General features: G+C 46.9%; 10 protein-coding genes and 1 long non-coding RNA gene across 14 annotated transcripts in view; 7 read left to right on the plus strand and 4 right to left on the minus strand.

Moving 5' to 3' along the window:
• Positions 1-10477: 10477 nt before the first annotated feature.
• On the plus strand, positions 10478-17584 carry ahdc1 (AT hook, DNA binding motif, containing 1). The gene is made up of 5 exons (XM_056297973.1): positions 10478-10590; positions 10952-12399; positions 12516-14263; positions 14663-16424; positions 17196-17584. Exons 2-4 carry the CDS (start codon positions 11110-11112, stop codon positions 16416-16418), a joined length of 4794 nt encoding a protein of 1597 aa, XP_056153948.1. The 5' UTR covers positions 10478-10590; positions 10952-11109; the 3' UTR covers positions 16419-16424; positions 17196-17584.
• Positions 17585-19839: 2255 nt separating this feature from the next.
• Positions 19840-25824, plus strand: LOC130128767 (probable methyltransferase-like protein 24). Its single transcript, XM_056298485.1, has 5 exons — positions 19840-20321; positions 21901-21999; positions 23155-23291; positions 23515-23782; positions 24361-25824. Exons 1-5 carry the CDS (start codon positions 20052-20054, stop codon positions 24664-24666), a joined length of 1080 nt encoding a protein of 359 aa, XP_056154460.1. The 5' UTR covers positions 19840-20051; the 3' UTR covers positions 24667-25824.
• A 581-nt stretch (positions 25825-26405) lies between these two features.
• wasf2 (WASP family member 2) lies at positions 26406-38125 on the plus strand. Its single transcript, XM_056298238.1, has 9 exons — positions 26406-26532; positions 28947-29113; positions 29376-29510; positions 31261-31414; positions 31744-31861; positions 32085-32206; positions 33983-34141; positions 34417-34910; positions 35502-38125. The coding sequence occupies exons 2-9, from the start codon at positions 28981-28983 to the stop codon at positions 35657-35659; spliced, it is 1473 nt and encodes a 490-aa protein (XP_056154213.1). The 5' UTR covers positions 26406-26532; positions 28947-28980; the 3' UTR covers positions 35660-38125.
• Positions 38126-39338: 1213 nt separating this feature from the next.
• On the minus strand, positions 39339-40331 carry gpr3 (G protein-coupled receptor 3). Its single transcript, XM_056298978.1, has one exon. The coding sequence runs from the start codon at positions 40329-40331 to the stop codon at positions 39339-39341; it is 993 nt and encodes a 330-aa protein (XP_056154953.1).
• A 10882-nt stretch (positions 40332-51213) lies between these two features.
• On the plus strand, positions 51214-52873 carry cd164l2 (CD164 sialomucin-like 2). The gene is made up of 5 exons (XM_056297974.1): positions 51214-51292; positions 51839-51925; positions 52190-52282; positions 52377-52403; positions 52707-52873. The coding sequence occupies exons 1-5, from the start codon at positions 51214-51216 to the stop codon at positions 52871-52873; spliced, it is 453 nt and encodes a 150-aa protein (XP_056153949.1).
• A 3234-nt stretch (positions 52874-56107) lies between these two features.
• On the plus strand, positions 56108-70152 carry sytl1 (synaptotagmin-like 1). Its single transcript, XM_056298521.1, has 15 exons — positions 56108-56201; positions 58389-58530; positions 60516-60667; positions 60791-60920; positions 61759-61816; positions 61895-61931; positions 62011-62051; positions 62555-62668; positions 62831-62997; positions 65389-65491; positions 66403-66564; positions 66922-67000; positions 67135-67234; positions 68506-68711; positions 69673-70152. The coding sequence occupies exons 2-15, from the start codon at positions 58409-58411 to the stop codon at positions 69810-69812; spliced, it is 1611 nt and encodes a 536-aa protein (XP_056154496.1). The 5' UTR covers positions 56108-56201; positions 58389-58408; the 3' UTR covers positions 69813-70152.
• A 3041-nt stretch (positions 70153-73193) lies between these two features.
• clxn (calaxin) lies at positions 73194-74851 on the plus strand. The gene is made up of 6 exons (XM_056298684.1): positions 73194-73267; positions 73611-73765; positions 73935-74039; positions 74167-74318; positions 74557-74661; positions 74759-74851. Exons 1-6 carry the CDS (start codon positions 73197-73199, stop codon positions 74807-74809), a joined length of 639 nt encoding a protein of 212 aa, XP_056154659.1. The 5' UTR covers positions 73194-73196; the 3' UTR covers positions 74810-74851.
• Positions 74747-76704, minus strand: rbm48 (RNA binding motif protein 48). The gene is made up of 5 exons (XM_056298683.1): positions 76579-76704; positions 76039-76229; positions 75788-75933; positions 75129-75676; positions 74747-75016 (listed from the first exon to the last, which is right to left on the minus strand). The coding sequence occupies exons 1-5, from the start codon at positions 76702-76704 to the stop codon at positions 74954-74956; spliced, it is 1074 nt and encodes a 357-aa protein (XP_056154658.1). The 3' UTR covers positions 74747-74953.
• A 1415-nt stretch (positions 76705-78119) lies between these two features.
• Positions 78120-105769, plus strand: pex1 (peroxisomal biogenesis factor 1). Its single transcript, XM_056297975.1, has 24 exons — positions 78120-78215; positions 82654-82797; positions 82947-83030; positions 83329-83443; positions 85181-85920; positions 86033-86152; positions 90779-90899; positions 91096-91202; positions 91349-91434; positions 91554-91686; positions 93852-93948; positions 94051-94221; positions 94347-94501; positions 94654-94840; positions 95172-95338; positions 96056-96190; positions 99840-99904; positions 100085-100227; positions 100478-100581; positions 102441-102617; positions 103738-103980; positions 104167-104361; positions 104574-104704; positions 105356-105769. The coding sequence occupies exons 1-24, from the start codon at positions 78120-78122 to the stop codon at positions 105429-105431; spliced, it is 3792 nt and encodes a 1263-aa protein (XP_056153950.1). The 3' UTR covers positions 105432-105769.
• A 7394-nt stretch (positions 105770-113163) lies between these two features.
• LOC130128216 (uncharacterized) lies at positions 113164-117173 on the minus strand. Its single transcript, XR_008811898.1, has 3 exons — positions 117092-117173; positions 114908-115054; positions 113164-113266 (listed from the first exon to the last, which is right to left on the minus strand). It is a non-coding gene; the product is annotated as an uncharacterized LOC130128216 (long non-coding RNA).
• A 9344-nt stretch (positions 117174-126517) lies between these two features.
• The window catches only part of elmo1 (engulfment and cell motility 1 (ced-12 homolog, C. elegans)), a 132190-nt gene continuing 117756 nt past the window's right edge, over positions 126518-140951 (minus strand). For all 4 annotated transcript variants that reach the window (XM_056298191.1, XM_056298188.1, XM_056298189.1 and 1 more), the window contains 4 exons: positions 133859-133966; positions 131921-132003; positions 128143-128220; positions 126518-127279 (listed from right to left, as the gene is read on the minus strand). In XM_056298191.1, the coding sequence (XP_056154166.1) occupies positions 127079-127279; positions 128143-128220; positions 131921-132003; positions 133859-133966 (470 nt within the window). In that variant the 3' untranslated portion in view covers positions 126518-127078. The remainder of the gene's footprint in view (positions 127280-128142; positions 128221-131920; positions 132004-133858; positions 133967-140951) is intronic.

Raw genomic sequence — 140951 nt, forward strand, 5'->3', positions numbered from 1 at the left:
GGCACGCGCACATACAAACGCAGACACCAACAAGTGCACAACTGCAGGCACGGACAACTGGTGTTGAGATGAAATGGTGCAGTGTGTTGACTTCCCTTGCTTGGTCATAGGAGAAGTTCCGAGGTGCCGCCGGGGCGGTGCAACTTGTTGAATGGGGCTGTTGCTTGTTTTAGAGGAACAGGTGTTTATAGACCGCCTAGCATGTAAACAAGGAAGTATCGGTGGAAGGAAAATAGAACGAGATTTAAAAAAAAAGAGAGAGAGAGAGAGAGAAGAAATGGGGCCCTTCCCGACGTTAACGTCGCCTTAACGTTATCAAGTCTTCCATTTGAAGTTACAGACATCACACAAACACCGCCAGCAGAAAGGTCTCTGGTGATATCAAGGGAATGATATCCTGTTGGAGATGGGGCGCCGTTCAAAGTCTCATCCTCCAAAACCATCTCCTGGCTCTCCCCAAACAACAAAGTGTCTCATTTCATGAATTTGGCCTTTAGCTCTGTGTGTGTGTGTGTGTGTGTGTGTGTGTGTGTGTGTGTGTGTGTGTGTGTGTGTGTGTGTGTGTGTGTGTGTGTGTGTGTGTGTGTGTGAATTGCTGTGGTTACAAATGTTTTGTGAGAAGTCAGCCTGAGATGGTTCTGTTGAAAACGTTTGCGGTGGATGTGGGGTTGGTAATAATAACAACAATAATAATAGAAAAGAATCCAGGATGTAAAAAGGATCGAGAATTGTTTAGCCCGCTATCGCACATCGGCTGAAAAGCTATATGACGAATCGATTTTATGTCGCAGGAGCACATTTTGCGTAATCTGTGCCTCCCAACAGCTCAAAGAGAAACCCAGAAATATCGAGATGGGGGGGGGGGGGCGTTTCGGCTGCGTCCACCTGTTTCTGTCATTCTTTAATTCACACGGACGAAGCGGATTGCAAGAATGACAGCCTGTGTTACGTCGTACAGCTCTGTGTGGTGTGTGTGTGTGTGTGTGTGTGTGTGTGTGTGTGTGTGTGTGTGTGTCTGGCCCACATACTAAACAGTGAAATATTTCGCACGTTTAAAGGCCGCGCTCTCCCCCGGTGGACTCACAGTAAACAGAATCAGTAATGCCGGTCCTTGGAGTGACGGGTCCTCTCTCTCTCTCTCTCTTCACAACTCCTGTAAATATGATCGTGCACCTGGAATGGATTAGTAGTCCCCGCACGCAGGTTGCCGCCACTCAACACACGTGCCCACACGCTCGTGCGCATGCACCAGTAGTTTTGGAAATTATCGTAAGCAGTGTTTGTTTTCCTCACACCGATACCTCCCACACCTCACATTCATAAAAGGACTCCCTCGCCACCCAGAGGACTGACTCAACAGAAGGCATCGCTCCGTTATCCGTCTCTCCTCCGTGCTCCCCTCTCTCCTCCGCCCCCCTTACCTCCTCATCTCTGCTCCCCCCCCGCGCACCCCCCCAAAGCTTTCTGTACCCTATTGCTGTCCTCTAGCCAGTGCCCTCCTCCACTTATCTCCCTTTATCTCACCCCCCACCACCTCCCCCTCCTTTCGCATCTCACCTCTGTCTCCTTCCTACCTTCCCATCTTATTCTCTCTCTCTCCCTCCCTCCCGCCCCCCCCCCCCCGCTCCTCTCCGCTGGGCTGGTTGCAGCCGGTTTGAGTCTGACAGTAGAGAAGAAGCTATGACCTCTCACCTCAACAGGATGGAGGCAGGCAGGGAGGAGAGGAGAGAGGGGGTGTGGAGGGCACGGGGGGGGCAGAGAAAGAGGGAAACTGTAAGAGGGGGGAAAGGTCAAAGAATAGGAGGATTTGTGAGGAGAATTGGGGGAAGGGAGGGAGAGAAAGAGAGAGGGAGAGGATGAGCAGGTCCAGAAAGAAATGGGGTGATAAGTGAAGAGAGAGCGAGCAGGCACAGTGGAGGAATGAGGAGAGAGAGACACTGTGTGAGAGGAAGAGAGAGCGAGAGGGAGAGTGTTAGGCTGCTGTGCACCTCACTAACAAGCTGGACAGAATCAGCTCAATTATTAAAGAGGGAAGAGAGATGGGGAAAACACGCAGACACACACACACACACACACACACACAAACACACACACACACACACACACACACACACACACACACACACACACACACACACACACCTCTGTCTCTGGAATAAAACACATTCCCGCTGTCTCGAACGCACAGTTCCTCTGTTTTACACTTGCAGACGCGCACACACACATGCACGCACGCACGTACACACACACACACACACACACTCCAAAACACACATATCTCTGGAGACTCACCTCCACATTGTCCCTTGGCTGTAAGTTTGACTTGAATGTTTGTATGTGAGATTGTGTGTGTGTGTGTGTGTGTGTGTGTGCGTGCGTGCGTGCGTGCGCGCGCGCGCGCGCGTGTGTGTGCGTGCTGTCTCCTATCTGTTTTTCTTTGCGTGTACGGTTTGTAAATGTGCATTTGTGTGATATTGCGTTCACACGTGAGCGTGTGCATGTGTTCTTGCAAACAGTGAGTCAGAGGATGAGCAGAGACTTGTTAAGAGACTCCCCTCCGACATCCGGCCCCCTGATTGGGCTTCAGCATAGCCGGGACCATCGCCTCAACAGTCTGCCAACCAGGCTTCAGCAGTGTCCCTTCAGCATGAGCAGATAAGCAGAGCTCTGAAGGGTCTGCCTGTAAATCCCCCACCACCAACTGTTATAGCCCTCCTCTCCCCGTCCTCTCTCTCTCTCTCTCTCTCTCTCTCTCTCTCTCTCTCTCTCTCTCTCTCTCTCTCTCTCTTTCACACGCATTCTCTTGGTCTCCCTCTAACTCCTCTTCCTCCTCATTTCCTTCCCACCCCTCCCCTGTTCGCTCTCTCTCTCTCCCTCCCTCCCTCTCTCTCTCCCTTTCTTCCCCCTCTTTCCCGCCTTCTCTGAGGAAGTGTATGCCCCCAAGGGACGAAAGGCTCGCTACCTTTCAGGAGAAAGAGAAAGCTTGTGCATGTGTGTTACTTTGTGCATTTGTGTGCTTGTGTGTGTGTGTGTGCGCGTGCAAGTGTGCGTACATGTCTAGCTGTGTGTGTGTGTGTTGTTGTGTGCATGTGTGGGTCGTTACATGTGTGCATGCCAGGAAAATAATGTGTGCGTGAGAGAGAACACACTTCCTGACACAAAAAGAGCGAGAGACACAGAGAGAAACAGAGAGAGAGAGAGAGACAGAGAGAGAGAGAGAGAGAGAGAGAGAGAGAGAGAGAGAGAGAGAGAGGAGAGGGAGAGAGAGAGAGAGAGAGAGAGAGAGAGAGAGAGAGAGAGAGAGAGAGGCACGGATGAAGAAGCCAGAGGAGAGCTCAGTGAGAGAGTGAAAGCAGGGGACTGTGGAGGGGGAGGAGAAAGAGAGATAAGAAAGGAAGACAGAGAGGAGTCAGGGAGAAGGGGGGGGAAGATGGATGAATGCACTGCGCACTTTAGCTGGTTGGGGGGGAGGCAGTGCAAGGATAGGAGAGAGTGGGTGAGAGAGAAGGAGAAGAAGGAGAGAAAGGGAGACAAGAGATAGATGGTGGAGAGATGCAGGTAGACAGAGAGAGACAGAGAGGTTTCTTATCCTCTCAGCAGAAGTCATAATTTCTTAGTGTGTGTACAGGTGTGTGTGTGTGTGTGTGTGTGTGTGTGTGTGTGTGTGTGTGTGTGTGTGTTTGAAAGGGTCTTTCAGGCTCGGGGCCAGAATCTGGAGAGGTACATTGGTGAAGCGTTTGTGTATCTGTGGCGCGTGCGTAGTATGTGTGAGTGTGTGTCTGTGTGTGGGTTTATGTTGGGTGCATTAATTCTCTTAGTGCGTCTGTGCGCGTGCGCACGCGCGTGCACAGGCTCACGTTCAGTCGTGTGTATGTTCAGGCAGCAGCTGACGAGCTGTCAGTACCTACAGTTGGAATGTTCACAAGGCGGCCATTGTTGTTCAAACAGCCAGCAGCCTTCTCCTTGGCAACGGGCGCTGCAGCAGCGTCTCCCACGGCAACTGTGGAACAGGAGCGGGGAGGAGGCGGAGTCAGGAAGTCAGGGCCGCAGCACAGAGGGCCCCTCTCCAAAACACTGGCCTCAAGGTCTGAGTGTGTGGGTCTGTGTGTCCGAGCATCTGGTTTGTGTGTCTGCTAAGTGTCCCATGTGTGAGGTACATGTGCGTGTCTGTATTTATGTGTGTCGGTAGAGTGTGCAAGCGCTTGTGGTTTTAAGTGCACGTTTGTGTGTGTGTTTGTGCGTGTGTGTGCGTGTGTGTGCGTGTGTGTGTTTTCGTTTTTCTCTCTCTGCGCCTGTGTGCTAGTCTTCGTGTACTGCTCTGTTGGTGTGTGCGTGCCTGCAAAAGAATGTCTATTCCTGTGTGTCTACATTTGTCTGTATGTGCGTAATCTCATGTGTGTATTTCATGTCTGTTTGTGCGTGTGTGCGTGTGTGTGTGTGTGTGTGGCTGTATTCTTTTACATGTTCTCGTGTCTTTCTGTGTTCATGTGTGCGCACACGCACGCTCGTAGCTGCTCCCAGCTGGCGCTGTCGGTCACATGACCTGACTGAGGGGCAGCCATCAGCAGTGCCAGGAAAATGCCTACAGGAGAGAGAGGGGGGGGGAGGAGGGGAGAGCGAGAGAGAGAGGGAGAGAAGGTGTCAGTGATGGAGGTGGATTGGAGGATGAGGGAGGAGGTGATGAGGAGTGGGAGCCTGTGTGGTGAGAGTGAGATGGGGGAGTAGACAGTGGGGAAGTGCTAGAGATGAGAAAATGAAGGGAGGTGGAGAGAAAGAGGAGGATGGTAGGTGGGGTAAGTGTGTGTGTGTGTGGGGGGGGGTTCGATGAAGGCAAGAGAACGGGGTAAAACAGTTCTCCCTGTCGTACAATAACAGTAGCATGTAGGCTCCTGTAGAACCAACAATGGGGGGGGGGGTAGATGGTGTGAGATGCTAAACGGGGGGGGGGGTTCCTGGTCTTATTTTGTCTAGTGTTTCCTGCTACTTATTCAGTCCCCTGTGCATATCCTTGGCTGCATTAAAACGTTATCGTCTGTCTGTGTGAAGTCTGTTTACATAAGACGTCTGTCTCGCTGTCTGTCTGAATGGCTGTCTCTTTGTCTGTGCGTCCATATGGTTTTACGTGTGGATTACTGTTCATCTATGCTTTTTTGTGTCTTTGTTGTTTTGGATGTGTGTATTTCAGTGTGTGTGTGTGCATGTGTCGTGTGTGTGTGTGCGTGTGTGGGTACGTGCTTTCTCTTGGCAGGAGATGCTGTGTGCACACTGATGATGAAGATCATTAGGAATTTCCTGCAGCTGGGGAGGTGGCGGCGGTGCTGGGAGGTGGGGGTGAGTGTGTGCTGTGAGTGGGTGAGAAAAAGAAAGAGAGTGAGAGAGCGAGAGAGAGAGAGAGAGAGAGAGAGAGAGAGAGAGAGAGAGAGAGAGAGAGAGAGAGAGAGAGAGAGAGAGAGAGAGAGAGAGGTCAGAGTGAAGGAGAGCGTGTGGGTGGGGTGGGGGGAGGTGGAGGGAGGGAGGGGGGTGTATGTGTTTTTGGACTATCTCTGCATGTCTGACTTGTTTTTGCAGAGAGCAGCAGTCCGCTCTTCAGGGTGGCTGCTGGTGGATTTGCGTGCAGGCGGCGTTACCATGCTGGTGAAACTTTCCCAATCTCCCCCTCTCTCTCCCCCCCTCCCCCTCCCCCCCCGGTACATTTACATTTACATGCACCTCAAACGGCTCAGTGCTACACACTGAAAGGGTTTGGAAAAACGCAGGGCTGGTTGTTCGGCGCTGCTCCCTGTTTGGACTACATTGCGTTTTGGTCGGACCTCTGCCCCCCAGATCTGGATCCTGTCCCGCTTGCACCGGGAGTTTACAAGTCCGCGCGCTAAGCAGGCTTTTGGTCCTACGACGCGAAACATGACAAGAAGACCCGGTTTAGACTCGGCACCGGGGACGTCTGCGCGGCTGAAGCAGTTAACGCATGATGCAGACTCTCTCCTCCGCCACCCTGCCACTCCTGTCTGTGCTCCCTGCCCCGTCTAGCGGAGCAGAAAGTCCTCTTTAAAGGGGGGGGGGGGCAAACATATTCAAAAACTCTGTTAAGATTGAAGCCGGGTTGTGCTCATGGTCGCGCTCGTGCTTCAGGTGTCTGACAACGTGTTTAAAGTTGAGTAAAGTTCACGCTCGAGTCTGTGGACTTCGTTAATTATGACATTAGCTACAATCCTATCAGCGGCCATTATTTTAAAAGTATTGCCCGCACGAGCGTAATAAGAGCGATCCAGTTGGGGTTTGGATTCGAATTTAATCCGATTAACTCTACACGAGTTTTTTTATCCCCCCCCCTTTTCCTCCCCAATTGTATCCGGCCAATTACCCCACTCTTCCTAACCGTCCCGGTCGCCCCCCCCCCCCCCCGATGATCCGGGGAGGGCTGCAGACTACCACATGCCTCCTCCCATACACGTGGAGTCGCCAGCCGCTTCTTTTCGCCTGACGGTGAGGAGTTTCGCCAGGGGGACGTAGCGCGTGGGAGGATCACGCTATTCCCTCCCAGTCCCCCCTCCCCCCCGAACAGGCGCCCCGACCGACCAGAGGAGGCGCTAGTGCAGCGACCGGGACACATACCCACATCCGGCTTCTCACCCGCAGAGACGGCCATTTGTGTCAGTAGGGACGCCCGACCCAGGCCGGAGTCGCCCTGAGTTTCGCCGTTGTGAAGCGGAACTGTGCGGACAGACAGTCCACGTGTGAGTGCGAGACCTGTGTAGGTTTTTCTGCCGTTTTATTAACAAGGCAGCGTCTCACAAATGACTCCGAAACTTGTTGAGCCGCCAGTCGTCCAATTAATTAATACATCCGTTGACGTTCCGGAGTTATTTTTCCGAGTCCGGTTGGATTGGTTCTGGTTCGTGGGGGAAGTCTGCATGCGGGTGTTCTCGTTCGGCAGAGGACACGGTGGGCTGACGGGGGTTCAGGTTGTTGTTTTGGCAAATTCGGGCTTTGTCTAAGTCATGTCGTGTTGCATAGGTGTGTTGGGTTTGTGCATGGGCTCTGTCGCGCGTGCGTGCGTGCGTGCGTGTGTTCCGGGTGCGATGAAGGCTGTTTTCTAGTTTGTTGTTAGGCTGTCACGAGGCTGCATTAAGGTTGAGGTAGTGTGGAGGGATCGGGGGGGCTGATGGGAGCTGAGAGTCTGCAGTGTCACTCAGTCTCTGTGGACCCTCTGACCCACTTCCCCTCCCCATCCCCCCCCCCTCCTCCCTCCCTGTTTCTCCATCACATACTCTTTTTGTACTTCCTCTGTGTGTCAATATCCCCCCCCCCCTCTCTCTCTCCCGCTCTCCATACCTCTCTCCCTGTTTTATCCATCCTCCTCCTTATCTGTCTAAACGTCTCTGTGGAGCCCCGTCTCCCTCCCTCCCTCACCATCTCTCTCTCTCTCCCGTTCTCTCCCTCTCTCGCCCATCTCTCTCTCTTTCACTTGCCCCCCTCCTCTATGCCCCCCCCCATCCATGCTGTTTCAGTACTGCTGCCTGTCTCTTAGCAACAACTGCACACCCGTAAGAGCTCAGTGAGTGCTTTAACAAACACAGCCAGGAAGAGACGCACGCGCACGCGCACACCAACTCTAACACACGCACAGACACACAAACGGTCTAGATCCTCACCGAGTGTTGGCAGGCCTGTGTGTTCTGTAAGCCTTTGTGGCAGTGAGGTAGATGACTATAGAGAGTATATATATATTATATGTATATATATATATATGTGTGTGTGTGCGTGTGTATATGGTAGTTCAGCTGCATGTATGGAATGGTTGCTGATATATCAGCTCATACACAGCAGGGCAAGTGTGCCTAAATTGGCAAATGATGGGTTCTTGTCACACTAACACAAAAATGTTGCGAGCTTTTTTTTTCTTTCCGTAGGTGCCGTCCCCCTATAAAGACCCAATTACATCGATAACGTTAACGTGGACACAGAATTTATTAACACTGGATTTCCAAATAATTTCATTCATAAGCCCGGCTGCATATTTCACCTCCTAGCCAGCTGTCACACAGATTACACAAGGTTATTGATTGCTCACTTAATTTGGACTCTGCATTCGCCATCAGCTTGTAGTTTCTCGGGACCAGACTGCTGCATGCTCCGAAGCCCCGCGGCTGTTTGAGATGCAGCTAAACACGTCTGAAACATGCGACAGTGAATATGCGGTTGATATGGCTGCTGATGGATGTCAGGGATGTTTGTTCAAACAGTGAAGCTTGCTGGGGGCTTTTGATTGGTTGGCATCTAAAGCTCTGCCGGCGTGCCCCCCACAGAGCACAGTGGTGGCATATTTGCATATGCGTCTTTGTTTTGTGTATATATGTTTTTTTTGTGTGCGCGTGCAATGCACGTGTGTGTGTGTGCGCGCGCGCGCGTGTGCTATGTATGTGTTTACGTACAAATCCTTGCATCCTTTTGTGAGTGTGTGGGAGTATTAATTTGTTGTGGATCCTTTGCATGTGTCTTTGTTTTCTGCGTGTGCGTGCACGCATGCTCGTGTGTGTGTGCGTGCGTGTGTGTACCTGTCATTTGTGCGTGTGTGTATGTGTGCGTGCGTGCACGCGCGCTGACGTTTAATTAAAGCCTGTGTTTCTCCTTCTCTCACACACCGGTCAGATGGAACCTTAATTAATGAACGCTATTAATTAGACGAACTAGAGAGAGAGGGAGAAAAAGAGTGAGAGAATGAAGAAGAGAGTTGGAGGGGTAGACAGAAGCGGGGAGACAGCGTTGGGTGGACGGAGTTGTAAGGGAGCGTAGGGAGATGAAAGCCTGTGTGTGCGTGCGTGTGTGCGTGCGTGTGTGCGTGCGTGCGTGTGTGTGTGTAGTTGTATTAGTGGGTGTGCGGGTGCATATGTGGAGGCATACAGGCATGCAGCTACATGATTGCCTGCCCTAGTTGTGTGGTTTCCCTGAGCGGTAGGCTGTCGGTGTACGTAGCTCCATGTGTGTAACCCCAAACTCCGCTACAGCCCCCCCCCCACCCCCCACTCCTCCTTCTCTCGCCTCTTTTGACCCTCTCTCGTTCTCTCTCTTCTCTCGTCTCTCCGTCTGCATGCCTCCGTCTTCCCCTCCACTTCCCGTCCTCTGACTCCCCCAGTCTCGTTTCTCACCTCCCCAGAGTTGCTTTCTCTCTCTCTCTCTCTCTCTCTCCCTCCCTTTGTTCCTCTTCCTCCTATCCCTCCCTCCTAATCACAGCCATATGTTGGAGAGGGAGGCAGAGAGATCTGACGGTGGACGGGACTGTGCTCTGAGAGCGCTGCAGCCCGCTGAGTGTGGAAATGCGTGTGAATGTGTCGCGCACTGCGAATCTGTTTTCGCGTGAAAACGCGCGGGATACGCGCCTGCGTGGACGCGGTCACGTCTGTGTGTCACATGGGGACCGCTCTACACGAGCCTCCGCCTCGCCGACTCCCTACACGGCCTCTGACTTCTCCTTCACTTCACGGCTCTAATCCCTCCATCATTTCTGTCTTTCTGTCACCTTCATCGCTCAAGCCCCTTAACGCCTCTCTGCCTCCCCCTAGTGGCTATAATTATTCACACATCCTCGGTCTTGCACCCCCAGGCTAGGGCTTGCAAATGCATTTGACTGGTTTAGGGGGGATATCTGTTATGCAGTGTAACTCTCTCTCTCTCTCTCTCTCTCTCTCTCTCTCTCTCTCTCTCTCTCTCTCTCTCTCTCTCTCTCTCTCTCTCTCTCTCCCTCCCTCTAAAATATGCGTGTGTTCTTGGGTGTGATATGTTGTTTGTGTAGCGTTGTTTCATCATGACCAAAATTTTGGCTCAGCAAAATAATTAAGGCCTGGATGTCAAATCATAAAAGTTGCTCGTTACCTCATTAAGGTTGTGATGTCTTGTTGCTGTTGAGTTGACGTTGTTGTTTCATGATGCAATTACTGACTCGGATTGTGAGGCTGATGAAAGACAGGCAGCCAACCTCTCACAGAACTAGTGTATGGCTCTATGAGTTTTCGTTGCAATGCACGTGTGTTTGCGTGCCTGCAGGAGTGCTAGTGCGACGGTGCAATGGCAGAAGGTTACACTGGGATGAACGTATACCCACAATACATTATTGAGCTAGCCCTACAGAGAGCGTTTTGATCTACATCAAAAGGAAACGCTAACTACGACCAGACAAAGCGATATGGAAAGGTAGCCGCAATTCCTTTCCCAGGGAATGCGATGTGAGATACTGTCCATATGGTGCAGCCCTACCCAAAGACGCTAATTCTGTCTGATACATGCTGTGACATCTTGACTAATCTCCCATTCTCTTTTTCCTCTTTGCTCCACTCTCCTCCACATTGCTCCCCCCCTCACTTCTCACCCCCCCCCCGCCAAATCTCCCTCAGTCTAGCAACTATGGGCGAAACAGAGGAGCAGAGCAGAGAGAAAGAAGTGTATGAGTTTTCCACTGCAGTATTGATGACCCAATGATCCCCTGCAGAAGCCAGCCAGTCAGGCAGACAGACAGAGGGAGGCTCACCCCAGAATCAAAATCAGAACCACACTCGGCTACCCAGTTGAAGAAAACTACCGAACAGGACGTGAATGGTAAATATAAACTGATGCTGTAATGCTGCCGTGTGGGCGGCACAGTTAATTGAACATAGAGCCGTGCTGCTGTAGTGATTAAGTTTATGGCCCGTTGCCAAAAAAAGGTACACGATTCAGCTGACAATTGACACAACAACTGGGGGTAATTCTACAGTAATTGTGTGTTTATTTTATGCGGTTGATGGCGTAGCTGTATTGTGACCAATGTTTTTAGTGGTATTTGGTGTCAAGCTGTTTCCTTTAACTGCCTCCTAATCAGCAGCAAAGAGGGACTGTTTACTGATTTATGAACTTGCTTCCAAGTGGGTTTATTCATTTATTTATTTATTTATCTATTTATTTTCATTTCTCTCCTTAGGTCCTTAAGTCTCTCCCGCTAGACCGTTGTAGGAAGGAGACGGCTGGGAGGAAGGAGACGTTGACACACGCACAAGCCAGAAAATTTAAGAGGATTTCTTTGTTCCCTTTGCGTCTCCCCTTTCGCGGCATCAGCAAGACTGTTTGCCTCTCCGTTGGATGAGTAGCTTGCCGGAACGCCTACGTCCAGGCGGAGGAGAGCCGAGGAGCTGTGGCGGGGCTCTGGCAGAAGACGAGGGGTGTGGTGTTGGGGGTTTGGAGGGGCTGGAAGGACCCGAGCTCTGGAGTAGGGAGCTGGGGGTCCAGGAGGGGGCCCCGCAACTCTCCAAAGATGGACCGGCGCCGGTGACCTTAGACCCCTTCCCTCCCCCCTCTCCCTCTGCCCAGGCCAACGGCCTCCACCTACACAGAAGACTGGGGCACGACACGCCGCGGCGGAGGAAGCCTAAGAGCTGCTCACAGCCTGAGACGCAGACACTCGCCGAGACGCTGAGAAACATGCAGACACATATGGACATGGATGTCTGTGCACAGGCTGTTTCGCAGACGCACACGGACAACTGTGCACATGCTGAGGTTGACGTTCACGTGGGTTCTGCCGGGCTGGAGCATCCCAGACCCGTCGCGCTGGAGGGCACACACACAACACCACCTCAAACCCTGCCTCTCCCGCTTGTCAGTCGTCCCGCCTCCACCAATCAGCCAGCGGCCCCGGTCCTCGCTTCAGAGACAGATGTACCAACCTTCTGCCCAGTTCCCATTGGTCCCAACGCCCCTCCAGGCCCCTCTCCTCTTCCTGTAGAGGCGGAGAGGAAGTATGCACTCCGCAGCTCCGGTCGTCCCCGCTTCCCCTGTCACCTCCGCAAATCCTCCCGCCTCCGCCGGAGCTCAGAGGATGGCGAGAGAAGGCTAGGGAGAGAGAGAGGAGGAGAAGAGGAGGATGAGGATGAAGTGATAGATGATAAGATTTGGAGGGTCAAAGAGGAGGTGGCGGCAGTGGGGGAGAAAGAAGAGCAACCCACTGTGGAGGCTGTTCTCCCCATAGCACCATGCCCTACAGACATCCCTCTTGCCCTCACTGTGCCCAAACCAGTTGCTAAAAGTTTTGCTAGACCTGGGCCAAAACTTGGACCTAAACCCGGGCCAAAACTTGGACCTAAACCCGGGCCAAAACTTGGACCTAAACCCGGGCCAAAACTTGGGCCTAAACCTGGACCCAAACTTGGACCTAAACCCGGGCCAAGATCGTCATCCAAATCTGTACAGAGAGCTGGTGTTAAAACTATACATCACCAATCCTCCAACCTCACCCCTCTTCACACCTCCTCTCATCCCACCTTTCCTTGTATACCGACCAGCTCCACACCTCAGCCAGCGGTGAAGATGGAGGATACTGCTAATGTAGAGGTGTCCTCTCCCATCAAAAGGAGGCGTGGACGTTTTGTCGGGGTAAGCTTCACTGAATTTAGGTTCCTTGAATTGAGGTGAAATGTATGCAGTCAATACATTATGGCCTGAAAGGGTGAAGGTTGGTCAGCTCGTCTTGTGTTGTTTCTCCTCTTTAGGTGAGGAAAATCGTGGTTAAGGTGGCTCGTATTCCTGTCAACCTCAGCCGCCGACAAAAAAGCTACAAAATCTCCAATCTGGAGACGGTTACCGGGACGGAGAAAGGCGGCGAGGGGTGTCTGGAGGGCACAGAGGCAGTCCGGGAGCCGACGGCGCTTCTCCGCATGAAGAACAACGGGAAGAGCGTCATGGTGATGTTTCCACCCGGAGAACTCCCGGTCATCCTCAAACGCCGGCGTGGGCGCCCGCCCAAGCAGGCCCTGCCTGGTATACTGGGGGAACCCGTGAGTACAGAGAACCCTGCCGGTAATGGAGACCAGCCCAAGAAGCCGCGGAGGCGACGTCGGACTAAGCTCCCTTCCCCTTATCCGTCCTACGTTAATGATACGAATGATGTGAAGTCTGAGTATGGGGATGTTCTTTCCAAACTGGCCTTTTTAAACCGGCAACCCATTACCACTGGCCGCTGCTCACCTCCTCGCTGCTGGACACCAAGCGAGCCGGAGAGCTTCCACACACCTTTGGAAAACCCTGGAATATCCACTCTGCTGCACCGGCTCACCGGCTTTAGACGCAGAGGGGGCAGAGGAGGCGGCATGGGGAGAGGGGGAGGGGCAGCAGGCAGTGTTGGGGGCGGTGTGTGCAACAAGAGCACATTCAGTGACTTCTTTGAATCCATTGGCAAGAAGAGGAAACTCAACCCCCAGGCTGAGCCTGGTTTACCCCGGAAACGGGGCAAGGCTGCGAGTGGCAGCGGAGTTGGTAGAGGAGGGGGGGTAGTCGGAAATGAGCTTGGGGGCGAGAAACCAGTCAGGAAGAGACGTCCGAGAAAGAATGGGATATTTAAAGGTGAGGCGGGGTCATCCATGGGGCAGGACTGGGCCAATGGAGCAGGTGGTTGGGGAGAGGAGGGAGGTGTGGCAAGGGAGAAAGGTATAGGGAGTTACCAGGCATGCGGGTCACCCAGGGGTGGCTTCACCTCCAGTGAGATGGGAAGAGGAGGGTCATACAGCAATACAGCGGGGGGCAAAGGAGCTCGGCCAGGCGGGGAGGATTCGCAGGGCCTGTTTGCCGGATATTTTCGCTCACTTCTCGACTCTGATGATTCTTCAGACCTGCTGGACATCTCCTCCTCTCAGTCTGACCGCTGTAAAGCCCCATCCACCCCTGGATATGAGCCCCCCAGTCCAGCAGCCGGCCCCAGCTGGTCCCCTGCTTTCCCCAAGCGGAGTCCTAAAGGCGCAGGAGCTGGGGTAGAGGGTCCAGCCCAGCCTCACTGCTCCTCAGCCAGGCCATCCTACAGCTATGGCAGCCTGGCCCAAACCTCCCCCACTACATCTAACTATCCCAAATCCACTCCTCCATCCCTCTCCCTCTCTCATTCCCCCAGCTCCCCTCATCCCTCCTCCTTTGGCCAGTACTCCTCCAGCTACTCTTCCTCCTCCCCCGCAGGGGTCGGTGCGGTGCCACAGAGATCCTCAGACTGCAGTTTTTCCTACGGGTCAGGACACGGCAAGGCCAACCCCCTCAGCCAGGGTCAAATGGGTTATTCCAGCTTCCAGGCAGCAGTCAAGCGTGGCTACAGTGGATATCCCGGAACGGCCCACTCCTCTACGGTGCGGGGGGAGTCGGTAGGACCCACGTCACCAGGAGGGGGTTACATGGCTATGGCTAAAGGTAGCCCCTTCAGCTCCTCCTCCTCCCCAGAGGGTTACAGACAGTACAACTCTAACCAGTGGAGCTACAGGTGAATCGCTCTCAAACGCTAAAACTTGAGTTTTCACAAATGAATAAATTGATGAGTGAATAATTTGCTCCGCTCACAAGGTAAAAATCAAACTTCCTTAAGTAGCTGAAATATAATATCTTCTGGTGGACTGGGTAAACGAATGCCTCGCTGATATATTTTCATTTATAGCCTGCATACCTCAATAAATGTCAATAATAAGGCTTAAAAAGCTGCCCTTGGGCTGTGGTGCTCATCTTGTGTCCACCTGAGGAATTCCTAGTCAGCACATCCAGGCTTTATCGTAGTCTAGCATTACTCCAAAACATGGGGGGGGGGACATATTTGTGTTATTTATTAATCAGCCATAACTTTTGCTGAAACTCACTCGTCTTTGTTTTTTGTCTGTGGGTGTTTCAGACAAGGCTACGGGAGCTGGGCGGCAGACAGCTTTGGGCCTCAGTATCATGGCTTCAGTGAATACGGCTCCAGTGAATCCAAAGACATTCTGGACATCTCTAACTACACCCCACAGAAAGCGAAGCGACAGCCCTTCCCCGAGAGCTTGTCCGAATCCTCCTCCGACTCTTCTCACCTGAGCTCTGCGGCCACCGGCAGCGGACACAGCCCGGCGGGCGGGCCTTATAAAAAGAAAGAGCCTGCCCCTGTCGGCGGGGAAGGGGGCCAGTCGAGTCTGTCCAGCCTGGAGAAACTGATGATGGATTGGCATGAGAGCGCCGCGGGACCCTCCTATAACTGGAGCCAGAACGTTCTCTTCCAGAGCGGGGTCGGCGGCAAGCAGGGCCGAGGACGCAGGAAGCGAACCGAACCGCAATCGGAGAAAGAGGCGGGTGCAGCTCTGCGCTCTGAATCCCCGTCCAGTCCCTCTCCTACTCCCACGCCGGGCCCCAAGCGGGGAGGAGTCGGAGGACGGCCGAGGGGGTCTAGAGGAGGCCGAGGAGGTTTGTCTCCATGTCAGAGGGAACGGCCATCAGGGAGCAAAGCCAGAGCCAAGGCTGCCTGTGTAGCAGGAGCAGGAGGAGCCGGGAGTGTTCCAGAAGGGTCCGGGTTGTTTCAGGAGGGGCTGGACTATTACAGCGGGGATAGCAGTAGCCTTTCCCCTTTAGCCACTCCTAACCCTCCACCTCCTGCAGGCTACCTCCAGGACCCCTGTGAGTATCCCTCCCCCTACTCGGCCCACCCTTCCACCCCTTCCTCTGAGGAGCGTTATCCGGCCATCTACCCCGGGGAGTCCTCCTCCTCCCTCTCCCCCAGTGTATCATCTCCTCCTTACCCTCCCAAGCCCACTCCTCCTCCTCCTCAGACGTACCACGCAGTCTCCTCCAGGACCTTCTCTCCCTCCTGCTCTCCTTCGCCTCGGATAACACCCCACTGCAGCACGGCACTGAGCCCGCCCCACCGCCCCCCTCCTAAAGACCCACAGTACTCGCAGTACGACTCCCCCAGCTACTGCAGCTCCCCCTACTGGTACGGACAGACATCGCACAGTGGCAGCCCCAGCCCCCACTCGCATACCACACATGCGAACACAGCCACGCACACACACAGCAACCTGCAAAGCAACCCACACACAAGTCCTCATGGCAACACGCAGAGTAATCCCCTCGCTAGCCCGCACACCAACACGCATGCCCATGTGAACCCTAATCCCCACATGCACAACACGCACCAGCACAACACGCAGTCCCATGCCAACCTGAGCCCACACGCCAACACCCACCCGCAGCTGCATGCCGGAACACACCATCACAGCAACCAGGCCTCCCTCCCGAGCCCCCACACCAACAACCAGCCACATTCCCACCACAACGCGCACAGTAACCCCAACCCCCACCTCCACCCTCACTCCATTCCCCTGCTGTACGAGGAGCGGCCCCCTCCCGCTGCCATGACTGCCCACAAGAGGGACCTGACCACCCACCAAATGAGCATGGGCCACATTCAGAGCCAACCGCCTCAGTCCTCTTACACCCCCTCCAAGCCCCCATCGGACTCCTCTCCTCAACAGGAGGACATGGGCAGCTACTCCCTGCCACACCACTCCTACCACGGGATGGGCCACCGCTACCCGTCTCAGACGGCTCGGGGCGGTGGGGTACTGTGCCAGCTCCTTGACCCGGCCAGTGACGACAGCTTCAGTGTCACCAGCCTGTAGCTGCAGGTGAGATTACAGCTCATCTTCGCTTGTTGTACATCTTTCAAATAAAATGGGAAGAATAGGCATAAAAAAAAAACCCCAAGTGCCATCCCTGCAGCCCCATTACACGTGTCCAGATAGTGTCTCATTGAAGTAGCTGGATGAAAAGTTTACTTTCATAAAAAAATGATAATAATTAAATGGAAAAAGCCTACCTATGTGATGTTGCGAAACCTGCAAATGGATATCTGCTCACAATTTTGCAACCGCAGTTGGTCTTTGTCACACCCGACAAAGATGAATGAATATGATGAAGACCAACTGCGGTCCAACCGCTGTGTTCGTCTGTTAATAAAACTTGTGGTAAAGCACTTTTCTGCATGTAGCTCCCCATTAAAACCCATGAAAAGTGTGTTCTCCTGAATTGGACAAAGAATCGCGTGTGTGTGTGTGTGTGTGTGTGTGTGTGTGTGTGTGTGTGTGTGTGTGTGTGTGTGTGTGTGTGTGTGTGTGTGTGTGTGTGTGTGTGTGCGTGTGTGTGACCATCAGTTGAATATGCTTTTAAAATTCTACTTTAAGATTCTGGCTAGAATGGAAATTTGCTTCAAACTGTGAGCATCTTCAGTAAATCAGCTTGATTCAGCATCCCCCGTTGTGCATTTACTTTGCCAATCTGAAGACGTTGTAGCCTCAAAGTGCCCTTTCTGTCTGCTTTTGTTTCAGGTGCATTCAATCCAAGCTTTTACAGAACTTTTTGTTTTTTTTGTTTTTGTTTTGTTTTTGTTTTTTTTAAAGGAGACTGTCTTGGTGAGAGACTGTGAAGTGAAGGGTGAGAATTTTGCTGCCAGCACTGGACAGTAAAGCTTTAATTCTCCAGCAATGACAATCAAGATCCAACTGCAACACAAACACACCTAAGCATGCTGCCTTGCACCGGGCACACACACACACGCGCGCACACACACACATGCACGCACACAGACACGCACAGAAAAACATAAACACACGTGCATGTGCGCTCCCGAACACAGTATGTGTATATGCATCACGTCTTTTACATATACATGAGCTTACACTCACACCCACACACTCAGCTGGAATGAGGCAATGGCTAACGGAGCCAACAGAAGAACGACAGACACCTCACCTCCTCCGAGTCATGCTGTGATGCTTTGAGGACTCCATCTCCCAGAAGTCTGTATCCCCCCCTGCGCCCCCCCCCAAAAACCTCGTTGGTCCTGAGCCGTACACCTGGAAACACATTCACACAAATCAGGATCACGCTGCTCTCTCTCTCTCTCTCCTCCTCCTCCTCCTCTTCCTCTCTCTCTCTCTCTCTCTCTCTCTCTGTGTCCCCCTCTGTCTGCCTCGCTGCCACATGCCCACCAAAAGTAAACCAGCACCCTTGATCCTCCCCTCCGCTAACTCGCACTTAATCTTTGTCTTGTGCCCTGACCCCGATCCAGCCCCAGCCCAGCCCATCTTCCCGAATGCCAGAAGACCAGTGCCGTCCTCTCCCTCTACCCCTCCCGCCACCCCTCCCTTCGTCGTGTCCCATGAGAGGAAAACTGGACTCAAAACATGATATCTGCTCTCGAAATACCAGCATCTGTACATAAGACTCCAGCTCCGAGGCCCCCGTCCAACCCCCCCTCCCCCTCCCCCAACGTATGATGTTTCATCAACGTGCCCTCCTCAGTGCTCTGCCATCGCTGGGGGCGGGGGGGGGGAGTTGGTGGTGGTAGTGGTGGTGGTGCGGTGGGGGGTGGAGGGGGGGCGGCGACTGCGGCATGGAGACTCAACAACACGTGTTTCTCTGTTTCAACTACAAGGGAAAGAGACGCTGAAATCACACGACGACCCCCAAAGAGACTCTTATTTCCTGCGTGTGAATGTGTGAGAGAGAGGAAAGTTTGCAGGGTTGCGATGATGTATGTCTTTGTGTGCGCATGTGGGTTGTGTGCGCATGCGCGCGTGTGTAAAAATGTGTATGTGTGTGCAAGTGTGTGTGTGTGTGTGTGTGTGTGTGTGTGTGCTTGTGTGTGCTTGTGCGTGCATGGGGTCAAAAAGAGTGGAGCTCGCTGGACGTCAGTCTTAGACAAAGGGCCTCTCTCCCTTCTTTCACTCTCTCCCTTATTTTTTCTGTGGTCTTGTGTTGTTTAGTGGTTTTTGTGATGACAACAAAAAAATTAATTGTATATCTGTCTGTTACATATCATGTATGTATCTGAGGTGCAAAATATTTAAATACACATTCTGTTCTTGCCATTGGTAACTCTGTAGCACATTGTTTCTTTAACAGATTGTGTGTGCGCGTGCGTGCGTGCGTGCGTGCATGTGAGTGAGAGAGAGAGAGAGAGAGAGAGAGAGAGAGAGAGAGAGAGAGAGAGAGAGAGAGAGAGAGCCTCCCTGGGTGTTTGGGCTTCACCGAGCCCGGAGAGTTTGGACGAGGACGCAAAACGACGGGGAGTGAAGGGGAGTGAGAGGAAGGAATGGAGTGGGGGGGGGGGGCCTAGGGAGATTGGGTCGGAGAGGGGAGAGAAAGAAATCAGGCTGAGGGTGAGGAAGGGGAGGGGGGAGGGTCCAAAGGGCGGTTTAAAGCTATCAGGCTTCAGTTCTTGCAGGAACCAAGTGTACAAAGTGTACACTATGAAAACAATTTATCCAGATAAGGACGCAAAGCATGCGAGTCTGAAGTCTCCGGTATTAAAGATTTCTCTTGTGCACAACCCGCGAGGGACTCGTTTGACTTTCTTGCGGGAAATAAGGTTACAGAATAAGGCTGCAGCTGATAGGTGTGCAGCGTATTAGCGATGTGTGCGTGATAGCGGGAACAGGCACACACACACAGTGCCAGAGAGAGAGAGAGAGAGAAGGCAGAAACCAGATGGGGGCATTTTAATGTCTGTTTACAGTTTGCTGTGTACAGTTTGTCAACAGGCTGACTAAATAGACACAGACATGGCCGGAGGAGTTGTGTTTGCTGTGACATTCCGATGCATGGTGGATGGGGACACACGCACTGTCAACAACGCCGCATGCGAGAGAGCGAGAGGGGAGGGGAGGGGTTGAACAGGGGAACAGCTCGCGTTCAAAGTAGAGCAATTATTTTCAAGAAATAATTGCTCTACTTTCAATTACGCATCATTATGAACCACGCTAAAATTGAATAAAATTCCAGTCGACACAATAGAGGGCGATATGATCACTAATTGGCGAGGCCAGAATGACTCCTGAGATGAAATGTTGGCCAGCAGGTAACGGAACCGGATATCTGCGTTCATGAGCGTTATGGTTGTTCTCAACATCTCGCGAGAAGTAAGACTTACAGTGCAGTTTTGTTTTGTTTTGTTTTGTTTTGTTTTTTTCAAACAGCGTCCCGGGTTACTCATTAAACAGGGCAGCCACTGTGTCAGTGCGCCGCCGCTGACCAAAGAATGCACTGCGTCACCGTCCCTCGCTCCCTCGGGGCTTTCAATAAAAGCAGCAGAGGAAACAGGAGGCCGGGGAGAGGAGAAAGGAGGAGTGTTCTCGGCCAGGGCTCGGCAGTCCGGCACGGAGTCAGCTGACTCTCCCCGGCGGAGGAGGGAGGCAGCGGAGAGGGGAAGGAGGGGGGGGAGAGAGATGGTCCCCGGCGCTCCGGACTAGGCCATGCGGGCCGGCGCGCGTGGCCGGCGGTGCGGGCTGCCCCGGGCGGGACTGCTGTCGATTCCGCCGCTCCTCCTCGCTCTCCTCGTCGGGCTCCTCTTGTTGAAGGTGTTGGGGGAGGTGGAGGAGGACGGCGGCGGCGTCGCCTTCTCCGTGATCAGTATCGAGCCGAAGAGGAGCCCGCACGGCGATGGAGCCCCGTCCAGAAGGCCGGAAGAGGAGGAAGAGGAGGACAGCAGGTACGAGGATGAAAACGAGATGCCCGCACAGCAGGTACGGACAGAGAGCGCGAGGGGGCAGGGGGGGGGCGGCGCGTGTCAGTCCCGCGCAGCTGCGGACGGCTGATAATGATTGTTAGTTGTGTTCATCTTAAAAGCGCAACTGTCGTGAAAATGAAGCTTTTTGTTTCTGTTTTGTTTTTATTACGTAAGATTTAAGACGGCCAACCCGCGCTACACAACTCTACACAAACTTTCCCCCTTACCAGTGGGGGGAAAGATGCAGTATGGTTTTGAATGTTTCTGATATTCAAGGTAACGCGTCATGCACGTCGTTGGGGGGTGGGGGGTGGGAGGTGTAAATAGTTAAAGTCGCGCATCTGGCGAAGTGACAAAGTTAAAAAAAAATCACACATTTTGAGTTTGATCTGCTTTATCTAACAGATGGTAACACAAGCGACCTCATTCCAATTCTTAACCATCTCTTGTTTGATTTGGCCAGGCGAGATTCTTTTCTATTTGTTCCTTTCTGAGTTTATTCGATTTGATTTTTCTGCAAAAACAAATGGGGGGGGGCTCGAGCTCCTCATCACCCACAGAGCTGCCTGACGCCAATAGTAACCAGCTGTGTGTTGATTTGACGTAGCAATGCCAGTGTATAACTGGTGTTCTGGTGTTGTGTAGCCCGGACTTGGTGGGTCAGTCAGGACACACAGCACTTCAGCCTCACTGAAGACACGACGGCACAGGTAAGGACACGGAGTAGGCAGGGCTGACCTGAGACCAGAGACAGCTGCTCTCGCTTTCTCTACGTCTCACTCTCTTTCTATCTATCCCCCCCCTCTCTCCACCAGACGTAAGACTAAGCTTAACATGTCTTTCTGTTATCAAGGTCTTCAGCCTTCATCTGTATTTATGTGTGAATGCGTCTGTCCCCTCTGTCCCTTAACCCTCTCATCCTCTCCTTATTTGTGCCCCCCAAACACTCTCTCTCTCTCACTCTGTCTGTCTCTGTCATTCTCTCTCTCTCTCTCTCTCTCTCTGCCCAAGGCTAACTTCTCTGATTCAGTCTGTGAATCATCAACTTCCCCCTCCTCACCAAGGTTGCCATGGTGACCACAGGAGTCTGCCTTAGAAGCGTGTGGTGTGTGTGTGTGTGTGTGTGTGTGTGTGTGTGTGTGTGTGTGTGTGTGTAGATGTGTAATGGTGGTGGGGGCTGTGCGCATGTTTGTGTGGGTATCTGTGTGTGTGTGTGCGTGTGTGTGTATATGTACATGTGTGCGTGTGTGTATGTTTGAGTGCCCGTTTGAATGTTACATTGCCTTGGGCAAACAAGTCACCAGCAGGACTGAGGTCAGAGTCTGTGACCCGCCTCTTCATCTCTTATACCTGAGGGGGGAGAGACAACACATACACCCACGCACATATGCACGCACACACACACACACACCAGCATTCCTGACATACCTATGGATTATTTAACCCGCTGCTCTGACCTTTCTTCCCACTGAGTCCTCATGAATCCCGAGGAATCCTCTGGCCGCTGCATGGCTGCCTACTGCGGTGCTCTATCAATGTATTGACATATGTGTGTGTTTGTGTAAGTGTGTATCTCTGTGTGGGTCTGTTTGCAGATAGGGACCAGGGGGCTGGAGGTGCAAGCGTGGGCAGCAGGCGAGCCCTCCTTCACAGCAGAGCTCGATCGAATCATTGCCTATATCACCAGGCCCCAGGTACATGGAACAACCGGGCGAGAAGTGGAGCTTTGATGAGAGCTATACTTCAGAACCCGCCAGGGGAAAGAAGACGACGTCTTACTGCCTTTACATTGACCGTCACATATTTTTCAATGTATTTTGAATGGCCAGTCCAGGTCTTGAAACCTACAACACCCAGGACAATGTTGAAATTTATTTGGAAAAATAAATAAATAAACAATAAACAATATAAAATAAATAATATGATAATTAATATAATACAATTAATAGTAATAGTAATAATAAATAAGGTGGTGCAGTGGTTAGCACAGTGTCCTCACAGCAAGAAGGTCCTGGGTTCGAGCCCCGGGGTGGTCCAACCTTGGGGGTCGTCCCGGGTCATGCTCTGTGTGGAGTTTGTATGTTCTCCCCGTGTCTGCGTGGGTTTCCTCCGGGGGCTCCAGTTTCCTCCCACAGTCCAAAGACATGCAGGTCAGGTGAATCGGCGGCTTGTTCAGGGTGTCTCCCCGCCTTCCGCCCAATGACTGCTGGGATAGGCTCCAGCATCCCCGCGACCCTGAGAGCAGGATAAGCGGTTTGGATAGTGAATGAATGAATGAGAAATAATAAAATAATAATAAATAATAGATACAATTTATTTATAATTCTTGCCACCTGTTATTAAAGAATTATAAAAACAATGAAACTAATAAAATAAACAGAGGTAAGAATTTAGACTAAATGATTAGAAATATCAGACATGAATCAAAAGCTGTTTAAATTTTAGTGGAATGAAGAATGCAAACTATACAAACACAAGAGTTTTTCTTGGAGACGTTACTGATCCTAATCCAAAACTTCCCTCTATAAAAAGATGCTGGAAGCCTAAAACAACTCATTTAGTTGTTGGTAATATCACTAGCAGAAAGTTTTTTACACCGGTTCGGGCGCTGCATCAGCCCGCCATTTGGCGTCCTTGGAACAAGTGACGGCTAAGCATCTTGCTTTGAGGACACTGATGGACACGGCTGCATTTGGAATTGGCCCCCTGCTTGATGACCGACCTCGCCAACCACTGGACCATTCTGCCGTCCACAAATAAAGCATACATTTGCTCTCGGCCACCCTCCACATACTCCCCCCGCCAGGCCGCTCATCTTGCCTTTCCTGCCCCCCCCCCCCCCCCCCCAGGTGAACTGCTCCAGGGTGCTGACTCCAGGCGAGTCCCAGGCGTCGCAGGCCTCCGGACATAAACTCCCCTGGCTGCTGTGTGCCGAGGAGTGGCTCCTTCCGGCTGGGAATTCGCCATGTGTTGCATATTCCTTCAGGTGCGTGGGTCCGGCTGTGTGTGAGCGCGTGCCACCATGTGTTTACATTCACTGGCAGAGTTGGAACAAACAATGCAATGCATATTTAATCATGCATACCATAATCTCCCTGCTCCTTCTTTGTTTTCCTGCCTCTGTGTTTCTGTCTCTCTTCTCTCTCTCTCTCTCTCTCTCTCTCTCTCTCTCTCTCTCTCTCTCTCTCTCTCTCTCTTTCTCTCTGTAGTATGGATGGGGGAGATGCAGACTTCCTACAGACTGTGTTAGGACTGGGATGTGAAGTCCACAGATTTGATCCCAGCAATATGAATGCATCTGGTGGTCACCATGGCAACAGTTTGGCTGGTAGCCGTGGTGACGGAGGCGTGGTCAGTCATCACAGGATGTGGCTGGAGTGGCGAGCTCTGAGGAAACAGAAGCACAAGAGGAAAGGCAGCTTGGGTAGTGTCTCTCAGACACTGGCAGACATCATGGAGACTCTGGGGCATCGCACAGTAATATGAGCGCACACTTGCGAGCGCACGCACACACACACTTTGAGACACGAGTACTATCTGCACACACACAGAGCCAAACAAACATACTTTACAGCTCCCTCACCTCGCTATACCCACAAAGCACTCTTACTTGTATGTTGCCATAGCAACTGGGCTCTGCGCCATCCCTGGCTGCCATAGTAACAATTCAAGTCCGATTTTTTACACACTGGCACAGTTAGAGCCTTTAACCACAAGAGGGAGCTGTATACCTACAGTATAGGTGTTTGTGTATGTATGACAGTATATATTAAACACATTTACGAATAAGTAATTTTAGTTTTTATTTTCAAGTTTTAACGTGTTCGCTAATGCAATGGGATCTAACCTAATGAAGAATAGGATGATTAGGAAGGAACAAGTTCTATTTGTGGTCTGGAAAACAATAGCGATGTCTAATGTTCAGCAAGAATATATTTTTTGGGGGGGGTTATAGAAACGGCAACATTAATTTTAATACATGTTTGCACCACTCCCATTGCTCTGTCTGTCTCTCTCTTTCCCCTTGTCTGTCTGTCTCTCTCTGTGTTATTCAGGTGCACTTCCTGTATGCTGACCTGGTCAGCGCTGAGTGGCGCGTTTTTCAGAACTGGATGGAGCACGGAACTGTTCAAACTGTCCATCATCTAGTTGCCACAATGCACCTGAAATGGGCAGGGTTTGAAGTGGGCGGGACTGAGGAGGAAGTGATACGCTATTGGTTCAGCATTCTACAGGGACTAAGAGCTTGTGGATTTCAACTCGTCTATAGCTGTCCAGGAGAAGGACACAGTGTCCTTAAAAGGATGGTAGCTAATGTTCACAGCGCCTACACACTTAGCTGGGTCAACATGAGACACTAGGGCTCACAGGAATGTTGACACACAAATGCTCTGTCATGCAGACATTGTGGATAGCCTCATGGGGAAAAAAAGACAATCTCGCACTGATCATTTTACAGTTCTGAGAGGACTTTATCTGAAAGCACACTCTTTCTTTCCACTGATACCAGCAGGGAGTTCATGAAAATTAGGCGAAGTTTAAGTAAAAGGCCACTTTATACCCCACCTCACGCAAAAGTGCACACAAATAAACATACTGCAGGAGGACGTAATGAGGGACAGGGAAAAGTGCAAGAGGCATCAGCTCCATTTGGACCTTATCTTTTCACATGCGTGCACGTGCTGCACATTAAGTAAATTATCCAGTATGCGCAGCGTATGTCAGAAGTCACGTTAATGAGTCGTGCCGCCATCTAGCGGACAACAAGGACTCTGCAGGGTTTTTTTTTTTGCTCCACCTCTACTGTGTCCAATATGACCAAATACGGAGGTGAATACTCAGTCTACACATTCAATACAGCTTTTACGGGGACACGACAAGAGAATGTTTTTTTGCCAGATGTTGAAAATATGTTTTTATTCCTGCCATCAGCAATAACCGTCAATTAAGGTTTTAATTATATGAACTTTGCTTGGACACCGATTGCACCCTGACTAGCCCGAATCTGCAAAACACCTTTACAGATTAAATAGATAATAATAAAAAGTTCCACCCATTGTTTTTAATGATATTAGTGGGGTGACAGTAAAGAATGATTAGTCGTTTTCGTCCCTTTAACCAAAACCCTTAGCTTAATTATAACAGGTTGACGTTTTAAGGCAGCAATGTAACTTGCCGTTTTAATTAAAAGTGCCTTATAATTTTACAGCGAATGGCCACTGTTTAACCGTGCCCCGATTTGCCCAAATCTGTAAACTTCCTTACAGCTGAAACACAAGAAAACATTCCCTTCCCCCATTTTACTTTTTGTTTTCCTTATGTTTTACTATTTTACAGTGTGTGTGCTGATTCCGCCTGCTCACATTGTGTTAAACCGTTAAATGTTATTTCTCTTTTGTCGGGTGATCAAATTTCATTGCTTGTGTGCACTGGTGCACGATCTGTGGATTAGTCTGTGAGGCTGCTGTGTTTCTTTGCAGTTTATCCAACGATTTTACGTGCAATAAAATGGTTTAGTCACTGAGAAACTGAGACTTGGTTGATTACGCGGTGCGATGGGTTGTGTGTAGTTCTCTCCTCTCTTGGACTGCCAGCTGGCTAAAGGGAGACAATTGTCAATTTCTCGTAACATATCCGTCGCCTAGCCTGCTGCAAGTCACCTGGCAACAACAAATTAAAAAAAAAAGACATCTCGTGAATCTACGTCATTTGCCACAGGCTTCACTTTGGATAAGAATGATAAAAAAAAAACCTCTCATTTGGGAAAGGCTAGTTTACCCTCACATGAGTCTGCTTTCAATTTAAGCGGGTTGCAAGGGGGCCACACGGCGTAGTGGGTCTTCTGCCTCTCTCGCCCATTCACAGAACACAATGCCGGTCATACCGCAGACGCGCCGCAACTCGCCCGAACGTCGACAGGAACGAGCCCCGGTGCCTCCGCCCTCCCCTACGCAAATTACGGACACATGTTTACGGCTACTCAGGGTGGAGTTGCGCTTTTTACGTTAAAAGTTCCGTATCCTGTCCTCGGAATCACCTCGACAGGCGTCGCAGCCAATGGAATCAAAGAATACACACGCCTCGACCAATCGCAAGTTACCGAACCCGGGCTTTCGCGTTCTTCTCCTCAGTTCCTGTTCCCAGCCCGCTTCTTGGGGGAAACCTTGAATTAGGACAGCGACGGGGTCGGTTTTGACAGATTTTTTTTAAAGTCGACGGTGTTGACGGTAAGTTGAGGAAATGTAACCGGCGTGCCTTTTATTAAGCGAGAGACGTCGACGACCGTTTGTATTCCTGCTGTCGGGCGTTAAGGAGACGCGCTTTTAAGTTACTTCCTGCTCTGACGAGGCCGACGACCCAAGCTTCGTTTCAGTTCCCGAACCCGAACTGATTTTGGTGTCGACGGACGCTTTCGGGCAACGCGTACGTTTATCGTTTGAGAAACAGCATTTTAATGGTTGTCGTAGAAAACGAGACCCGAGAGGAAAACTCAGTCGGACGAAACAGTTGGGATTTGTTGCCTTAAACACCACTTGCACATAGTTGGAGTGGAAGGCTGCATTCCTGTAGAAGGAGGTTGTGACAAGTGGAGAACCGCATTGACTCGTAGAGGGTGAATTTTCATTGTGTCTGGGGGGAAATAAAAACGAGCGTAAGTCCAGCCTGCTGCCTCCAAGAAAGGTACAGGAGAGAGCTCTGCAGCCACCGAAGGACCCTTGCAGTACAACGTTCCTCGCTTGTAAGGCCCTGACATCAAAAACTTGCAATTAAAGTAACCAACATGAGGAATAGGGAGCGCCACTAAGTACACTTTAAGTAAGCCATACTCACATTCTGCCGAAATTAGACAAGTCTACAGTCATGGCGCTCTTGGGGGAGGCCTGCGTGACTTTACAAAGTAGACCATTATAGCTGTGGACCTCGCCTGAACTCTTACAACCGAAGCTTTGTTTGGTGGTATCAGAATGCCTTATGAACACTGCGAGCGTCACGTCCCCGAAACCACTGCTCTCAAACAACTGTTTTTCTTAACCCAGTCGCACTTCTGCCATTTCCCAGTTTTGTTCACGTTGGAACTGACGAGGGTCGGACTGGAAACTGTATGGCGTGCAGGAAAGAACAAACCTTCCTGTTTTGGTTCTGCTTTAGTTCTGTCTGGCAAAGTGTGTATTTTTATACAGCTCTGTGGCCATCACGTCAAATGGGATGGCATATTTCTGTCACACACATATGTAATATGTGGCAGATGTCTGGTCTCGGTGTTCTCCAGAACGTCTCCATACTTCGTGTGTTCTCCTCAATACCATATCATTACCAGAATCAGATTCATTGCCAAGTAGTTCAAGAACATACAAGGAATATGACTTAGTATGTTGGTGCATTAGGGAAAAATTAACAGCAACAGTAAGGTAAAAGTTAAAAGAATAATATATATACCAGTAAAAATAAAAATAGGCGAAATAAGGTGCAATAATGTGGGAACACTGAGAAAATGGCAAGTACTCTATGAAATGGTAATGACAATTTTTAAATAAGTAATTATCTACAGAATGTTGTAGAATGATAGTTATTTACAGGGTAGTGCAGGCTTATGCAAAGTGTCCATGTACAGAGGGCACAGTAGGGCTAATAGATATATTGCACTGTGTTTTTGCATGTGAGTGTGTGTTCATGTATGTTGGTGTATGTCATGTCGTGGTGTGGAGAGAGGAACAAAGGGGGTGCGGGGGCCAGTGGCTGTATCTGTGGGTGTCTGGGGACTTGTTGGAAAGGTCTACTGCTGTGGAGAAGAAGCTGGTCTTGTGGCATGAGGTTCTGGTTTTAATAGACCATAGCCTCTTTTCAGAGGGGAGCGTTTTGAAGAGACCATGGCCTGGGTGGGAAGGGTCGACCATGATCTTTCCTGCTCGCCTCAGTGTCCTTGATGTTTACAGGTCCTGGAGGGCTTGCGGGTTGCAGCCAATCACCCTCTCAGCAGAGGGAATGATGCACTGCAGTCTGACCTTGTTCTTGGCAGTGGCAGCAGTGTACCAGATAGTGATGGAGGAGGCGAGGGTAGACTCATTGATGGCAATGTAAAAGTATACCATCATTGGCTTTGGCAGGTTGAACTTCTTCAGCTGTCGCAGGTAGTACAGCCTTTACTTTGCCTTCTTGGTGAGGGAGCTGATGTTCAGCCCCCACTTGAGGTGTTGGGTGATGATGGTGCCCAGGAAGTGGAAGGATTCCACAGTGTCGACTGGTGGGGGGCATCCACAGTGTTGACTGGTGGGGGGGGGGCACACAGGGTGATGGGGGTGTGTTCTTTCTGAAGTTCACAACCATCTTCACTGTCTTTAGAGCGTTGTGCTCCAAATTGTTTTGGTTGCATCAGGACACCAGATGGTCAATCTCCCATCAGCAAACCTCAGGAGCTTGTGTGGTGACTGGAGATACAGCTGTTTGTATACAGGGAGAAAAGTAGAGGGGAAAAGATACAGCCTTGAGGGGAACCGGTGCTGATGAACCAGGAGTCAGAGACATTTTTCCCCAACTTCACATGCTTTATAATTTTTAAAATTTATGATTTTACATCCATTACTTGTTCTAATGTTTACATTTGTCTGATACTCAAGTGAATCCCTAACTGCTTCCACAACAGGGCCGTGCCCGTGCTTCACCCTCCATCGTCCACCATGCCTCTGGTGACAAGAAACATCGAGCCTCGGCACTTGTGTCGTCAGACCCTCCCCAGTACCATCCGCAGTGAACTGGAGTGTGTCACCAATATCAGCCTCGCCAACATTATCCGTCAGCTTGGCAGCCTCAGTGAGTGTTAACTGTGTGTGTGTGAGAGTGAGAGTATATGCAGGTATGCACATGTATATACAGAAAAAATTCAATGCCTCTCTTTGTGTAGTAAAAAAATAATGGGTGGTAATTTCAGCTAGAGAATATCCATGAAGTGACTTACAAAACTCCCATGTTGAGTGTGTTTTAGAATTTTTAGATTTAAATATCACAAGTATGTCTATTGTTAATTTCAAATATGTGTGCATGCATGCGTGTGTTTGTGTGCGTGTGTGTGTAGGTAAGTATGCAGAAGATGTGTTTGGAGAACTTTTTGTACAGGCTGGAGCATTTGCCATCAGAGTGAATACACTGGGTGAAAGAGTGGATCGTCTCCAGGTCAAAGTCACACAGCTAGACCCCAAAGAAGAGGAAGGTTAGGATGCATGCTGCTACAATAATCCATCTGAATGAATAAAGCTAAAGATCATGAATATCTCGTTGTCTTAGTTTGGCTGACACATTCAAGGTTTGGCAAGTTTATTTGCATAGCACATTTCATATACAAAGCCAACAGAGTGTTCAACATATAGATTGCCGATTCAGTACATCTGCCAGTGCTATACTTTGATGATTAAAAAAACTGTTCAATTTAATCAATTTAAATCCATCAAAAGAAGGCAAATCTAATTAGCTCCACCAGGCGGTAGCTTGGAGGAGATTATGTGTTTGGTGTGTGTGTACGTGTGTGTGCACGTGTGTGTGCATGCGCATGTGTCTGCAGCTAATCTTGCAAACTACCGGACCTATCAGCCTAAATTTTTTGTCCTCAGTTAAGACTGTATGATGAAGAACCTCACATGGTTAAGGTGATTTAAAAACCTTTGAAAAACATTTTGTTCTCGCTATCATTGTTCTCTCTCTCCATTCATTCTCTAGCTCGCTTGACCAACGCTACCTGCTCTGAGTCAACCTTGGGTTATGTGTGACTCACATCTACGGTTGAGTCATTCTTATCCATATGAGCCTTGAAAGTAAATGAGAAGTCGATCGTATTTCGCAAGCCAGCAAAATAATTCACTGCTTATCTCAGCACAGGAGAACTGGAGGAACACTGGATGAACCAAACATTTTTTACCTTATTCACCTCACTGCGACACGGAAGGGCCATAGTCTCCAATGTTAAAACTCCGCTATGAAAATAAAATTTCAAGAGTAGGATTAATCACAGTCATAGCTGGAAATCATCTCAGTAGCTGTAATAAAACATTTCCCATGGCTGAGCTTTGTTCTCTTACCATTGTTTTATGAATGAAAGTCAATCAGCAGAGCAGCCATTCGCCGTGACTCATTTATATCGTGAAAACTGCGACGGTTAAACACATTTGACATCTTTTAATAAGGGCTTTGAAATTATGATAGCCTGATCTCATTTCATGTCAGACTTGGTTGCTTTCATGTGAGGGTCCGCCTAGGAGGCTGCACATAGACTGACAAGCAAAACGTGTTTATTAGGTAATTTTTTTTTTTTTTAGTTTGAGCTCTACATATTAAAAAACATTTTTTTCCCGTATTTCCCCTTCAGTCAACTTGGGCGTTGGGCAAAAGTCTTATAATGGCAGGAAAGATACTATTGTTTTCCACAGCAGCAAGAAGATGCTTAGAAACCGTTTTTTTCAAGAAGCTTAGAAATAAAAGGTAGTTTAGAAATTGGATGATAATTGTATCTAGAAGGATAGGATCAAGCCCATGATTTCTACAGATGATGTTCTCAGACCCAGTCTAAAGACTAGATCTGGAGTGTGGCCACAGTTATGAGGCACGGTTATCCTGCCTTATCCTTTGCATTTGCCTGCCATGGTGAAGATGTAAAACGCTATGTGACATCCTTTTTCAGTAAACATAAAAACAGTGACAGTAAACATAAAAATTAGCATCTACAAAAGTGGTCTTTATGTGAATATTTGTGAATTAGCTATTGTTTTGAACGTACTTTCTGATACTTCCAGTCTCTGGTATGTTTACATGGAAACTCTCAGGATTGTAGCTTTAAAGTCTGTGAACTGGGAAGCTCTTCCTTAATTGAAACAGGTAAATGACCTGTTGATCATAAAATGACCTGTCCTCCTCTACTATGCATTGAAATACTCTGCCTTTTTCTACTTTTTTTTTTCTTTCTCTTTTAGTATCCCTGCAGGCCATCACTACTCGGAAGGCCTTCCGTAGTAATCTGACCCAGGACCAGCAGCTGTTTACCAGGCCGTCTCTGCCCATGCCTGTGCAGGACACCTATAAGATCTGCGATGAACCCCCGCCACTCACCATCCTCAGCCAGTATCGGTAGGACTGGGCACAGACGGATGCCTAGATACATTCCTCTTCCCTAGATTGTATTTGTTGTGATTGTCTGTTTTACTATTTTCAGCATGTTTTACTATATATACTCTTATCTAGGTTTAATTCTTCACTGCTGCGGTGTCCTCTTCCAAAATAAAATTTTCCTCCTACTCACACCTTTATAATGCAACATCACATTTATGCACATATGGACATAATATAAATGCAATCCCTCCCTCATCCATTATGTATATATATTCAAATGTGTTCAGTAAACGTTCATCCGACAAGACAGATGCAGTAAACTGATGTTTGCAAATCATTGTCCGTAGGGAGGATGGTAAGGAGGCCCTTAAGTTTTACACTGATCCCTCCTACTTCTTTGACCTGTGGAAGGAGAAGATGCTGCAAGACACCAAAGACATCATGAAGGAGAGACGCAAGCACAGAGTGAGACATACACACGCACACACACACACCACAAACTAGTAATTTGTGAATTAGTCAGTGAGAAGTAACGCATTGAGGGGTATAAAGGAGTTGATTTAGTCACCAGTCAGCGCTCCAAAGGAGAGCTGTCAGATCCACCCCGCATCCCCACCACTCTCTTCATCCATCTCACCTCTCTCCCTTTCTCCCTCTCTCCATCCATCTCTCTTTCTCATTTGAGTAGAAGGAAAAGAAGGACAATCTGAACATGCGGACGCTTAATCCAAGGAAGATCAAGACCAGGAAGGAGGAATGGGAGCGTCGCAAGATGGGGGAGGAGTTTGTGGTGCCAAAAAATGAAATGACGTAAGTTTGCATACTGGAAAAGCAGGAAGATTAAAGACTCCATAGAGAAAAAGGAGGGTGGGGTTGACGTATTGGTGTGAAGTGGTTATGCACTGACATCAGAGGTCCTTAACAGCATTTTGGGGGCTCTGTAGAAAACAGTGACAAGCTGGATCGCCTCTATTTCTTTTATAGTCAACACTGAATACACATATTGAGAGAATGTGAATTTCTGCTTATAAATTTCCACTCGCTGTCGTTTACCCCCCAGAATACAATGAAATGCCCTCTTGGAGTAAATCATGTCTGAAAGCAATATTTTCCCAGAAGCTGCCCCAGGTGGGAGTTGTTTCTGTGTTTTAAAATACTGTCAGCCAGGGTATGAGTTGCACCACTCCACTTTTGGCTCAGGTCGGACAAAGTCATATTTGGTGTTAGTGGTCACTTGCTAATTTTCAGAGAAGCAGTCAACAAGCTCGCGTTGCCAGCGAAAACACCTACATAATGTAAAGTAAGTCTGCTATGACAGATATAATTTTGATGTCTGCTTCATAGCAGATATTCCAATCAAATCATAGGCCACCATGTATACATAATGTATACATTATAAATAACAAACTGATTCACTCAGGAAGTGTAGGGTAATTTTTGATGATCAAGTAGCTGTGGGGAACTGTTGACACTCAGACCCATAGGAGATTGACTTGGCTTTAGTGATTTGTTTTATTTCAGAGTTTACATCTGCGTTAAAGGATTGTTTCCTTGGCGTCTGCTACCTCAACTGTATGTGTTCAGTTAAATGTGTCTTTGTCTACTTCTCTCTCTTGTCAATCATAGGCTAAGGGGACTGGCTCCCCTGTGATGCACTCACCGTACTTATATGCTTATTGTTTAGATAATCATGGACCTAGCATGATAAAAAACATTTATGAATCCTTCTCAGGTGGTCAGCTTAAGTGCAGGTTCAAACCCCAACTGCTGTTCAAATCAAGATTTTCTGTAACATATTAGTTTATTACAGTATGGCGGCATAGTGTCGCAGTGGTTAGCGTGGTCGACTCACAGCAAGAAGGTCCTGGGTTCGAGCCCCGGTCTAGTCCAACCTTGAGGATCATCCCAGGTCGTCCTTTGTGTGGAGTTTGCATGTTCTCCCCGTGTCTGCGTGGGTTTCCTGCGGGTGCTCCGGTTTCCTCCCACAGTCCAAAGACATGTAGGTCAGGTGAACTGGCCATACTAAATTGTCCCTAGGTGTGTGTGTGTGTGTGTGTGTGTGTGTGTGTGTGTGTGTGTGTGTGTGTGTGTGTGTGTGTGTGTGTGTGTGTGTGTTTGTTGGCCCTTTGATGGACTGGCGGCCTGTTCAGGATGTTTTGCTGCCTGCCGCCCAGTGACTGCTGGGATAGGCTCCAGTATCCCCGCGACCCTGAGCAGGATAAGCGGTTTGGATAATAAGTGAATGTTACAGTATCCCAGCATCTGTACACAGTGCTAATTGCAGCAGTGCAACTACATTCATGAAGCAATATTAGTGATTGTCATTTCCTGAGAGCTACAGGGTTTCTGTCGTTCTGAAGGTATAGCCACCATAAAACTGAATGACAAGTCCTTTCTTTTAAGGGTAACCACTGGAAATGTCTTTTTCATATCTTAAGAACAGCAGCAGTGCACTAAGACCTGTCAGTGCAAGTTTGCTGATGTGTGTCCAAAAATATTCTGTTTTGTGGTACCTGGTATGAAGAGATTGAGCAATCCCTGGAAAAAGTATTTGCGACTGATATTGATGGGAATAATCTTTTAAAGGAATTCCTTGGAGGGTCTCAACGGCAGTATTGGTTCTGGAGAAGGCTTCACCTCTGAGGGCTTAGAGCTGAGTACGGGCTCCTATGCATTTGACCCCGGCTCCCCTCTCCCTCCTCCTGCTCCTGATGACTTCCTTCCACCTCCGCCACCAGACATGACGTAAGTAGCAGATATATCACACATAGACATGCGTTGCCGACACCCTTTAACCCCTGCCTCCAAATGCTACGCCTGCTGAGGCTGCACGTGAATGTATTGTAAAACTGCAACATGCACAAAGATGTGTGTAAATGATCGAAGGGCATGTGCTATTATGTTAAGCAGTTACAAAAGTCTTAGGCTTTCACCTAAAAATGAAGGGAATTATAATTTCATCTCCACATCAAAATTTGAAGCACCAGCAGCCAAGTTAACATGCAATTTGCCATTGGCAGGTATAATGATGGAGGGTATGGAGTACCAACCCAGAAACGCGGCAGCCTGCTGAGTCCCACCCACCCTCCTCCTGCCCCTCCCATGGCCTCCCCGGCTGCCAGCTCCCGCCCCAATCTCGCCCCTCCTCCTGCTCCTCCTCCCCCTCCTCCCTCTTCTGCCTTCGGCGCTCCCCCGCCTCCCCCTGGCTTTGACTCCCCTCCCTCCCCTCCTCCCCTCTCCCCCTCCAACACAGCTTATGCCGCCTCTCCTGCTCCCCCTCCGCCTCCCTCCATGGCCGTCTCTCCTCCTCCTCCCCCAGCTCTGCCCCAGAACGGGGGTCCACCACCTCCTCCTCCTCCACCACCACCCCCCGGCCCTCCACCCCCACCCTCTGGGCCTCCTGCTCCCCCTCCGCCCTCCTCTGGTGGTGGGGTCACCCCCAGTTCTGCTCCTAAGCCCCAGCCAGCGCCTGTTGGTGATGCGCGCAGTGACCTTCTGCAAGCCATCCGGCAAGGTATGACTCTGCCTCTGCACGGAGAAACGAGTTCCAGTAACCAGCTCAGATTGATTGAGTCAAGTTCACAAACCCTCAAGCGCATTTAAATCAATTGTTTGAATATCGGTGTTACCTGAAAATCCCTTTATACCCTAGAACTGTCATGTGTTGCAGATTAATTCAATTAATGTTATTTGGTATTGATCTAAAATGAATTTTATTGAAATTTGGTGTTTTTTTTAGCACTTTAAATTGTTGTAAATATGAAGTAACACTAGCCATTTCAGAGTTGTTGGCTAAAAATAAGCCTAAAGACTCATAAGGGTATTTTGGCTAATGGTTTTAAACACATGTATGTAGTCTCAAAATATTTTACAATACTATCAGACATGTGTACGTTAGAATAACTGGGGGGAAAAAACAAGAAACATGGCCAACTAGCTTTACAATAGAAAGCAGTTCCGTATAGGGCTCAACTGTACACACTACATCAAAACACATCTTTTGCTTGACCTACACATTCAGTTGTGGGTCTTAAACCAATTATCTGACTAAATCTGGCTGTTTGGGAATTAGGCACTCTGTCTAATCTTCACCCTCCCTACTCAGGCTTCAACCTCCGTAAGGTGGAGGAGCAGCGGGAGCAGGAGAAGAGGGACCACACTGGCAACGACGTCGCGGCCATCCTGTCACGCCGCATCGCTGTGGAGTGCAGCGACAGCGAGGATGACTCCTCCGAGTTCGACGATGATGAGTGGTCTGACTGATTGCCACTTCACCTTCGCCAGCGCATTTCTTGCCACCTTAGAGCAACATCAGAGCATTTCCATTCAAATTAGCCTCCCTGGTACTGATGGGGTAGAGGTTCTCTGTATGTGTGTGTGTGTGTGTGTGTGTGTGTGCGTGTGCGTGTGAGAGTTGAGTCAGCGTGTGTGCATGTACACATCATGACCAGACACTTTGTCCTGTTTGATATCGGTCACATTCCTCTACCCACGCACATATTCTCATTTATTATGAAATTCCCGAAGATCAGAGGGGCAGAGGGCCAAATGTTCGAGTGTTTTTGCTGGCTCAGGGTGTGTATGTGCATTTCCTGGCACTATTAAAAGCTTTTTATGATTGCCACACTGTCAGGGTAGATAGCTTAGCTTTATGCTTGTCATTCTGCTGTGTTTGTGTGTGTGTGTGCATTAGGGCTGTCAAAATTGCCCAAAGTTACATTCCTTCTTAAAAAACACATAGGTTCGAACCCATTCGAATATATTTTTGCGCATTATGTCCATAAGAGGGCAAACCAGTACGACCAGAGACATAACTATATACTAGTATAGGTATATTTATTTCACCGTAAACATGTCTTTAAAAGATCCGCATACCTACACATTACAACATAAACAAATAATGTCCTATACTGTAAAACTTAATTTAAAGACCCCCCCCCCCTCTCTCTTTCTTTTTCTCTGCCGTGGTTGGTGCTAGAGTGAGAAATGAGAACGCGCCGTCTCGGAGCGAGACGAATGATTTGTAACTGGCGTGTTATCCGATAGCCGGACTTGTATACAGATGAGGTCATGTTCATACTGGTTACTAGTGGTGGAATGCTAAGCTAACTGTAGCGTACCTAGCTTGCATACGACTTTACCTCAAAGTTCGACAAATTTTTTTTTTCCTGTTTTCTGGCCAAAATCTGAAGTCTTTCCATACTGGGCTTTTTAGATTGTTCAGAGGGAAGGTCGCTCCCTCTGCAGCCGAGTTGGGCTGTGAGCTGTCTGCCGTCTTTACCACACGGTTGTTGTTGAATTGTTCGCTCGTTGCAGTGTGACCTAAAGTTCATTTTCAACCAGTGGAAGTCGTCACGTGTGTCCGTCATGCGGCGTGTTCGGTGCAGCGGTCAAGGCTCTTGCGCGAAATCGCGAGGCAGACCGCTGAATATTAATTTTCACAGTCGATTGTTTTTTTTTTTTTTACAATTCGGTTATATATCCCTTGACAGCCCTAGTGTGCATGTGTGTTTCAGTGAGAACATCAGCTTCTCGTATCTCGGTCTGTATCTCAGTGTTCAGAATGAAGTGTCCTCTGCTGCTGGCCAACTGCCTGCTTTTATCTGCTTTTATGTATTACGGCAAAGGCTGCCAGAGAGGAAGCACAGTTACATACATATACAGGTCCACATAAAAGGTCACACATACACACACATATGTACAGCCCTGTGATTATTTGATTATTATGTAGTGATAGTGGGCTACAATACATTTGGATTTGACTTGACATACACAAGCACGACTACACTTCAGACAGTTGTTTACATGAACTCTGTAAGACGTCATGTGAATCTGAAGATCCTCACTGTCTCCCCCCCCCCACACACACACACACAGTAGGTTAAAGAGATGTTAAGTTTTCCATTATGTATTTAATCTTTTATGTATATGCAGTCAGTTTAAGACCAAAAGCATAGATGGCTTTTTTTTTATTCCCCTTTTCCCTCATTTCCCCCCCTGCGGTTGTCATTGGACCAGTGGGCTTGGAGATGTTGGTCAAATTGCCCGACAGGGAATTCAGGCCGGGTGAATGATCAGAACGGCTGCTGATCGTGAATAAGGCATTCTAGATTTCAGTGTGAATAGTAAGTGTTGTCTCATAGTCCGCAACGCTGTCTCCCCCGCATGGCGGGTGAGGATTCATTGCGTTTGACACGATTGCCATATCACTGAGCATATGGTGACACAAAACAGATGCCATTATTCATTTATAAGAGACCCCAGCTTTGCCAAGTCTTTCGTCCTGCAGCTTGTCCACGTGGAATCCCCCCCTCCCCCGTGTGTATGTACTACAGATACACAAGTCTTGATGAAGCTGTGTACCTGCACTCGTTTTAAGGGATGAGATGCCCACTCTTAACCTCATCCTGCCTCTTTTAAAAGTGCCTTCTTTTAATATTCTACTTCAGTGCCCCCCCCCCCCCCCGGGTGAACTTGATTAACCACACTGGTCAGCCTGCTTCTATGAATTATCTTATGTGGCCATTGAGTCAGATGTAAAACTGAAAGCTGTTCAGTGTGGCTCCACTTTAGTTGCTCAAGTAAGTGCCTTCATTTTGATGCAACAGACACTTTTGAAGGCACAGTTTAGATCGCATGTTTTGCCAAAGCTCTGCTTCTCCTGCCTAAATTCTCTAATTAATAATTACTAGATCATCATTACTATCAATAAAGTTAAAATATATGACAGTGACGGTTTGAGTGTTTGTTTTTTCCTCTCTCTTCCTTGACAGTGGCTGAGTAAGGCTGGCACGAATGGAACTGGGGAAGTGGTTGGATGTTTCTGTGGTACCTGAAGTAATGTTTTTAACTGTGGACACCACTTCCCGTAGCGGTGCGTTAATCCGGGATGACAGAGAGAGCTTCTCGGTCCAGAATTCACCCTTTATGATAACCGTGGTGTGCATCCTTTTCACACATCCCCAGTATTGCCTGTGTGGCATGTGTGAAAATCAGTATAACTATTGAAAAATATGTAGGTACCAAGCAGGAGGAGGGATGGATGGATGGATGTTACATAAACCCTCCCTCGTTTATATATTTAAAGGATGTGATGGGTGCAGAGAGATGAAAATGACACCAAAACTCACTTTAGCCTCGAAATAATTTAGGATGCAAGGCTAAGGGGACTTGGTCTGTCCTTAACTTAGAAAGAGAGAGAGAGAGGGGGAGAGAGAGAGAAGCTGAAAGCCACAGCATCGGCGAGGAGAGAATGCGACGTCACTTGGTAGAAAAAAAAAGCATATTTATTATTCATCTTTATAAAATATTCACTCGTCTCTCAAAAAAGGTTGTGCAACATGAACATAAGGTCAGAAACTTTTCAAAAGTGCCTTTAACGTTGTCTGTTATTGGCATTCAAGTAAACAAAAAAAATTGGCCTTTGGATAGCTGATGTCATTAAGATGTGATAAGTCCAGCTCGGCTCTTCGGCTTTGGTCAAAGCCCCCCCCTCACCGCTCCCTCCTAAAGTGCAGACAAGTCTTTTCGATTGGTTTCTACTGGGTGCATACGTATTCATAGGACCCCCGTGATTGTTTCAGCCTGGGGATCCAGTGGCGTTACAATTGATTGAGGATGAGGCACGAGTACACAAGAGACAGTACATTCCCTCTCTGCTAGAGACGGCGGCCGTTCCCAGCTGGCTGGTCGCCAGCGAGAACGGTACAGTACATTCTGGTTACTTCAGATATCCAGACACACTCCCCCACTTGGAGGTGTGCGTGTGCGTGCGTGCGTGTGTGTGTGTGTTCGTGCTCGTGTGTGCCTGTGTGTACATGCATTTGCATGCCACTAGGCCGATCCAATATCAAGTCGGCTTCCGTACGACAGTCTTGTGTTGGAACCTTGGCGTATTAAATATGATATGTTTGGCATGATGTGTGAGGGATAGTTTGGCAGTTTACACATCTACAGGGTTGTGCACATGTGTGTTGTTCGTGTATCTGTGAGGGCAGCACGCCTGGAGCAGCACTTTGCGGATGTCTTTGTTCCTCAGACTGTAGAGCAGAGGGTTTAGCAGGGAGCTCCCAGCTGCCGGCACCAAGGTAGCGTAGGTGTACAGAGGAGGACTGGAGGCATCACCCAGCAGCCCCCAGAGCGAGAAGGGCATCCAACAGCCGACAAACACACTGAGAACCAGGATCAACCGGGAGAAGCCCCTCCCACTGCTATGCTTGTTTGTGTATGATTGGTTGGCGGGGAGGAAGTGCCTCTGGGTGGCGATGGCGTGGGCGTGCCGCCTAGCCACACGGCATATCCCGACATACAGTTGTAAGGTTACGATGACGACCACCAAGAAGCCGCCACACAGCAGTGATAGGTATGTCCGGGTCAGAGGTCGTGCTACAGAACAGGTGGCCGGCTCACTTAGGCAATGCCAGCCCATTGCTGGTCCCGCCCCTATGATACCCGCCCCCAGCCAGACGAGCAGCAGGAGGATGGCAGCATGGCGGCGGGACTGGCTGGAGCCGTAGGTGAGGGCATGGCTCAAAGACAGGTATCGGTCTAGAGCAACACCCATCAGGCTGCAGAGGGAGGCCGTCAGTGACGTCACCAAGAGTCCCGAGGTCAGTAACTCTGACCAGTCGCTGGGTTCCACACAGAACAGGAAGAGGAAGTGCAGGATTAACGCCACGCCGGCCAGGAGATCAGCCAGTCCAAGGCTAGCAAGCAGCAGGAAAACGGGGGCACGTAGGGAGGGCGTGGCCAAGATCGTGGTTACGACTATTGCATTCTCGGCCGCAATGAGAGTTCCTGACACACACAGGGCCACGCCCCACACGCTGAGGGGCGGGATTTCATATGGAGGTGAGTGATCGGATTGGTCCGGCAAGAGAAAAGGGGCTTCACCTGAGGACTCCTCCAAACCAAAATCAGAGGCGTTCAGGATCATGGTTGGTTTAGTGGTCTCACGCACACGCTACCTAAGAGAGAGGGCAGAAGAAGAGAAAAGATGTTGAGATTAGCTGTAGCGCCCCTTCGAGGCTGTGGTTTCAGCCTCCGTTCTGAGGCACCAAGGATGCAGGAGAGGACATCAGTCATCGCAGAGGGGATATGCTCCAGATTTTACAAAATATTGTGGGTTTTTTTTAACTGTATGACAACATTCTACGTTCATAGTGCACACTATTACATGTTTTGAAAACATATTTGCAATAACTTGTCGATAATTATCAAGGATATACTGATTTCCCTCGGGTTGTTTTGTTTGATTTAAAAACAACTGGGTTATCAGTAGTCAGAGAAGCTTCTGTACTTAATGTTTGCTCCCATTGCTTGCTTGCACCGCCTGCCAGGGATGGTGTCTACACTCTGGTGCACCCCCCCCCATCAGAACACAGTGAACACACTATGTGCATGATGAAATGTGTGTGCATTGTGAGTCCAACCAAAATGAAAACGCTGCATGCTGATGAGTCGAACTGTAATATGCCGGTGTCGATTATAAGCAGTCTCATTTTGGATTATACATGCAGTGCATCACCCCCCGCTTCTCGTGCCAAGCTCTGGGGTATATCCCGCGTCTTCGCGAGGAAGACCCTGTTGTGTAACAGATTTGCAGTTCCGTTGCACCACGGAGGATGCCCTGACCAAACGCACAAGGACACACACACACAGATGTTCAGCTCACCTTATCCAGTTGCACCACGATGGCTTTGGTTTCTTCACAGCGACACGAAAGATCGGTACCCTTTCTCATTCAGACCGAGGGGTCGCAGAAAAGCCGAGAGTTTGATCCGTCCGCTTCGATGGCCGGGCGTCGATTCGGATAACGGGCTGTAGTCCCGCACGTGCCCAAACAGCTTCAGCTTCGTGTTCTTGTCCGCATCGGATTTAGGTTGTGACCACCACGTCGCCTGTATCACCTATCGTGCCGGGTTTCTCCGAGCGGTCCGGAGTGCAGACTGGATCTCTCCCTCTCGGACACCTCCACAAGATAGTCCGAGTGACGTCACCGACGGGGGGCTCGACCAATGAGCGGCCGGTACAGGAGGACCGAGAGGAGGGCGGGGGGCTGGGGGGGGAGGCTCATGTGGAGTAATTTCATTCAGAAAAATGCGGCATCTTTCCCAGCCCCTCCCACTGCGGCTCACTCGCCCTCATTCTTGTAAATAACGATCATCAGTAGTTCCCTTACCTTCTCCTTGAAACACGCGCGCACACACACGCACACGATGGACGCCGACATCTATCACTCAGTAAGAGTCGAGGTCCATTAAGAGGAGGTGTCGAGAGCGAACTGTTTTCTCCTCTGCCGGGAAGGAGCGGGGAGGGAGTGGCTGAGCCATCTACCCGGCCCGGCCACGCCACACACAAACACGCGCAGAGTAGGCAGAAGGGTTACGGGGAAAACTGCGATATTTAAAAGGAAAAGGGAAAGGGCAGGAGTCGAGTCGGTCAGTGGTTGAAGGGGTCAGTGGTACGTTGTGCCTGAGCTGGATAAGGTCGGTAAAACGTAGCAGCTAAACCACCTATCGGGGCTTTGAATGTGGGCGCTGACCGTGGTGCTGAAGCGCGGCGGCATGACTCACTCTACGTGTGCACGCCAGTCGGCTCCATTGATCCGTTAACTTGTGCGTGTGCGACGCCACGGGGGGGGGGCGGGCACGGGGGGAGGCACGTGTGGTCACCATTTGCGATAAACTTTCAAACGCTGCGACAACGTCCTTAAACAGACGAGGGCTGGTGTATAGGCTACACGCCAGTAAATACGTTCGTTTGACACGGAGGAGGGTTTCTCCAAACCTTGTGTACTTTACGTTCCGGTGAAATAATGTCCCCCCCCCCCCGCATTTCCTAATGACAGCAGCTCGTCGGTTATGACAGCGGGCAGCGGGGGGCTTGGTGGTGTTCCCCGGTTTGATCGTATATGCGCGGGTGCTGCAGAATGCATGCGTGGTCGCCATGCGTCGACGGGGAGAATCTCACGGAGCCATATAAGGGCATGCAATTCCGGTTCTGCCTGGGAAAAAAAATAAAGAGGGGGGATGAAGATGCTAAACACCTGGTTGCGTCATCTGACGGATCTGTGCAGAGCCCTGTACTACGAAGCGGGATTTGGGGTTGGTGAGGTAACAGGTTTAACCCTGTGTCTTCAGTGCCACGACGGTGGTTCCCCCCTTCTTTCTTTTTTTTAAGCGGGGTACATCGCCATGGTAACTTATGCTGCACACATAACCTGCAGGTTATGTTCGAGATAACAGATCGACACGTATCAAAGCACCGCAGCTCTCTGAAAATGGCATCAACGTTCCCAGACGATCCCGTGGACCTTGGTGCGCCAATAGTGAGAGGATCTGCTGGGGTGGCAGACCGCCACAACCCTGTGGCTTTGCCCGGCGAGCATCTATATGAAAGATATAGACCCTCAGCGCAGGAAATGGCTTTTTGAGCCGTACGTCGCCAGGGTGCCACGTCCAAGTCGTGCGCTTACAGTCCGGCGCAGGCTGGATGCATAGGCTTGCGTGTGTTTGCCCCCCAGGTGCTTTTCTGAATGCTGTGGGTGATGCGGGAGAACCGGGGCAAAAACACGGTCAGCCGCGCAAATCGCAACGCAACAGCCCCTTGCTCTGACGAAGCCACTTGTTGCATTTGTCGTGTCCCCAGACCACTTGCCCATGCAGTCTATATAAAAGAGGGCTTTTGGGAAATAGCAGGTAAACAATAACTTAAGTTAGATTACTTGATCCATAAATAATAACCCTATGACGTTTCCTGTTGAATATTAAATGCAGCCTACTCCTTTCATAGGGCTCCCCGGAGTGATCGGTGCCATAGATGGCGCCCATATTCCCACCACAGCATGTCCAGGGGAGAATGAAGGCGATTTTTTTCAGTCGCAGGTCATTCCACAGCATCAACGTCCAGATGGGGGATAACTAAGGATACTCACTGTTGGTCATACTTGCACATTGCCTGCATGAACACCAAAGGTTTGCAGAAAATGCAGGATGATTCAAGATTCAAGAGTTTTATTTGTCACATACACACAAGTACAAGTCCCGAGTGCAGTGAAATGAAAGGGGGGAAAAAGGTACGAGATCCGAAATAAAATGTGCAAACAACAAAGTACAACAGGTACACACGCATTCCATAGTCTGGTAGGAAGAGGGGGTCCCCATGCACCCCAATGATATATTTTTCCAACTTACATTTTTGTAATCCTCAAAGTGTCTAATAAACTAATTTTGATGTTTCCATTTCGAAATCTCGCCCCAAAGGGTCCGGTTGGCGGCCATCTTGGCAGCCATTTTGGATTTCCAACGAAAATTGATAATCGGCATAACTGGAACCAGACGTCATACAAAAGAGCCCATTTGTCCGACTAATTCAGGCATGAGGAATCGACGGGGAGGGTTATTTTCATAATAAGAACAAGCTGGATACATTAAAACTCGAAAAAGTCTGAAAACATCAGTATAAGTTACACTCAAATCTTGCATGGACTCCATCTTCCTACCTGACGAGTAGAAGCAATAATAACTTTCTCTTTTTAGCATATTCAGCAGGATATTTTCAAAATTTCCTTGATCTCATTTACTAATACAATCTCTGGTTTCTTTTCTAGGTGAAGGTATTACTGTAGAATCAGCTGGTGGTGGTGGTGGTAATACACTAACATTTGTAGCATAGTTATTAGTGGTGGTGGAAGATCATGCCAAAGAAACGCAAGCGTGATAATGATGGTGGGTCAGAAGAAGTGCAGAAGTGTCGTTCTACATGTTGTATTTTACATGTTAGTGGCATTCGGCATCTAGATTTCACGCCACTCGGTAAAGTCAAAGGTTCTGCCACTGAGAAGCTGGCCCAGCTATACAGTATTCGTGACAGACGGCTCAGGGAACCTCATGATTCATCCTATCGCACGGAGGGTGTCTGTAGTCGCATTCCAGAGAGTCTTGCTGGTGTAGATTTAGAAGCAATTGGCTATCATCAAGGCTGCTACCAAAGCTTTACTAAAAACCTTGCTCGCTTGACGTGTAGTGTAGCATCTAATGAGGCCTCAACATCATGCTCCCCTCGTAAACCACAATCTTCTTCCATGCAGTTGTTCCCTCCAGAATGTATTTTTTGTGGAAAGTTTGAAGTGAAGGTGTCTGGAAAGACTGAGCGATGCAGCAAATTTCCCCAGTATTCAAGGACAAGGACAGAACCTTGAAGGAGCCTGCTTGGAAACAGATTGAGCCTTGAGCCCTCGAGTCAATCACTTTTGCCAAGGTCAATATCCAGGTGATAAAGGCTGCATCACCTATAACCTGGTCTACGGTGTCAGCATCTCCGTTGCAGATGAAAGTGACCTACGCATATAAACTGGGGACCAAAGACAAGTGTGAGGACCTGGCCCTGCTCTTTTGTGGTATAATCAAGCGGGCATTCAATGAGTCAAAGTCACCTCCCTTGCGTCCCACACTTGATGATCTTGAGATCAAATCATCAGATGAACTACTCCCACCTGACCTTGTGAAGGTCCTGAACTTCCTCATCTGTGGTGATGCAGATGTGGCGAAGTGTGAGAAGACCTGACGCATTGTGCTCTCTGTAGGCCATGTATGACATAACCTTTACCTGACATGTGCTCTGCTTTTTAAATAACAGGGCTGTCAAATTCTGTAGTCATTGTTTTGGCTCATGCTAATTGCTCTAATGCTATAATGTAAATCACTTTCTTTACTGTTCTAGGACATCTGCTGTGCTGTGACAAAGGGAGAGTGGAAGCTGTCAAAACACATGCTCCTCTGCACCACCTTACAGCACCTCTATCACAGTAAACACCTGACCACTATCCTCAGTAGGTTGGGTCACTGTGAGACCTATGACTTTGGCTTGGAACTTGAGACAGCACTGGCCAAAGCTCTGGATGACGTTTCCACATCTCTCACTCCCCAGATTATTACTGGTGAGGGCAATGATGTGTTCCATCTTGAGTGGGACAACCTCAACAAAATAACAACAAACATCCATGGCTCAAATGTGGTGAACAGCACTGGTGGGATCATGATACAGGAGGCGAAACGCATATTTGATACCACCCAAGATCGAACACTCCCTCTTTACAAGCAGAGCAAGACGCGCTCCCTGAAGGTGGATACGACTGAGTCCTTGGCCTCTGTCTACATCTATAGTCGAGTTGGGCCCAAATTTCCTGAGATGGCAGTGTTCACTCCACCTGCCATGAACAGTGAAGTGTACTCAAAAGGCATCCAAGAGTATCGTGTCTGGTCACTTGCACGGGTGGTGGGGAGCAGTGGAGAGAAGCAGATTATCACAGGGTTTGGTGGTTTCATCTCAGCTACTGGTGCCAAGCCCTCCCAAAAGTCAACCATCGACTATTTCACCCCCATCAACCAGCCCTTCACCGAGTACTCAACTATCAAGGAGCTACTGAAGCAGTCAGAAGATGCCACCACGGAGGTGGGTCAGGAGTACGTCCTCAACACCTTTGACCTTGGTGGCTGCATGAAGGCCTTACCTCTCATTTGGAAATTCCCAGACGAGTACAGGGAGCATGTTGTCACTCCAGGGCCATTCCACACCGGGATGAACTACATGGGCATGGTGACTGGTCACAAATGCAGGGGCTCAGGCTATGCTGAAATACTCGTTGAGGCTGAACTCATCCCCAGTGGGTGCCTGGCTAGTGTGCTGAGTGAGAAGGCATATGCTAAAGCCCTCTTCTGTCTTAAATTAGTCACTGAAGCCATGGAGCAGTTGTTAATTGAGCGATTCATTGAGGAGGAGAATGTTGAGGTCACCAACCCCAAGGCCCTGCTCCATCTTGTTCAGACATGTGGTTGGGGAGGATGAGGAACTGACATCCAAATCTGAAGTGGATCTCTCCCGGCTCCCACCTTGCAGAGAAAACCTTGTTCCACACATTTACCATGTGAACCATCGCCTTGCCCACTACAAGAGAGCTGACAAGGCGATCTTCTGCAGCCCCAAGCCTACGATCCTGGACAAGGCTGGAAGAAGACGGAGGAGAGCATCTTGGAGCCAGTGTGGTCATGTGGCCCTATTCTCCCCCCTTCCCTCATTGACTTGCTAGAGAAAACTGTTGAGGAGGTGGAGGAGGAAGAAGAGGATGAAGAGCGAGAAATTGATTATGATGAGATTCTTAATGTTGATGAATAAACATGCAGCAGGGCAAAATGAAAAAGGACATTGCCTGTTGCTTGCATACCTTATTCTATCACACAATATGAGAAAAGCCTAGGAGAAGTTTCCTTTCTTGACTTACTGAACTCATCTATAGTTACTTTTCACGAACTACTGACAATTGCAGTTTCACTCCAGACTTCGTGGGAATCTTGTTATTTAGTATTAGGTATGTAGATTGATATCGTGCTACATTCCGAGTACTGGTTTTTCGTACTTTTTGGCGTTTTCATGCATCCAGCTTGTTTAAATCATGAAAATACCCCTCACAATCGATTCCTCATGAACAAATTAGTTGGAAAAATTGGGTCATTTGTCTCTTTATGATGTCTAATTCCAAAGGTATGCCGATTATCAATTATCATCAGAAATCCAATATGGCTACCCAGATGGCTGCCAAACGGACCCCTTGGGACAATATTTCGCAAAGGGAACATAAAAATCCGTTTACTAGACATCATGAGAATTACAAAAATGTAAGTAAGAAAAATATATCATTGGGGTGCACGGGGACCCAATTTTCCTACTAGTCTAAAAGGTTATTCCCTTTTTTGAACATATGGAAATATTCACACAGCACAGGTGTGCCGGCTGGATTATATTTTCTCTCCACCATGGACAGAAAGATGGAGAGAGTGCATTCATGCAACCTGCATTTCTCCCCACTATGGAGTCCTTTCAAATGCACGTTGGTGCTACATTTATTTTAATGCTCTTATCTTGTGGTAGTATTGTTAACCCCCAATGCTGTTGCAGATGACCTGTGAGCATCACCACTGGATGGTCACCAGCGTTGAGGCAAAGTGGCCTGGGTCAGTCCATAACTCCTGAGCTTTAGGCAGTCTGCACTGTGCCACAGATTTGAGCAAGGTATGGCAACTGTACTTTACATATACTTATTTTAAATGCATTTTGTGATACTAATGGCAATATTCTTTTTTTTAATCTTTTTTCTCCCCTCCCTTTTCTCCCCAACTGTATCCAGCCCATTACCTCACTCTTCCGAGCCGTCCCGCTCGCTCCTCCACCTCCTCTGCCGATCCGGGGAGGGCTGCAGACTACCACATGCCTCCTCCGATACATGTGGAGTCAACAGCCGCTTCTTTTCACCTGACAGTGAGGAGTTTCAACAGGGGGGCGTAGCGCGTGGGAGGATCACGCTATTCCCCCCAGTTCCCCTCCCCCCCGAACAGGCGCCCCGACCGACCAGAGGAGGCGCTAGTGCAGCGACCAGGACACATATCCACATCCGGCTTCCCACCCGCAGACGCGGCCAATTGTGTCTGTAGGGACGCCCGACCAAGCCGGGGGTAACACGGGGATTCGAACTGGCGATCTCCGTGTTGGTAGGCAACGGAATAGATCGCCACGCCACCCAGACGCCCTCTTTTTTTATCTTCAGGGCTTTTCAGTGGATTGCTGCTAGCAGACAGGGGGTACACATGCCAGCCCTTTTTAATGCCACCCCCCATCCTGACCCAAATGCAGGGCCACAAAATGAACTCACCGTGGCCCTTACCAAAACAAGGGTCAGGATAGAAATCCATCCATTATCCAAACTGCTTATCCTGTTCTCAGGGTTGTGGGGATGCTGGAGCCTATCCCAGCAGTCATTGGGCGGCAGGCGGGGAGACACCCTGGACAGGCCGCCAGACCATCCAAGGGCACAGGATAGAAATGACTTTTGGAATACCGAAAGCCTGTGTCAGCTGCCTACGTGGGCTCAGATTGGCCCAGACCAGGCTGGTCAGATAGTCACAGAGTGTGTTGGGCTTCACAACATAGCGTCCATACAGAAGGAGAGAGCCCCTCCTGTCAGCCAACAGCCCCCCGATGTTGTGGAGCCCATCAGCCTAGACCACCCTACTGGCAGGGCTGTGAGAGACGTTATCACACAGCGCCTTTTTGCCAGAATAATAAAAAATGAACAGGCCTTTTTTTCCATTTACAAGTCTTTATTTTTCAGTTATTTTTTTATTCTACCGTTCCTAGGAAAAGAGAAAAATACATTTTAATTTAATTGTCGTCACCCATGCCCGGAAATAAATTACGCTACTGAAACACCTTCTCTTCGTCCTCTAGTTTCTCCACCTCGAGCGTCACTTTTTTGATGCAAATTTTTTTCGTGCTCCATCTCGAGTTCTTACGTCCTCTCGTATCGAGAGCTCACGCTGTCGGCTCTGACCCGAAACAAACAAAGCAAAACTACACGGTCGCTTTAACATTCAAGCATTGTCCCTTTGCAAGGCTCACTTGAAGAAAGATGCAAATGTCTCTTTGACTCCCCTGTTTAAATCAAGGTTAATTCTTTACCACGTGTCATCCTCTTGGCCTAGAAGTGGAGGCCTTGGGCTCAAGTGGGGAGGACGATTTCCCTCTTGCTGCAAAACTCATATCATAGCAACGGAAGCAACTGATCCCTTTATGGAAGAGAGAGAGCACTTGAAGCAGTCATTTGCCCCACATGCAAACCACCACCATTAGCAAGTGAATAAATCCATTACAGCCAAGTGTCCACACTCCCCCCCATCTGTGTTAAGACGGGCCAATTGAAAGGTGGATAAAACTGGTAACAAAAGATTAAGTGAGCCCCCAACACTCTGAGCATACAGACACCGTCTGTTGGTCATCTAGGGCCTCCACCTCGGGAAGCAGGAGCAGGAATCGGGAACAATTTATTTGTCGTTTCCCCCAGCCCACAGCAGTGTAACACAAAGACAAAAACACATATCCAAAAATTTCCTTATCCTACATATCCAAAAAGTTTCACTGTCCAAGTCCAAGAGAACGAATGCCAGCCAGGATGACTGATGGAACTGCCAGTCTGCATGGGCTAGCATTTAGCTTAGCCTTCCGCGTCCTGTCAGCCCACCCTCGGTGTTTCCTCTTCGGGCACAGCTCCGGTCAGGGCCGTGGTCGCCGGGCCCACCGGACGCAGCAGACCAGGCTCCCTGAGTCAATCCAACTCCAGCTCTCCCAGCCAGACACCTTCGACACACCTCTCCACACTCCACACCACGACACTAAAAACACAGTCAACCCTAGGTGAGGCCACTACCAGTCTGCTCCGGAACTGCTGGTCTGCATGGGCTAGCAGTTAGCTTAGCCTGCCCTGCTTCCACGTCCTGTCAGACCACCCTCGGTGTTTCCTCTTCGGGCACAGCTCCAGGCAGGGACGTGGTCCCTGGGCCCACAGGATGTAGCAGACCAAGCTCCCCCAACTAATCCAGCGCCAGCTCTCCTCAACCATCAAACCAAGACACAAACTTCGACACAGACACAGACAAAGACACTGCATGGTCGGTACTGGATGAGGCCGCCACAAATGTAAATTCGCTCTGCCATCTTCCCACACTGGTACCGGGTGAGGCCGCTGCAAATGTGAGTTCGCATGGGATGATGTGAGAAGGGTGTCCGGCAGGGGTGTACGACAAGACCTGAGAAAATTGGAAATGTAAATGGTCTATTTAATCCATGATCAGCAGCCACAGATGACGTGCCGGTGTGTATGACAGGTTGCATTCACCCTAACCTCAGCATGGGACAGCGGTATCTGGGTGGTGGCAGCAGCAGCAACGTCTCCCCATCAACTGTGGAGAAAGTAAACATATTTTACTACTCCCTACTTCATTTCCCCCCTGTTGGCTTCAAGCAATTTCAGAGCCATTGTGTTGTTCTATAGGCCCATGTATACCGATATGATCCTAAAACAGAGGCTGATTAAAGTACCAAAGCCTTGCACTTGTTGACCTTGTAAGATGTGCAAGTAAGCCTATACTTACCGGTTCGAATTATGTTTTGATATTTGCTCCCAAGACCGTTTAACATGGCTGAGGCTGCAGCTGTAAGAATGAGGCTCAAATTCTTAAGACTACATCTGCTACTGCCCTGCAGCCCAGAGCCCAACAGACATGCCCAGACACCGTGTGAGGACGTAGAGCCCCCCAAGGACACGTGGGAGCATATGAGCTGTGTTTGTGAGTGGAGGTGGTGGAGGTGGTGGTGGGAATCATTGCATAAGGCTTTAGCAGTGTCGTGATGTTTGAATGTATGCACCTGATCTGAGGGCGAGGCATGAGCCGTGTGACTCAGTGCATCTGAAAGACAAGTGTGCGTTACTCACAGCTGGAGCTTGTTGAGGAATTCACCAGTGCACCAGTGCTGCAGCAGTGTACTTGTATGTGTGCGCTGTGTGTTTTGTGTTGTTACGCACATGCATGTGCACCTTCCTTTGCCTCCAGCCTGTTGAAATAAACAGGTGTCAGTCTGTCCAAGGTGGTGTGTATTTCAGCGGGGCGGATCGTGACAGGTCGGTTACCCGGGGACCGGGTTTAGAGGTGGCTCATGTTACACAGGTCTCTGTCTTCTTCTTCTTCTCTCTCTCTCTCTCTGTCATAGCCGGCCACCATTTCCCCAGCTACCATCCCATTAGTGACCTGCAGACACGACTCGAGGATTAACTGAAGTAATCTTAGTTATCTAACCTTTTTTTTTTTTTTTTGCTGACAGCGTTTCTTATCCATTACCTGAGGCCTCGTGTTGGATAGGGCAGGCTGCCGGCCTAAGCTGGTCAGTGGACGGCGTGGGTGTATTCAGCATACCCGCTAACTTGAGTCAGGATGCGAGGGTTGGTACCGAAGGCCCTCTGTGGCACACTGCTGCTTCTGGCATTGGCGATCGCCGCATACTCACAATCTGGTAGGACCGCATCCCCGTGTCTCATTTCTCTTATTTTAGACTGTTTTACTGTCATTTCCTGTTACAGTGGGGTGCCATGCAGGGTCTGCGTCTGCTGGGATATAATCCAGCACTGCCCTGTAGCCTCTGGAAATTGAATGAATCGTCCTTCACACAGCAGTATGTCATTTCTAAATCATCGCCAAGTCTGCTTTCCTTGGCTCCTCTCCTCGCCTCCTCCAAGCGTCTCATCCTGGTTCAACTTCCTCGACAACTGCCGCTCCTCTCAGCTTCTCCACGTTAAATCCGGCCACACGCGTGAACCCTCTGACCTCGACCACAATTTTCTGACAAACTGGCATAGACTAAAATGGATGAGAGTCTAACAGTTTTCTCAAACTTTACTCCGGTCCTCTGTTTGCAAGCTTGCTCTACACTGGTGGCGTCACTGAAATTCGTGTGAAGCAATGGGATTGATTATTAGTTGTGATGGCTTTCTGTGGGAAACGTCAATCAAGATGATTGACTGACCGTTTGTAATGATTGTCTACTTTGTCCCTCCCACAGATTGCTCTCAAGCTCAGTCATGTGACATGTGTGTCGGAGACTCCATCCTTAATCTGACTGACTGTGTCTGGAAGCTTTGCCCCAATGGTGCAACACACACACACACACACACACACACACACACACACACATACATACATACATACATACATACACACACACACACACACACACACACACCATTGACCTCTGATAGTAATTTGATCATCATGGCTGCTGTAAAATAATCTTACCTGGTTTGTACTTGATGAGTAAATTATTCAGTGAGTCAGCTGCACACACACACACATACACACATGCGCACGCACACACACGCACACGACACTAAAGTGTGTGTCCTCTCTGTCTCAGCTAGTGATACAGGCATGTGTGTGACCGACAAGGGCAATTCAACAGATGACTCCATGCAGTGTAGCTGGACAAGAGTTCCCGAATTGTGCACAGGTAACTAAAATGTGCCTTCTCATATCTGCACAAGTTCACAGCCCATTCCCCTGTAACAACGGTGACAGCGTCTCTTTTGTGTGTCTGTTTCCAGTGGTGGAGACGGTAGCGGAGGGAGGAAGTGAAGGTGACTCAGGTTGAACACATTGACAAAACTCACCCCCCCCTCCACCACCACCCCCAGCCATATCCCTCTCCTGCGTCAGACACTTATTGTTCCGATAAGAGCTGAGCAAACCGTTCTCCAACCCAGTCATTGTGAAAATCCACGTCAGGAGAGAAAAAAAAACAGACACACAACTGACCTTCTCTTTGAAAATGAAATCATGTCATTACGTCTTTCTGTCTGTTTAAATCTCCAAATGCCCTCCATCTACTTCTACTCTGACCCTCTCAAATTCTGCCTGTCCCCAAACACACACAGATGATGGCGGTAACACCAAGTCAGCCCCCGGCGAGTTCTCCCAGGCCAAGTTCGACATGTCCAGTTTCGTCGGAGGCATTATCCTGGTGCTGTGTCTGCAAACAGGGGGCTTCTTCGCCATGCGCTTCCTCAAATCCAAAGAGCAGAGCAGCTACGACCCAATGTGAGTGTTGGCATGTTGTTGTGGGAGAGACAGATGCATGGAGAGAAAGACGGGGCCACAGACAGACAGACAGACAGACAGGCAGACAGACAGGCAGACAGACAGGCAGACAGACAGACAGACAGACAGACAGACAGGCAGGCAGACAGACAGACAGACAGACAGACAGGCAGGCAGGCAGGCAGGCAGACAGACAGACAGACAGACAGACAGACAGACAGACAGGCAGACAGACAGGCAGACAGACAGGCAGACAGACAGACAGACAGACAGACAGACAGGCAGGCAGACAGACAGACAGACAGACAGACAGGCAGGCAGGCAGGCAGACAGACAGACAGACAGACAGACAGACAGACAGACAGACAGTGAGTGAATGCAGACGTGTTGTTGAGGCGCTGGTGATGTGAACGTGAATGTGGGCTGGTGGTGCCACAGCGGACCCTGCTGGTTGGCAGCAGTGGTGCACAGTACCCAAAGTGCAACACCATCCAAAATAAGCGTCACTCCTCTCTATATTTCTATTTTGCTCTCCCCCCCCCCGCCTGCTGATGTGCCACTCCTCTTCCTCGCTCACCCCCACCTCGCTCCTCCTCGCTCTTTACTTTCTCTCTTTCTCTGCAGAGAGCAGCCACAGTGAAGCGAAGGTGACTAAAGGACAGAGAGAGAGCGAGAGAAGGGAGGAGGAGAGGGAGAGGAGAGCAGTGACTCATCAAGTGATGACGACAAGACGGGTTTTTTTTTTGTTGTGTCCTCATCCCCATCACAGTTTGGTTTTGCCCTCATACATAATATAGCCCCGCGTGTCTTGGATGAGTGCATTTCAGAAGTACTTAGGGATTTGTGGGAATTGTGTTATAATATTTGTGTGCGTGTAGTGAGTTGTGTGCACGTGTTGACGGTGTTTATGTGGTATTGGAATTTGAAAGGTAATCAATTCTGTCGATATTGATCAGATCTGACACAAAACATTTTTGGGCGATCCCTCGGTTGTGCGATAGCCCATCACTGTCATTAGACAGTGACCCATATGATAGGAAACATGGTATTGTTCGAGCGTCCGGGTAGCGTAGCGGTCTGTTCCGTTGCTTACCAACACGGGGATCGCCTGTTTGATTCCCCGTGTTACCTCCGACTTGGTCGGGCGTCCCTACAGACACAATTGGCCGTGCCTGCAGATGGGAAGCCTGCAGGGCTGCACTAGCGCCTCCTCTGGTCGGTCGAGGTGCCTATTCTGGGGGGGGGGGGGGTAGCGTGATCCTCCCACGAGCTACGTCCACCTGGCGAAACTCCTCACTGTCAAGCGAAAAGCAGCCCTCCCCGGCTGGGCAGAGGGGTTGGAGCAGCGACCAGGACGGCTTGGAAGGGTGGGGTGATTTGCCAGGTACAACTGGGAAGGGAAAAAAAAGGGGGGGGGGGTACGGTATTTTCAATGCTTTGGTTTTTTTTTGTTCCCTCAGACGCTTGTGTGGCAGATAATCGCAGACAGAGCAGCAGCAGAACCGGATGTGACAGATACGGTCCTGTCTTGTCCCTGTTAGTGGGGAAGTGTAGTCCTTATTAGTGATGTTTCTGGACAGTGTATAGGACAAGCATCCAAGCGTCAATGGGGTATTATACACAGACAAACCACGTGGATCCTGCCCAGTTCTGCTCACAATCATTCAATCAAACAGCTTAAACCTATGCAACACAGCTGTACATATACGCTGACTGTACAGACGGAGTCTAAACACAACTCGATTCGAAAAATCTCGTTCAACAACACGACCTCCCATAGACACAAGATCAGCCACCCTGCCAACAAGCGAGCATGTTGTCAAGTTTTGCAGCATCTCGAACCGAGATGAAACGTTGTGAAGGCTTCCCATACGCCCTGCTTTCTCCCCGCGTGTTTGTGTTTTCTCGTGTACCAACAAGCCTCATCCTGTCTCGACATGACAACGTGATTTGATGCAATCCGGTTTCCTCCCCCATGCTGGTGCAGCTGAACTGGTTTGCTACGGGTGTGGTGCTTTGCATCCATGATGTCACTTGAATAAAAAAAACAAAAAACAAAAAACAGTTTGACATGGCAGCCATCTTGAATAAACTCACACTTTGAAGAATTAACTGTACCTGTCTTTGTATGTGTGCGCATGGATTTGTTCTCCTGTGTAGGTAAGGATGTGTGCACAATGCAACCCTAGATAAGAGGCTTGCACAAATCTTGGATGATGCATGTTTGCTCAAGTGCAGAATGACGCCAAAGTAAACGAGTCGATATGATTGTAATCTGGGTGCGACCAAGGGAGCAGGTACAGGACCTGGAGGTACGAACCGCCTGCTGCCCGTTAAAGTCCACAGGCCAGAGTGCAGCCAGGGTGGATGGATGGCGGCCGGGTGGACGTGCGACCCGCTCACCCAGGGTATAATTGCTTGACCGAGCCGACATAAAGGATCCCAACTTGGCGCGGACATGCCAGCAGGCGTGGCTGTCGTCCAAGACTGCTGACAAAAGCCTGAATACAGGTCTTTCTCTAGCTGAACTTTCCATCTCCCAGCGCCCCCCCCCCCACAGACACACACACACAAGTGTTGCTTCTATGGAGAAAAAGAAGTTCAGCTCACAGATACAAGTGTAAACTACTAATAAGACACGTTAGCCCCTAGCTAACGGGCCTGACCCTTTGGCCGAGCGGTTAGTGATGTCGCCTTGTGGTGCAGTACACGCCGCATCGAATCCCGCACCGGGCAGGAAAATAACCAGTTACACAAGTACAGAAATACGTTTAGGCTGGCTTCACCCACTGACGGGTGTCTCTTTCTCCCCTTTCTTCCAATGCAGTCACAGAGACACGTGTGTGTGTGTGTGTGTGTGTGTGTGTGTGTGTGTGTGTGTGTGTGTGTGTGTGTGTGTGTGTGTGTGTGTGTGTGTAGGGTAAAGCAGCCGTGTAGCTTGTCTGCGTGTGTGTTTAGCAGGTGTGTGCAACCACAGAAAGTTTAATCCCTCCACCCAAACCTAAAACATCCGTGTGTGTGCGCCGTTTCACCCAGCTGGACACAACATACCAAACCCTGACTGACTTACACACACATCCTCTCTCTCTCTCGACTACACACAGTCTCTCTCTCTCTCTCTCTCTCTCTCTCCCACTCATGTTTTGCTCCCAGCTGAGTTCAAGCCGGGGAGGGCGTGTTCACGCAGTTTACCCAGCAGACCGTGTGTGTCAGTCAGCCTGACTGAGGACGGCGCTGATTCACAACAAGGGGCAAGTTTTCACAGCGCGGCAACACTTCCCATGGACTTCTGAACTTCCCATGGACTAAACTTTTGGACGCTTTGACGCAAGGTAATACAACACTCGAGGGTCACCGTCGCGTTTTTACGAAGGTGGAAAAAGTCGATCGCTAAACCCTTTGATCCGAGAACGGGGGTGGGGGAGGTTAAGAAAGGGTCGACAGGTGTGCCCTCTCTCACTCGCTGTGCTGTGCTGTGTGTGTGTGTGTGTGTGTGTGTGTGTGTGTGTGTGTGTGATGGGTGATGGGTGCGCAGACCTCTCTCGTTGCTAGACCTCACGTATAATCGCGAATAAGGACACACCTTGGCGATGTTAAACGAGCCTGACAGTCGAAGCGCCGCCGAGTGTTTGTTGTTTAGCGTAGGAGTAAAGTTGTGAAAGCTCTCTTGTGGTTATTGCAGTCACATCCTGTTTGCCAAACGCGCCTCTCCAAACAGACTTTAGCGACAAAAAGTTCGCGCATGCGCAAATTCCCCCAGAGGTGAGCGGCCCTGCACCTGTTAGACATTTGGTATTGCGGGTTTGGACGCGCACACGGGTGTGTGTTCGTCGGGTTATCGTTGTGTGCATATCCGTTATAACGGCCCACGGTGGAGAGTGATAAGAAAGAGGGGGCTGTTAGGCAGTAAAAAAAAAAAGTCATTGTGCCACATGAATCCATGGCATAGTGTGCAGCAGCGGCGGGTTGCTCGACTTTTCAGTGAGGGACGCTCCATAGGTTAATTTGTACTGCAGCACCCCGGACGCGGGTAGACGCACGCGTGCACACACGCAGTGTACAATATCACTTTGTGTAAATGCAAAGGCGAGATACTCAGCTCAAGGGGTATAGATGTAAGGTTCACAGGTCTACCTACGTAAACACACCTCAGAATATAACATTTCACACAATTATGCCGCAGACAGGGCTTGCACACAAGCAGCAAGCAGCAGTCACAGGTTTGTGCACATTTCAGCCTCCGATTCTGAGGTCACAAACTCCTGCTGCCAGTTACCAACACCTCCACTTCTGAAGCGACAGTATTCTGTCCCATAGACTTGATGTGATATGAATGAGCGTCACATAGAGATAACTGTAAGATGTCAGAATTTGTGCCCCAACCGCCAAATGCATTCAATTTATGAGAGGCAGCAGAGGGAGAAAAAAACCCCATGCACTTACCATTAGACATCTTCATAACAAATCAAGTTACCCCCCAAAAAATTGTGCTTTGGCTAACTGGAAATGGAAGTAATGTCAAAAGTTTAATGTGTGTCACCCCTATTGGCTGAATCAGATCACCTGCGTTAGCTTTATGTTTTTTAGTCCAAAAATATTCAGCTTGTTTTATTAATGTATTTATTCAAATTATGAATTATAATATTTACACATTAAGAATTATAAATAAACTGCAGAAATTTCTTGAGGGGGGGTGCTATGGCTGTCTTAGGGAGAGCTACAGCACACACACCCCACCCGCCCCTCCCTGGCACCGCCTGTGGTGTGCAGGCGGAGTACCAGGCACCTACAGGGCTACAAAATAGTTTAGCTGGAAATAGTTCATCATATCAGTCTTTCTCTGCTTTTTGACGTTCAGTGATGCACGGTGGCGCAGTTGTTAGCGCGGTTGCCTCACAGCAAGAAGGTCCTGGGTTCAAGCCCTGGGGTAGTCCAACCTTGGGGGTCATCCCAGGTCATCCTCTGTGTGGAGTTTGCATGTTCTCCCTGTGTCTGTGTGGGTTTCCTCCGGGTACTCTGGTTTCCTCCCACAGTCCAAAGACATGTAGGTCAGGTGAATCGCCGTACTAAATTGTCCCTAGGTGTGAATGTGTGTGTGTGTGTGTGTGTGTGTGTGTGTGTGTGTGTGTGTGTGTGTGTGTGTGTGTGTGTGTGTGTGTGTGTGTGTGTGTGTGTGTGTGTCAGCTGGATGGATGGATGATATAATATCTGAAAAATACTCAGTGAAAAACGGTTAGAAAAATCATCCATCATGTTGCACAACTTCACTGATGGCAGAGCTATCAACGGTGCGATGCTAAACAGGGTTTACGTTTTCATTGTGACTTACAGTCTTAAATGAATAAGCTTTAATACATGTTTATTAATGTACAGCATTTATTATATTCATATGTTTTATTCATATACAGCAATTGCTTTTTGAAGAGCACCGACAGTACACACAGGATGGCCTTCGCGTTCCTCTTTCGCTAAAGCTTGTTTTGGGTGGTCTTCACGACCTGGCGGTGGTCTCCTTCTAGGTGCTTTCCCATCATCAGACATGGAGGGAGGAGAGGCCGACTCTCTTGACCTGAGCCACCTCACAGACGAGGAGCAGGCCTCCATCCTGGAAGTTTTGATCCGTGACTCTGAGTTGCGTCGCCTCGATGAGGGCCGTGTAAGGTGAGAGGTGACTATTTTTCATCACTTTTAGGTACACGATCTCATCGAACAGTGTCGATTAATGCTATCAGTGAGAAGGCTGTTAAAAGAAATCTCAGACCTGCAGTTTTTTTTGGGGGGGGGGGGCTCAGAGAACTCCACAGGAAGTCCATCAATCAAAGCTCTGGGTAATTTAAAGCATCACACAATCTGTCCTACAACTCCATTAACCACATTCAAGACGATATCGGGGAAGCATATTCATCAATGATAGACCTGTGGCAGGCAATCTGGGTGTGATATTAGACATCTGGTCTGAAAATATGGGCATGCTTATTGAGCCCTGCTTCCTGCAGTTGAAAATATGCCCTTAGCTGCCCTCGTAGACGTAATGATCTCTACACATTTTAGCTTACTGTAATTCCCCCTGTACTGACTTTAGTCAGAGGTCAATCTCCAGGTTGCAGCCAATACAAAATGCAGCAGCAAAGCTCTTACCCAAATCACATCGAGCACAGTTTGGCTACTCTACAGTAATTGCCACATAGTAAAATGATTGATTTTAAGATTATAGTGATAAATGTTGAGGTGCAGTGGGGTTCTGGCTCGCTTGCACCTCAGCATTAACCCCGTTTTGGATCGGACTCAGGCCCTGTGCGTCTTCCAAAGATGAAAGGTGGCCGTCTCTTTGCTTTCAGGGCTCCTGGGGCTTCAAAACATCCTACCAGAGCTCAGGCGAGGCAAATCAGAATCACCTTTCAGACTCATTTATGGAAACACCCCCCCCCCTTTTCTCCCTAGTTGTATCCGGCAAATTACCCCACTCTTCCGAGCCGTCCTGGTCACTGGTCCATGCCCCTTGCCGATCCGGGGAGGGCTGCAGACTACCACGTCTCCTCCACTACATGTGGGGTCGCCAGCCGCTTCTTTTCACCTGACAGTGAGGAATTTCTCCAGGGGGACATAGCACATGGGAGGATCACACTATTCCCCCCAGTTCCCCCTCCCCCTTGAACAGGTGCCCTGACCGACCAGAGGAGGTGCTAGTGCAGCGACCAGGACACATACGCACATCTGGCTTCCCACCCGCAGACACAGCTAATTGTGTCTGTAGGGACGCCTTAATTTGGGTTGTCATTTTTACCGTTTTCATTTTATTTCATGTTCATCCATCTATTATCCAAACCGCTTGTCCTGCTCTCAGGGTCATGGGGATACTGGAGCCTATCCCAGTGGTCATAGGGTGGCAGGTGGGGAGACACCCTGGACAGGCTGCCAGGCCATCCATATTGTGTTTATTCATGCATGAATTAGTTTGTTCACAAAGCACACTGTCACAGTTTGTAAAACTTCTATATATTGTAAGATACTTTTTACCCCCCCTCAACACATGTGACCTCATTGTACCCGGTCTAGCCAATGATGGCAACAGTGATTACAGCATTTAAATGACTCAAATGAAGCCAAATTGGGCATCTGGGTAGTATAGCAGTCTATTCCGTTGCCTACCAACACGGGGATCACGCAGATCAAATCCCCGTGTTACCTCCGGCTTGGTCGGGCATCCCTACAGACACAGTTGGCCGTGTCTGCGGGTGGGAAGCCGGATGTGGGTATGTGTCCTGGTTGCTGCACTAGCGCCTCCTCTGGTCGATCGGGGCGCCTTTTCAGGGGGGAGGGGGAACTGGGGGGAATAGTGTGATCCTCCCACACGCTACGTCCCCCTGGCGAAACTCCTCACTGTCAGGTGAAAAGAAGCGGCTGACGACATGTATCGGAGGAGGCATGTGGTAGTCTCCAGCCCTCCCTGGATCGGCAGAGGGGGTGGAGCAGCAACCAGGACCGGTTGGAAGAGTGGGTAATTGGCTGGATACAATTGGGAGAGGAAAACAAAAAAAAAAAGGGGGGGGGGAGTGGTCCAAAATAAATAAATAAATAAATGAGTCAAATGATGCCAAATTCCTGAAACGTTTACTTTTTGAAGACATTTGTCCTCCCCCCAACAGGACATTACAGCAGAAGGAAACGGACCCGATCCGTCTGCGTTCTCTGTCGGGAACTTGGTTCAGCGAGGAGCGCAGTAAGCACCATCGTGACTGGAAGCAGGGCTGTGACCTTGTCCGTGCCTCCATACGCCGCCGGAGGACAAAGGCCAAAGGTTGGACGTCAGCTAGCAGGGTGCTGTTGTTGTGATGAAGTGCACGTGGTAGTTGTGATCATGTCACAGCGATATCCCAGTGACGATTCTTTGGCTGTTGCCGCTGTAACCTTCTGTCCACAGATGTGCCTCTGGCAGGACTGTTCAATGGAGGTGCAGAGCAAATGCCATCTCCAAGCCCCCGCAGCAGCCCCTTGCCTGGGGTTGAGGGAAGACTGGAGGACACCAAGGCAAAGAGAGAGGAAAAAAGAGGGTTTGTGAGGCGTTCTTTGAGAAGGATAGCATGATTACTATAGAAAGGTCTGGATGTCCGGATAGCATAGCGTCTATTCCGTTGCCTCCTGACACGGGGATTGCCGGTTCGAATCCTTGTGCTACCCCCATTTTGGTCAGGCGTCCCTACAGACACAATTGGCTGTGTCTGCTGGTGGGAAGCTGGATGTGGGTATGTGTCCTGGTCGTTGCACTAGTGCCTCCTCTGGTTGGTCGGGCAACTCCACATGTATTGGAGGAGGCATGCGGTAGTCTGCAGCCCTCCCTGGATCAGCAGAGGGGGTGGAGCAGCGACCAGGACGGCTCGGAAGAGTGGGGTAATTGGCTGGGTACAACTGGGGTGAAAAACAGGGGAACCCCCCCTCCCAAAAAAAAAAGAAAAAGAAATTGAAAGGTCTGTCAAGTCAAGTCAAGTTTATTTATATTGATTTGATTTGATTTGATAGCACATTTAAAACAACCACAGTTGAACCAAAGTGCTGCACAAGCTTAAAATACAATGTAAAATAAGTAACACATATGAATATAAAAATACATTTAAAAGTAAAATAAAGGAATTAAAATATAAACAATAAAACACAAGCGTAAAAGTATATTTCCACAATAAAATCACAGTGTCTAGCTCAACTTGAATTGAATGCCAGCGAGAAGAGGTAGGTCTTTAACCAAGATTTAAAAGTCTCTAGGATCTGAGCAGATCTTATGTGTATTGGTAAGTTGTTCCAGAGATCAGGGGCAGCAACTGCAAAGGCTCTGTCACTCTGGGTCTGGAGTCTGGGACTCTCTTTTCTAATCGGACCGCATGCTGTGTTTTTCAGTTTTCAGGAACATATTGCACCAATGCCCACACCCAGAACAAAGAGCCCAACAACGCAGGTTTGTGTGTGTGTCTTTGTTTTTCCATGATTAGAAAACAGTCGAAGATATTTTCCTCACATTGTCCTCCAATTACAGCATCAGCAGAACAGCGCTGACTGCTCCTCAGCCGCAGGTATGAGACATTTTCTCCCTCTCGCCTCCTTTCCATCTCGCTCTCTTCCTCACACTGACTCATTTCTCTCCTCTGCTAGCGCACACCAGCGAGTGTAATGGCCTCCAAGAGGAAACAGAGGTGATTACAGCACACAGCAACACAAATTATCCCCGTCCATGAAAGATTAACTGCTTTGTGTTGGCCAGGTATTCCTCTCCCTGTCACGGCACCGCTTAGCTGAAGATGTTTCTGCAGATGAAGTTGGTGGAAACGGCTTGTCTCTTACAGAGCAAACGAAAGACAAACCAGTTCTTCAAAGAACCACATCCAAGGATGTAGGGTAGCGCTCACCAATTTCAAAAAGGACTGGGGCAGTGCCTCATTTCCACCAATTTATTTTGGCCAGCAAAACATGCTAACGTTTCGGCCTACTGCTACAGGCCTTCATCAGAGCATGCGTGTAACTAATAGCATGTGATTTATATAGGGCTTCTTAGTGGTCACATGATACAGGGCATGAAATGGTCACATGACAGCTTTAGAAGATGGCAAAAAAATGGCATATGCACAAAATAATCAATAATATTGTGAGTGTATACGCCATCTGATAACAATATAGGGGTGTGTGTGTGTGTGTGTAGGAAGACTCTGACGGTCGTGGTGGAGACACTGATTCAGTGTCCAGTGGTGAGACAGAGCTGGATCGAGCTCATCTCAAAACAGCCAGCTCTGTCAGCCTTCAGTCCAGCTACAAGGTATGTGTGTACATACACACACACACACACACACCTACTACTGATTAACTGACAGTGCTTCTGACGCAAGATGAATCAGCTCAAGTCAATGACGTAGACTCCATTTTGTGTGTGTGTGTGTGTGTGTGTGTGTGTGTGTGTGTGTGTGTGTGTGTCTTGTAGCTCAGCGGAAGCATGATGAGCCTGTTCAGCTCCGGGGAGTTTGGCGTGGTGGAGGTAAAAGGCCGTGTCCAGTTCTCATTGGTATATGAAACGGAGAAGGAGGAACTACATGTGCGGGTGTACCGCTGTGAGGGCCTTGCTGCAGCACGCAAGAACCGCTCTGACCCGTGAGTCGCAGTGTGTGTGTGTGTGTGTGTGTGTGTGTGTGTGTGTGTGTGTGCGTGTGTGTGTGTGCATTTTGCATGCAAATCATTTCACACCGACAAAACGTAAATTCAGAATCTGTCAGCCAAACCTGAGAGAGAGCATATATATACAGTGCATCCGGAAAGTATTCACACCCCTTCACTTTCCCCACATTTTGTTATCTTACAACCTTATTCCAAAATGGATTAAATTCCTTCTTTTTCCTCATCAATCTACACACAATACCCCATAATGACAAAGCGAAAAAGGTTTTGTAGAAATTTTTGCAAATTTATTAAAGATAAAAAACTGAAATATTGCATGTACATAAGTATTCACTCAGTACTTGGTTGAGGCACCCTTAGCAGCGATTACAGCCTCAAGTCTTCTTGGGTATGCAGCTACAAGCTTGGCACACCTATATTTGGGGTATTTCTCCCATCCTTCTCTGCAGATCTCTGCCCACCCCCTGATCGGGTCAGTTCAGCTAGCATCATTCATTCATTTCTAATCATCTAATCCCATCAGTTGCACAACAGTCAGATCCTGAAGGATCAAATCAGAGCCTTCCCTATGTTTTGTCCTGCCCTAATATCCTGTTTTGCTTGAAAATACATGAAATTACAGAAGCAAGATAGGCTCTGAATGCCATTTCATGTTGTTTTTAAGATATACAGTGCATCCGGAAAGTGTTTACACCCCTTCACTTTCCCCACATTTTGTTATGTTACAGCCTTATTCCAAAATGGATTAAATTCCTTTTTTTTCTCATCAATCTACACACAATACCCCATAATGACAAAGCGAAAAAGGTTTTGTAGAAATTTTTGCAAATTTATTAAAAATAAAAAACTGAAATATTGCATGTACATAAGTATTCACACCCTTTGCTATGACACTCACAATTGAGCTCAGGTTCATCCTGTTTCCACTGATCATCCTTGAGATGTTTCTACATCTTGATTGGAGTCCACCTCTAGTAAATTCAATTGATTGGACATGATTTGGAAAGGCACACACCTGTCTATATAAGGTCCCACTGTTGACAGTGCATGTCAGAGCAGAAACCAAGCCATGAAGTCAAAGGAATTGTCTGTGGACCTCCGAGACTGGATTGTATCAAGGCACAGATCTGGGGAAGGGTACAAAAAATTTCTACAGCTTTGAAGGTCCCAAAGAGCACAGTGGTCTCCATCATTCGTAAATGGAAGATGTTTGGATCCACCAGGACTCTTCCTAGAGCTGGCCGCCCAGCCAAACTGAGCAATCAGGGGAGAAGGGCCTTGGTCAGGGAGGTGACCAAGAACCCGATGGTCACTCTGACAGAGCTCCAGCGTTCCTCTGTGGAGATGGGAGAACCTTCCAGAAGGACAACCATCTCTGCAACACTCTACCAATCAGTCCTTTACGGTAGAGTGGCCAGACGGAAGCCTCTGCTCAGTAAAAGGCACATGATAGCCCGCTTGGATTTGGCCAGAAAGCACCTAAAGGACTCTCAGACCATGAGAAACAAGATTCTCTGGTCTGATGAAACCAAGATTGAACTCCTTGGCCTGAATGCCAAATGTCACGTGTGGAGGAAACCAGGCACCTCTCATCACCTTGCTAATACCATCCCTACCGTGAAGCATGGTGGTGGCAGCATCATGCTGTGGGGATGTTTTTCAGCGGCAGGAACTGGGAGACTAGTCAGGATCGAGGGAAAGATGAATGGAGCAAAGTACAGAGAGATCCTTGATGAAAACCTGCTCCAGAGCGCTCAGGACCTCAGACTGGGGCGAAGGTTTACCTTTCAACACGACAACGACCCTAAGCCCACAGCCAAGACAACAAAGGAGTGGCTTCGGGACAAGTCTGTGAATGTCCTTGAGTGGCCCAGCCAGAGCCCAGACTTGAACCCCATTGAACATCTCTGGAAAGACCTGAAAATAGCTGTGCAGCAATGCTCCCCATCTAACCCTACAGAGCTCGAGAGGATCTGAAGAGAAGAATGGGAGAAATACCCCAAATATAGGTGTGCCAAGCTTGTAGCTTCATACCCAAGAAGACTTGAGGCTGTAATCGCTGCCAAGGGTGCCTCAACCAAGTACTGAGTAAAAGGTGTGAATACTTATGTACATGCAATATTTCAGTTTTTTATTTTTAATAAATTTGCAAAACTTTCTACAAAACCTTTTTCGCTTTGTCATTATGGGGTATTGTATGTAGACTGATGAGAAAAAAAGGAATTTAATCCATTTTGGAATAAGGCTGTAACATAACAAATTGTGGGGAAAGTGAAGGGGTGTGAATACTTTCCGGATGCACTGTATGTATATATATATATGTGTGCGTGTGTGTGTGTGTGTGTGTGTGTGTGCTTTTGTTTTCAGGTATGTAAAAACCTATCTCTTGCCCGATAAGTCGGCTCACAGTAAGAAGAAAACATCAGTGAAGAGGAGGACGTTAAACCCGGTCTACGACCAGACGCTTCGAGTGAGGAAACACCACTCCTGCTCTCACAGTCACTGCTTACTTACAAATCAAAAAAGGCCCTCTGTTTGATGCTACAGTATACGTAACATAAATATATTGCATATACATCGCACACATTACTCATAATGCTATGCCGGCAGCCATTCCCACATGTACAACATGTAACATGTACGTATTTGACTCTGCCAAATGATGGAAGCTAAGCAGGTGTGGGCTTGGCCAGTACTTGGATGGGAGACCTCCCGGGAAAACTGAGTTGCTCCTGGAAGTGGTGTTGGTGGGCCAGTAGGGGGCAGTCTTCCCTCTGGTCCTAATAAAAAAAAACAACAACAAATATCAAATCCCAATACCCCAGTGCAGTGACGGGGACACTGTAGGAGATGCCCTCCTTCGGATGAGACATTAAACTGAGGTCCTGACTCACTGTGGTCATTAAAGAGCCCACGGCACTTATCGCAAACAGTAGGGGGTCCCCCGGTGTCCTGGCAAAGTTCCCAACCTGGCTGTCTCCGTCTGGCCAGCTAATCATCCCCTGTGTAATTGGCTCAGTGATTCCTCCCTCTCCACCTCAAGCTAATGTGTGGTAAGAGTTCTGGTGCAAAATGGCTGCCGTGCATCACCCAGGTGGTGCTACACATTGGTGGTGGTTAAAATGAGTTACCTCCTTCAATGTGAAGCGCTTTGAGTGTCTAGAAAAGTGCTATATAAATGTAATGATTATTATTATTATAATGCTATTTGCTCTCACCATATTCCTACAGCTATGTGATATCTGGTTATATTTTGTTGTGCACCCAGTGTGTCAACTTTGTGTTGTGTTACTGTCATGCATTGTGTCACCACCTGTGAACAATGTCCGATCCCTTGTGCGCCCACTGTACTTAACAAACCGGTACTGACTTTTATTTCAGTATAAGATGCGACAGGGGGAGATTCAGGGCCGGACTTTGAACCTGTCTGTGTGGCACGCCAAGCCCCTAGGGAAGAATGTGTTCCTGGGGGAGGTGGAGGTGGGCCTCGGCCTCTGGGACTGGACCGCCACACATCCCGTATGGCAGGACCTGCAGCCCCGGGTAAGGGAGGAGCACATGGGAGATGACGGTCATGAATGCACACAGGATGAATAAAGACGCATAGAAGCTCCCTCGAATTAGCATGCGCTCGAATATCAAATATTCATGTCACATGACTTTGTTCGCTTCGCGCTTATCTGCTGTCATCGGGTTCTGCAGCCGTATGGCGGAGTTGTAAGATGGGTTGTGGAGGGAGCGAGTGGCTGCACTCTCTGTCTGCATCAATGTAGAGGAGGACATGCCTTGAATCTTAACTAAGGTTTTACATAACCCGAATCTGTTTCTTCCTCCGTTCACGATCCCTCTGTCTGGCTGCCCCGTCTCCCTCTCTTCTGTCTCTGTCTCCCCCCCCCCCAGGTTCAGCTTACTCCAGACTCCATTAGTAGTCGTGGGACCATCTTGCTCTCTGTTAAATTCGTCCCAGAGGGATCTGAGGGTGAGCGGAGCGCCGCACTCAGTCTCTCTCTCACACACACACACACACACACACACACATAAATAAGGACACAAAGTGATCAAAGCATGAAGGAATTTGTGTGTGTGTGTGTGTGTGTTTTGCATGTATCAAAGGTAGTGGACTGCCTCTTACTGGAGAGCTTCATATCTGGCTGCGGGAGGCACAAGGTCTCCTTTCCAACAAAGGCGGTGCCGTGGACTCCTTTGTCAGAAGGTGAGGCAGAGGTGGAGGCCCGCTGCCTCGCCCCAGTCCAACAGGACTTGTTGCCATGGCAGATTAACATACATCTTAATTCCACTCTAATTCAAATGCAAATCATATCCCCGAAACGCTCAGATGAAATAGGGCTGACAGTCAAACTGGGGTTCTGTTCCATTTTGTTTTAATGAAGGAAGCATTTACATTCCCTCGATCCCTCACTTCCCTCCCGTCCATGAAGTTAATGAAATGTAACTTTCCTGCACGAAATCTATCGCATAATTTAACGCTTCCAAGAGGTCGCCGAGCAAAGCGGAAAGGATGATTGCAATGAATTGCGCATGCAAATGCCTCGTCGGTAGTGTTTCACTGAGTTTTAACACAACCCAGGACCTTCCTGCCTCACAGCAGGAAGGTCCTGGGTTCGAACCCTGGGGTTGTCCAACCTTGAGGGTCATCCCAGGTCGTCCTTTCTGTGTGGAGTTTGCATGTTCTCCCCCGTGTCTGCGGTGAGTTTTCTCCGGGTGCTCCGGTTTCCCTCGCCATCAATAAGACATGCATGGCTTATGGGGTTTATACTGTCTGTGCCCCTGACCGAGGCAATGGAAAGAAGAACGGGAGGGAGTCCCCGGGCGCTACACGGTGGCTGCCCGCTGCTCCTAGCTACACAGCTAGGATGTGTTAAATGCAGAGGGGAATTTCCCTACAGGGATCAGTATAGTATGCCAAAAAAACCCACTTTGGTTTGTAACTTTGGTGTTCATTCCATTCCTGCTTTTCTTGCCCGTTCACCTCGCTGCACCAGTTCCATGTCCAGCTTGAACTTGCAAAAAGGAAAAAACATGAAGCGATTAAACAGGAAAATGAGGCTTTTGTCGGCATGTAAAGCTAAAGCAAGGAATTGCAGGGCCAACAGGTTAGCCTTCTGTGCTTGTTTTCTCCTTTAGACTACTTATTGAAAGTCCCCGCACATTGACCGACTGTCTGTGCAGCAGCGGTCTGTTCTTCCTGCAGCTGAAAGGGAAGAAAGGCTGCCATGGCCGTGCTTGGGTCCTAGATCGCCGGGGTCATTTAATTACTAATGCCTTTGTTACCTTGCCCTTTTAAGTCTTGTTTAGGGCTTGTTTCACAGAAACCAGTGCAGGCAGTGAACGTGTCGCCTCCAAGCTTAGTCAGGGCTTAAATGGACTTTTGATGCCTTTCATCGGGTTCGAAGCAACTATTTTTTTTTTCCTGTTTGAGTCATGCTTGGACTGCAGTCACAGTTGTAGTGTCCACCCCACCAGCTACATCCTCCCAGACACCAGCCGGCAGAGTGGTCAGAAGACACGGGTGGTAAAGCGCTCCATCAGCCCCACGTACAACCACACCATGGTGTACGATGGCTTCCAGACCGCTGACCTGAATGAGGCCTGTGCTGAGATGACCGTCTGGCAGAGAGATGGCCTGAAGACACAGCCCCTGGGTGGGATACGCCTCAGCCCTGGAATAGGTAAGAGAGAGAGAGAGAGAGAGAGAGAGAGAGAGAGAGAGAGAGAGAGAGAGAGAGAGAGAGAGACACACACACACACACACACACACACTTTACAAGAAAACTTAAGACATCACTCCCCCTAATGGACAAAGAAGGTTGTAGGTTTTCACCCTTACACTGCAACCACAACTTTGAACATCGATATATGATCATCCACAGACACACAATAACACAGTTGCTTCATACAAAAACTAGTATGAATCTTTCTTTTTTTGGAATTTCCCCCCAATTGTACCCATCCAATTACCCCACTCTTCCGAGCCATATGGGTCGCTGCGCCACCCCATCTGCCGATCCGGGGAGGGCTGCAGATTACCACATGCCCCCTCCGATACATGTGGAGTCAACAGCCGCTTCTTTTCACCTGACAGTGAGGAATTTCGCCAGGGGGACATAGCACGTGGGAGGGTCATGCTATTTCCCCCCAGTCCCCCAACTGACCCGAGGAGGCACTAGTGCAGCAGCCAGGACACATATTCACATCCGGCTTCCCACCCGCAGACACCGCCAATTGTGTCTGTGGGAACCCCTGACCAAGCTGGAGGTAACACGGGGAATCGAACCAGCGATCCCCATGTTGGTAGGCAATGGAATAGACCACTACACTACCCAGATGGCCCCGTATTAATATTTTTGACCTGTGTGTGTGTGTGTGTGTGTGTGTGTGTGTGTGTGTGTGTGTGTGTGTGTGTGTGTGTGTGTGTGTGTGTGTGTGTGTGTGTGTGTGTGTTCACCCATTGTGTGAATGAAAGATGTTTTTTTTTCTTCCTTTTGTCTGGCGAGAATAAGATTTGGTAGGATCTGTGTCATGTGGGGACTGACTTGCAGATCTCACTTCAAGTTAGAGGACATGTCAAATTGTGTTTGTTGTGGCCATGTCCTTACAAGTGTAACACAGGGGTGTGTGTGTTTATGGCAGGCCAGAGCTACGGTGAAGCTGTCCCCTGGATGGACTCCACAGAAGAGGAGGTCGCCGTGTGGACCTCCATGATCCAAAACCCAAATAACTGGATAGACACCACACTGCCAATAAGAACTAATCTAAGACACCGGACCTAGTTACTGTTAAACACACACAACACACATCACACACACAATACACACACACACACGTACAAATCCATTGAATGGACTACTGAAAAGATGCCCACAGTCCGTCTGCAAAGCTAACTTGCTCCTTCTCTCTCTCTCTCGCTCACATGAACATTAGTCATGAAGCAGTGCACTACAGTGGCATATATCAGAAAGGGAAAATCTAGTTTTAAAACCGGTCTGCAACTCCATTTTGGAGGTCTTGCCCGCAAAATTGTGGTGTTGTCTTATTTTTCTGCCTGCCAGAAGTGTGTTTTTTTTAAATCCTGATGTACATTAGTGATTAAATATACATATAAAACCTGGACTGAAGACTGGTTTAGATTTGTTATTTATCGAGCAATCTGTGTGGAGAATGTGGAGCTGGCCTCAACCAGGACGGATGGGGAAGGTCGCAGTGCTTTTTAAGATGACCACCTACTCTAAACTGGCATGATGCATTCTGTGACAGTCATCTAGGTGAAATTTTGTTTCCCCTTCAAAAGCCTTTCTATTCGTTTCAACAAATAGGCCTTATCACATTGTTTTTCCATAAGTATATGTAATCTGATTACTTTGGTGACTGTAACTGAAGTGAGCCATTTTGAAAGCTATATTCATAATCCAATTTAATAAAATAGGCCCATAATAATAACTCTAATATGAGTCCCAAATCTTATTTGTATAGGTCAAAGATACAGATCTTTGTTGTCATAAAGTTTATTTCCATGTGTGTATGTATTTTATATCGTGTACAGCACTTAAGTGTAACATACTAATTTAGCAAACTTAAGCTAGGCTACAGCGCATGGATATGGTTTCTCATGTGGTCCGCTGATATCCCCCTTCTCCCTTAAAGGTGTGCATGTGAAGCCTGGTTCTGTGAAGTTGCTGTATATTAATTATTGTGTTTTACACAGGTATGTTAGCTCCCCCTCCTTTGATCATTTTGTTATGAAAATTTGTTTTGTTAGACAACCCCAGGGTTTGAACCCAGGACCTTCTTGCTCTGAGGTGACCACACTAACCACTGCGCCACCGTTGGGGTAGTCCAACCTTGGGGCGCATCTCAGGTCGTCCTCTGTGTGGAGTTTGCCTGTTCTCTCCATATCTGTTTCCTCCGGGTTCTCCGGTTTCCTCTCGCAGTCCAAAAACATGTAGGTCAGGTGAATCTGCCGTACTAAATTGTCCCTAGGTGCAAATGTGTGTGTGTGTGTGTGTGTGTGTCGGCCCTGTGATGGTCTGGCGGCCTGTCCATGGTGTCTCCCCGCCTGCTTCCCAATGACTGCTGGGATAGGCTCCAGCATTCCTGCAACTCGGATTTGGATAAGCGGCTTGGGTAATGGATGGATGGAGGCCCATATCTGCATAGAATAGGTGGTTTCAAACCCTGTTGGTGGCTACCATCTTGCAGTCAGAAAATGTGTATTTGTAAGTCTCTGAGAACGCACTGAAGAATATTAGAGTAATTTCTTGAGCTCTAAAGATACTCTCGACCTCTTACATACGACAACGCCAAGATAAGTCGTGCCAAACCTGATAAAGGAGCTTCGATCAGATTCATTCATCAGATTCCTCTATTATTCACACTGGCTATGTAATTAAGTATTTTCAAGATGTAGAAATGTAAAGACTATGTATTTGGGGCTGTTGAAAGTGCTATGGTAGTATATGATAAACTGGTGTCTTGCTCCAATCAGGAATGAGATAATCAACACAGGAGAACAAACACAGTGACTTTGAGAGTTCATATGATTTCCATTTCACATCTATTCTTCACTTCAGCAGGTTGCTCGTCCCTCTTTGCAGCCTCCTCAAAGCTCTTTGCCAGTGAGGAGGAGCTCCTATCTGAACCCTACCGGCAGGAGCAGAGCCGCTTCTTCTTCTTCTACTGCTTTCAGCTGGTCCCATTAGGGGTCACCACAGTGGATCATCCAATTCCATCTCTGCATCTTCCTCTGTCACGGCAGTCACCTTTATGTCCTCCTTCACCACATCCATAAACCTCCTCTTTGGCCTTCCTCTTTTCCTCTTCCCTGGCAGCTCCATCTTCAGCATCCTCCTCCCAATATACCCAGCATCTCTCTTCCATACATGTCCAAACCATCTCAACTTGGCATCTCTTGCTTTGCCTCCAAACTGTCCAATCTGAGCTGTCCCTCTGATATACTCATTCCTAATCCTATTCTTCTTCATCACTCCCAATGAAAAGAGCCGCTATGAAGACTCTAATTTGGGGTAAGGATGACCCAAAGTCCTTACAGCTGAATAGACCGTCCCTAATATGCACCTCTATCTGCCTTATGCTGGAGATGATGTGTGCACTCTTTTGACAGCTGGCTTGTTTAACTGGAGATTAATGTGGACAGCCTTTTCTGTTACTGGGGCCATCAGGTTGGCAAGTGCTGTGAAGTTATTGGGTATTTTGAGAAAGACAGTAAATGTTTTGATCAAATTAAGGCTGTCCATTCTGTCCGTTGTTGGTTCTGTTTACAGCTCCATAACATAAAACCCATGAAAGCATAGGCACGGTTCCTTATATAATATGGCAGTATGATTTCTTATTGCTTGCTTATTTGAAACATACCTTTTTGTATTTTCAATCTCACCATAGTCCACTACAGCATCACAAGGCATTGCCACTACTCCACCACGCAGCACCCTGTGCTCCTACAGTAGGTTACTAATATACAATAACCTTGCCCTTACAAAAAATAGTATACTTGAAGTTCATTTTAAGTAAACTTCAAGTAAAGTTCAAATATGTACTAGTAGTATACTTGTAAGTATACTTAAGTATAATTTTGCTTAGTATATCTCTGATAAGCACTTAAAAAAGTAAACAAAGTATAATAACTGGTTTTTAGTTTAATAGGCATACTAATATATATACCATATGAGGAAACAGCTATAAGTCGTATCACCACAAATCAGATAGATTTTTTTCGGGCAATACAGGTCTGAATGTTATCTTTACTAGCATATTACAACGAGTAGTGTCTGCAGTAATTTAATAATAAGCATACCCCAGTGTGTGTGGGCCCTGTGATGGCCTGGCAGCCTGTCCAGGGTGTCTCCCTGCCTGCCGCCCAGTGACTGCTGGGATAGGCTCCAACATCCCCGCGACCCTGAGAGCAGGATGAGCGGTTTGGATAATGAATAGCTGGATGGATGGATGAATGGATGGATGGATGGATGAGATCATGAGTCAGTTTCTCCAGAGGGGAAAGCACGTTTTGACACTGAGACGCGCATGTGCCATGAAACCAAACACGCGGGCTGCGGTTGCTATGGTGACTGAACGTCAACATCCCCCGATTAGCTAAACATTATCCTTCCTGCCTTCCTAAATTTCAATTTATAGTTTCAGCAATGTCTGCTATGAATAGAAAGTTGATACAAAACCTCGCAGAAACGATATCTAAACAAGTGAAGCGCGGTAAGTCGGCTACCGAGCCTATTCATCCGTGATCGTTACAGTATTTGAGTTTGATCATTTCGGTAATTAATTGGCCTAGGTGCAGCTAGTTAGCATTACCGCCGCAGCCGGGCGTCAACTCAACGCAACGTTATCTAGCAGCGTTACTAGCTAACTACAGCATTGTACTGGTCGCGGTTTGCTCATCGGCAGCGGTGAGATTGGGAGCCGGACTTCCTGTGCTTGAATTAAAATGCGGCCGACATAGTCCCTAGCGATGTAGTTCCACAATGTCAGGTGTTACACTGAATGTCATCCACTCGCTCCTCGGCGGGGGTTTTTTTCTCCTGTTTTTGGGCTGCAGTTAGTAAAACGGAGGCGGAGTGCCTCATCCGGATGTTTAACAGGCTGCTGGAAGAGCACATTGTGCCTGGCAGAGCCGTCAACGGTCTAGACCGGGGGCTGTTCAGATACATACTGCACAACACCTTCGGAATGACTGATGATATGATGATGGATGGAGGTACGCTTTGTCTTATATAACGCTTTCATTTGTGGGTCTTACATTTTTTACTTTGCATGTGGCACTTTTGGTACTCCTTTTATTTAATATCAGAATGGCATATATATGAAAGGTTGGATAATAAAGTGAACAAATGCTAACATTTTTAGATTGATGACATTTCTTCTAGTCTTTCGTGCATTTGATAAGGACAATGACGGTCTCATCACCGTGAAAGAGTGGATTGAAGGGCTATCCATCTTCCTACGGGGGACCTTGGATGAAAAAATCAAATGTAACATATCTTTCAAGCCCGCAGTTTATACACACACACACACACACACACACACACACACACACACACACACACAGAATTAATGGCTGTTTTTTTCCTAATAACTTTTCTCCATTTGTGTGGTCAGACTGCTTTAGTGTTTATGACTTAAATGGTGATGGCTACATCTCCAGGGAGGAGATGTTTCACATGTTGAAGAAAAGTCTCATCAGACAGCCCACAGAGGAGGATCCTGATGAAGGAACAAAAGACCTGGTGGAGCTCACACTCAAAAAGATGGTGAGCAGAGAAGAGCTGATTACACGCCTTTGTCCTTTAAGTATAAACTCAATTTTTTTTCCGTGAGTCCTATGCTAACTCCTTGTAATAATGGGTGAACCGTCTACAGTATGTTTTGTGAGGCAATAAGCAAGATAATTATCAGATACTTGCAAAATACTCAGTAGTTTAGTTAAATTTTAAGGAAGAGAAACCAACCTCTGATTGTTAATGTATTGCATACCACTTGTCTTCACAGGACCATGACCATGACAGCAGGCTGTCTTATGCAGACTTTGAAATGGCAGTGAAAGAGGAGAACTTATTGCTCGAAGCTTTCGGACACTGTCTCCCTGATGCCAAGGTAATCATAAAGCAATGACTACTGGAAATTCATATTGATAAAAAGTCCTTGATCACTAATTGTGCTCTAATCCTTAGTTTTTGTTTCACCATTTCAGAATATACTGATGTTTGAGCAGCAAGCATTTCAAGACCCCCTTCAGCGATGAATTAATCCTTGACGTTTTCATTATGAGGCCTGTTTTCTTTAATAATTGCTTACCCCTTCCCTGACTGCTAACAAAAACACAGTCTACAGGGGTCTTAGAAAATAATGATTTCCAAAATGTCAAGCATTCAGACAGCTGACTCAATCAAATCCGACGACGAGGTTTTATCTTCTTCTCTGCTGGTTTGATGTCAGGAACTGATGTCACCTAAGGATAATGAAAAATAATTTTTATGAAATGAAGCTCATGTTATTTCTAACATTTGGACGAATTGTGGAATTATTTTTGTGAATTTAGATCAGTATCAAATATAGGCTACCTTTGTCATGGTGTTCCTGATCAGGTTTACTGTTGTGTTTAGCGATTCATCCTCCATATCCAATTTAGGTGGCTCTGGTAGTTTTGGGCCAATCAGTGGCTTGTCTTTTGCAATAAAATCAAACAAAGAGTTGTCCTTGACTTCCTCCATTTTCCGTTTCCTGTTCTCTAATTGTGTGGTCCGTGGTACAAATCTGACTGTGGAAGCTTGATTTGAATCCACAGTTTTTGCTGTGCCTCTGTCTCTGCTGGAGGAGGCTTCACAGGGGCTTAAACTCTGTGTTGGCTGCTGTGTTGGCTCTATGTTAGCATCAGGCAAAGTCCCCATTTTGTCCTCTGTTGGACTTTCAGACTTATATCCATAGTAATTGTCTTGAGGAGGCAGTGGCAGTAAGGGAAAGCCTAAATAATGACTGGTACTTGAGCACCCTCTTGTGATATTATTCCTAGGGTCTTTATCATCTGCTGCAGTGGTCATGTCTTTTGTGGGGGCTGTGCCAGATGACCCAACATCCTTTTTCACACCTTCCTTCAGCAACTTTTCTCTTGCTTTGTAACAATAATGAGAAAAAAAACATAGTGTCAATGAATAGTGAGTGTCAAATCACTAACAATATTATTTGAGTGATGCTATGTCAACCTAAATGAACCGTAACGTACCTATATTTTGAGCAGTCCTGTTCACATACCGCCTCCGGTCTTGAAGCTTTAACCTAATATCTTCCACAGTCTCATATTCAGGAACATAGCATACATGCAGTACCCCTCCATAGAAACTCTTCTCATCCATATGACGTTTTGCTGCTCTGAAACAGAGTTGGTTAAACTTCACCAGCAGATATATTCAGCAGACTTATCTCAATTTGCCAATACAGTGAAACAACACAACTACGAGTTAATGAAATCCTAACCTTGCACTGGGGAGCTTCTGGAACTTGATGAGGTAGACCTCTGTGAACTCTTCAGTAGGATACTCATCCAGTGGCCTATACTCCTCAACGACCCCATACAAGGCACAGAGCTGGATCAGCTCAGTCATCACTCCAATAGCTGGGACCCCTTGCACCATAACGTAACGGGATTCCAAATTGATGGTGTACACCTGACCGGAAACACAAGAAAGATGGATCCAATCACGCTAACGTTAAATATCAACGACTGCTGGAATAGGCTCCAGCATCCCCCGCGACCCGGAGAACAGGATAAGCGGTTCAGCTAATGGATGGATGGATACATCATTTCATTATAACACTTTTCCACGGAAGCTTCCTGGTCGTCGAATGTAGTTAAACCCAAAATGTCGCGGAAAAGTTTGGACTACCGAGAATATGTGACTTGGGTTGTGAATGGCAATCCGTTTTAAAATAATGGGTTAAGCCTGTCGTTGGGAGTCCAGGCTGCCCTTTGAGCAAGCTAGTCAGTGTTTCTAAAGTCAAAATGCATAATCTCACCTTAACGGCTTTAGCTTTCCTTCCTTCTCGATACTTCGGTCGAGAAATGCATATTTTACGCTGTTCGTGATGTTTGTAAACTTCAGGGGTTTTCCAACAATCCGAATTGTTGACAGGCGTCGCCATGTTCCTGAAACGTACACTTCCGGTTTCTGCGTTTCAGAATAAAAGACAAATCGACAGCGCGCATGTGAACGCCTTGTTTTAAATGATCTTGTCCTATCCCAAACCATCCTTAATTTAATGTAACATCATGGTAATTGTAATTAAACGGCAGACACTTTTTGGAGAACATAGTGTAGAAATGCATGTGTAATGACCTACTTTTCACTCTCACAGATGATAACACCGTTTCTGAATTAGCCGTGGAACTTCGGCATGTTTATTTCGCTCCATGCATAACGTGCACATAATCCGACTCCCTCGTCTACCTTCCCGCTCCCGTGGCTGCTCTGTTTACTATCCCATAATTCCCTGTGTCCTTAAAGGCGTATTCCCCTAATACTGAACATCACATCATGGATTTGACATAAAGCTAAACTGACTTAAGTGTAATCAACATTCAAAGTCCACCCAACCAGCCAGTGACTATTGTGTGTGTGTGTGTGTGTGTGTGTGTGTGTGTGTGTGTGTGTGTGTGTGTGTGTGTGTGTGTGTGTGTGTGTGTGTGTGTGTGTGTGTGTGTGTGTGTGTGTGTCAGAGCTTCAGGCTTGAAAAATGCCTGTCCTACCTTTCGTTTCAATTTGCCGTGTTTTCACCAGTGTTATAGAAATGCTCTTGAAATTAAATTTCTGTGTACTTTATGTATACCCCCCCCCAGCATCCCATAAAGCTGAATGGAAAGGTGATAATGTAAAACAGATGCTAAAATATTTAAATTCAACAAGATAAACTGAGGACCCCCCCCCCAAAAAAAGCTCTGGTTCATGCTAAAAAATAAACAAGGGTGTTGTTGGTGACATTTCTTCCAGCCTTGTGGATTTGATAAGGACAATGATGTTGACATCAGCGCAAAAGATTGGATTGAAGGACTGTCCAGATAGACAGGTGAATAATGAGGCATAAATGAAACATAACGTATATCGGTCACACGCACACACACACACACACACACACACACACACACACACACACACACACACACATTTGTTTTGTGTGTTATTTTATATTTTGTTTATTTTGACTTCCACAGGTACGATGCTTTAACTTCTGCAAGAAGCCATCCGTTGATAGAGCTGCAATTGTTTGAAAGGAATGAAACTGTATGTTGTTCAACTGTGCAGATTGCAGAATTGTCCTCAATGGAAAAAAAAACCTCAATAAAAAAAAATTTTCGGTACATTTCCGGTTTGCACATTTCAAAAATAAAAGTACAACTGATCGTATTTTGAGGGCTCATCTACTTCGGCCTTGGCAGAGCACGGAACACGTCGATCGATTATGAGTGCAGCGTTGATCAATAGCTAAACTAGCGTTAATCATAAACGCAAGCTAGCTGACGTTCAGCTTGCCAGGTTATGTGACCGTGATGTTTGGCAGTCATGGGTATCCAGCCCGTTACGGTGATATTTAGCAACGCCAAAAACTGCTTTCTTCACCTTCCCTCCAACTTAATAACGCACCTGTCACTGCAGGAGGTAAGTTAGCTTCGCTAGCCAGCCAGCATGAGACATGACGTAAGAAAACATCCAGCAGCGATGTCGGCTAGCACAGCACACTGTTTCAACAGACTGTAGCTTTTATCAAGTAATTTGCTCGTTCATATTTCTAACAGGCTCATTGTCATATTTGCCAGCTCGAGAGCAGAGCTCGTGTACTAGACAATTTGATACTGAAGGTTTTTAAAAAAATATATATATATTAACTGGTCACTATCTTAAAACCTCGCAACGACTTAAAATATAACGACTATACTTTCTGTTTCCGTGTTTTAAACTGTTTTCACAATTTAAACCCTATGAGGCACTTAGCAGTCTCTGTTTTATGTTGTCATGTTTGCGTTACTACATTCTGAGAATTATAACGAATACAAACGTGGAATACACTCCGTACTTTCACCTAGCTCACCAAAAGTACAATGAAAGTATTCTTGTGGCCTCAGTGATCGTGTACTAGGGAAGTCCAAGAAAACCAATTAGATTGACAGCTAGGTGAGAGCTGTGGTGAGAGTTGAGGGAATGGAGGGTTGAATGGAGAGGGTATATACTATATGATGGTGTTGGGGATTAGGTGAAGGGATGTGTTTTCAGCCTCTGATGGAGTGACTCAGCTGCTGTAGCTAGACAGGGAAGGTAATTTCAGCAACGAGCAGGCTGTCATAGGGAAAGGAGCTCAGTGGCTGGAAGTGCCAGAAAGCAGAGCTTGAGCCGGTGTGTAGGCCTGGATTACAGTCTGACATCATGGGGTTGTAGATCTGCACCTTTGTACACCAACAGCAGAAATTTGCCAGAAGTGCCCACTGGCAGCCAGTGGAGGCTATGTAGGGGAGGGGGTGGACATGGAGGGTTTGAAATGAGGTAGGCCAATACATTCTCACTGCAGGTAGGTTTTGGTTTGCTGAATGTTGTGTTGAGTGCAGATCGGCTGGATTGGTTTATGGCTACAGTGTGACACCTTGTACGATAGCTTTGCATGAAAAGTCTTGGTAGTAAGGACAGAAGTTAGTGGTTTGTGTCAACAGTGATGGAGGCAACTTGTAGAAGGCTCTGTGTTTCGGGTAACAAGAGCCGCTCTTGTTGAGAATATGAGGTGATGGGGAGACATCTGATCGGCGATATCAGCAAGGTAAATTTACTACAATAAAATGAACTGCCTTCAGGTTAGATACTGCCAAAGTCATAGAAAGCCTGGGCCTTGCCTTTCTTCAGGCTCCTGTAGGAAGGAGTGGCTGTGGAATTGCCTCCTTTTACTGGATGTGTTTGTGTAAACTACTTTTTGTGGTGCTGGTTGGGCATGAAATATCTTATATTATCAAGGTATTACCAATTAACCTGGCTGAACAGTGTCAAAGTAGGTTATGATTTCTTTCTATTTTTGGTTTTGTTTTCTTGGGTAATTTTTTTCAAATTGTGTTTGTTGGTTTTCAATTTTACAGATACGTTCAATGTAAATAATGGTTTTGTGTTTTGCAAAAAAAAAAAAAAAGCAAAAAGGAGTGGCTGTTGCAGCTAGAAAAGCACTATAAAAATGCAACTTGAATTTGAACTTGAAAAAGATTAAAAACGTACAAAAACGAAAGATAAAAAGGGGTGGGGGTGGGGGTTCAAGTTGCTTAAGAATTCAACATGAAAAGACTCATTGATGCCGCGTGTCCAACAGTAATGACAATGACTGAAGGTCAGCAAGTATGAGGAGGTTTATAACTTTTAATTAAATTTAAGTATGAGGATTAAATTTAAGTATGAGGAGATTTAAAACGTAGCTTCAGCGTAGTCCAGGGAAGGGCGCCACATTTTCTCAAATTTGTCAGCAGAACCACAAAGTATAAACCAGAGTTTCTCTAGTTTTAAGTGCTGTATGACGTCTCTCAACCATAAAATATAACTGGGAGGCTGTGGGTTTTTCCAGTTTAGAAGAATTAACCTGCATGCTAATAACATTATAAAGGATGCAGTGGTCTAAGTAGCTCCTCTAAGAGGACTATCCTCTTCTGGGACATCGAATATGGCAGTCAAAGGATCAGGTTCTATCATCTGCCCAGAAACATCTGATAGAGTTTGGAAAATAGATTTCCAGTATTTAGATAATTTAGGACAGAGATAGAACACGTGTGCCAGAGTAGCAGGGAGCTGCCTGCATCGGTCACAAATAGAGTCTACCTTAGGATATATTTTAGCAAGTTTTACTTTAGAATAATGAAGACGATGTAGTACCTTGGGCTGTATTAGCCCATGCCTGATAGATATTGATGCTTTATGTATATGTTCTTCAAGGCGTCTTCCCACTGGTGTTCTGTTATGTCCAATCCCAAATCATTCCCCCAAACACTTTCAGAATAACTAGGGAAGTGTTCTGCAAACTAAATAAATAATCATGTACAAAAGATATTGCTGCTTTGGCTGAGAGATTGAAGGAGAACAAAGATTACATGGTAGTATTTCCTTGGGTAATTTTGACCACATTTTAAGAGTATTTGCAACATTATGAAATATAATAATGATTATTGGGGAGGCATGGTGGTTAGTGCTGTCGCCTCACAGCAAGAAGGTACTGGGTTCGAACCCCGGGACTGTTCAACCTTGGGGGTCATCCCAGGTCAACCTCTGTGTGGAATTTGCATCTTCTCCCCGGGTCTGCAGTGTGTTAATACTCCTGTCTATGCCCCTGACCATGGCATTGGAAAGACGAACTGGAGTTGGTCACCGGGCGCTGCATGGTGGCTGCCCACTGCTCCTAGCTACACAGCTAGGATGGGTTGAATGCAGAGCATAATTTCCCTATGGGGATTAGTGTATCAAAATCCAAAATTGGCGGCACGATGGCACAGTGGTTAGTGTGGTCGCCTCACAGCAAGAAGGCCCTGGGTTCGAGCCTCAGGGTAGTCCAACCTTGGGGGTTGTCTCGGGTCGTCCTCTGTGTGGAGTATGCATGTTCTCCCTGTGTCTGCATGGGTTTCCTCCGGGTGCTCCGGTTTCCTCCCGCAGTCCAAAGACATGTAAGTCAGGTGAATCAGCCGTACTAAATTGTCCCTAGGTGTGAATGTGTCGGCCCTGTGATGGCCTGGTGGCCTGTCCAGGGTGTCTCCCTGCCTGCCACCCAATGACTGCTGGGATAGGCTCCAGCATCCCGCGACCCTGAGAGCAGGATAAGCGGTTTGGAAAATGGATGGAATGGAAAATCAAATATTACTAACATTTTTAGACACGGTCCAAAACATTATTGTGTAGAACACCCCGGTAATCGCTATTAAACTATTGCCACTTTTTTTGCAAAACATCCTGTAGAAATGCATGGATTTAAATAAAGCTAAGCTAGCTGAAGTGTAATCAGCTTTTGAAATTGATATCTAGCCTATTCGTTTCAGTTGCTGTGTTTTCACCAGTGTTGTAGAAATTCTGTGAAGTTACACTTGGTGGCGACAAAGCTTCAGAAATTTTAAATGGGCTTCGAGAAGGGAAGGGTCTACAGTGCAACACAGTAGTTTTGCATCCAGGTTAGTTGAGGGCTACTGGTATCTGTGACATTTGAAAATATAAAGAGAAGTCCTTCTCACGTTTTAGTTCCAGGAAAACAACAGGTGGGAGATAAAAGGAAAGAGGTCTGCACCCAATAAATTGTTTTGCAAAAGAATGGAATTTTTATTGATGACAACAATGTTGTATAACAATTTAATTCCATTCTATAGCCATCCATCCATCCATTATCCAAACCGCTTATCCTGCTGTCAGTCATTAAAATATTTGGGCGGCACAGTGGCCCAGTGGTTAGCACTGTTGTTTCACAGTAAGAAGGTCCTGGGTTTGAACCCCAGGCCATCCCAGGTCCTTTCTGTGTGGAGTTTGCATGTTCTCCCCGTGTCTGCGTGGGTTTCCTCCAGGTGCTCCGGTTTCCTCCCACCATCAAAAAGACATATGCATGTTAGGGTTAATACTCCTGTCTGTGCCCCTGAGCAAGGCAATGGAAAGAAGAACTGGAGTTGGTCCCCGGGCGCTGCAGCTGCCCACTGCTCCTATACAATAGGATGGGTTAAATGCAGAAAACACATTCATGTAAGAATACAATGTCAAATAAAGTGTTTTTTTCATTCATATTTATTGTCATTAATGAAGAATTCACTCTTTTGAAAAGTATTTTGCTTGAGTGTGGAATTCCATCCTTTTTTTCCAACTATAGCAAATAAGAAATGTTGGGGGGCATCTTTGAAACTTCCAAAACCAACTTCATGTCATCGACAACCACAGAGGAGTAGGTTGCTAAGTTCTAAGAGGAAAGGAACTTGCACACTATTGAACATAGAAAAATAATGATCATGAAGTACTTAGATCACAAAAAAGTAATTGTTGACAAAAATCCTACTTTTAATGACTATCAGAGTAATTATAAGCTCATCTTCAAATTTGTGTCTGTAAATTTTAGAACCAGGCTTTGGAGTTGTCCTGGGGTCATGGGTCGCTAGTGTTCCTCAGCTGGACACGAAGTAGAGCTGCAAACCAGGACAACCATAAGGTGGAGCTGTGTCGCCAGCTGGCACAGAAACTAGGACTGAAAGATGGCGAGCAGGTAGGAGTCCTTGGTTAGAAATTCCAGTTTTTCATGTGGCTATTGCGTTCTATCCATATGATACAAAGAACTTTCTCTTGCCTGTAGTAAGCCACTCTCAGGACAAACCGGAGTTATTTATGGTGACTGGTTTAATGTTTTTCCCTCAGGGCTTTCTTAGGCCTTGTCAGCAGGTCTCGTCAGTACATCAGGTGTTTGTGGAGCCTCTGTCATCTGATGACTGGGAGATTTTGGTAAGTGAGCGTACTGGCTTTATGCATCACCTGATGCCTTTGAATAGAAGGTGTTGTTTAAGATGTATCGACTGACAGCAACAGATTTGATTGAATTCCCTTCCAGTGGGAGTGTTAAACTTTTCAAGTATGAGATCCCAGGCTGAATAAAAACGTTCTCTTCCCCAGGATGCTCAATAAAATGTGCTTGTTCTCTTGTCATAAGAAAACCTACAAGCTCTGTGACCCATTTCTGGCCCCTCTTCATATTTGAAGAAGTGTTGCTTTACTGGCCGTGTCCTTCGTCTGACACCCGCAGGAGCTTCACAGTGCAGGTCTGGAGCAGCAGCTGCTGGACCAAATCAGAGTGGTGTTCCAGGACGCCGTGTTCCCTATATGGGTGGACCAGCACACTGTCATCTACATCCGAATCGGTCAGTGTTTCCATGGTTTTTTATTGTCATGCAGTTTTTGGATCATATCCCAATATCACTGCTGCCCTCCAGCAAAAGACACACACACACACACTTCTGTAATGGTGGTCCGCATACCAGATTGCTGTCCACATGCTGTCCAGGCACTGCCAATCAGGACACTAACACACATGCTCCGTGCACTGACCAATGCACCAGTTTGTTTTCCTACTCTCGTCCTCGTTTCTTTGATTTTTCCTGTGTTCTTTGTCTTGTATGTAACTGTGCATCTGTGTCTTTTGTTTGCCTTGACTGTAAATCACATATGTCAATATCAAGGCCCGCAGGCCAGATACAGCCTTCCACTGCTTTTAATCTGGCCCACAAATAAATTATGACAGTCAATTAAATGTGGCCCGTGCACTGGTGTTTAAATTTACGTATGTGACAATACAGCATTGAAACGCAGGAGGCACTATTGCGCTCCACTCTTAGTTTTATCAGAGGCCAAATAGGCTACTGAGGCTACAATACATCCATCCATCCATTATCAAAGCCGCTAATCCTAATTAGGGTCGCAGTACGCTGGAGCCTATCCCAGCAGTCATTGGGCGGCAGGCAAGGAGACACCCTGGACAGGCCGCCAGCCCATCACAGGGCCAACATACATACAAACACACACACACACATTCACACACACACATTCACACACACACATTCACACCTAGGGACAATTTAGTATGGCCGATTCACCTGACCTACATGACTTTGGACTGTGGGAAGAAACCGGAGCACCCGGAGGAAACCCACGCAGCCACGGGGAGAACATGCAAACTCCACACAGAGGACGACCCGGGACGACCCACAAGGTTGGACTACCCTGGGGCTCGAACCCAGGACCTTCTTGCTGTGAGGCGACCGCGCTAACCACTGCACCACTGTGCCGCCCCATGGCTACAATACAATCAATGTAAATGCTAGCATAAAGAATGGTCAAAAAAGAAAATTGGACAATGAATATTGAAAATTTCAAGAAAGATGGGAAACACAATATTTATTTTGTAAATTCAAACAAAAGCCAATGTGTCTTGTATGTCAAGAGTCATTGGCAGTTTTCAAAGAGTATACCCTTCGGAGGCATTTCGAAATGAAGCTTGAGCATTGTGGAAACATAAAAATTAAAACACAACCTTCAAAAACAGCAAAACATGTTTACTCATATCAACAGTGTAGTCAGTGTGAGGGAGCTGTGAAGGCAAGCTTTATAATAGCAGAGGAAATAGCAAGAGCATGCAAGCTGTTCACAGAGGGAGAGTTTATTAAAAATTGCATGAAAAAGTATGTAATGTTACATGTCCCAACAAGAAGCAGGCATTTGCTAATATCAGCCTCTCCCGAAATACCATGGCTAGTCAGGTGGATACGAGCTGGCCTCCGACTTACATATCAGGCTAAAACCTAAAGCCAAGGAATTCGTTTCATATTCACTGGCTGCAGGTGAGAGTACAGACAGGACGGACACTGCCCAGTTTTCTGTCTTCATCCAGGGGGTGGATGCTCAGTTTTCCATCACTGAGGAACTTTTGGATTTAAAAACGATTAATGGGAAAACTACCGAACGGGACATTTTCACATAAAAGTGGAGCGGTGCATCAACAAAACAGAATTGCAGTGGAATAAACTTGGGCTGACAATGGATTTCTTGAGCTCTAGTGTTTCTAATCTGGCCTTTTTTTTTTCTCTCTCTCCCCTCTGCAGAATCACTGTTGCCATCTGCACCCTACGGTCGCCTGGAGCAGTTCACAGAGTTAGTTATCACTCCCAAGAGCCGCAGTGGAACGGGCAACTTTGTGAGCTCTCCTCCCAGAGCTAGTCAGAACCAACCACTTTACAGCCAGCCAAACTACGACCTCTTTCCTCCCCCGGGTTCATCATCATTACATAAAAGCATTCGTGAGACCAATTTTAACCCCTCCACTGACTGCACCCCCTCGGTCCCTCAAAGCCGCCAGTGGGGGGGTATTGGAGACCTGAGGAACCTGCTGCATGACATGCTAAAGGGTAGGTGTGACCCTGTGAAGGAGGGACCCTCTGTCCCCCCAATCCCCACCCTCTTCAATGACTCCACCTATAGAGTGAGCCGTGTGCCTCCTGGGTCTCTCTGCTCTATAAGTCATGTTCCAATTGGGGCAGTCCATTTGTTTCCTTTGAGTCAGGATGTTGATGATTGGTCGACTGGAGGCCAGCCTGCAGTGACATACAGCCTGCTCTCCAAGGTCCCCTCCCCTAAAGAAATCCGAGACAGGGCCAAACAGGCCATGGAGAAAAATAAGACTGCAGGTGTTTCTAAAGTTGCTGCTACCCCAGGGGACAAAGGACAGGAGGTAGAGAAGGTGGAGGAGGCCGTAGTGGTCAGGACGGTGTGTCACCATGTAGACAAGCTACAAGGCAAGCACAGACATTCCAGTAAGAGAGAAGTCCACTGTGGAGGTATCTGGGTAAGTATTCCAACTGTGGCTTACAGAGTAATGGGTACTTTTCATTTATCCACGAGCTGAATTCTCAGTTGAGATACAGCCATGCATCCTACAAAATTGTCTTTCTTTTCAGATCCCACAATACTTGATGACACGGCTCAATGTCATCCCCCACTCGATAGTGAGAATGAAGCCAGTCAAATCTACGGCCAAAGTAGCCTCCAGGATTCACCTACAGCCCTTAAAACCGCTGGTGAGTGGCTTGAGTACTGGGTTGCCGTATTTGAGCGTGGTCTTGTGTCCTGATGTTGAAGGTCTCAGTTTCATCTGGCACTTCACCACATAATGACTCAGACTTGACTTGGTGACAGACGGTGCGGACTCATAATTTTTCAAGACCTATTGAGTACAAGACTTGAATTTTCTTCTTTTTTTTTGGTGTGTGTGAATATCACACCACCCCTAAGGAGATCAGTAAAGTGCAGTTTAATTTAATTTCTTTCTTTTTTTATTGGAGTTTCAAACATTCCTTTTTTGGTAGGGTAAAAAAAAAAGTTAAGTTTTTTAGTGTAGTGAATTTTTGACTTTTACTGTAGACTACTACTTCTACTACTTCTACTAGTAGTAGTAGTAGCAGTAGTAGTAGAAGTAGTAGACTAAAGGCTACTACAATTTGAGTAATGATGTTAACTGGACTCGCACTGTTCTGGTGTCAGTCTTTACAGGAGTTCTGTACCCTCCCCTTTGGTCTTGAGTTGGACTCACTTCTATAGTGACAGCATGGTGTTAATGAGCAAATATTTTCTCCCTCCAAAGAAGTTATATTCTATAGCTCTTTAATGTCCACGAAGGGAAATTTGTGTTCAGCAAGATTAAAAGGCAAACACTGAACAAGACAAGCAAGACAGGCAAATATAAAACATAGAAGAAACATAGAGAACTTGATGCATAAATAGAGGAAATGACCAAAGTGACAGCAAAAGACATTACTAATATAAAAGTCCCACATACGGCTTGCATTGCCTGTTAAAATGCATTGATAAACAATAAAAGATAATTGGAAATAAATTGGAAAGCAGCAACAATGTGTTCAACATACATTCACCTTAGCTTTGCATGGCAGCGATGGCTTTAGGAGTGAAGGAGCTTCGGGATCGTACATGTCTAAACTTGAGGAGTATGACCACCTACCTGGAGGGGAGCGGCTGAAACTCAACATACAGAGGATGGTCAGCCAGTATACTGGTGTTGTTCAGCAACACCACCTTATCCTATAAAGCACCAAGACACAGCTGTCCAACCCCAGCGATTTTAGAACACATGCTGACAATTTTCTGCAGTTGGGATTTGGACTTGACATTAAGATTACCATACCAGGACGTCCGGGTAGCGTAGTGGTCTTTTCCATTGCCTACCATCACGGGGATTGCCACTTCGAATCTCCGTGTTACCTACAACTTGGTCAGGCGTCCCTACAGACCCAATTGGCCGTGTCTGTGGGTGGGAAGCAATGTGGGTATGTGTCCTGGTTGCTGCACTAGCGCCTCCTCTGGTTGGTTAGGGCGCCTGTTCGGGGGGGGAGGGGGAACTGGGGGTAACAGTGTGATCCTTCCACGCGCTACATCCCCTTGGCGAAACTCTTCACTGTCAGGTGAAAAGAAGCGGCTGGCAACTCCACATGTATATAGGAGGAAGCATGTGGTAGTCTGTAGCCCGCCCGGATCAGCAGAGGGGGTGGAGCAGCGACCGGGACGGCTTGGTAGAGTGGAGTAATTGACCGGATACAATGGGGGAGAAAATCCACACAAAAAATAAAAAAAGTCTTTATATGAGATCTATAAAAAAATGGTCAGAACCGTTCCGTCAACATCAACGGACTTTAATTTGCGCAATAAAAACATGCGATGTTGGGCTTTGGCATTGATTGCATTTCTGTTCGACTCCCTGTGCAGTTTGTCATCCAAGACTGTACCCATATATTAGTGGCTGGATGTACTTTTTTTGGCTCAACTTTTTTTTTCATCAATCAGCGTCATCAAAATTTGTAATCAATCACCCAAAACCGGCACCTTGTGAACACAAGGTGGCGGTTTTTTGTTACTAAAACCGATTACCGTAACTTTGGTTTCGTGGACATTCGATTCGAGGAATGAAGATCGGCTATGCCATACAAAATCTTCAACAACTTTTCCATGTTCATTCTCTTTATTGTCGAGTAGGCTAACAATTACAGCATCTAACAGAAAATTTCATTATATGTCTACTCTTGTGCTGACATCTGCAGTCATCTGTGTATAAGCTGTACAGTAATATGGAGCGGACACACCTTTGGGGAGAGCCAGTGGCAGAGGGATGCTGATCCACTCCAAACTTCATTTACAATCAGGCTTTCAACTCTATTTAGTAGAAAAAATCTAAAAGACAGAAGCTTCTTAACTAAAACATAGGGCTGGATGGTGTCAAATGCAGAGGAGAACTCTACTAATAGTAACCGGACAGATGCTAGCAAATAAAATTGAGCTGCATTACTACGGCATCCTCAACTCCTCTATACAATATTTATTTATTTACCCCCTCCCCTTTTCTCCCCAATTGTATCTGGCCAATTACCCCACTCTTCCGAGCTGTCCCGGTCGCTACTCCACCCCATCTGCTGATCCGGGAAGGACTGTGGACTACCACACGCCTCCTCCGATACATGTGGAGTCGCCAGCCGCTTCTTTTCACCTGACAGTGAGGAGTTTCGCCAGGGGGATGTAGCACACGGGAGGATCACGCTATTCCCCCCAGTTCCCCCTCCCCCCCGAACAGGCGCCCTGACCGACCAGAGGAGGCACTAGTGCAGCGACCAGGACACATACCCACATCTGGCTTTCCACCCTAAGACACAGCCAATTGTGTCTGTAGGGACTCCCGACCAAGCTGGAGGTAACACGGGGATCCAAACTGCTGATCCCCATGTTGGTAGGCAACGGAATAGACCACTACGCTACCCGGACGCGCCCCCCCCCCCTTACATCTTCATGCACAATAGTGATAAATTCAACATGTGCTCAGTTCTCATCATAATATAGGTCTTTCAAAATGCTTCACCACCACAAAGGAGGTGAAAGCTGCTGGCCTAAAGTCATCCATTTCTTTAGGATTCTTCTTTTTCGCAATTGGTACCACAGTAGCCCTTTTCCAAACCTCTGGCATAGTATGGCTATCAAGAGATGCTTTAAATATTTACTGAATGATGTCACACAGCTGGATGGAGCGTAATTTTAAAACACGACCACTCACCCTATCTAGGCATGGACTGTTCCTGATTTGAGTCGCCTGTAAAGTTTTCAGAAGAGAGGTTTGGTAGTTGATCATTACTGTCTTCCATCCTAGATCAGATGCTTTCCCAATCCTCTTTAAAATCATGAGCATTGACTCTCATAAAAAAGTAATTTAATCCATTTGGTAAATCTCTATTGTTATTAAAACTGCCACAAGCAATGTTACCACTAGTATTTCTCTGCAAACTGACCATCGATTTAATCTCTTTTTATGCTGACATTAAACTTCTAGTGGTAAATTGGCCTTCCACTTTCTTTTCATAATTCATTTTGGTCCTTCTGGATTTCAGGTTTCAGGCCACGGTAAGCCTGCCTAATATCCTTTCTATTGCCCTTATAAAATACTAGTTTCTTTTTATTTAAAACAGCTTTCGAGGACTTGGTCACCCATGGGTTATTATTTGGGTCAATCTGGAATTTAACCTTGGGTATCACACTATCCTCATGGAACTGAATATAACTGCCGGCACGGTGGCCCAGTGGTTAGTGCTGTCGCCTCACAGCAAGAAGGTCCTGGGTTTGAACCCCGGGGTTGTCCAACCTTGGGGGTCATCCCAGGTCGTCCTCTGTGTGGAGTTTGCATGTTCTCCCCGTGTCTGCGGTGGGTTTTCTCCAGGTGCTCCAGTTTCCCCCACCATCAGAAAGACATGCATGTTAGGGTTTATACTCCTGTCTGTGCCCCTGACCGAGGCATGGCAAGACGAACTGGAGTTGGCCCCCGGGTGCTGCATGGCGGCTGCCCACTGCTCCTAGCTACACAGCTAGGATGGGGTTAAATGCAGAGTGGAATTTCCCCACAGGGATCAATAAAGTATCTCAAACAAAAAAAAATCAGTGAGCTCATTAATATCTACACGTCTCTTTTAAATGAGTCCCAGTCGGCATTCAAAGCACCCTTGCAAGCTTTGGACACTCTCTCCGGTCCATTTCTGTACCAACCTGATCACTACCTTTTCCCTCTTCAGCACTGGCTTGTATACTGGCAAGAAGAGAATTGCATTGTGGTCTGTTGACCCTATTAGGGGTCTTGGCAATGCCTTATATGCATTCAGAAAGGACCCATGATTTTGTCCAAAGTGTTTCATTGAAATCCCAGAGAACAATGTGAGGTGCGTCTGGGGGGTGTGATATGTACTTTTGCACTGCGTGGGCGAGTTTGTCAGTGACTGTCAGTCCATGAGTGAACATACACAGCAGACATGAAGAGTTGGGGAAACTCCCCAGGTAGATAAAAAGGTCTCAAAGAAACAGTCAAATTCCACATAGGGGGTGAAAATCCTTTCCCTTGCAATAACAGTTTTACACCAGCAGCTGCTGTATTGATATGCAGACCAACTCTGCTACCCTGTGATTTCCTCATAATCGCAGGGTATTGGTCTGTGCTTATGGGTGCACCAAAGTCATCCAGGATCAGTTTGGAGTTTATATTTTTTAAGCTTCCTGTTTGTACAACTGTCAAGATTGCTGGAGATACCAGGCAGACATCTCCATTCTTGGAATATGTGATTGGATGTGATGATATGTGATGTTTGCTATGTTCTTCATGGTCACAGCCTGAAGAGAGTGACGAGCAGATCCAGACGGCTTTCCTAGGCTGGCTACACACACAGAGTCATGAACCACTCGCCTGTCTGAGGGCACGCTCCAGCACAGTCCTCCTGCATGAAAATGATGGTAATACATGCAAATATTCATGCATACATTTCCTTTATGTCCCTAATGGAAATTTATTTATAGCCTCACATGGCTATGTCATACCCTTCCTCATATGTTAGATATCATTCTAAGTGGTTTAAAATCTGATGATGTGCATACTCTTCATTTCTTGGAAATGAAATAAGCATTAACCATTCCTCTCAATACCTTTTAGAGAAATTAGAGTTTGCATTGACTGTGTTGAAGCCTGAATTGGCAAATGAGCCCCCCGATCAGTTGTTTCTGCTGGAACCAACTGTTATTCAGAAGACAGACATACAGGTAATGGTTATGCATATTTTCATTTTTTTCTCATTGTCCTCATGTCAGTGGACTTCCTGTGGTTTGTGCATATCCCAAATGGAAAGCCTCTGTGATGTTTGCAAGCTTTCAGAATGCTCACTGTCCCCATTACTCAACACGTTCAGGTGGACAGAGAGCCAGTAACCACAGCAACAGTGAAAGCCACAGCGGACACACCAGACATAGAGTTACCCTCACTGAATACTCTCGGGTAAGCCAGTCCTCACCACTTACACGCTCCTATGGCTGTGAAATGATAAAGCACAGTGGTCACCAAAAGGACCCTTAATTCAACCTTCCCATTTCTTCCTTCCCTCTTCCTTCCACCAGTGGAGTGGATGAGCTGAGTAAAACTGGCTTCGAGTTTACTTCCCACAACCTCTGGGGTAGTCCACTCTCACGAGAGCTGATGTCCACTGGATGTGGCCTCCGGGGTGGAGCTCTGCTCATCACTGGAGCCAAGGTATTATTATTGTTATTATTATTATTATTGTTGTTGTTGTATAAGGGGCGAAAGCCCCGAGGGAGCTAAACCCTTATCGTTTTGATATGGGTTTTTTTCCTTTGCTGAATTTTACGTGAGATTGTAAATCAGTGGTAAATATGGACTTGCGCTTTGCACACATACATTTATGAAATAAGGACCCTTATGGAATAAGGTCTGAATTGGCCACATGGTGTCGCTAAAAATAAAGCTCCAACATTTCTGTGTTTGTAAGGCCACACTGCAAATCCATTTGAAGTGAGATTTGGTACACATACCAAGCCTCTTGAGTGTGTTCTACGAATTTGCCAATCCACGGCTTCCGGAACATCTCTTGCTTCTGAATGTGACGTATTTCCCAGTGAAACAGGATGTTAGGGTGGGACACATCATAGGGAGGGATGTGATTTGATCCTTCAGGATTTGATTGGATTGTGCAAAACATTTTATGATTTTTTTTTGGATTTTTGTCCCAATTGTACCCGACCAATTACCTCACTCTTCCGAGCCACCCCGGTCGCTGCTGCACCCCCTCTGCCAATCCGGGGAGGGCTGCTGACTACCACATGTCTCCTCTGATACATGTGGAGTTGCCAGCCACTTTTCACCTGACAGTGAGAAGTTTTGCCAGGGGGACGTAGTGCGTGGGAGGATCACACTATCCGACCCCCCCCGAACAGGCGCCCCGACTGACCAGAGGAGGCACTAGTGCAGCAACCAGGACACATACCCACATCCAGCTTCCCACCTGCAGACAGCCAATTGTGTCTGTAGGGACTACCGACCAAGCTGCAGGTAACATGGGGATTCAAACCAGAGATCCCCATGTTGGTAGGCAATGGACTAGACCACTATGCTACCCGGACGGCCCTTAAATTTTTATTTTAAATTGTAAAACTATTAAAATTATATTTTAAATTGTAAACCTACATTAAATTTACCTGTGCACACACCCAACTGGGTGTCAAACCTTGCTGACCTGCCTGTTGTGTAATCTGTGTCACAGACTGCACTTGTGCACATTAAAGCTATGTCTGTTGTTCCCTTTGCCTCTGAGAATTTTTTTTTCTACTGGTTTGACCCTGTCTCACATGAGATGTCTTTGTGGGTGTTTTGCTGTGCCTTATATGGCGTCTCTAGGCGGGGTAATTGTGTTAATTTGTGATAAAGAAGGTTGTGGGAACGCACTTCTGATTTACAAATGATTGGTATTCGTCATTGTGTGTACGTGCAAAATTAATGCCGCTGAACATCTGATAAATACTGCACATCACTCAGGAAAACCTTTCAAACATGCTGATAAATTGGGCCCAATGTGTGTGGCCTTGAAACTTAACTAAAGTGTGAATGTATTTCCTACCTTTTTTATAAAACACTCTGAAAGCCTTTTTTTCCAGATCGTTTGAAAGCTTCATTGTTGCATCGGCTTGCAATCTTCTTTTTATCGGTGGAAAAAAGCACACTACCACGGCCAGCTGAAGCGTTGCATCACCAGTATGATGCAATATGATGATACCTTTCTTTGTCCTTTTTTTATCGCCATTCTGTATTAAAGTCAGCCTTAGGTTTCTTTCCTTTTGTTGTGGCCGCTTCATTTCCTGTGATCAACATGCCGTCTTCTTCTTTTGGTTTTATGCCTGCAGACATCACCCCCATGCTTGTGGCATGCATGTGCACCCTTGTATGCATGCTGGGAGAACATGTAATACAAACAATATGAAGACATGCTGTTCTTACTGCGCTCTATAGCGCCACTAGCAGTCAAAAACTCCATTGGATATCTTTAAATCCACATTAAGGAGTAAAGAGCCATGTAAGCAAAGCCAGAGGCATAAAAACAAAAGCAGTACATAAGAAAGGCGAGGTTAAGGACAATTAGTGTAAGATTTTCCCAATTAACACTATAAATGGGAGTTTAAGAATGTGGTTTAAAAGGCGATACTCATTTAGCCAGCCTAAGCTCCTTTGTCAAGAAGCCCTGAAAGCAAAGCCGCCATCACCTCCTCAGAATATTATAATTTTTACACAAGTCCATGGTTTTATATGAGCATAGTAACTATTAATATTGGTATTTTGGTCAGTGTTGTTAGCAGGGTACACAAATGGTGTGGGTTTATGTTGTGTGTTATGTTGCGTCCTTGTAGGGGAGTGGGAAGAGTACACTGTCCAGAGCTTTGTGCAGAAAGGCTAGTGAAGACCTGGATGCACATGTAGAGATGGTGCACTGCAAAAAGTTGAAAGGTAGGAGTACACAACATATTCAGTACACATCTGGCTTTAAGCATGCCAGTGACAAATAGGTATCCAAACGTGATTTTATTTATCAGTTATTTTTCCCCCAAGGAAAAAGAGCAGAAACTGTGAGACAGATGCTCGAGGAGATTTTTGAACAGGCTGTATGGAGGCAGCCTTCGGTGGTCCTTCTGGATGACCTGGATCATGTGACCGGGGCACCAACCTCTCCAGAACATGAGCATGGGCCTGAGGCGCTGCTGCGGCAGCACATCGCTCAGAGTAAAATATGATTTTATTTTTTTAACTTCCTGAAGTTTTAATGAGTTTGAGTTCATCATTGTTGTTGATCACAGACAACATTTGTAATCGATATGGGTTCCTCTGCTCTGTATGTGTGCATCCAGGTCTAATGGATGTGGTGGATGAGCTGGTTGTTAACTCCAGCCTAGTGTGTCTGATCGTTACCAGTCAGAGTGAACACTCTCTCCACCCCTCCCTGACTGAAGTGCAGGGATCCCACTTCTTCCAGGGCTTTGTGCACATCCAACCCCCTGACCAGGTCCACACACACACACACACACACACACACACACACACACACACACACACACACACAGAGGCAGTGCAGTGCAGTGCTGACTTATCAAAAAGTACCTTATCAAAGCATCATGTTATTTCTTGTGTGTGTTTTTATGTGCTGATGTCCACCAGGCCCAGAGAGCAGAGATCCTGCGTTGTCTGATCCTCAGGAAGACCAGCCTGTCAGAGGAGACACTACATACTCTGGACCTGGGAGTTGTTGCAAAGAAGACAGAGGGTTACGTGGCCCGTGACCTGGCAGTGCTGCTGGAGCGAGCCATTCACGCCAGTGCTGTACACACAGGAGGAAGCAGCCAAGGTGGAAAACTACTGCTCTGCACCAAAATCTAAATCAGACAACCACTGCTACATAGGGCCGTGTAACTCGGTTGACTTAAGTGTCAAGTCAAGCTAAAATTTTACTCAGAAAAATTCTACTCTAAAAAAGGATAGGGTTGGGATATGAAAATCAACTCGTGTTTTCAAAAGTTTGTATTTATTAAACAGTGCATTTTTAAAGTTTAGCCAACAAGCATCTTGGACAGTTTCAGATAAGATTTCAGAGTAGCTCACACTGTTGATAATAATGTGTGCTCATATACTGTACTCTCTCTCTAATGCATTACCTGTTTGTCATCTGTCCACTCCAGGTGTGAGTCTGTGTTTGAGAGACTTCTTGCAGGCCCTGAAGGGCTTTACCCCTCCCTCAATGTGGGGAGTTAGTCTCCACACCCCTAGCAAGGTGGGGTTGGAGGGGGTGGGTGGGTTGAGAGAGATTCGACAGCAGCTGATGGACACCGTACTACTTCCTGCTAAGGTCAGTCTCTTTGGAAAGAAGACGAGGTTGTCTTCTGATTGGTTGAGAGTAGGTCCTTAGACAACTGAACCATAAAAAACTGATAATAAAAAATTGTTGCCAACAAATTGTATCATTGATCTGCACAGCACATTCTGGTTAGCAAAGTACTTCACTGCTGAAGTGCAACATATGAAAAATTTGGTAGGTATTGCTGCTACAGTCAAAAGTTAGTTAAGGCCTACGTCCTCTAAAGTACACTTTGAATTGATGTCAACAAAGTACAGTGCTTTGTAAAATAAGTAGCACTGAACTTGTTTAGCATTTAACAAGCTGTGTGAAATGCTTGTGAAACAAGTTTGTCAATGACAAGTTACATTATACCTTTGTTTAAATTGAAGCAATAGAGTAACATTACCGAAACAGTTGGATAAAGATTTGCGCCATCAAACTGATGAACCACCTTTTGAACTAAACAGCCAAAAAAAAAAACAAACAAAAAAAAACAGACCCATATTGACCTAATGAATTTCCCTTAATGAAGAGAAATGCTGAATTCTCTTTGGAAAATAAAGCACAGACAAAAATTGATGTGGGTGGTCTAAAATATTGTTTGTTGAGGATTAGCTGAAGTAAGCTATGCAAGGTGCTCTATTAATTGAAATTGAGGCGATTTATTTGCATTTTCTGCATGCCATTGTACTCTGTTGTAGGTCATGTTTTTCCTTTGTTTTGCAGTATCCCTTACTGTTCTCCAGTCTTCCCATTCGCCATCGCTCTGGGATTCTTCTTTATGGTGCCCCAGGTACAGGGAAAACCCTGGTGGCCGGTGCCGTGGCCAAGGACAGCAGTATGAACTTCATCAGCATTAAGGTATGAATGACACTTGCTTTTTAATGACACTCAGTCAGAAGAGTAGGTGTTTTCTTTATTCGATCAGTCAGTAAACACGGGATTGACTATTCACGTCAAACATGTGGCTTCCTGAATCCTCTTCTTCTCCTTTGCCCACAACAATGACTGCTGTTTTACCTCTTCCCATTCCTGACAGTATTATCAACAGACATCATTACCCTCACTGTTACCACAATTAATGACATGTGAATCAGTTCAATCTCTGTCCCCTTCCTCAGTCCTCACAACTTATCATAAGGCAACATCATCTGAAACCGGTGTTGCTCAACACTTGTTCACTCAATAACAAAAGCCTCATTCTGAATGAATGTATAATTGACAGTAACCTTGATTTCCTCTGCCTCACTGAAACCTGGTATAAGCCCCTGGACTATTTTGCACTAAACCAGCCCATACCCACAGGATTCACATATTGATAAACCTCGTCTTGAGGGAAGGGGAGATGGTGTTGCTGCTGTTTACATTTAAGCATCCACCGTTTCCATTCCTGCCGCTCATTCTTTCGAACACATTGCCTTCAAATTCTCTAGTCCCAGTCACTGCCGTTATCTACCACCTCCCCAGGCCAAACCCCTCATTTCCCTCTGACTTCTCTGGTTTTCTGACTCAGCTATGTGTCATCTCACCTTCCGTTCTCGTCCTGGGTGATTTTGATATCCACCTTGATGACACTGACTGTAAATCTGCTTCAACTTCACACAACATATCACATTTCCTGCTCACAGCCACGGCCACATTCTGAATTTGGTCTGCTCCACTGGTCTCACAATATATCAACTCTCCAACCACAACGTCAATAACTCTGACCGCCTGGGAATCACCATGGACATTGAAATCCCTATCCACGTCCCAAAAATAAAATGCATAATATCCTTCAGAAATCTCAAATCTATATCCTCCTCAGCTACCTCTTTTGCCAGTAAAATGTCTACCTCCCCTCTATGGCTGTTTGATAATCCCTCTGATCTTGTCAATTATTATGACTCACTCTCCTCCTGTCTAGATCAGCTGGCCTTCATTAAAACCAAAATATTTTCGTTCACACAATCAGCTCCCTGCTATACCCCTGAACTCTATCAAATGATATCCTGTAAGTGCCAGCTCAAAAAACTTTGCAAGAAAACTGGTTTAACAGTGCATCTCCAAGCCTACACAGACTACCTTAAACAATACAAAGATGTTCTCATCACAGCCCGGTCCACCTGCTGCTCACAACTCATACACTGACTCCACCAACCCCAAGGCTCCCTTTTCCACAATAAACGTCTCAAAACCAGAAACAATTCCTCCAATGGCTTTACAGTTATAAAGTGCAACTCTTTCTTTTAATTTTTCCAAACTGAAATTTACTCCGTCTACAGCAACCCTACCGCTTCTCCCTTTACCACTCAGCCCCTGTAAAAGTTTTCCCGTGTCCCCAATGGAGTTGTCCAACTTTATGGTAGGGATGCGAAGCTCCACTTAAGTTCTGGATCCCATCGCATCCAATCTGGTTAAGGACTGTCTCCCAGCTATCTCTTCACTCATCACAGAAATCATTAATTCCTTCAGCTCTGGTTCAGTCTCCCATATACTTAAACTGGCTGCTTTTACCCCCACCCACAAAAAAACCTGGACTCAGCCTTGATATCATGAGCAATTTCCATTCTAGCTCCAATCTCCCCTTTCTGTCAAAAATACTGGAATGTGGGCATCCGGGTAGCATGGCGGTCTGTTTCGTTGCCTACCAATACGTGAATTGCCGGATCAAATCCCCATGTTACTTGCGGCTTGGTCGGGCGTCCCTACAGACACAATTGGCCATGTCTGTGGGTGGGAAGCCGGATGTGGGTATGTGTCCTGGTTGCTGCACTAACACCTCCTCTGGTCAGTCGGGGCGCCTGTCCAGGGGGGAGGGGGAACTGTGGGGGATAGCGTGATCCTCTCACATGCTACGTCCCCCTTGCGAAACTCCTCACTGTCAGGTGAAAAGAAGTGTCTGGCGACTCCACATGTATCGGAGGAGGTATATGGTAGTCTTCAGCCCTCCCTGGAATGGCAGAGGGGGTGGAGCATTGATCGGAACAGCTTGAAAAGTGGGGTAATTGGCTGGATACAATTGGGGAGAAAAAGGGGGGAACCCCCCCCCCAAAATACCAGAATGTATTGTCGCCTCCCAACTTAAAGCTCACCTCATCTCCAACGACCTGTTCAAACCATTTGGTTTCCGCTCACAGCACAACACAGAAATAGCCTTCCTTAAAAGCACAAATGACCTCTTCCTCTCTGCAGACTCCGGCCACCTCAGCATTTTAGTCATCCTCGACCTCATTGCAGATTCTGACACCATCAACCACACCATTCTCTTGCTTTGAATCCTCCCTAAAAATCACTGGTACTGCCCTCTCCTGGCTAAAGTCATATCTCTCAAACAGACAACTGTTCATCAGCATCAACAACTGCACGTCCTTCACTGCTCCTCTGTCCCGAGGAGTCCCCCAGGGTTTGGTGCTTGGTTCTCTCCTGTTCATCCTTTACATATGCCCTCTTGGTAACATCATATGTCATCAGGGTCTCCACTTCCACTGCTATGCCCATGACGCCCAGCTCACATATCCACTAAATCCATCACCACAACAACTTACTTCAGTCTGACCAACTGCATCACTGAAATCAAATCATGGCTGCAAGCCAACTTCCTCAAACTAAATTGTGATAAATCTGACATGATCATCATTGGGCCCAATCCCTTACCAAAACCACTCACAACTTCTGCCTTACCATCAATAACTTCCACTCTTGTCTCCCTCCCCACACATCCGCAACTTTGGAATCATTTTCGACAGCAACTTCTCCTTTGAACACCACAATCAAATCACCAGAACCGCCCTGTCCACCTAATAAAACATGGCTCGTCTCTGCCAGTCACTCTATCTCTGTTGCTGAAACCTTGATCCAAGATTCAAGATTACTTTATTTGTCCCAAGGGAAATTTGTCTTGCCCATAAAAGGCCATGCCTTCATCACATCCAGAATTGACTACTGCAACAGCATTCTGTATGCCTCATCATCCAAAGTCCTAAACAAATTCCAGTACATCCAGAACTCCTGCTGCCTGCCTGCTCACCCACTCCCATGACCACATCACCCCTGTCCTCCACTGACTCCCTGTCCCACAACGGATCCAATTAAAATTTCTTCATCTCTTTGAGAAAGCCTCCCATAACCAGGCCCCTTCCTACCTCACTGATCTGTTCCACTACCATACTCCTTCCCGCAGCCTTTGCTCTGCCGACACCAACCTCCTGTCTCCTCTAGCGCACTGGACCTGGGATGACAAAGCCTTCTGCATAGCTGCCCCCTCCCTCTGGAACTCCCTCCCCAAACACATCAGACTGCACCAATCTGTCCATATTCAAATCATTAATAAAAACTCTTCTCTTGAGAATTGCTTTTAATGTGTGATTTAATGTTGTGTGTTTCATATTTTTGGTGCATTGCTTTTATGTTTATTTTAACATATGTAAAGTGTCTTTTAGTATTTTGAAAAGCGCTGTAAAAAATCAACAGTATTATTGTTAAAAACTCAATGATGCATAATATTTGCTGTTACTGTTTTCCCCCTTAGGGGCCTGAACTTCTCAGCAAGTACATCGGAGCAAGTGAGCAAGGTGTCCGAGATGTCTTTCAGAGGTTATTCCACAATAATTCTCCCTACATGTTTGCCATTTCCATTATTCAAATAGGCCTCTTCAGTAGGTAGTTGTAGCTGGTAACATATGAAGTGTCTTCATAGGCATTGTCCCTGTATAACTGCTCAAATTGATTGATAAACCTCAGTCTCTCCCTGTCTGTTCACCTCTCCTCTTCCAGGGCCCAGGCTGCCAAGCCGTGCATCCTGTTCTTTGACGAGTTTGATTCTTTAGCCCCCAGGCGGGGCCACGACAGCACAGGAGTCACTGATCGTGTGGTCAACCAGCTCCTCACCCAGCTGGATGGAGTAGAGGGACTACAGGGTAGGGTGATATAGCACAAGTTGCAGTATAGCTTGTCAAGTATGCTAGGCATAAGAAATGAAAGTAGATATGAGCCTTGTCCCTAATTTGTTGTTATTGGTCATTGAGTCAAGTATTCGATATTCAAACATAAGAGAGTCACAGGCTCTGTTAATAGTCACACATTGATAGTCATAGACTTGTTAGTGCTGCAGATCATTCATGTATTTTAGTGTGGCAAAATCCTGACTGTGTTTGTATTTGTTGCAAGGTGTGTATGTGTTAGCAGCCACTAGTCGGCCAGACCTGATAGATCCAGCCTTGCTGAGACCTGGTCGACTGGACAAATCCCTGTATTGCCCACCCCCTGATCAGGTCAGTTCAGCTAGCATCATTCATTCATTTCTAATAATCTAATCCCATTAGTTGCACAACAATCAGATCCTGAAGGCTCAAATCAGAGCCTTCCCTATGTTTTGTCCTGCCCTAATATCCTGTTTTGCTTGAAAATACATGAAATTACAGAAGCAAGATAGGCTCTGAATGCCAGTTTCATGTTGTCTTTAAGATCTACAGTGCATCCGGAAAGTATTCACACCCCTTCACTTTCCCCACATTTTGTTATGTTACAGCCTTATTCCAAAATGGATTAAATTCCTTTTTTTTCTCATCAATCTACACACAATACCCCATAATGACAAAGCGAAAAAGGTTTTGTAGACATTTTTGCAAATTTATTAAAAATAAAAAACTGAAATATTGCATGTACATAAGTATTCACACCCTTTGCTATGACACTCAAAATTGAGCTCAGGTTCATCCTGTTTCCACTGATCATCCTTGAGATGTTTCTACATCTTGATTGGAGTCCACCTCTAGTAAATTCAACTGATTGGACATGATTTGGAAAGGCACACACCTGTCTATATAAGGTCCCACTGTTGACAGTGCAGGTCAGAGCAGAAACCAAGCCATGAAGTCAAAGGAATTGTGTGTGGACCTCCAAGACAGGATTGCATCGAGGCACAGATCTGGGGAAGGGTGCAAAAAATTTTTTCTACAGCTTTGAAGGTCCTGAAGAGCACAGTGGTCTCCATCATTCGTAAATGGAAGAAGTTTGGATCCACCAGGACTCTTCCTAGAGCTGGCCGCCCAGCCAAACTGAGCAATCAGGGGGAAAGGGCCTTGGTCAGGGAGGTGACCAAGAACCCGATGGTCACTCTGACAGAGCTCCAGCGTTCCTCTGTGGAGATGGGAGAACCTTCCAGAAGGACAACCATCTCTGCAGCACTCCACCAATCAGGCCTTCATGGTAGAGTGGCCAGACGGAAGCCTCTGCTCAGTAAAAAGCACATGACAGCCTGCCTGGAGTTTGCCAGAAAGCCTCTAAAGGACTTTCAGACCATGAGAAACAAGATTATCTGGTCTGATGAAACCAAGATTGAACTCTTTGGCCTGAATGCCAAACGTCACGTGTGGAGGAAACCAGGCACCTCTCATCACCTTGCTAATACCATCCCTACAGTGAAGCATGGTGGTGGCAACGTCATGCTGTGGGGATGTTTTTCAGCGGCAGGAACTGGGAGACTAGTCAGGATCGAGGGAAAGATGAATGGAGCAAAGTACAGAGAGATCCTTGATGAAAACCTGCTCCAGAGCGCTCAGGACCTCAGACTGGGGCGAAGGTTTACCTTTCAACATGAAAACGACCCTAAGCACACAGCCAAGACAACAAAGGAGTGGCTTCGGGACAAGTCTGTGAATGTCCCAGCCAGAGCCCAGACTTAAACCCCATTGAACATCTCTGGAAAGACCTGAAAATAGCTGTGCAGCGACGCTCCCCATTTAACCTTACAGAGCTCGAGAGGATCTGCAGAGAAGAATGGGAGAAATACCCCAAATATAGGTGTGCCAAGCTTGTAGCTTCATACCCAAGAAGACTTGAGGCTGTAATCGCTGCTAAGGGTGCCTCAACCAAGTACTGAGTAAAGGGTGTGAATACTTAAGTACATGCAATATTTCAGTTTTTAATTTTTAATAAATTTGCAAAAATTTCTACAAAACCTTTTTTGCTTTGTCATTATGGGGTATTGTATGTGGATTGATGAGGGAAAAAAGGAATTTAATCCATTTTGGAATAAGGCTGTAACATAGCAAAATGTGGGGAAAGTGAAGGGGTGTGAATACTTTCCAGATGCACTGTATGTTAAGTGCCTCTCCTCTGCTGCTTGCAGGAAGCTCGGGTGGAGATCCTGCGAACTCTGAGTGCTGGCATCCCCCTGGCTGCTGACGTGGACCTGGAGCAGCTGGCCACGGCCACAGAGCAGTTCACTGGTGCAGACCTGAAGGCTTTGCTTTACAACGCCCAGCTGGAGGCTATCCATGGCAGCACGAGGACCAGCACTCTGCATGTCAGTACTGGTAAACCTCATATATACGACTTTTATCCCCACTTTGAAAAATGCTACTTTTCTGAACACATCTCTCTCCTTAGAGACTCTTTTCTTTTTTTGTGTTTTTGGATTTTTCCCCATTTTTCTCCCCAATTGTACTTGGCCAATTACCCCACTCTTCTGAGCCGTCCCGGTCGCTGCTCCACCCCCTCTACCAATCCGGGGAGGGCTTCGGACTACGACATGTCTCCTCTGGTACATGTGGAGTCGCCAGCCACTTCTTTTCACCTGACAGTGAGGAGTTTCACCAGGGGGATGTAGCGCTTGGGAGGATCACGCTATTCCCCCCAGCCCCCCCCCCCCCAACAGGTGCCCTGACCAACCAGAGGAAGCGCTAGTGCAGCGACCAGGACACATACCCACATCCGGCTTCCCACCTGCAGACACGGCCAATTGTGTTTGTAGGGACGCCCGACCAAGCCGTAGGTAACACGAAGATTCGAACCAGCGATCCCCATGTTGGTAGGCAATGGGAGTTTGCTGTGTAATTTTAATTGCTGTTACTTTATCTGCTGGTTTCACAGCCTCACGGTAAAAGACAGAAACAGCTTGAACAGCACTGTTAAAATCTGGTCTGTGGCATCCGGGTAGTGTGGCGGTCTATTCCTTTGCCTCCCAACACGGGGCTCTCCGGTTCGAATCCTCCTCCCACCTGTTCAGGGGGAGGAGGAACTGGGAGGAATAGCGTGATCCTCCTACGCGCTACGTCCCCTTGGCAAAACTCCTCAGTCAGGTGAAAAGAAGCGGCTGGCGACTCCACATGTATCGGAGGAAGCATGTGGCAGTCTGCAGCCCTCCGTGGCTTGGTAGAGGGGTGGAGCAGCGGCCGGGACGGCTTGGAAAAGAGGATAATTGGCCATGTACAGTTGGGGAGAAAAAATCCCAAAAAAGGGGGGGGTATTAAATCTGTTCATGCATTTTATATCATAACAGTTATGCTTTTTGGTTGGCTCACAATTTTTCACATCTGTGTTGCCTTTGGAAAAAAAAAGTTATTCTGTCCACCTATATAGAACCAGAGCAGATAAGCTGCCTGTGCCACTAAATCTTTGTCCATCTATTTCCGTGGGGTGATCAGGAGCTGAACTCCGGTTCAGACAGCGACGTCAGCCTGTCCTCCATGATCTTCCTGAATCACAGTAGTGGTTCCGATGACTTGACCGGGGAGGCAGATCCTGCCCTGGGACTGGACCAGTCCATGGTTCTGCTGGAGCCTAGTGAGCTCCAAGCAGAGGCTGAGCAACACTGTAGCAATGTCTGGAGACTCTACTTTGGGAGCTCGTTTGAGTCGGAGTCGGGGAACCCGTCGCTCTTGGGACTGGTGAGAGACTTGACTTTTACACTTAGTCGTTAATTCAAAACACACACACAGAAACAAGTATTTTGTCATAAATGCAGAGGTCAATGCTGTGGTTCAGCCAGGCAGTTCCTGCTTGTTTTGGATTTGCATTTTTCTTCCTCATCGCTCTGTGTTGTCCTTTTCTCTCAACAACCCCCCCCCCCCCAGAAATCCCAGTGTGTCTCTGGGCCCAACTCCATGACCCATGACCTTACAGGGGCATCATTGCATGGACCTGGTGGCTCCCTCCCCCCAGCCTACATGTCCTCCCTCCAGAATGGCTACGAGGAGCTTGGCCAGGAGCAGATGGAGCGCCTCCTACAGGACATTAATAGAATCAAGAGCAACTACCGGAGAGCCAATGTGAGTCAAAATGACTGGCACAATACTAGAGAGAGGGGGAAAAAAGCATAGTCAGATTTATGTTGAGTTATTCTACAGCATTCTGTTCTAAGCTACTAACTATCGGTATCTATTATATTGTAAGGTTCTGACATGGAGAGGGTTGTTAGATTACCAGTGTGTGCTACTTCATGCATGTTACTATATAGCCATTCATGTGTGTGCTGAAACAGGAGGACTGTCTCCAGAACCAGTCAACGTCCAGCCGGCCGGGCCTGCTGCTGTGCCAGGCCCACTTGAATTCAGCCCTGGCTGTCACCAAACCATCCCTCAGCAAGGCTGACTGGGAGAGATACACAAACCTGTAAGTGTGAATTTTACCATCTGTATAATCCAATCACAATAATGGCTTTATAGTATTACATGACCACACTGTTCTTTCACAATGTCAGAATTTCCACGAGTGGAGAAAAATAAGATGTCAGTTTTTTTGATCAAAAAAGTGGGTTTTGAATTGGTTCAATTAGCTCTCAGTTTTACTTGTGTGTACAAAAGGCCTTGTCAATGTTGCATTTGTGAAATGAGATTGAAGAAAATCTGACATGTAAATTGGAGTTTCAAAGCTGCCACCACACAGCAGGAGTGCTGCTGAGTGAGACCTGAACTTGTATTTAGTGCTTTACTAATTTGCTCTAATGCAACATGATCTAAGGTACGCCAAGTTAGGTTTAAATGTCGGTGTTTAATGTTTCTGATTAATAGCAGGAGTAAGAAAATGCCATCAGATGTTTCATGTTAATTACCTAATAAATCAACGTTCTATTCAGCTTGTATTTGAAATAGTGAAGCTGAGTGAGCTCAGAGACCTCTCCTGTCACAGGCCTAAGTAGATAACTGAACATACAAGTGTATTCCTGTTCCTAAAGTCATGTTGCTGCCACTAGATATGTCATAAAAATAATAGACAATGGGAATAAATTGCAATACTGTGCTTTTGAAAATGATTTCCTTCCAGGTACGAAGCCTTCGGTGGTTCAGGAGAGGCCAGAAAGCAGCCTTTCAAACCAGGTCAACGTGTGACGCTAGCTTGATCCAACATCTTCAAGATTTTTTTCATGTTTCATTCACGGTTTATCCATCATATAGTTTTCAGTTGTACAAATCTAAGATTAATTTAAGAAGATATAAGACATTGTAAATAAAAAGGAGTTTTGTATGAATAATATTTGGGGTATCGTGCTGACATGTTGATGAATGTAAGAAATTAAACTGTACATTGAATAATGAATGTAAATATGCATAGTCTCAGAATATGTACAATAAATTAAGAGTTTATGTTTTCGGTAACCTGGCCTGTATCACTTGTGGAGTTGATTATACTTCCTCTCATGACGTTTGATTAAAACTCACCAGATGGAGATGGAATAAAGTGAGCTTAACTGAATTAAGCCATGAAAACAGAAGTGTGCTGTAGTCTAAATGAGTATTCTTGAGTTTTGAGGTTTTTTGTTTTTTTTTTCTCCCCCTAATTTCCGCTAGTGAATAACGTAATTATTTCTGGATTCAGGTTTTGCAATCATTCTAACTCGGTGGTGTAATCGTACATTTGGCATGAGCGTGTGTGAGTATTTGATCATTTTTGACAATAATGATTAATATATTGAGTTTTTAATCAAAGTAGTATATTAAATTGCAAATCTGCCTGTACGAGGTAGGACTGACAGGTAATATTTTACTTGTGGAGGTTTGTTGTCAACAGCCAACAGTATCGCTAATGAATATAAAGCTGTATTTGTTTTTCACCATAAGCACAGGTTTGCCATCAAATGAGACTCTTCTACCTTAATCCTCCTCTGTTCTCTTCTGAAGCTGAAAGCAGCCCTGTTGGTCCACATACAAGGATTGGTAAAGATTTTCATTTGCTTTAAAGAGTGACTAAAGCCTATACCATTTTAGTGAGCTAGCTAACATCTACAGGTTAAAAACCATGTAGAGGTTAAAAACATGGCAGGCTGGTCTTCGTACATTGATGTTAGCATAGCAGGTTAAACACAACTACAGCAAATAACACTGATAATGGTTCTGTTGGATGTAGGTGTAATAAAGAACCAGCACTGACATTACGTTTGAGTTTTTAGTGCCGTCTCTATCTATTGATCTGCCTGTCAATGCTGACAGGTGAGCTGGCACACCTACATCCAACAGAACCATTATCAGTGCTATTATCTGTAGCTGTGTTTAACCTGCTATGCTAACATCACATGAATACCAAGACCAGCCTGCTATGTTCTTAACCTTTACATGGTTTTTAACCTGTAGATGTCAGCTAACTCACTAACATGGCCTAGGGTTTAGTTACTCTTTAAGCTCCTTCTAAGTGTGATCCAAATGATATCTGAATGAATTAGCCAATCTATACTATACTATACTACACTACTATACTATACAATAGTGCAAAATTTAAAATGCAGCACAATGTTGTATTCCAAATTATTAGGTATAAAAGTGCAAACATAGATAAAAATAGAAAAAATTGCTGAAACAGTTGCAAGTTTGGGTAAAATATCAGGTTAAAAATCCATATAAATGAGGATAAAAAACTTAAGATGAATAAATGAAGAAACGGCATGGATTGATTTTGTCCCTGGTAATTTAGACAGCTGGTAAAAATTGTACTTTTATCTCTAGTGTCTTATTTTGTGTCTTCATCTTTAGTTTTACCTCACGGCTTTGTGTCTTTGAAACTGAATCTTGGACTCCCCAAAGTCATTTCATAGTCTCACAGCAGACTAATGCATAATAATATTGCATAGCAGAAGCTGCCTCATCTCTGGCCTGAATTGCCTTACTTATAATCACTAGTGTCTTAATTTGTCTTTTATTTTCATCTTAGACAACGAGCCCCATCAGATCACTGTTGACAAGAGCAAATCCCCATATTAAAAGAAAAGGCAACCTAAGCATAGCTCTCCATTCTTCATTTGATAGTGACTGATTGCTTATTTCAAGACTTCTATCGAACTGCTCATCTTCACATTCACACGTTCTTGGGAGCTGCATTTATAACTGAGTCCTCTGCTGGTGATCGCTGAGCAGCTCTGCAGCTTTTTTAAACGGGTACTCCGTGGTAGTTAGTGAAGGAGGAGTGGTACACAGTCATCGTCCCAGATCTTCCCGGTCATTCACACCAGCACAGTAAATTCTGTTCACTTAACCGCTTGTCTAACCCTTCAGGCATTTGCTCTCCATCACTTCTAAAAACAGATATTTGAGAGCATTCTCCATTCTGTCCTGCCAAAAACGTTGGGGGAGAAGCTGATTTAGAATTGCTGTTTTCATGAAGGCCAAACAGTTACATCTTCACTGCTGGATCAGTTCTTCTGTTGCAAAGACTGCTAATAATATCACATGGAGACCAAAGCACAAATGTTTTCCACTCATGTCCCATGGCTGTGACAGAAGTGAGTGGAAAAACAACCATTCGTTATAATTGCACGGCATATACATGAGCTAACGTTGCATAAGAGTGTCAATCTGACATATAAGATAGATCATTTCAATTTCTTAGTTCTTAATTTCTCTAATAGCCATGCAACATGGCTTGATTGTCGATCTGTACTTTACATCTAGAATGTGCCACCTCAAAATCCATCCATCCCTTATCCAAGCCGCTTATCCTAATCGGGGTCACGGGATACTGGAGCCTATCCCAGCAGTCATTGGGAGGCAGGCGGAGAAACACCCTGGTCAGGCTGCCAGGCCATCACAGGGCCGACATGTTCACACCTAGGGACAATTTGGTTTGGCCGATTCACCTGACCTACATGTCTTTGGAATGTGGGAGGAAACTGGAGCACCTGGAGGAAACCCACGCAGGCATGGGGAGAACATGCAAACTCCATACAGAGGACGACCCGGGATAACCCCCAAGGTTGGACAACCCTGGGATTCGAACCCAGGACCTTCTTGCTGTGAGGCGACCACTCCAACCACTGCGCCACCATGCCACCAGCCGTGCCAAAATGCACGTTAAAAAAATTCAGAGATGTTCAATGTTAGCTGACAATCCCTCAGCGGGAAGTCACCGTCGAGAAAGTTGAGAAAGTAGAGAAAAGTAACAATATAAGGTAAGGCATACAAAACCCTTGAAGGGGGATGTCAAAAGCTTTTTTTGACGGTTCGCCAACGCAGTCTTTAAGTTTACAAAGTGCTTCACTTCCTGCCCAATGGAGGATTAGCTGTCTCAGTTCTTCTGCTACCCTTCTTGCCTTCCGGCTCTTTTCTATTCCACTTTTAGAAATGAAACTTTTCTGGTGCACCTGCATCTCAGTGAGTCTTGTCTGGGATGGCCAAGGGCACCTTGAGCAGCACAAATTCTTTACCCGAGCTGTCAGCAGCCATCTCAGGCGTGTTCCTTGAGTGTTGCAGTATGCCGTCTTGGCCATAGTTTTCTATTGAGGCGATTAGCTCCCTATCATCCTACACACACTGCCACTGGCAGCTTCTGCAGTGGTAAATATAGACTCTTCAGGTCTGGATCTATCTGGGTTGCCTCAGCCTAGAGTCAGTGCATACATGGGTTAGTCTAGCCCTCAAATCCCACACAATGCACCAGGAATCAAAACCACTGCGCCTTGTCCTCAGGGGAGATTTCGCCCTTTCTCTGTGTTTAGTGACCTCTCTCCCTTCCTCTCGCAACACCACGTGCTGAATGAAAATGGGGAAAGAGTAACTAAACTAAACAACTAAAGATAAATAGGACCTTTGTGACACTGGTCAGAGACAGCTGGACGGTACATCCATGCTGTGCTGACAGGGGCGGACAGACCTCTCCGGAGGGTCGGAGCTGAATTGATCTCAAAATCCGTCAATGGAGGTCCGTGTTAGCAGATGATACACCAAGTGGTGCCCAACCCTGCTCCTGGAGAGCTACCCTCCTGCCGGATTTCACTCCAGCCCCGATTTAACACATCTGATTCAATTAATCACGTCATCGGCCAGGAGGTAATTAGTAGAATCAAGTGTGTTAAATTAGGGTTGGAGTGAAAAACGGCAGGATGGTAGCTCTCCAGGAGCAGGGTTGGGCACCACTGAGTCCACCTGGGGGGGGTACACGTATTCGTACCGAACTTGTTCAGTATGGGTCTTTCGGTTCGGCATGTGTACTGAACGAATGCAGCGTTGTTTTCACCACTGCACGTGCGGGACTCTGGTGTGTGCGGAATTTAATTTAAAACCCCCGAGTCCCGCCCTCCCCGAGTCCCCCCCCCCCCCAGCAACCTCCACAGAGGGCCGGATATTGTACGTTCATCCTCCCACTAAGCATGCGTACACGCGCGCGCGCCACAGATTGCCGGTAACTCAGTCTAGCGCAGCCTCGTATAACGGTGAACGTAGATGAACCAGTTCAGTGCCCGCAGACCTGCCCTTTCTGCAGACAACGGAGACAAGTTAATTAAAAAATGTTCTTAAAAAACATGAAAACAATCAGCACAAGCTGGGACTGTTGCACAGTCCTAATGTGAAGCTGAAAGCTGCCGTATGTGAATACAAGTGCAGTACAGCTCAAGTACACTTCATTTTCTAAATGCTGCACCTTAATTATATTTTATTATAGTTTTATTTATTTGAAAGAGTAGTTTGATTGCTGCCCAATGACTTGCAAGGATGGGCTCCAGCATCCCGCGACCGTGAGTAGGATAAATGGCTTGGATAATGGACGGATGGCTGGCTGGATGGAACATCCTTGATTTACTTTTAAGTACATTTTACTTTTTTTATTAGTAGTGTAACCGGTTCTTTGCTTGCCCGGTGCGGGATTCGATACGGGCGGTACTGCACCACAAGGCGACATCACTAACCGCTCGGCTAAAGGGTCAGGCCCGGTAGCTAGCGGCTAACGTGTCTTATTAATAGTATACAGTAGCTTGCAGCCAGTTGCAGCAGTAAACCTACTGTTAAATAAAAAAGAAGTTTTATATTTTGTTTATTTTTCCCCGCTGTACCAAAAGCGTACCGAACCGTGACTTCAAACCCGAGCCCTTGGTTTTTGTGTACCGTGACACCCCTACGCTGCTCAAGTCACTGCTGTGACCCCTACAGGTTGAGGGTTGTGTTGCAGGTCGGCGTTATTCCAACAATGTGTCGCTACATGTAGTAAGAGTTTCTTTGAACGTTAGAAAAGTCCGATCCTGTGTCACCACCACCACCACCACCACCACAACATCTGTCCCTGAGATCCCTGTTCAGCTTCACCGACACACACGCTAACTTTCATCAACACACAACATAGCAAACCGACACCGGAGGCAATGTCCAACCCCGTTTTTGTTTTCACAGTCGACCCCCCCCCTCCCATCCTCTCCCCACTCAGCGGTACAGCAAGACCTTTGACCTTCATAGCCACCACAAAGGTACACAGACTCTTGTGGAGCGAAGCACCCGTCCGTTTTCCAGGCTTATGAAGTGTCCTCAGAATCACTTCCTGTGTCATGTGGAGGGCAGAACAAGTGCCCGATGATACAGCAGCTCGCTGGAAGTACTGTTCTCCACAATAGAACAGGAGGCTCCGTGTGTGTGTGTGTGTGTGTGTGTGTGTGTGTGTGTGTGCGCGCGCGCGCGTACGTGTGCGTGTGTGTGGTAGGACTATTAGGAGAAAGTGGGAGGAAGTTAAGACAGTGCTGACATGAAAGGCAAATATCAAAGTGAAACAAAGAGGCTTCAGCTGGGTTACAACTGAAGTGTGTTTGTAAGTGTGTGAGAGACACGCTGGAACAGCTATGGAGATGGGGACAGTTTTAACTTTGCTTTGCTTCTTTTCTTGCTGCAGGCTTGTTAAACACATCACAGAAATTAAACTGGTGCAAGAAAAAAAATAAGCTTATATTCTATAAATAGAGACGCGTCTGTTCTCTGGAAATGTAAGCTTAGTTTTGTTCGATGGAGACTAAAGCCAGCTCTGACACGAACATTTCCATGTGTTCAGTTCTGATGTTCATGCAGATTTTGGACAACTCTTAGCAAATCCTTACACTCGCCTATCCTGCACTGGAAATAAGGGATGGATCATTCAGCATCTCACGCTGTTCACTGCACATGCACGACTCAAAATGAGCCAGCAAAGGGAGATAACACATGGTCGGCCTCTGGTCCAAGTTGACCGACAGCTACAGAGACAGAGTCCCGTCTGTCATTCATCACATCCTGAGTACCGACAGGACTCGGTTCACCACTGAGATAACTGATATTTACTGGGCATTTGGGTGGATGAGGGATTGATGTTTATCTCAATCACAGCTTGCCAGCTCCGCCTGGCCGATGTTTGCTGGGTCGATGCCATCATCCCACTCCTCTAACCCTGGCCCTCGGCCCTGGTGGCTCTGGCTGACGGATAACACAAAGCCGTGATCGGCCTGTGCACAGAGGAAACTGACCCGCCCACGTAAGGTTAACTACTACATTTGGAGAGGGACTTATGTATTAATCATGTGCACTGACGATGGCATGCGAGTTTCCAGTGGACAGATGCCAAATATGTAGCTCCACAAAGTACGCTAACCTATCCTTGAAAGCCTTCTATTTTTTTTTCTATGCAGCTCTTTTTATAATACCGGAAATATAATCGCTAAAAATAGCAACAACAATTCAATTCAAAAACCTGCAAGTTGCTATTTTCATTTCCTTACATGATGTAAATGCACATGTACTGTAATAATCCGAGGGCCACTTTCAGTAAGCGCGTTTCGAATTCCACCCGGTGTCCCGGATAGACGGGATACACATTCTGTTGGGGGTACCGAATTTGCTGTGACCTTTGCCTATGCGCGTAGTTATCCGAAGCGATCTCCCCTGGCGCACCAAACGCGGATTTTGTAAGAGATTCAGGCCGCCATCTGAACTCCAAACACCCGACCCATATGCTGATGAATATTTCAGCCAGCTGCCACATAATCACCGTCTTTAAATTCTTAATTCTGTCCATTGAGGGTGATCATGCAAAAGAAGAATGTGCATGTTATTTAGGGGGGAAATGGCAACCGGATCTACGATTTCATTAAACTAATTTTAACGAAGGTTTATCTTGTCCCAGCACCTTGGCATCAGGAGTGAAAATCCCCTCAATCCGCCGCACCGGAGGCGTGTTTCCATCACAGCCGATCTCCCCTTTCCCCGGTCTCCGTTTACAAACGGGCTAAATTAATTAGCTCCACGTGGAGGAAATGTTTCGAAAAGATGAAACAACAGCAATTAATAAACCATCTCGTCAGCCTCTCCCTGTCTTTGAGCACACATGAATAAAAGCCCACATGATGCACGGCTCTCTGGCTTGCCGTTGGTTTTCTTCCTGCGTCACAATTAAAACCCATTCCCGCACACTTATCGTTAAGTCTCTGGCTCGTCTTTTACGCATTTTGATGTTACATTGTTTCATGTTTAGTTTGATCGCTGTTCGGCTCCTTTAATCCAAATCCGCAGTACAATGTCTCCACTTTTCATCGTGTGTTAGTTTCTTTCTTTGTTGTTGATTAAAAAGTGAAAATGAAACAGACAGTCTGCACACTCTGGTAACGTTTTTCAGGTCAGTTTCTTTATCAACTTTCATGGTGGAAGTAAAAAAAACCCATCGGGTCACATCTGAGGAAAATACTTGCTGGAGAATAATAAGCACGAGAGTTAACAATAACCTGCGTTACTTGACAGCATGCAAACTAATGAGTGGAGGAAAAGTAAACTTAAAAAAAATTCTCCATGCTTTCAGAAAATGTTAGCAATGCTGCCGAGGTTGTAGGTTCAATACCCCATGGTGTGAGGAAAGTAGAAAGACTTGGCTCAATGGTCCAGGGCTCTGCTGCAACACTGATGAGGTCACGAGACAGGAGAACTCAGACGGTTGATGCTTTAATGAAGTTTTTCCCATCGTGCCATCCTGCGTACAGTCACCATGCATGCAGGCAAAATGGTTTTCCAATTCAGAACTTCACCGGACTACATTTCATCATCCCCATCAATTGTTATGATGTTTAACGTACCTGCCTCCTTGTGGTACCTGCCTCCTTGTGGAGGCTTCTGGAGAGTGCCCAGACACAACGGTGTCATTTGGACATATGAACGTACAGGTTTAAATGACCTAAAACAAGTTTAGTTCACCTGAACTTCTTATTGGCAAGTGAAAATGAAGAAGTTTAAATGTGAAAATGAACGCTTCATATTTTCCCAAACATGGCGATCCGTTCCAAGTTTCCGTTTATATGTGTGATATATGCAGTCCGAACACAACTTCTGCACATGCAAAGAAAGAATTTAACGTCCAGTTGGATAATGAGTTGTGTCAATACCGAAGTAGACACTGACATTAAACGAGATTTAGATAAATGAAATGTCACCTCAAATCCACCAATTCATATTGTAACCTGTTTTGCAACGAAGGGCACTCAGAAATAGGCTACAGTCGAGGCGTCCTGGTGGCGTGGTGGTCTATTCTGTTGTCTACCAACATGGGATCACCGGTTTGAATCCCCGTGTTACCTTCGGCTTGGTCGGGCATCCCTACAAACACAACTGGCCGTGTCTGCGGGTGGGAAGCCGGATGTGAGTATGTGTCCTGGTCGCTGCAATAGCACCTCGTCTAGTCGGTTGGGGCGCCTGTTCAGGGGGAGGGGGAACTGGGGGAAATAGTGTGATCCTCCCATGTGCTACGGCCCCCTGGCAAAACTCTTCATTGTCAGGTGAAAAGAAGTGGCTGACGACTCCACATGTATGGGAGGAGGCATGTGGTAGTCTGCAGCCGTCCCCGGATTGGCAGAGGGGGTGGAGCAGCGACCGGGATGGCTCAGAAGAGTGGGGTAATTGGCCGGATACAATTGGGGGGAAAAGGCTATAGTCGTAAGCTCGACTATGTTGAAGTCTAGAAAAGTTTGCTGCATAAAGTTTGTCCCTTCCACGGACCAGTCATTACCATACTGCCAGGTTTGATGTTGCTTGTTAACAGTGTGACACAAAAGATCATGCACAAAAAGTACACAATCATACCGATCGACAAAGTAGTCAGACTCAGCTGGTTATATGACTAGTTAACGGATCATCAAAAGGTGTACACCAACTCTTTCCACCACATAGAAATTTCAACTGGATGTATCTCTTCTGATTTGGGTGTTTATATGAAGGTTAATCTTTCTGATCAAGCCATCAATCAGATTGCTATCAGATTATTTAACTGCATGTAAACATAGCTACTAGCTATGTTTACACGCTATGTAAACATAGCATGTTTACATATGCTATGTATGTTACATAGCTAGTAGCTATGTTAACATGAGGACAAAAGCTTCAGTAGTAGCTAATAGCTACTACTGAAGCTTTTGTCCTCAATCAGAGACAGCTGTTATTGTTGTGGAGTCGATCGACGTTGTGAAATGTAAAGAGCTGGGTAAAGACACAGAGCAAACACAGTGTTAAAAAAATTGACACACTTGCATCAAAATCAAAGTAACTGAACTCATTGTGGCTCCTGTAGGTAGCTCTTAATAAGAAACTGTTTGCACACAGTATCTATTTGCACAACCCATACCTGTTGATAAGAGAATGTGCTGATGTACGGCTCAATGTGATTCGCTGCTGTCTCGGCGAGCTCAGGCGTCCTGTGAATTGAGGTAACTTGGTAGAAGGAGACACTATCAATCTCCCTTGAAACTGCCTCCCTGCCAATGTTATCAGCCTATGAGAAAAGATTCTGTAAGTAATAAATGCTGTTTAACCCCATCATATGAAAGACAGTACTAATGCAGTGACCACAGCAGCATCATGCTGACAGAAACAGTCTGCATGACAACAGACCAACTCTTCTGCAGCACTTAGACACAAAGATCTGTACATGTCCAGTTGTAAACTGTCCATCAGTGGTGTAAAGTAAAAATACTTTACTGAGGGTTAAAATTGTAATCGTTTACTTCATTTTCTAAATAAAATACCTACTTTAAGTTGGGTACAGTTTTCCTGACATCTTAATTCATTCTACATTTTGTGCATTTGTGTGTATGTGAGTGTTTAGAATAAGTGTTTATGCAACTTGAGAAGGTCACGTGAGGACAACAGTTCACAAGTTTGTCCTAAAATTGATGGATCCATGCTGTCGGTGCAGTGAAAGGTGTAAAGCCACACAGATGGGCTGAAGAGCAATTTGAATGCAAGGAGCCCCCTGAGTAACACTGCCCCTATCCTCCAACGCCGTCTATTTAAAGGGAAACAATCATGATTTTAAAAATCTCTCCATCTTTCGTCACTCTGCTGACATGTTTCCTCTCATGGCAGGGAACCTTTTTTGATTCCTTCTCCCTTTTACAAACGTGTACTTTTTGAAATAATGAAGCATACACACACAACAGAATTGTGCCAAAAAACATAGTGTTGAACATCCACATATAGTTTCCTTCAGCTATGATAAGTATTTAACATGTATGTTCAGTATCCACAAGATTCAGAGGGGCCATGCTCACATTACATTGATACTCTGCGTGTGTCATATACTATATATGGCAATAATATGTTTTGGGCACATGATATTTTCAGAATAACACTGCGCTAAATACACAGGCTTTTTGAATGAAATATGATTTTTGTTGAACTGTCCATTGTGTTTAACTGTTCACAAATAAAACTTTTTGTGAGGAAGTTGTGAAGAGTGAGACTAGTTGGATGGGAGATCCTAAAAGCAATGCATTTGACACTCATAAGGAACAATTAACCTGCAACATAAATGCCATTGGCTGATCTTTTAGTTAAGGTAGTGTAAACATAGTTACACAGCGTATCAATTAGCTATAGTGTGAGAGAGTGGCTTAAGTTGGAGTAGGTGTATCTAGAGGAGTAGAGGTGACAAAGGTGGATGAGTTTAAATACTTGGGGTCAACTGTTCAAAGTAACAGGGAGTGCACAAGAGAGGTGAAGAAGAGAGTGCAGGCAGGGTGGAGTGGGTGGAGAAGAGTGTCAGGAGTGATTTGAGACAGAAGGGTACCAGCAAGAGTTAAAGGGAAGGTTTACAAGATGGTTGTGAGACCAGCTATGTTATATGGTTTGGAGACAGTGGCACTGATGAAAAGACAGGAGGTGGAGCTGGAGGTGGCAGAGTTGAAGATGCTAAGATTTTCATTGGGAGTGACGAAGAAGGACAAGATTAGGAACGAGTATATTAGAGGGACAGTTCAGGTTGGACGGTTTGGAGACAAAGCAAGAGAGGCAAGATTGAGATGGCCTGGACATGTGTGGAGGAGAGATGCTGGGTATATTGGGAGAAGGATGCTGAATATGGAGCTGCCAGGGAAGAGGAAAAAGAGGAAGGCCAAAGAGGAGGTTTATGGATGTGGTGAGGGAGGACATGCAGGTGGCTGGTGTGACAGAGGAAGATGCAGAGGACAGGAAGAAATGGAGACGGATGATCCGCTGTGGCGACGGCAGCAGCCCGAAAGTGGTAGTAGACTAATTATTAGAAATATACCGTGATTTCCAGTTCGTTCCCTGCACTGTGTCGCCATTACTGCTTACAGACTCACAAACGTCGCTTCGTGATATGGGATCACAAGTATGATTTGAATATTAAGAATCTGAATTGAATTTGAAGCACTTAAATCTACCGATCACATTATGTCCTGAAAGATAAGTCAACTGGGTTAACTAGCAGGTGCATCGCTTATTAAATTCTACCAAAACTTAATTTTCCTGTTGGATTAGTCCAACAGTTTATTTGATCTGATCTTACCTCATGACTGCGACAAGTACAGTGCCCGGGCTCGTTTTCCATCACGGAGATGGAAAGAAAAAAAAGTATTTTTGAGTTAAATTAAGAGCCCCAAAAACCCCTGTGCTCCATTCTATTTCTTCCCTGCTCGGTTTCCCATGCAGTCCGTCCACATAACAGTCCCCGGCTGGAGCCGGAGAAACGGTTCCTAGTGGGAGCAGTTTCTTCTTCGTCTTTCTTCAACTTCAAGCAAACAGCTTCACGGTGCATTACCGCCACCAACTGAACGGGAGTATGAATCAGGAGTTTTAAACTGCCCTCTGTACTCAGTAAACCTGTCACATTTTAAATCACTGAGACATATATTCCCTGGAAGTACTTTAGATATCTCTTCAAAACTCATATTACCCTTTGGTCCCTCAAATAATCCTTTAATATCTTCCTCTATTCTCTTTGTTTTCTACATTAAAATAACACACGTTGAACTGTTCTTCTATTTGGTCACAAAATTCCCACCTCCCATTAATAGGCCTCTTTACAACGACTAGTGTGCCATTTAACACTGTATAACCTGTTTGGGAGCTGTCTCAGGACGGGACTCGTTATCATCTACAACCTTCTCTGCGCCATCTCCAACCGGGGACCAGGCGAAACACACATACGCACGCACGCACGCACGCACACACACACGCACACACACACATACACACACACACTCAGTCATGTCTCACTATCCTTATGAGGACCCCTAATTGACTACATTCATTTCCTAGCCCTTAACCTTACCCATGCAAACTACATGCCTAACCCTCATCCTTACCCTAACCTTAACCTAACCCTAATTCTAACCGTAACCCTAAAACCAACCCCTAACCCTAAAATAGACCCTTTTCCTTGTGCGGACCTCTGAAAGGTCTGCACAAGGTACATGCTGTCAGGTTTTGCTATCCTTGTGTGGACATTTGGTCCGCACAAGGATAGCAAAACATGTACACACACACACACACACACACACACACACACACACACACACGTGTTGGAATATGTAAGGACAACCCGGTGTCCTCAGGTGACGAGTGCGAGCCCCAGCTACCCGTAGCGTGGTCGTGCATATGTAAGCCAGCAATTGTGTTTGATAAATCTGCATTTGGTAAATGAACGCTGAACTCTGACAGTTTTGGTTTCATCGTCTCAAATTAAAATCTGTGAGGCCCAGTTTTATTTTCTTCTTTCGGCTTAAATCCTTCTCCCCCTTTTTCCTTTGACCTCCATGTACCAAGGTAGGCGCTCAGCTGAGTTTAATAGGAGTAGTTAAATCAGTTATATGACCTCCCATTCATGGCAACACAGATGTTAAGTACAGAACTGAGGACCTACTTGCGAATACCCTTACAATAAAGTAGTTTATTCAAGTGTGCTATTAGTATATTTGTTTTAAACTAAAAATCAGTGAGTATACTTTCAGTTTACTTTTTAAGTACTTATCAGGGATATACAAACAAAATTATACTTAAGCATACTTACAAGTATACTGCTAGTACATATACTGGAAGTTTACTTGAACTTGAAGTTTACTTGAAGTTTACTTAGGTTTACTAAATAACATAAACTTCAAGTGTACTATTTTTTATTTTTGTAAGGGAATGTACCAAAGGGCCAAAGAATCTGGAGGACCATCAAGAGGACGGTGTCTTTGGGGGATATTATGTTTTCCCTGTGTTTTGCCTGTCATTCAGATTGCATGTGTTGACCTGTAATTCTCGTGCTCCCTCAGTTTGCTCGTGTTTTGCGGCGCATCTCTGAAATGCTGTGTATATGTTGTGGGACTGATGCATGTGTTTTCTTCACTTGGTTGTGTTTTCTGAAGCTGCAGTGCGATGGGCTCTCTCGGCCACTGTATTAAACAATTTCAGAGATCACAGCAAAAAAACAAAAAAAAAAGGAAAAAAAACTCAAAACACTAAACTCCACTATACTGTGAAATCTCCACAATCTTGAGTACCTTCCTTGCCAATGTTTCGTTTCGAGTTAACCTTTGGTTCTGCAGCAATTTCCTTCCCAGATAGCATCCGGATGGGGGCCACTTCAGTCAGTGATGCGGCACTGATGGCCTCCTTCTTCTGGCCCTGACAAAACGGATGTGAGCCTTAAGTCGTCCACATGTATAATAGCAAATATGGCCCAAATATACCAAATCAAATGTGGGCCTTTTTTAGCAAAGATGCGGTGCTCTCGGCAACATGTCATCTGGATGTGACCCTGAAGTGGCCCGTGTGGTAAATGCTGAATATGGCCCAAATATCACAAAACAAATATGGGCCACCTTTGGCAAATATGTGGCACATGCGGCATTGCTATGGCTTGGTTCTGGCCCAGATCTGGCAAACAGGAGCGGACCGCCCAAGTGCCATCATTCCACGCCGTATGTGGGCCTGATGAAAGAAAGAGGAAAGTTGGGTGTGGGACGGATCCCTGCCACAGCAATTTTGCTATGTGGGTTGTCATAAAAACTCAGCTCCTCTGTACCTCTGGCCCGTCGCAAGTTCTTTTTTTAAGCATCAGTGGTTGCACCAGTCTTCTCTGGCCCAACATCTGATGCAGTGACAAGGAGACTGTTCCCTGCCGATGTCAGGAAGTATGTCCCTCACTGACCTTGTGCTGTTGCCCACCGGTCAGCCTGTATTAACGATTAGCGTCCATGAGAAACAGATGTGCCCCTCCAGTCATCAACCACATCAATGCAAAAGCAGAACTCCGCTGTTTGGCGCCCGACGAACAAAATAGACAAAACGTCCCCGGTGACGACTTTCTGCAGAGACTGCAGGTCGACAAGCCAAAACAAATGATAAGTGGGAAAACATAAAGAGGCACTTTTTTTTTATTGTTTCTGCCCCCTAAGCTCCCATTTCATCACTAACAGATTTGTCATGTACTCAGGTAGGAGGACATTTTGTCAATGGAGTCCATATAGACTGGTTCAGCTGCGGCAGCTTGGCTAATAAGAAAAGAGAGAGGTGAAATAGGGGATTGGAGAATTCATGTTTGTTTTTTATTCTTTCTACTCCACGCTCACTTGTCCCTTTTACACTTTATAGATATTTTGACAACATTTGCCCCCTTTATTTCCTCCCCAATTGTATGCGGTCAATTACCCCACTCTTCCGAGCCGTCCCGCCCAGATAGCATCTGGATGTGGGCCACTTCAGGCAGTGATGCGGCACTGACGGCCTTCTTCTGCCCCTGACAAAATGGATGTGAGCCTGAAGTGGCCCACATGTATAATAGTAAATATGGCCCAAATATGCCAAATCAAATGTGGACCTTTTTGGGCAAAGATGCGGTGCTCTCGGCAACATGTGATCTGGATGTGACCCTGAAGTGGCCCGTGTGGTAAATGCTGAATATGGCCCAAATATCACAAAACAAATATGGGCCACCTTTGGCAAATATGTGGCACATGCGGCATTGCTATGGCTTGGTTCTGGCCCAGATCTGGCAAACAGGAGCGGACCGCCAAAGTGCCATCATTCCACGCGGTATGTGGGCCAGATGAAAGTGTCAGTGTGGGACGGGGCCGGGCCACAGCAATTTTGCTGTCTGGGCAGTCGCTGCTCCAACCCCTCTGCTGATCCAGGGAGGGCTGCAGACTACCACATGCCTCCTCCGATACATGTGGAGTCGCCAGCCGCTTCTTTTCACCTGACAGTGAGGAGTTTCGCCAGGGGGAGGTAGCGCGTGGGAGGATCACGCTATTCCCCCCAACCCCCCCCCCCCAAACAGGCGCCCGACCAGAGGAGGCGCTAGCGTAGCGACCAGGACACATACCCACAACTGGCTTCCCACCTGCAGAGGAGGCCAATAGGCTCGGTGCATTAATGTCACGCTGCATAAGAGTCTGATGGTAACATGGGACCTGAGAAAGCAGGGCATCAGTCACAGTCAAGTCGAGTTCCCGTGCAGTCCAGAGGAGGAGGACGACACTGTGAATGAAGTTAATGGTGATGAAGGCAGAAGGCTGGCTGTTCTGGATGCCTTGCCAACGTCAGCTGTCTGCCAGCCTGCTGTGGGAGGAAGTGTGCCCATGTTATCAGCAGCAGAGCTAATCTGCTGTGATTAGAGTGGCCTGCTGGAAGGGGAGAGCGGCTCCACCCTGCTGCTGCAGGCCCCTGGGCTGCTGTCACACACTCCACATGAACTCTCTAAGAAGTTGTAATGAGGCCAGCCAACTCTTTCTTCTCTCTTGTGCTTGGGTGCTTGGAAAGACAAGCATGCATGCAGGTATGCAAATTCATATAAACATACCAGGCAATGAACTCTGAGGGTGAGAGAGGCATTTAAAAAAAAGATATAATTTTGTCAAATGCTGAAGCTTTTCTAGTATTTTACTTTAATAGGAGCATGCATGTGTGCATGCATTGTCTCACCCATTAATAAGTAAATGGCTATTTGTTGAGGGTACGTGTTAACTACCGAGACCAGAGGGTGGTGTTCTGTTGGATGTTTGGGTGTTAATGTCCGGTATTATGCTACACCTCAAACGTTGCTCGTACCTGGATTGCCACTCATATCTTTATTTTGTATAATTACTGTAATTAATATTGATGAGCTAAACTCATGCTTACATGTGCACACTGAGCATGTTTACATGCACAGTGTGCACATGGAACTGAGTTCAGCTTACCAAGTGAAATTCCTCATACGTGATCATACCTGCCCAATTAAAGAGACTCTGACTCAGGTTAATCTTTTGTCAGGCAATCCAGCAGCATGCACGAGCCACCTCTCCCCTGCAAAAAGACCAAGGAAAAATAAAAATAAAAACAATAAAAAACAAGAGAAAAAACCTTTTTTTTTTTACTCTACTTGTGACTAAATTTCTTTTCATTCTCAGGCCAACCCCCTTCCTACTTGAGGGCGTCCTCCCTCCCAGCTTTTCTCCCCCTTTCTACCTTTCCCCCCTCCCTCCATCCCTGCCAATGGGAGTCTAATAGGGTTTCATCAGGGCCATCGGCCTCGGTGAGTAATCCACTTAACAGACCGGCCCTGCTCGACCCAGCACACAGCAGCTATAGCCCCCCCCCCCCCGCCTCCAGGTATGCACCCATTTAGGTGTGGCGGCTCAAACAGCCCAGTGTGTGTGTGTGTGTGTGAGAGAGAGAGAGAGAATGACTTTTCTTGAACGTGTATTTTTGTTTGTTTTTTTTGCCTGTGAGAGTGCAAGACAGATGTTGTCTGATGCAGACTTGAATACCAAACCATTTCTAATGACTACGGGGGAATCAGTATCCATTAGTGAATGACCGACTCTTCCCTACAGACTGCTCCCAGTGGAGCTTCCCGGCCCGGGACGTGGCTAGAGCAGTCAAGCAGTAAATGCTCTCTCTCTCTCTCTCTCTCTCTCTCTCTCTCTCTCTCTCTCTCTCTCTCTCTCTCTCTCTCTCTCTCTCTCTCTCTCTCTCTCTCTCTCTCTCTCTCACACACACACACACACACACACACACACACACACACACCACCCCATCCACCAAACCACACCACACCCACCCACCTACACACACACACTGTAGAACATGGAGGACGCTGTGGAATAAACGGTTATGGGATGCCGTCTCCTGTTTGCTGGGACATAAACGTCCCCAGACACAGTCATGCATGTAATGGAAAAAGCAAAACGGATATAGATGAAGGATTTGGAGGTTGCAATGCATCCACACAACGCACAAACACAACTGAACTAAGATAGTCCGCCTAAAGGAGGAATGTGGGTCTCTTGTAATCCTGATCCTAAAAGGAATTCGTACATCAGATGTGGAAAATTGTTGAAAGAAGAAGACAGGTATTCTGTTTACTCACCTGTGCCAAAGGTTTCGGGAGTGTCTGAAAAGGTTGCGAGCTTTAAATCTTGTTAGTGATCAGAAAGCTGAGTGTTGTCAATATACTGAGCATTAAGGTTTCCCTAAGCAGCACCGTGGCGCAGTGGTTAGCGCGGTCACCTCACAGCAAGAAGGTCCTGGGTTCGAGCCCCGGGGTAGTCCAACCTGGGGGGTCATCCCGGGTCGTCCTCTGTGTGGAGTTTGCATGTTCTCTCCGTGTCTGTGTGGGTTTCCTCCAGGAGCTCCGGTTTCCTCCCACAGTCCAAAGACATGTAGGTCAGGTGACTTGGCAATACTAAATTGTCCCTAGGTATGACTGTGTGTGTGTGTGTGTGTGTGTGTGTGTGTGGGCCCTGTGTGTATGGGCCCTGTGTGATGGCCTGGCGGCCTGTCCGGGGTGTCTCCCTGCCTGCCGCTCAATGACTGCTGGGATAGGCTCCAGCATCCCCGTGACCCTGAGAGCAGGATAAGCGGTTTGGATCATGGATGGATGGTTTTCCTATTGCATGCTGGTAAATTAGTCCTGATTTCAACTTGCACGTTTTACCCAATTAGAACCTGTTGAAATATCTAACGTCAGCTACATTAAATCGCCATTTTGTACTTAATATCAAGGACTAATTTGTGAGCAAAATGTAAATTTAACCATGTAATTTCAACGTCAGGATATATTTTAAATGCGTTTAAATTTCAGGGACATCACGTCAAATGGGACGCCATCTTAACATGTTAGAAGGCCGTTATCGCTTCAAGTCTAAATGCAGTGTCTGAGAAGAGCCCCTCCCCCTCCAGACTGTCACATAACACGCTAAATCTTCTAACTCCTCAGACAACCACACCTCAGACATAAGCACGACATTTCCATCAGGTACCGACACTTTCTGATGTCATTTATGACGAGTTTTGTCTCCACTGCGAGTATCCGCTACCATGGCAACATCATCTCAGTGGAACATGCAGACTAAGCAAACCAGTTCCGTCACTGGGATGAACCAGGACATACTGGAGGAGGTACTGGTGATGACACCGTGGACAGCTTGATGTGCATTTGGCGAGAGGTTTCATCCGTGTTAGCTCGGGGCGTCATCAGCAGTACCTCCTCCAGTATGTCCTGGTTTATCCCGGTGACAGAACTGGTTTGCTTAGTCTGCATGTTCCACTGAGATGATGTTGCCATGGTAGCGGATACTCGCAGTGGAGACAAAACTCGTCATAAAGGACATCAGAAAGTGTCGGTACCTGATGGAAATGTCGTGCTTACGTCTGAGGCGTCGTTGTTTGAGCCGTCTTCTCAAAAGAAAATCAAGAAAGGCACTTTATTTCTGTCATTCTTCAGGTTACAATGAAATTTACTCTCCGCATTTAGCTCATCCTATTGTATAGGAGCAGTGGGCAGCAGCAGCACCCGGGGACCAACTCCAGTTCTTCTTTCCATTGCCTTGCTCAGGGGCACAGACAGCGGTATTAACTTAACATGCATGTCTTTGTGATGGTGAATTTTTACCCTTTGCCTGGTCCTCGTGTGAGTCTGCATGCAAGGCCGGACGAGGGTGACGGTAGCTATGCATCTCTTGCCCATGTGCTGATCTGTCTGTTGTCTCTGACATACTGACGATTGCCACTTGTTTGTGGGTTTGTGTAGGGTCTGGGTAGATTGTAAGACTGAATTGCCCTTCAGGGATAAATAAAGTTGTCTGACTCTGAATCTCCCTCCCTCCCTCTCAGACGCCCCGACAAACCAGAGGAGGCGCTAGTGCAGCGACCAGGACACATACCCACGTCCGGCTTCCCACCCGCAGACACAGCCATTTGTGTCTGTAGGGACGCCCGACCAAGCCGGAGGTAACACGGGGATTCGAACCGACGAGCCCCCTGTTGGTAGGCAACGGAATAGACCGCCACGCCACCCGGACGCCCCCATATGTCATCATGTTATACACGTCAGTGTACCCTTATGTGCAATGTCACAATGTTAACTGGAGCAACATTAAGACATGAACTTGCACGTGTTATTTCAGGAAGGAGATGTGCGTCTGTGCCGGGTGTTGACATACAAACTCTACTTTGTGCCTACTGGGCTAAACGTTGAGCTGCTGTAGTGTTTATTACAGCTCCCACTCAAATGTTACCACTGTAATGGGCCAGATGAATGTGCAGGTCTTTATCCGGACATCTTGGTTTTTCTTTTTCACTGCGGCTGCATGTGTCGCTGTTATAATCACAACTCTTACCGGGCTAAGTAAAGCTGCCCTCCGTCTCTCCAGCTAGCCGTGGTCGAGGCCTCGGTGGCGGCGATGAGCCGGCACAGAATCGGTCTTCCGGACATGGGCCGTTTCCAAGGGCGACGCGACGCCGGGCGCCATCTTCCAAGGATCATTGTGACATCACGACCGAAAGACCGATGGCCGCTAACAACAGTTTGTCTCGGTAATGTACACAGGTGCCAGACGATGCTGCGGCCCCCCCGCTAGGTCGTTAAGTTGTGTGTCAGACGTACCGGTGTGTTCCTAGTAACACGTGTGTTGTCAGAGGGAAAGAGGAACAACACTAACAAAAATGGCATGGTCCTTTAATCTTTAATGTAAACAGCAGTTTCAGGGGCTTTGAAAAAACCTAAAGAGAAACGCGAATTTATTAAATAGGGCGGGAAAATATATAAATCATTACTAGGATAACAACCATGATCTGTTTTAAATAAAGAAGGAAAAAAAAACAAAAAACCATAAACCTTCAATTTGTGGCCATATAATCCTGAACGTAAATAAAACACAACTTCCCTTTACCAAAACACTAATAGCTCCTTTCTAATACCAAATACTTGGCAGTATCACATTTAAAAATCACTAAATGACCATCTTACAAATGATGAACAATAGCACGAAAGAAGACGAAGACAAAGATGAAGAAGGAGAAGAAGAAGAAGAAGAGGAAAGCTGAAATATTGCTTTGGAATGTTGTGTACAGCAGTTTATAATGAGAGCGAATCAAATGAGGGGAAGGCGACTGTGTGTGTGTGAGTGTGTGTGTGTGTTTGGCACTGTGTTTGGCGAAGCCGGTGTGTACGTGTGTATGTGTGTGTGTGTGTGTGTGTGTGTGTGTGTGTGTGTGTGTGTGTGTGTGTGAGTGGAGAATGCTGAAATCAGCAGTGTGCTAACACGACCGAGGTGCGGAGACTTAACAGGCGTTGGCCACATTACAGTGCCTGGCTTTTGAAGAATTGACACACTTATTGTAACAGTCTTCAGTATGTGTGAAGCGGGGACATGTCGGGGGGGGGGGGGGGGGGGCTGTCAAGAAATGCAGGACTTTCATCTTAAATCCCCTCCATCCTTCCCTTCTATTCTCTTGGGAGACATTTAGCTGCCACAAATAAGCGTGAAAGTTAAGAGAGAGAGAGAGAGAGAGAGAGAGAGAGAGAGAGAGAGAGAGAGAGAGAGAGAGAAAAACCAAACTGCTGAAGAGTTGAAAACAACTCCTAAATTTGCTACCCCCCCCCCAACACACTCAGAAAAAAATAATCTCCACAAGGACTCGGAAAGTAAACCCCACCCTATTCCCTTTCCCTTCCCCTCCCTCGGTCCCTATCACAACAGCCTGAGGAAAAGCAATGAAACAAACATTCAAAAAGAAAAGAAGACAACCAGAAAGCTGAACTGAAACAGAAGTTTCAAAGCATTTTTCCTCCCCGCAACCTCAAAGACCGCGAACACTGCTGCGGGTCCCCCCGGGGCCGAGAAGCAAGCAAGCTTCAAGTCGTCCGACGCCGGATAACGGAGAGATGGTGAATGAGAAGATGGAGGACGACTGCCGACTCGACTAAACGGATAACTTCCCGCTTATCTTTTCTCCACGGCACCTCGGCGAGTGCAGCGGCATTGAACAGGATTCCCTCAAGTGCAGCGAACCTACTGAAGTTAATCATCTCTCCCTCCTCAAAAGGAGGCTGAACGCGAAGCGGGAGGAAGGTAGCTCGATAGATTCTTCCCTCTCTGTCACAGTTCATCTTACATCATGATTTCTATTCATTCATTTATTTATTTATTTTTTGTTCCAGTTTTTAAGAAAGGGCATTGGTCCAGTGAGTACAGTAGGTAGGTGGTGGACAGTTCGGGGTTCGGACTTGGCGGGTGGTTGCTTAGTTGCAGTCATAAACAAAGTCATAGTTGCTAGGCTCTTTGGGAATTGGGGGCGGAGCCTCGGGAATCTGGATGTTCTCCAGGTCCAAGAGGCGGAGCTTCATCTCCATGGAAAGCAGGGTGTCCATGTCGGATTTGGTGTAGTCGCTGGTCATCTCCTTACCCAGGAGGGCGTTCAGACCATCTGTCCACACACAGTACTGACCGGGGCGGTGGCCGAAGTGATGCAGGGAGGCAGAGAGAGAGAGAGAGAGAGAGAGAGAGAGAGAGAGAGAGAGAGAGAGAGGCACAAAAGGTTAGAGAGCGGGGGAGAGACTGTACACAGTGTGCTATTTAAGCACCCTGTTATTTAAAGATAACTTATTCTCAGGAAGGCCTGAACAAGTTTGTTTTTTTTGCATTCCCCCCTCCCTTTTTCTCAACAATTGTATCTGGCCAATTATCCCACTCTTCTGAGCCTTCCTGGTCACTGCTCCACCCCCTCTGCTGATCCAGGGGGCTGCAGACTACCACATGCCTCCTCCAATACATGTGGAGTTGCCAGCCACTTCTTTTCAGCTGACAGTGAGGAGTTTCACCAGGGGACATAGCACGTGGGAAGATCACACTATTCCTCCTCCCCCCTGAACAGGTGCCCCAACAGACCAGAGGAGGCGCTAGTGCAGTGACCAGGACACATACCCACATCCAGCTTCCCACCCGCAGACACGGCCAGTTGTGTCTGTAGGGACACTCGGGGAAGCCGGAGGTAATACGGGGATTTGAACCGGCGATCCCCGTGTTGGTAGGCAACAGAATAGACCGCTATGCTACCCGGACACCCAGAATAAGTTATTTTTAAATAACTAATTAAATCAATTCGATATGTCACAGTGATAACGTCCCTACATGCTTTCATGCATTGCACTTATTATGTACTCCAATGGAACACGTTCCTCTTTGAGGCCATTTGTGTGTGCGTGTGTGTGTGTGTGTGTGTGTGTGTGCGCGTGTGTGTGTGTGTGTGTGTGTGTATTCTCTCTGACACCTGCAGTGACCGCAGGGTCATTAGCTCTGTGCTCACCTCATGCTTGTCAGGAGCGATAAAGTTTAAATACTCGTCAGACTCGTAGAGGACAGAGAAGGCCAGCTCTAACACCTCCTGGAAAGGAGAAGCAGAAATGGTGAGGGGGAAAAAAGAGAGAGCAATAACAACAACAGAGAAAATGTGAGGCACTGCATGACATTGGTGAGACAAAGTGCAGAAAGTGACGGTGGAGGAGGCATGGGGAGAGAGGTAAGGTAAGAAAGGGTGACTGAAACAATGAAAAACATGAGCTCCTATATGAATTAATGCAGTTCTTCCTCATTCCGGCATCTCCCTGTCCTAGCATCTTCCCCCTGCTTTCTCCTATGGCAGTTGTACATATAGTTGCTTAAACGCCCGGGTGCTTTGAGATGCAAGACAGAGAAGAAATCAACGTGACTATACACCAGGGCTACTCTAGGAAAATAAAAAGCCCAAGTGGCATCTATGAATACAGTGAAAGCATGTGGGCGCCACGCTTGCGGTACGTCATGCTGCAGAACAGAAGAACATAAAAGAGGACGTCTAACTGAAGGATCTTAAATGGATAATAAAATTACAGACCATGAAAAAGCAAAATCTGCACCAACATTAATTTTAGAAATTCTTTCTAACACCTTGCCTGGTCCCACTCCCTTGTCACTGCCATTACCAACCCCCCCCCCCCCCCCGCCCAAGCCAAACCCCTTCTTTCCCTCTGACTTTCTGACCCAGCTAACTGCCATCTCACCTTCTGGTCTCCTCTTGTGTGATTTTAATATCCATCTTGATGACACTGACTGTAAATCTGCCATAGAATTATAGAATTCCTGGAACTGTTACAATGTTTCAACTTCACACAATATCAACTTCCCCACTCACAGCCCTGGTCACATCCTGGGTTTAGTCTGCCCCACTGGTCTCACAATACATCAACCCTCCAGCCTCAACCTCAATATCTCTAACCACCTGGCAATCCCCATGGACATGGACATCCCTATCCCATTCCCAAAAGTCAAACGCATAATATCCTTCAGAAATCTTGACTCTTTCGCCCCGTGAGCTCTTTCCGTCTCTCTTACCAGTAACATGTCTGCCTCCCCTCCCCCGCCGTTTGATAATCCCTCCAATCTTGTCAATTATTATAATGACACACTCTCCCCCTGTTTTGATCATTTGGCCACCATTAATACCAAACTATTCTCATTCACACACACACTCAGCTCCCTGGTAAACTCCTGAACTCTGCCAATGAAATCCCGTAAGCACCAGCTCGAATGACTCTGCAAGAAAACTGGCTTAACAGTGCATCTCCAAGCATACACAGACTACTTTAAACAATACAAAGATGGTCTCATCACAGCCCGGTCCACCTATTACTCACATCTCATACACTCTGGCTCCACCAACCCCAAGGCTCTCTTTTCCACAATAAACAACCTTCTCAAACCCAGCGACAATTCCTTCACAGTTAACAAGTGCAAATCTTTTCTTTCATTTTTCTAAACAAAAATTGACACTAGCTACAGCATCCAGCAACTTCTGGCCCCATCTTCAATCTCCTCTTTCTGTCAAAAATACTGGAAAGTGTTGTCATCTCCCAAATCAAAGCTCACCTCATCTCCAACCACCTGTCTGAACCATTTCAATCTGGTTTCCGCTCACAGCACAGCACAGAAAAAGCCCTCCTTAAAGTCACCGAAGACCTCCTCTTCTCCTCACTCTGACCAACTCAGCATTCTCATCCTCCTTCAACTCACCGCAGCTTTCAACACCATCATCCACACCATTCTTCCTCTCCCACCTTGAATCCTCCCTCAACATCATTGGTACTTCCCTCTCCTGGCTAAAGCCATAACTCACAGTAAGACAACAGTTTATCAGCATCAACAACTGCATCCTCTTTACCGCTCCTCTGTCCCAAGGCGTCCCACAGGGTTTGGTGCTTGGTCCTCTCCTGTTCATCCTTTACATACTCCCCCTTGGTAACATCATACATCATCATCCTCTCCACTTCCACTGCTACGCCAATGATGTCCAGCTCTACATCTCCACTAAATTCATCACCACTACAACATATTCCAGTCAGACCAACTGGCTCACTGAAATTAAATCATGGCTGCAAGCCAACTTCCTCAAACTAAATTGTGATAAATCTGACATGCTCATCATCGGTCCCAAATCCCTTACCAAAACCACTCACAACTTCTGCCAAACCACTGATAACTTGATTCTGTCTCCCTCCCCACACATCCACAACCTCGGAATCCTCTCCTTTGAACACCACATCAATCAAATCACCAGAACTGCCTTTTTCCACCTAAAAAAAGATAGCTCGTCTCCTCCCATCACTCTCCTTCTCTGCTGTCGAAACTTTGATGCATGCCTTCATCACATCCAGAATTGATTACTGGAACATCATTCTGTATGGCTCATCATCCAAAGTCCTAAACAAACTCCAGTAACTTCCAGAACTCTGCTGCTTGCCTGCTCATCCACTCCCACTCCCATGACCACATAACCCCTGTCCTCCAGAACCTCCACTGGCTCCCTGTCCCACAACGGATCAAATTCAGAGTCCTTATTACTCACTCACTCATAAATCCCTCCATAACCAGGCTCCCTCCTACCTCACCGGCCTGCTCCACTATCATACTCCTTCCTGCAGCCTTCACTCCTCTGATGTCAACCTCCTGTCTCCATCACACAGGACCAAGCAGAGGATCTGGGGTGTCAGAGCCTTCTCCATAACTGCTCCTCCCTCTGGAACCCCCTCTCCAAACATATCAGAGACTGCACTGATCCGTCTATGTTCAAGTCACCAATCAATACTCACCTTTTCAGAATTGCTTTCAATGTATGAGTAATATCGTGTGTTATATGATTTTGGTGTGTTGGTTTTATGTTTAGTTTAACTTATGTAAAGTGTCTTTGAGTACCTTGAAAAGCTCTCTATAAAATGTATTATTATCACTATTATTAATAAATTAACTGAGACACCAATCTGGAGATACTGCAAGGCTCTCTCTCTGACTAGTGGCATATATCCTGCTCTGTCGTGAGCTCAACAGAGGTGACTTTGGCTGGTCATGTAACAGTGAGTAATGAAATGTACTTGTGCTGCCATCCCCAGGCGAGCTACAGGCCTGGTAGACAGCCCACAGACACCCCCGGGCCATTCCTCTAGACCTGCACTTATCGACAAGGTAATAAAGGAACCAACCAAGGAGGAGCCGTGCTCCTTTGTCTTGGAGGCTATTTATACGAGCTCCAATATATCAGTGCCATGGGTGGGGTTGAGGGTTTGGAGCGGCACAGAGAGGCAGAGGAAAAGGGTGATTCGTTCACACACACCCAGAGAACAAGGCCCCTTTTGGGCTGGTCGAGCTGCCAGAGGGATTGGTAATGTCTTGTCTGAACAAAGAGAAAGCATCAGCATATTTTGTTTAGGAGTCATGGACGAGGTAGCAATGACTGCAAATGGAACATTCAGAGATTTTATTCCAAGCAACTGTCTGCTGATGGATCCTTGCCTGGTACTGAGCCCCGAGCACCACAGTGCAAGTTATTTTATTATTTTCCAAAGCCAAATTATGTAACTAGCATCATGTTTTGCAACTCACATATTGAATCTTTCTCTCCCTCTCCCTCTCACTTACACACACACACACACACACACACACACACACACACACACACACACACACACACCACACCACACACACACACACACACACACACACACACACACACACACACCACACCACACCACACCACACCACACCACACCACACACCTTGTTCTGCTTCAGGGCTCCCTTCTCTTTCATGTGAGGACAGTCTTTGCCGGTGACGACAGCTTTGATATCAGCCACAGGCACTATGTATGAAAGGAGAGAAGAAGTTTGTCAACAAAAAAGACAAAGACAATATCATCATCGTTATCATCCTCCTCCTCCTCCTCCCGCCAACTGTGTCACTGCAGGTGGCTTGTTGGTTTGTTAAGAGTAATTAAAACTATATAGTTGAAATTCCTCTAAGATCTGGGCATCCGGGTAGCGTAGAGGTCTATTTCATTGCCTACCAACACAGGGGTCGCTGGTTCGAATCCCCGTGTTACCTCCAGCTTGGTTGGGCGTCGTTACAGACACAATTGGCCGTGTCTGGGGGTGGGAAGTTGGATGTGGGTATGTGTCCTGGTCGCTGCAATAGCACCTCCTGTGGTCAGTCAGGACGTTTGTTCAGGGAGGAGGGGGAACTAGGGGGAATAGCGTGATCCTCCCACTCGCTACATCCCCCTGGCGAAACTGCTCACTGTCAGGTGAAAAGAAGCGGCTGGTGACTCCACATGTAATGGAGGAGCCATGTGGTAGTCTGCAGCCCTTCCCGGATCGGCAGAGGGGGTGGAGCAGTGACCGGGACAGCTTGGAAAATAGGGTAATTGGCCAAGTACAATTAGGGAGAAAAGGGGGGGGGGGATTCCTCTAAGATCTGCCACTGTGTTTGCAATGCAAGTGGGATCTATGTCCAAGTCTAAGAAAAGCAGGAACTTTTATTCCAACAGTGTAGGACAGCAAAGTTAATCTCTGGCCTTTCTTATGGCCGAAAAGTGTCGGTGTGAACTAGACAGAGATATATGGATCATTGATCTGGGAAGCATCCACCCTGGTTAAGTGAGTTCCCTGAACAAAAAGGTTCATTGAGCATAAAACTGAATTCCTGCTACCTCCAGCGAAGCCCTTCTTTAGCTGGGAGGAGAATGTCTCATTTTACATTTAACAGAGAACCGGAAAAAGGGCTGGAGAAAAAGAGGAAGACCGTATCCAAAGATCAACAAGTCATCTGCGGACGACCAAGCGATGACATCATAGAAATTGAATGAGAGTAGAACGGACAATCCCATTCAAGTCAACATTTCAGGAAGGGGTGTCCGGGTAGCATGGTGGTCTATTATGTTGCCTACCAACATAGGGATCGCCTGTTCGAATCCCCATGTTACCTGCAGCTTGGTAGGCCGTCCCTACAGGCACAATTGGCCATGTCTGTGCGTGGGAAGCTGGATGTGGGAATGTGTCCTGGTCACATTTTACGTCCGTCAAGTGACAGTGAAATGACAGCCGACCGGGCAAAACACATGATGACCATTAGTGCCTCCTCTGGTCGGTTGGGGCACTTGTTCAGGGGGGAAGGGGGATTGGCGGGAATAGCGTGATCCTCCCGTATGCCACGCCCCTCTGGTGAAACAGAGGGGTGTGGAGCAACGACCGGGACAGCTCAGAAAATAGGGTAATTGGCCAAGTACAATTAGGGAGAAAAGGGGGGGGGGGGCGTAACAGGATGGTTAGAGTGGCAGCCATTTTTATTTGAACTGCTGTCAAAGTAGCAGGCTTCAGACAGGGCTAACTTCCGTATAAACTGACTTAAGCAAGTCATGGACTCTTTTTTTTCAAGTCGTGGACTTACTGAGGTGAGGTTTTGCAGTAACGACCAAACAAGCAAACACGCAGTGGAGTAGTACGAACATTTACGGCCCCACTGACGTGTATTGTCACCATGACAACTAACGACAATCACCATTTTCTTTTGAGTAACTCAAATGACCACAGCAAACAGTTCAATGTCCGTTCTACTCTTGTCCAATTTCTATGGATGACACCAACCAATAACAGAAAATGAAAATAAAAAATCAAGGGCTCTGGATGTGAAAGATGGCTGGTTATATGATAGCTACTCACGTTTGTCTTGCAGGGAGTCATGTGGCACCTCGCCCTGAGGGCTCTCCTCCAGATCTCCATAGTGCAGGACTTTATGGTTCGGAGACAAACGACAATACCAGAACTTATCTAGAGGAAAAAGAGAGAGAGACAGAGACAGAGCGACAGAGAAGGATGGAGGGAGAGACAGAATTAGAGGAGTTATGAAATACATCTGTAGATGGCATATGACATCATATGGGATACAATGACTCATCTACAGGAAACAGCAGAAAATACTGTCAGAAAAACTGGCAATGAGGAACATCTACAGATGGCCTGTGGCGCTCTGACATGAGGGGAGCTTAATAGACAAAACAAAATAAAAAGCCATTTTCTGTCATTTTCCTGAAAATGGGCAAAGAAGGGCAAAAACAAATACTTCAGTAAAGGCTATCAAAATCCCATCGCAGCATCCTTGTTAAAGCATCGTTGCCGATCTTGAGTGCTTATTTGCAGAAGGCATGATGAGTGAGGTTCCAGCTGGTCTGGAGGGTCCACAGCTTGCAGCTATGTTAGTGAGGCTCTGGGGACGGACTGGGCACGTCAGCCTAACAACCATCACCACCCTTGGTAGTGAGCCTGGTGCTCTTTAGTGGCGCCATGCCAAGGCGGGCACTGAGCTAAGCTGGCAGCGAGCGGGCATAGTCTGCGGCGGTCTGGCTGGCGTGAGCACGAGTGGCACCGTCCAAATTCTAATTGCTGAAAACAGACAAATGGCTGCCAGGCAGGCATAGAGTGGTGATGGGGAGAAAGCAGAAGTGTGTGGTGCTGTGGAAAAAAAAGGCGGGGGTGCTTGCTGGTGGTGTCAGCTGCTTCACTTGAGGTCCGATTAGTGTGTGTATGTGTGTGTGTGTGTGTGTACATATCGGCTTGTGAGCACATACAAGCTTTGGCTGAAAGACACTGCCACGGTAGTGGTATCGGCAGTCTTGGGACTTCATTAGCTTTGTATTTGCTCCATATTTCAGTGTATAAGTAGAACTATGTTTCTTAAGGTAAGTGCTTTCCAAGAGCAAGGGCACTCAGTGTGATTACTAAAAAGGCTGAGCTTCCAAGTTTGCCTTTGCACGACTATGGCAGCTGCTCAATACACGCTTGCCTCTGGCCCAAGTACCACCTAAAGGACACTGAGTGCCTTTATGCATAACTTCAGAATACCTACAGTCTGAGCCTTCAGCAAGAGCCCCCATGACCAAACAGGCACTTTGGACAGCAGAGTCATTTCCACCGAAGGGTAGTGAAATGAATATTTGATGTAGGACTAAGATTTAAAAGGAGTCCCTTTAGTTGAAAACGCTTTGAAACAGCTGAATGAGATGCCGAGGGAGGGGTAGGAGATGGGAGGAATGGAAGATTTTTTTTATTCTTTTTTTAGAAAGGTTGGATGGACAGACAGACAGACAGACAGATGGAGGGACACTCAGGCATGGCGCATAAAGGCAGCAGCACAAAAGCCCAATTATACGAGTGTGCCATTCAGCCAGCCAACGGAGAGAGAACAATAGATGGAGAATAAAGATTTCTGTGAATTTTTAAGTGTCAGAGAGAGAGACAGAGAGTGAGTGGGAGAGCGAGAGAGAGAGAGAGAGAGAGAGAGAGAGAGTGTTGTGTGTGTGTTGTGTGAGACTGATGACTGCACACAAACTATAAAGTCATATCCTATCATGCTGTGCTTCATGCACAGCGGAGAGAGCTCCTTATTTGAACACCCTATCCCATTTCTCCGGCGCTCCTGGAACACTTGTCCCAAGGGGCTGACGGTAATAAAAACCGTAATGAAACCAAGGTTCGGAAAACAGAATGAAACAAGACATGGGTCTTTTTTTTTTAACCATGTTCAGAATTTGCATTGCCTCGAGACTAGAAGGCAAACTTCCGCTCGTGCTGCCAGTGTGCACGGATATCAGAATGGCCTTGAGAACAAAAGCCGAAAAATGCCAACTCTTAACTCAGAGGTGAAGGAGAGAGAGGGAAGAGATAGATGGAAAGACATGGATTGAGGGAAAAAGAGAGTGTAAATGGGAGAATGGGAATAAAAGAAACTGAGAATGACTGATGGTTCCACAGACACACACACACACAGACACACACACACTGTCACATGGAGTGTGACAGAATACAGGGTGCGGCAGGAGTGATGGAGTGCTTTAAGAGAAAGGGCATGCCCTCCAGAAGGGCTTTTTCACAAAAGGTAGCTCAGAGAGGAAGGCGGCTAGATTGGAAAGGGCAGGCACCTCGCATACAGACTGCCACATATTAAAACCAGTGTAGTCCTATGGGCAGGCATGCAAACTCACACTCTGAAGAGCTCCTGTGTTGGGTTTTACACAGCAGCCTATGTCTGCAATCTGCTGTTTTGTTTTGACATTTTGGCGGGAGTGAGCCCTTGTGTGTGTGGTGTGCGCTCATACGCTCTCAGTTCCTCCGATAAGCCCGCTAGGATCTCCAAAGTAATAACCGTAATATGGTAATGTGAGACTCCATTCATGGCATGCCGCTGCAAAAAAGGCAGGCAGGCATAAATCAGTCAGACCACAAGCAGCGAAGACAATCAGATATTCAATCTGCTTGATGGGTTCCACTTGTGAAAAAAAGTAAAAAAACAGCGTACTGTCGCTGCCCTGCAGAGACGTCACATCTCTGATCCACTTTCACCACTTTGCAGACACTTTTTAAAAATCATTTTACGTCCGTCAAGTGACAGTGAAATGACAGCCGACCGGGCAAAACACATGATGACCAATTTTGAGAATGTCTTGGTGTCAAAAGGTGGTTGCGTTAGCTTCACCTGGTGCACAGTAAGCTAATTAACTCGAATGCTAATCCAGAAAAGATATGCTAAGGATCATAATAAACACACTGTACCTTCTACCAAGCTTTGTTTTTTTTTGTTAACTGCATTTGATTAATCAAATTGGAATGGGCATTTTCGTATTAACAATCTTAAAGTGCAACATGCCTTTTATAATAAATACTGTATGATTTTCGGCTGACATTTTAATGATGTCAGGGAGTGAGTGGACTAACACATAAAAATTAAAATGCAAATTGGATTAAGGCATCTGAACATTAATTTTGACCCCAACAAAATGCATGGTTAAGTGGAAATTGAAAATGCAATTGTGGGTCTGCATTTTAATTTTCCAGTTAGCATTAAAATTTTAATGAAGTTGACATGTGAAATTAACTAGCCTATGTGCTGGCACATTTTCAGGACCCAAGGGACAGCAGTGTAATAAACCATTTCATTTCGTGATGTTTGTTTGTGTGTGTGAGTGTGCGCATGTGTTGCGTGTGTGTGTTAGTTCTTTTAATTATTATTTAGTTCTTCAACCCCAGCTACTCCTGCAGGTCCTGTCTTACCAAATTTATATCTATACAATGAGTCACTGATAGTCCCTGTTATAACAGCTTTTGAGACTATCTCTCGATACTTTGACTAAGCTCATGTCGGCTTCTAAACCAACTACTTGCTTACTTGACCCTTTACCAACAAAACTTTTTAAAGACCTCTGGCCTTTCCTGGGACCTACAATGCCAGACATCATTAATTTATCACTTACTACTGGCACTGTTCCCAGCAGTTTAAAGACAGCTGTGATCAAACCTCTACTTAAGAAACTGCACCTCGATCCAGTGTCTCTTGATAACTATCGACCAGTGTCTAATCTTCCATTCTTTTTTAAAGTACTAGATAAAGTTATGTATCAACAACCTTTGACCCATATAGAAGAAAACTATCTATATGAACCTTTTCAGTCAGCTTTTAGGGCCCGTCAATCCACTGAAACGCCTCTGACCAGAGTGGTGAATGAACTTCTATTAGCTATGGACTCAGAGCCCTTCTCTGTGCTTCTATTACTGGACCTCAATACAGCCTTTGACACCATTGATCCCTGTATACTATTGGACAGAATAAATTGTAATTTAGGTATCTGTAGTTTAGTTTTCTCTTGGCTTAAGTCCTCCTTATCTGGAAAAAGACACTGTGTCTGCTATAATAATATTACATCGAAATTAAATATGGCATATCTCAGGGCTCGGTTCTTGGCCCTCTACGTTTTTCTGTTCATATTTCACCTCTTCGCCAAATTATACTCAATCATGGAATAAATTTCCATTGCTATGCTGATGATACTCAGTTGTATGTGCCTATAAGGGCTGATTATCATACTCAAATGACTAATTTAGAGGCCTGATTGGCTGCTGTGAAAAATTTGATATCACTAAATTTCCTGCTTTTCAATTCAAATAAAACTGAGATGCTGGTCATTGGCCCTGTTAGACACAGAGACCAATTTGATCAAGTAACAATAACAATTGACAACTCTGTGATTTCACAGTGTGGCAGCCACAAATCTTGGTGTTGTGTTTGATCCCAGCCTTTCCTTTGATAAGCACATTAAAGAAATCACCAAGACTGCCTTTATTCACTTATATAACATAGCTAAAATTTGGTCTTTCCTGTCTATAACTGATGGAGAGACTCCAATACATGCATTTCTTTCATCCAGACTTGATTATTGTAATGTTCTGTTTTCAGGTCTGCCACATGCTAGTACTAAAATCTTCAGATGGTTCTGAATGCTGCAGCTAGAATCCTAACTGAAAGTAGAAGATTTGAATATATTACACCAGTTCATGCCTCTCTTCATTGCCTTCCTATCCATGTTAGATCAGACTTCAAGGTGCTTCCGCTGACTTATAAAATCCTAAATGGGCTTGACTCATCTTACCTGTCTGATCTCCTTAAACTGTACATTCCATCTCGAACTCTCCACTCTCAAAATACAGGGCTCCTGTGTGTACCCAAAGTTAAAAAGTCAGTTTGGTGGCAGGGCTTTTTCCTATCGGGCCCCGTTCTTGTGGAATAACCTGCCTGCTGCTTTCAGACAATCATAGTCTGTTGAGTCTTTTAAATCAAAACTTAAAACTCATCTTTTTGCCTTAGCCTACAATTAGTTGCCTTTAAGTTGAGTGCTTCACAACCTGTACTGCATGGCGGGTCGGTTTCTGTCTCAATTAATTTATCAAGCACTGTTCTGCCAACCAGATTATAGAGTAGACTATTGACTATTGCAAACTGTTCTCTTCTCTCACATGTCTTCTCTCTCTCTCTCTCTCTCTCTCTCTCTCTCTCTCTCTCTCTCTCTCTGAATGATGTCTTCTCCTTTGTCTTCTTCTCTGTGTGTGTGAATGATGTGATGCGAGTCTCCCCTGTGTGCACATGTAGTTTGTCCTCCTCCCAGGTCTCTATGGTGATGGTCGTTGCCACCTGGACACTGCTTGGCATCCGCCTCATCACATGTTTTTATATAGCTTATAAATCCATATAATTTTGTTATCCTGTTTCGACGTTATATCCTTCTCTCACTCCGATGTGGGACTAATGTTTTTCTTGTCACCTCTCCCTGTGTATGTGAATGGTATGATGTGAGAGAGATCCCTCCTCTGTTGCTCTCCCTGGGGTTTATTTTTATTTTTTCCCCCTCTTAAAAGGGTTTTTTAGGGAGTTGTTCCCTTTCAGATGTGAGGGTTTAAGGACAGGATGCTGTGTTGCTGTGAAGCCCCCTGAGGCAAATTTGTAAATTGTGATATTGGGGTATACAAATAGTCTTTGGTTCACAATATGAATGGGTGTCATGTTGAGAAAGGGCTCTACATTGCCAGGTATGACAGAATTGTTGATTTGATTACTAAACACGTTGCATCTTGTTTTCATCCTTTTGTAAGAACATATAAACATTCCTCTGTTAGACCATATATATTAAATTATTGTAATAACAATTCTGATATATTCACAAAATATTTCTGCTAATACACCTGATGTAGTTGTTGATGAGGAGGCTAGGAATGTATACGTACTAGAAGTAGGGTGTGCCTTTGATTCTAGTTTGTAAGAACATTTTTTGACAAAAATTCTGAGATATCAACCACTGGTCCAGACAATTGCACAGTTGGGCTATAAGTACCGGCTGCACGTTTTTATATTTGGAGGCTTAGGCCATGTCCACAGACTGGTGATTAGAGGTTTACGAATGGTGGGATTGACAAAGAAAAGGACCCAGCAACTAGTGTGATCTTGTTCGGTCCAGCTATTATGGGCAGCTGTCCTATATGGAGAAGTCACAAAAGGTTTACCAAAAGGTTTACAAGATGGTTGTGAGACCAGCTTTGCTATATGGCTTGGAGACAGTGGCACTGACGAAAAGACAGGAGGCAGAGCTGGAGGTGGCAGAGTTGAAGATGCTAAGATGTTCATTGGGAGTGATGAAGAAGGACAAGATTAGGAAAGAGTATATTAGAGGGACAGCTCAGCTTGGACGGTTTGGAGACAAAGCAAGAGAGGCAAGATTGAGATGGTTTGGACATGTGTGGAGGAGAGATGCTGGGTATTGGGAGAAGGATGCTGAATATGGAGCTGCCAGGGAAGAGGAAAAGAGGAAGGCCAAAGAGGAGGTTTATGGATGTGGTGAGGGAGGACATGCAGGTGGCTGGTGTGACAGAGCAAGATGTAGGGGACAGGAAGAGATGGAAACGGATGATCCGCTGTGGCAACCCCAAACGGGAGCAGCCGAAAGTAGTAGTAGAGTCTATATGGTGAAGTCGCTGCTTTCTCTGTACTTGAATGGAAGCTGAACATTTAGTTTTGCACATGCAAATATTATGCTATAGTAACACACATGAGATGACAAGTCCCAACATCATACATCTGGAAAATTTGGTCTTTTGTAATGCGTTTATAAAATGTGGTCAGAAATAAAGAATTTAAAAGCGTGTGTGTGTAGACACTCCACACAGAGAAAAATGACAGCGTAGGGGTGACGGAGAGTGCCAGAGGGAGGACAGAAGAGTGAGGGATCAGGGCTCCGGCAGATTAAATCCTCTTTGACTGTGCGGAGCCTTTTAGCATTTTATTACGCTGGCGAAATATTACGCCTGCACCCCGTCACTAATCCCCCCCCGCCCCAAACCCAGCGAGAGCAAGTGTGAAACAAGATATTGCTCCGAAAGATCCCTTTGCACCCCTTTCTGTCCTTCTCCTCAAGCGCCGAACTGAGGAGGAAGGCTC

The sequence above is a fragment of the Lampris incognitus genome, chromosome 18 (assembly GCF_029633865.1).
Source record: "Lampris incognitus isolate fLamInc1 chromosome 18, fLamInc1.hap2, whole genome shotgun sequence".
In the NCBI taxonomy this organism is placed as follows: Eukaryota; Metazoa; Chordata; class Actinopteri; order Lampriformes; family Lampridae; genus Lampris; species Lampris incognitus.

Bases quoted from the DNA above. Each gene is read 5' to 3' on its own strand.
- ahdc1 (XM_056297973.1), top strand. From the start codon at position 11,110: ATGAGTAGCTTGCCGGAACGCCTACGTCCAGGCGGAGGAGAGCCGAGG. The intron at 12,400-12,515 runs GTAAGCTTCACT...TCTCCTCTTTAG, and splicing joins GGCGTGGACGTTTTGTCGGG to GTGAGGAAAATCGTGGTTAA. The intron at 14,264-14,662 runs GTGAATCGCTCT...TGGGTGTTTCAG, and splicing joins TCTAACCAGTGGAGCTACAG to ACAAGGCTACGGGAGCTGGG.
- LOC130128767 (XM_056298485.1), top strand. From the start codon at position 20,052: ATGCGGGCCGGCGCGCGTGGCCGGCGGTGCGGGCTGCCCCGGGCGGGA. The intron at 20,322-21,900 runs GTACGGACAGAG...GTCTGTTTGCAG, and splicing joins ACGAGATGCCCGCACAGCAG to ATAGGGACCAGGGGGCTGGA. The intron at 23,783-24,360 runs GTAATATGAGCG...TGTGTTATTCAG, and splicing joins AGACTCTGGGGCATCGCACA to GTGCACTTCCTGTATGCTGA.
- wasf2 (XM_056298238.1), top strand. From the start codon at position 28,981: ATGCCTCTGGTGACAAGAAACATCGAGCCTCGGCACTTGTGTCGTCAG. The intron at 29,114-29,375 runs GTGAGTGTTAAC...GTGTGTGTGTAG, and splicing joins CCGTCAGCTTGGCAGCCTCA to GTAAGTATGCAGAAGATGTG. The intron at 29,511-31,260 runs GTTAGGATGCAT...TTTCTCTTTTAG, and splicing joins AGACCCCAAAGAAGAGGAAG to TATCCCTGCAGGCCATCACT.
- gpr3 (XM_056298978.1), bottom strand. From the start codon at position 40,331: ATGATCCTGAACGCCTCTGATTTTGGTTTGGAGGAGTCCTCAGGTGAA.
- cd164l2 (XM_056297974.1), top strand. From the start codon at position 51,214: ATGCGAGGGTTGGTACCGAAGGCCCTCTGTGGCACACTGCTGCTTCTG. The intron at 51,293-51,838 runs GTAGGACCGCAT...TCCCTCCCACAG, and splicing joins CGCCGCATACTCACAATCTG to ATTGCTCTCAAGCTCAGTCA. The intron at 52,404-52,706 runs GTGAAGGTGACT...AAACACACACAG, and splicing joins GACGGTAGCGGAGGGAGGAA to ATGATGGCGGTAACACCAAG.
- sytl1 (XM_056298521.1), top strand. From the start codon at position 58,409: ATGGAGGGAGGAGAGGCCGACTCTCTTGACCTGAGCCACCTCACAGAC. The intron at 61,817-61,894 runs GTTTGTGTGTGT...CTCCAATTACAG, and splicing joins CAAAGAGCCCAACAACGCAG to CATCAGCAGAACAGCGCTGA. The intron at 61,932-62,010 runs GTATGAGACATT...CTCCTCTGCTAG, and splicing joins TGACTGCTCCTCAGCCGCAG to CGCACACCAGCGAGTGTAAT.
- clxn (XM_056298684.1), top strand. From the start codon at position 73,197: ATGTCTGCTATGAATAGAAAGTTGATACAAAACCTCGCAGAAACGATA. The intron at 73,766-73,934 runs GTACGCTTTGTC...CATTTCTTCTAG, and splicing joins TGATATGATGATGGATGGAG to TCTTTCGTGCATTTGATAAG. The intron at 74,662-74,758 runs GTAATCATAAAG...TCACCATTTCAG, and splicing joins ACTGTCTCCCTGATGCCAAG to AATATACTGATGTTTGAGCA.
- rbm48 (XM_056298683.1), bottom strand. From the start codon at position 76,704: ATGGCGACGCCTGTCAACAATTCGGATTGTTGGAAAACCCCTGAAGTT. The intron at 75,934-76,038 runs GTTAGGATTTCA...ACTCTGTTTCAG, and splicing joins CAGAAGCTCCCCAGTGCAAG to AGCAGCAAAACGTCATATGG. The intron at 75,017-75,128 runs GTAGCCTATATT...CATTATCCTTAG, and splicing joins TCAGGAACACCATGACAAAG to GTGACATCAGTTCCTGACAT.
- pex1 (XM_056297975.1), top strand. From the start codon at position 78,120: ATGGGTATCCAGCCCGTTACGGTGATATTTAGCAACGCCAAAAACTGC. The intron at 86,153-90,778 runs GTGAGTGGCTTG...TCATGGTCACAG, and splicing joins TACAGCCCTTAAAACCGCTG to CCTGAAGAGAGTGACGAGCA. The intron at 94,222-94,346 runs GTAAAATATGAT...GTGTGCATCCAG, and splicing joins GCGGCAGCACATCGCTCAGA to GTCTAATGGATGTGGTGGAT.